This window comes from Rosa chinensis, chromosome 1 (genome assembly GCF_002994745.2).
Source record: "Rosa chinensis cultivar Old Blush chromosome 1, RchiOBHm-V2, whole genome shotgun sequence".
NCBI lineage: Eukaryota > Viridiplantae > Streptophyta > Magnoliopsida > Rosales > Rosaceae > Rosa > Rosa chinensis.
The window spans coordinates 50260927-50405105 of NC_037088.1; the positions used below are offsets into that span (position 1 = coordinate 50260927).

Consider the following 144179-nt stretch of genomic DNA (forward strand, 5'->3'; position numbering starts at 1 on the left):
GACGCTTGGTACCAAAGATTGGGCTCGCTACCCAACACCCTCTGCTCCGCGCAGCTCCCCCTCAACAAACAATTTACCGACCATCCGGAGGTCCGTCGTGGCTGGGGAGTGGGGGACTCCCTGGCGGGCCTAGCAGGGGCCCACCCGAAAGGGCAAAAGCGTTCGCTCCAACCAATTCTAGATGGACGACGCACTCGCACTAATTATGCTTGATATACGGCACAAAGCTACGCTTTGGTATCAACCCGCGAGAACACCCTCCTTGACTGGGGACTTCGGGGACTTGTACATACAGCCCAGCATAATTAGCAACGGTCACGCTCATGCCTCAGGGCATCACCTTCGAGCTACCCGTTAAAGCCTCAGCGGCATCCACGAGCTCTCACGCTCTCGCCGCAGCGGTACCGCCGAGATGTCATGCTCTCTGTTAATGTTTGGATCCGTTGGGGATCTAATTAACGTAAAGAAAGAGATAGAGAGATTGACACAAGATGTATAGTGGTTCGCTTCCCGCCTTAGCGGGAAACTACGTCCACTTGAATGTGTACTAGTGTGTCGAGCCTTGCGGCTTAACAAGATTACAAGAGATGTAATGGGATGGGATGGAATGAATGAATGGTGTTTAAGTGGGAGGAGAGTTCCTTTTATAGGTGAAGGAATGCTCTTCCTTTACATTGTTTTCGATGTGGGACAAGCAACCACCATTTCTAGTCTAGAAAGCCTATTTGTGAGGGCATGTTGGCAAGGCCGGAAAGGTGGCTTCCCGGCGACGGATTTGCGACTTCCGGATACCGTAGCGTAGCTTGAACATAAGGCTACAAGATGCATATCTCGGTTGGGCCTCACCATGGCTTGTGGGTGTCCCAAAGAGGGTGTTACTTATGCTTGGTGACGTAGTAAATACTCCATATTGTTGGAGGTATGTACAAGTCCCCGAAGTCCCCGAGTAAGAGGAGCTTCTTGGTTGGGGAGTTATAATCACGAAGTTACCAAGCATAAGTAAGCGGGCGGTATGGAGCCCCTACAAGTCCCCGAACTCCGTAAGCAAGAAGGGACTCGTAAACCTGCACAACAAAGACAAAAAACAGGCATATGTAGAATGCTCGTTGCATTGGGCAACAAATGTGAGTTGCATTGATATGCATTGGCATATATGAGCGTAATAGTGCGCATATGGTCGTGTGAGCAAATGAATTGCATATGATAAATGCGTGACGCGCGCAAGGAGACGAACGAGGTCGAGTTTGACGGGGTTATGCTCGCGAGATGCAAGTTGTATGAGCGCCGCGGAGGTATGCATTTGTAACTCATGAACGATGATCGCGAGTACGGTTGTGTTTGTTTGGTTGTCTCTCGTATTAATGGGACGCGAAAAGAATTTGATTTGTCGCAATCGGTAAACGACAAATGGTAGAAAAAATTCAATGTTCCATTAACGTGTAGCGTGTCGAGTAGACATGAGTGTAAAGCTCGAGGATTGCCGGGAAGGCATGAGCGGTAAGCTCAGGGGTGCCGGGATGGCATGAGCGGAAAGCTCGGGGTGCCGGGAAGGCATGAGCGGAAGCTCAAGGGTTGCCGGGAAGGCATGAGCGGAAGCTCGGGGTGCCGGGAAGGCATGAGCGCAAGCTCGGGGTGCCGGGAAGGCATGAGCAGGAACTCGGGGTGCCGGGAAGGCATGAGAGGAAGCTCGGGGTGCCGGGAAGGCATGAGCAGGAACTCGGGGTGCCGGGAAGGCATGAGCGGGAAGCTCGTGGGTTGCCGGGAAGGCATGAGCGGAAGCTCGGGGTGCCGGGAAGGCATGAGCAGGAACTCGGGGTGCCGGGAAGGCATGAGCGGGAAGCTCGTGGGTTGCCGGGAAGGCATGAGCGGAAGCTCGGGGTGCCGGGAAGGCATGAGCGGAAGCTCGGGGGTGCCGGGAAGGCATGAGCGGAAGCTCGGGGGTGCCGGGAAGGCATGAGCGGAAGCTCGGGGTGCCGGGAAGGCATGAGCGGAAGGTCGGGGTGCCGGGAAGGCATGAGCGGAAGCTCAAGGGTTGCCGGGAAGGCATGAGCGGAAGCTCGGGGTGCCGGGAAGACATTAACGGGTAGCTCGAAGGTGATGCCCTGAGGCATGAGCGTGACCGTTGCTAATTATGTTGGGCTGTATGTACAAGTCCCCGAAGTCCCCAGTCAAGGAGGGTGTTCTTGCGGGTTGATACCAAAGCGTAGCTTTGTGCCGTATATCAAGCATAATTAGTGCGAGTGCGTTGTCCATCTAGAATTGGTTGGAGCGAACGCTTTTGCCCTTTCGGGTGGGCCCCTGCCAGGCCCTGCGAGGAGTCCCCCACTCCTGGCTATAGACCTCCGGATGGTCGGAAAATTGTTTGATGAGGGGAGCTGCGCGGAGCAGAGGGTGTTGGGTAGCGAGCCCAATCTTAGATACCCAAGCGTCGGGGTTAACTGCCGGATCAATGGCTGCCGTGGGCTGTGTTAACTAGTCCCTAGCTGTTTTCTCGAAGGAGAAACTTGACTGCAATGCCGCGTAGCAGTCATTGTCATTATGAGGCGTTGCCTTACCGCTTGGCTGTTTGGTTTGAAAAATGATAAACACATAGGGCAAGTAATAATATTTTGTTCGAGTGTCCCATGTTTATTTAATTTTGCAATTAAAATAGAAGCATGGCATATGTGTATAGCATGTACTTGTAATGTGGATGCTAATATCATTTTTGCATTTTTTGTAGATATGCTAAAGGATCATTGAGATCGGTATGTGAAGCATGGCATATCTAGTATGTGAGATCTAGAAAGTGTTGCCAAATCTACGAAATGTTGTAGGCATGCTTAAAAGTTATGGAAGCATGTAAAGATATATCAAGTGTGATATTCTATAAGCATGCTTAGAAGTAGTAAAAGCATGGTATTGGCATGGCGGTAGCTCAAATTGAAAGAGCGTAAAATGTAAGATATAGTGACTTATCTTATGCCGATTTGGAGGTTAGCGGAGTTGGCCGAGCATGACGGTCTATTGCTTGTGGCGGATAAAGTACTCCGATAATACCCGTTAACTCGTAGTTGAGGTTTACATGGTTGATGGAAATAGTTGAATTTCCTTGAAACAAAATAGATGATTAGTACATGAGTATGTAAAATCAACACTAGTATTTTGTATGTATATTTTGCATATGTACTTTGATGAAATTTAAAGCAAAGTGTACAAGCGAAGTAGTAATAGATGGCAAAATGACATATTTGATTATGTGCTCCAATATTCATTTCAATTTGGCAATGAAATGTGCAAAGGGGTACGTTCAATAAGCCACCATGCACATATGCACAGTAATTCAAAATGTGAACATGGTCAAATATGCATAGTTGACCTTTATAGCTAGTTCACATGTAGGGATGCTCTGTTGACGAAATTGAACCATGAATACTCACACGCTCCCTTGCCAGACTATATGGGACGAGTACGTACAGTCATGTGACTTAGACTCATGACCCTAGTTGTTAAGTGGCAGCATGCATCAGGAAAGACATGATTGTGATAGTGATGCCACAATATTGATGTGTACGCATCATTTAATCGTCTGTAACCTTATTGGCAAAGAAGCCAAGCATGCATGATTGTTGGTTTGATAATTTAAATCAAAATATGTGTTTGTAATTAGCCGGAGAGCATGTGGTTAATAAAGAAGCATAAGCATACGTGTGACCTGCATATGTGGGCAACTGTATAATGGTATATGAAAAAGCAGAAGCACGTGGTGCTTGCGTCAGTAAGGAGAGAAGTATATGAAGGGAAACTTAGCTTTGCCACAAAGTTGAAGTCTGACACCCGAGACCCAAAACTGAAGGCTGTTTGTTGGCGAGCATTGCTTGGCGCTGCAGTGATCGCTGCTGGTGTTCAGCGCTCCGGTGATTGCTGCTGGAGCTTTGTGGTGATCGCTGTTGCTTGTCACTGCAAGCGAAGGTGTGTGTCGTCAATGATTGCAGCGGAGGATTATAAGGCCTGGCGGTGGCTTTCCTTTCGCTGGGTTCGCTAGGCGGAGGTTGCTGCTGGGTTTTTTTTTTTTTTTTTTTTTTTTTTTTTTTTTTTTTTTGCCGCTGGCGTTCAACCTTACCGCTGACGTCGACCTCGTTAAGTCGATGTAGTTGATAGATGCTTGATGGCTTATGCAGGTGAGGAATTGCAGAGGGGTGTTGGCGGGTATTGGCCGCTAGGCCTTGGTCAGCGGAGTTTTATCTGCGATGGTTGACCGGCGGAGATGCTGTCCAGCGGAAGATGCCAGCGGTGGTGCTGGTTGGCGGAGCTTTTGTCCGGTGGAGCCTTTGTCCGGCGGAGCGGAGCCTTTGACTAGCAGCTTGAGGCTGGCGGAGGTTTTGCCGGCGGTGGCCTCTAGCGGTTGGCTGGGCTTTGCTCAACGGAGGAACTTTGGCTAGCGGAGGAGGTCTTGCTCAGCGGAGGAGCAAGTGCAGCAGCGTGCCCAGAGGAGATCTCTGGGTGTCCAGAGTAAACTGGGTGCATTGGAAAATTGAAGCTCCGCCAGGGAGATTAAAGCTCCGGTGGATGTTCAGCGGTATATGTTCGGTCGGAGAGGTGATCGAAATGAGGTCAGCAGAGAAGCTGTGGAGGTTGCATCTGCTGGGAGTAGCTGGCGGGAAATGTACCGCTGACCATCGGAGCTTTGAAGTTGGGCGGTGAACAGTGTGGCGGAAGATTTTCCGTCGGAGAGGAGCAGAGATAAAGTTGATGCTCGGTTTTGCTTTGTGTGATTGCTAAAACATGTGGTACGGAGAGGAGCTTGATGACCGGTGGTATGTGCCGCTGGTGGAGCTGAGCGGAAGAACTGCTGCTGATGGAGATTAGCGGCGCCTTGTTTCCCGCTGATGAAGCTTAGAGGAGAAGCTTGCACAAGCCCAGCGGACTGGTGCTCATGACAGCGGCAGCGGAGGAGGTCTTGCTCAGCGGAGGTTGTTGCCGGTGGAGCAGATCGTCGTCTTCATGCTTCGTTGTTGGGTGCCCAGAGAAGATTTATGGGTGTCCAGAGAAGATTTCCCGCCAAGTTTCCCCTTTTTTTTTTTTTGAATAGTTCAGCGTTGACCTTTTTTTTTTTTTTTTTTGACAAGCCTTGATGGGCGTTGACCAGACGTTGACCGGACCTTATGGGCGTTGACCGACCCCGCCGGGCGTTGACCAGCCGTGCTGGGCGCTGACCGGCCCTAATTTGATGTTGAATGAGCGTCGACTCGACATTTTCGAGTCAAAGTTCGTGGTAGGTGACGAAGCCTTTATGTTGGCTTCCCACAGACGGCGCCAATGTTAATGTTTGGATCCGTTGGGGATCTAATTAACGTAAAGAAAGAGATAGAGAGATTGACACAAGATGTATAGTGGTTCGCTTCCCGCCTTAGCGGGAAACTACGTCCACTTGAATGTGTACTAGTGTGTCGAGCCTTGCGGCTTAACAAGATTACAAGAGATGTAATGGGATGGGATGGAATGAATGAATGGTGTTTAAGTGGGAGGAGAGTTCCTTTTATAGGTGAAGGAATGCTCTTCCTTTACATTGTTTTCGATGTGGGACAAGCAACCACCATTTCTAGTCTAGAAAGCCTATTTGTGAGGGCCTGTTGGCAAGGCCGGAAAGGTGGCTTCCCGGCGACGGATTTGCTACTTCCGGATACCGTAGCGTAGCTTGAACATAAGGCTACAAGATGCATGTCTCGGTTGGGCCTCACCATGGCTTGTGGGTGTCCCAAAGAGGGTGTTACTTATGCTTGGTGACGTAGTAAATACTCCATATTGTTGGAGGTATGTACACTCTCGGCTCAGCGGCATCCTCGAGCTCTCACGCTCTCGCCGCAGCGGTACCGCAGAGATGTCATGCTCACGCCTTCGCGGCACCCTTGAGCTTCTGCTCACGAGCTTACCACTCACGAGCTTTCCGCTCACTAGCTTTCCGCTCGCGAGCATACCACTCACGCCTTCGTGGCACCCTTGAGCTTCCGCTCACGAGCTTTCCTCTCGCGAGCTTACCACTCACGCCTTTGCGGCACCCTTGAGCTTTAGCTCACGAGCTTTCCGCTTACGAGCTTACCGCTCACGCCTTCGCGGCACCCTTGAGCTTCCACTCACGAGCTTTCCACTCCCGAGCTTACCGCTCACACCTTCACGGCACCCTTGAGCTTCCGCGCACGAGCTTACCGCTCACGCCTTCGCGGCACCCTTGAGCTTCCACTCACGAGCTTTCCGCTCACACCTTAGCGGCACCCTTGAGCTTCCGCTCACGAGCTTTCCGCTCGCGAGCTTACCGCTCACGCCTTCGCGGCACCCTTGAGCTTCCGCTCACGAGCTTACCGCTCACTCCTTCGCGGCACCCTTGAGCTTCACCTCACGAGCTTTCCGCTCACGCCTTCTCGGCAACCCACGAGCTTCCGCTCACGCCTTCTCGGCAACCCACGAGCTTCCACTCACCCCTTCCCGGCAACCCACGAGCTTCCCGCTCACGCCTTCTTGGCAACCCACTAGCTTCCGCTCATGCCTTCCCGGCACCTCCGAGCTTACCGCTCATGCCTTCCCGGCACCCCCGAGCTCACCGCTCATGCCTTCCCCGCAACCCTCGAGCTTCGGCTCACGAGCTCCCGCTCATGCCTTCCCGGCACCCCCGAGCTTACCGCTCATGCCTTCCCGGCACCCCCGAGCTTCCGCTCATGCCTTCCCGACAACGCTCGAGTTTAGGCTCACGAGCTCCCGCTCATGCCTTCCCGGCACCCCCGAGCTCACCGCTCATGCCTTCCCGGCAACCCTCGAGCTTCGGCTCACGAGCTCCCACTCATGCCTTCCCGGCACCCCCGAGCTCACCGCTCATGCCTTCCCGGCAACCCTCAAGCTTCGGCTCACGAGCTCCCTCTCATGCCTTCTCGGCACCCCTGAGCTTGCCGCTCATGCCTTCCCGGCAATCCTCAAGCTTTACACTCATGTCTACTCGACACACTACACGTTAATGGAACATTGAATTTTTCTACCATTTTTCGTTTACCGATTGCGACAAATCAAATTCTTTTCGCGTTCCATTAATACGAGCGACAACCAAACAAACACAACCGTACGTGCGGTCATCGTTCATGAGTTACAAATGCATACCTTCGCGGCGCTCATGCAACTTGTATCTAGCGAGCATAACCCCGTCAAACTCGACCTCGTTCGTCTCCTTGCGCGCGTCACGCATTTATCATATGCAATTCATTTGCTCACACGACCATATGCGCACTATTACGCTCATATATGCCAACGCATATCAATGCAACTCACATTTGTTGCCCAATGCAACGAGCATTCTACATATGCCTGTTTTTTTTTGTCTTTGTTGTGCAGGTTTACGAGTCCCTTCTTGCTTACGGAGTTCGGGGACTTGTAGGGGCTTCGTACCTCCCGGTCACTTATGCTTGATGACTTCATGCTTATAAACTCCCCAACCAAGAAGCTCCTCTTGCTTGCGGACTTCGGGGACTTGTAGATACCTACTAGCATGACTAGTTTGCTATCTCACCAAGCATAAGTAACACCCTCTTTGGGACACCCACAAGCCATGGTGAGGCCTAACCGCTACTTGCATCTTGTAGCCCTATGTTCAAGCTACGCTACAGTATCCGGAAGTCGCAAATCCGTCGCCGGGAAGCCACCTTTCCGGCCTTGCCAAGTTGCCCTCACAAATAGGCTTTCTAGACTAGAATAGTGATTTTAGTCATCCCACATCTAAGAAAATGTAAAGGAGAAGCATTCCTTCACCTATAAAAGGAATGCCTCCTCCCACTTAAACACAATCCGATTACATCTCTTGTAATCTTGTTAGGCTACAAGGCTCGACACACTAGTTAAACATTCAAGTGGACGTAGTTTCCCGCTAAGGCGGGAAGCGAACCACTATACATTTTGTGTCAATCTCTCTCTCTCTTTCTCTCTCTCTCTCTCTCTCTCATTCTTTATGCTAACTAGAGATCCCACAGATCACTAACGTTAACATGTTAGAAATCAAATTCTTTGAGTCTGACTCCAAAATGATATTTCCCAAGTGGAGGTCGTTTGCTAAGTTGATCCCAGCTAGGATGGCCCTAGCTTCAGCCATCTCCACCGAGCTTGGGTCCTTGCGGCATCTAGAGGAAGACGCACAAACCAAAGACCTGTCTGAATTTCGAATAACGATTCCTATACCAAACGAGTTTGGGGGCTTCCAGGATGCATCCACATTAACCTTCGAGAACCCATGGGGCGGAGGCGTCCAGCTAGTCAGCCTGGCAGGGGAGGGATACTGACTTGGGAAGGCAGGGCTAGGCTTCACCAAAGCTTTCACAGACCAGAACTCACCAGCCAGACTTATAGCATTGTCCAAAACTAGAGTAGGAGAGATCGGCCTATGCTGATACATGAAAGAGCATCTCACCTTCCAAATGGCCCATCAGATAAAGCTCACCAAGGTAAGCATCATCTTCTTGTCACAAGCATTAGAAGTAGACTTAGCTAGACCCTGTAGCCAAGTATCAAACTGTGTGATATGTTGTTTCTTGATTTTAATACCTAGAGGAGACCCAAACCAGATTAATTCGACCCAAGGGCACAGAAGCAGAATGTGCTCAGAGGATTCTTCTCCCCGCCACACAGAGGGCAGATGGGGGAAAATGCTAATTTCGTCTTGTAGAGGTTGAGCAAAGTAGGGATAGCCCCAGTAAGGATTCTCCAAAAGAAGATCCTAATCTTTGGGAGAGTATCTATCCGCCAGATCAGCTTCCAACAATTGGGGTGGACTGTATGTGAAGAACCACTTGGAGCATTCGTCAGAGTGACCTGCTTGATATGTGTGAGATGATAGCCAGATTTGACTGAGTAGCTCCCATCCTTAGTCCAAGGCCAAATCAATCTATCTTCCCCAATGTCGTCCCCAATAGGAACAGCAAGAATTCTAGCTATCTCACGTGGTTGAATAAGATATAGGATATGATCGAGGAACCAGGAATGAGTGTCCCAATCGATTAGGGAACTGACCATTGTAGGAGCATCTATAGGGATAGGACCAATTGTTAGGATGTGGCCCTCATTAGGAGGGGAAAGCCACATATCATTTCATATATTTATGGATGAGCCATCGATGACTTGCCATGAAGAACCATTAGACAACAAATCTCTTGCTGCCAAAAGACTAGCCCAGCTCCAAGAAGCTCTATGGCCTCTGACCACCTCAAAAAAGTTGCAATTAGGGAAGTACCTGCTTTTAAGAACCCTTGCCCATAAAGAATTTGGGTCATGAACTAAGTGCTAACATTGCCGAGCTAAAAGGGCGATGTTAAAGTCGTTTAAGTCTTTGAATCCCAGTCCACCAGTTCCTTTTGGGCGTCATAAGAATTCTCAACTTTTCCAATGCAGCTTGTTCCTGCCTTTATTGGAGCCCCACCAGAAATTCCGAGAGCAGAATTTAGCTCATTACAAAGCCCTTTAGGAAGCCTTAAGGAGGCCATGGGATAGGCTGGCACCACTAGGGCCACCGACTTAATTAGTGTTTATCTTCCAGCCATGGAAAGATTGCACTGCTTCCAGCCCTCAATCTTCTTCAGCAATCTTTCTTTAATGTAACTGAGGGCAGCTTTCTTGGATCTTCCCCAAAGGGTTGGTAGACCCAGATAGGTCCCGGATTACTAGTATCCTTTATCCTTAGAAGCTCACACATGAGTCTCACCATCTGATCTGGTGTATTGGGGGAGAAATAGATGCTAGATTTCTCTGTGTTGATCAGTTGACCAGAGGCATAACAGTACTCAGAAAAAAATATAGGACAAATTCCAGCAGTTCAAGAGAGTTGCCTTCATAAAAAACAATGCATCATCTGCAAAAAATAAGTGGGAGAGAATAGGACCACCTCTGCTAATCTTGACTCCCATGATTGCCCTCTCATGAATTGCCCTTGTTAACCTTAGAGAGAGGACCTCACTGACCAACAAGAAGAGGTACGGAGATAAGGGATCCCCTTGCCGGAGCCCTTTACTTAGCTTGAAAAAGCAGCCCGGCTTACCATTAATAACAATAGAGAAAGAAACTGTTGAGATGCATGATAGGATTAGATTCACCCACGTACGGGAAAATCCAAACCGAAGGAGAGCATCCTCCAAAAAGTCCCATGCAACCCTATCATAAGCCTTGTTCATGTTGAGCTTCAACCCGAACTCATTGTTGTCACCTTCTCTCTTGAGCTTTAGGTAATGAAATGCCTCGTGTGCTAGCAAAATGTTATCTTGGATTTGCCGATTAGGAACAAAGGCATTCTGAAAATAAGAAATCAGGTGGGGTAGGATAGATTTAAGCCGGTTTGCTAACAATTTCGACAGAATCTTGTACGAGTTGTTACAAAGGCTTATAGGTCTAAAATGGGAGGTTCTTTCAAGATTTGGGATCTTCAGGATTAGGACAATGTGTGTCTGGTTCAAGCCCCTCATTCTCACCATACCAGCCTGAAAATCCACTGCTGCAGCACACACTAACTCATTCACTATTTGCCAATACTTGTGGTAAAAGAGACCGAGAAAGCCGTCCGGCCCTAGCGCCTTTAAGGCTCTAAGCTGGAAAGTCACTATTTTGACTTCTTCTATGGAAAGTGGCAGAAGTAACTCAACATTCATCTCGTCTGTCACAATAGAGGACACCCCATTAAAGACCTCACCCCACTGTCTCACTCCAGAGCTAGTGAAAAGTTTCTGAAATTGGTGTTCAAACTCCAATCTAATCTTACGTTTCCCCCATTACCCACTCATTGCTATCAGTCTACACCTTGAGAATTCTATTTCTCTGCCTCCTATGAATGGTGGAGAGGTGGAAAAACTTGGAATTAGAGTCACCCACTTAGAGCCAAGCAACCCTGGACCTTTGTTTCCAGTACTTTTCTTCCCTGAGCCATAGCTCTCCCAGTTTTTAGGAGAGGTCCATTTGTTGCACCAAGCTAGTATGGGGGGCCCGAGCTTGAAGGTCTTCCAGCTCCTGGAGGCAAAAATTAATTTCCGACCTGTTACATTTTGGAAATTTAGTTTTGCTCCAGGCCTTAAGCTTTTCTTTGCAATTGCTCAGGTTTTAAGTTTATTTCTTTGCATGAGAAGAATGAGAAGCCTTCTTCCAACACTGCCGAATGATGGGCTCAGTATCAACGTCATCCACCTAGAATGATTCAAAACGAAATGTAGCCCTGTGCTTTCTTAGGGTAGGATAAGTATCTAAAAGAATTGGACAATGATCAGAGACAATTCTAGCTAGATGAGTAAGAGATGTGTCCGGCTAGTTGAGCAGCCAATCAGCATTAACAAGACATCTATCCAGCCTCTCTTGGAGGACAATGACCTCTCCCTCCTTCCTTACCCAATTAAATCTCTGGCCTTTAAAGCCGATATCAAAAAGTTGATTGGAACAGAAGAAATTCCTTAGGAACAATCTTCTGTTGATAGACCAAGGCACTCCTCCCTCCACCTCATACTGACATAATAACTAATTTAAATCTCCATTTTGTGGTGCATATAAACAGGTTACAATCGTACTACAACTATTGTGTACTACTGTATTACACAACATATATAAGGTAAGTAGTTACAACAATATATTCCCTTGTAGTCTATTCCTAATAGGGAACGATGACTCACACTAACACTCCCCCTCAAGTTGGCGCATATACATCAACCATGCCTAACTTGCTTAATGAGTCATAAAATGCCTTCCTGGAAAATCCTTTGGTAAGTACATCTGCAAGTTGCTCTTCAGTTGGAACAAAAGGAAAGCTAATAATTTTGGCAACTAGCTTCTCCTTTATAAAGTGACGATCAACCTCCACATGCTTAGTACGATCATGTTGTACAGGATTCTGTGATATGTCAATAGCTGCCTTGTTGTCACAATACAACTACATGATATTTTTGAGTTTGAAACCCAGATCACATAACAGATTTCTCAGCCACAACAATTCACACACTCCGTGAGCCATACCTTTATACTCGGCCTCAGCACTAGAACGTGCAACAACTTTCTGTTTCTTACTCTTCCATGTAACCAAATTACCTCCCACAAAGGTAAAGTAACCTGATGTCGACCTCCTGTCTGTGATATTTCCAGCCCAATCTGCATCTGTGAAGCTACAAACCTCAAGAATGTTGTTGTGTTTAGAAAACAGTACTCCCCTTCCTGGAGCTGACTTCAAGTACTTCAGAATTCTCATAACAGCATCCATGTGACTCTCACTCGGATTATGCATGAACTGACTCACCACACTCACTGCATATGCAACATCTGGTCTAATATGAGCCAAATAAATCAAGCGCCCAACTAACATCTGATAGCGAGCTCGATTAGTAGGTACCTGATCTGGATACTCAGCTAAACAATAGTTCTGCTTAATAGGAGTATCAATAGGTCTGCAATCCAACAAACCTGTCTCTGTCAGCAAGTCAAGAACATACTTCCTCTGGCATAGATAGATTCCTTCTCTCCCCCTGGCTACCTCAATTCCTAAGAAGTACTCAAGCTCACCCAAGTCCTTCATCTCAAACTCAGAGGCTAGCCGTCTCTGTAGTCTATCCATCTCAACAGTATCATTACCAGTGATTACCATATCGTCCACATAAATAATTAGAGTTGTTACCTTCCCTTGTTGATGCTTGAGGAACAAGGTATGGTTTGAGTTGCTCTGCCTGTAACCAACCTTCTGCATGAACTGTGAAAATCTTCCAAACCAAGCATGAGGTGACTGTTTGAGACCATACAGAGATTTTCTCAATTTGCATACAAAATCACTAAGAGAAGCAACTACATACCCCGGTGGAAGGCTCATGTACACTTCCTCGGCTAACTCTTCATGAAGAAATGCATTCTTGACATCAAACTGTCGGAGTGGCCAGTTTAAACTAGCAGCGAACGAGAGCAGAACCCGAATAGTATTCATCTTGGCAACAGGAGCAAAAGTTTCATCATAGTCTATACCATATGTCTGAGTAAATCCCTTTGCTACAAGGCGTGCTTTGTATCAATTCACTGATCCATATGCATTATGCTTCACGGTAAACACCCAACGACAACCTACAGCCTTCTTGCCTTGTGGTGGAGGCACAAGTTGCCAAGTATTGTTCTTCTGCTACGCCTCAATCTCTTCATCCATAGCCTTCCTCCACTTCGGATCCCTCAATGCATCCTGCACTTTGTTAGGTACTGATACAGCAGATATTTGATTCACAAATGATTCATATGACTTAGACAACCTCCTAGTGGACATATAGTTTGCTACTGGGTATTTTGATTTAGTAGTAAGAATAGGTTCATATCTTTTGGCTGATTGACCTCGAGTGGTCCTATGTGGTAACACATATTGCTCAACATTAGACTCACTACTACTAGAATCAGTGGATGGACATACCTCAAAAGGATGATCTTCAGTACCTGGAAGCTGTGGGTCAGGGGTATAAGCAATGGCAGGAGGGGCAGTTGTGTCTTCCACCTCATTCTGGGTGATGGAAACTGGTGCTTGGATGTCTGGAGCTTCTGCTGCTGGAGGCGGCGAACTAATAGTCTCAACCGGATCAGTCAAAATACCTCCTGGCTGTGTGGCTTCTCCTTCTCCTTCTGATTCCTCCCCCTCTCCATGATATAGCTCTTCAAAATATGAATTCTCCCCCTGAAGAGCTGTATCTGAAAAGGAGAAATAACTCATGTCTTCAAAGAAAGTAGCATCCATAGTGACATAATACTTTCTGGTTGGTGGATGATAGCACTTGTACCCCTTCTGATAGCCTCCGTAACCAACAAACACACACTTAAGGGCTCGGGCATCCAACTTAGACCTCTGGTTTTTTGGCACATAGACAAAAGCAACACAACCAAAAACACGAGCTGGAAGATTATGAAATGATGGTAATGAGACATGAGAGGCGAGAACCTCAAATGGAAGTTTTCCCTGGAGGACACTGGATGGAAGACAATTGATAAGATGAGAGGAAGCATGTATAGCATTGCCCCAAAGATACTTAGGCATATGAGCACTAAAAAGAAGGGCACGAGCCATATCAAGTAAATGACGGTTTTTCCTTTCGAACACTCCATTCTGTTCTGGTGTTTGCGGACACGTGGTTTGGTGAACAATCCCATGGGTTTTAAAAAACTCTTGGAACACATGGTTAACATACTCCCCCCCCCCCCCCCCCCCCATTGTCAGAACGAAGGATTTTAATGGTGCTATGATATTGTGTTTGAACAAGATTACGAAATGTTTGAAAAGCAGGGAAGCCTTCATCTTTGATTTTAAGAAGAGCAACCCATGATAATCTCATACAGTCATCAATAAACAACACAAAGTATCTCATACCAGAAACAGTGGGCTCTCTAGAAGGTCCCCAAACATCAGAATGAATTAACTCAAAAGGAATAACACTTTTATTAGAAACACTAGGAGAATAAGTAGCACGATGACTCTTGGGCCAAAACACATGTTTCACAATGGTAAACTGACTCATCCATACCAATAAATAGAGTAGGCATGGTTTTTTTCATAAGACTAAAAGATGGATGCCCTAAACGGCGATGCCACAACCAAATTTCACTTAACTTATCAGAATTCGAAGTCAAAGCGGCTCGGGACTGTGCTCTTGGTTTCTCTCATGCCTATGTCTGATCCAGATGGAACAACCTGCCCCTCAAATACCCCCGACTGACTATCTCCCTAGTGAGAAGATCATGAAAAATCACATACATAGGATAAAAGGTTACAGAGCATTTAGACTCAGTGTTCAACTGTGGGACAGATATCAAGTGATGATTTAAGTCAGACACATATAACACATTATGAAGTTCTAAAGTAGGAGTAATACGCACTGACCCTGACCCTAACACAGGAAAAGCCTCACCATTGGCATTGGTTACATAGGACACTGGTGGGGAAGACAACTCAGTAAAATATGCTTTGTCATAAGTCATATGATCGGAGGCACCAGAATCAATAATCCATGTATCAGAACCAACAAAGTTAGAAACCTTTAAAGCTATACCAATTTTACCTCGACCAGCTATAGAGGCTGTAGGAGTAGCTCCACCTGCTGTATGATGATCTTGGCCAGCCACTCCATAGAAATCTGGTTCTTGGACCAATTGAACAGCAGCTGCTTTCGCCTTAGGACGATAACCTTGCTTTTTAGGTTTTAAGTGTGGGTTCAACTTCCAACAAGTCTCCCGAACATGCCTAAGGTCGTTGCAATAAGAACATTGAGGACGAGGGTGTGGGAAACCTTGCTAATGAAGTGGGGCTGAACTCTGCTGCTGAAGGAGAGGTGCCGGCTACTTAGCCTGAATGGCTAGGCTAGATACTTCAACCTGTGCATGTTTGACACTTTCCTACTGAGACTCATTCTTGCGGATGTATATAAAAGCTGTGTTCAAACTAGGAGGGTATGTCATTCTGAGCAATTCTCCCTTGGCACTACTATGCTTCTCATCAAGTCCTCTCAGGAATACATAAACCCTTTCTAGCTCCTTCTCCTTCTGGTACCACACAAGATCTTCCTGATTCTTGATCTTGCAAGGACGCTTCTGATCAATTTCTGCCCATACATTCTTTAGCTTAGTGAAATACACGGCTACTGGTTGCCCATTCTGTTGCATATTAGCAGCTTTGCACATCAATTCATGAACCTGTATAAAATCAGACTCATTTGTATAGAGGTCTCCCAACGTCTTCCATATCGCCTCAGCAGTTTCACACTCCTCCACCATCTGTAGCACATCATCAATCATGGCTCGAAATAGAATTGACATGACAAACCCATCATCATCATCTTCCCACTTAGCGTAGGCGTCCACATCATCTTCACTAGGAGCCTTGATTGTTCCAGTCACATGCCCCATTTTGTGTATCCCACGGAGATAAACAGACATAATCTTCTTCCATGTTTGGAAATTGGTACCAGTGAGTTTGGTACCCCTAAAAGAACCACCTTCTGAGCTCTTGACAGAGACTTCAACCCTCTGGACCTCATTGGTCTTAGAACTCTGACCTTCACTGTCATCACCGCCCATTGCAATAATACAATAGAAAAACACACAAATCCCAAAGTGCTCAGCGGAAATAAGAATAACAGATGTCTCCAAACAAAATCAAACAAATAGTATATTTTTTTTTTGAACCTGTTTAACTAAGCTGAATGGGTTGACCGAGTTTGGTTGACCGAGTTGAGACGAGTTGACTCACTGATGGAGGCGGGTTGACTGACTGAAGAGATCGAGATCGATCTGGAATCGTCCCGAGTTTGGGCGGCGTCTGGGCTGGAATCGATCGATCTGGAAGTGGCTGAGGATGACGCAAGTCGAAGAAGAACGACCCGAAGAGGATCTGAGTCGTCTGAACAGAGGAGGGCCGACGATCTGGATCGGTCTGAGTGCTGCCGTGAACTGGGTAGCGATGCTGGAACTAAAGAACCTGATCTGATGCAGTGACGTCGGATCTAAAAAACTGACGGGTCTGGTTCGAAAAAGATCTGGAAACCGGCGGGTCTTGTCTGATGCAGACGATGGGGTCTGAACTGGAGATGATGTCGCCGAAGTCAAAGAAGAAGACACTGGTCGTTTTTTGACGGACGCCTAGGGTGCAGACAAACGACGATGATAGTCTGAAATTTAAAATAAAGAGACAAAGTCCTCTCGGATCTTTGCTCTGATACCAAGTCAAATAGAACAAGGTTGAGAGAATAAATTTCTGATATATAATTACACCCATTCTGTGGTGTACATAAACAGGTTACAATCGTACTACAACTATTGTGTATTACTGTACTACACAACATATATAAGGTAAGTAGTTACAACAATATATTCCCTTGTAGTCTATTCCTAATAGGGAACGATGACTCACACTAACAGAATGATTCAAAACGAAATGTAGCCCTGTGCTTTCTTAGGGTAGGACAAGTATCTAAAAGAATTGGACAATGATCAGAGACAATTCTAGCTAGATGAGTAAGAGATGTGTCTGACTAGTTGAGCAGCCAATCAGCATTAACAAGACATCTATCCAGCCTATCTTGGAGGACAATGACCTCTCCCTCCTTCCTTACCCACTTAAATCTCTGGCCTTTAAAGCCGATATCAAAAAGTTGATTGGAACAGAAGAAATTCCTTAGGAACAATCTTCTATTGATAGACCAAGGCACTCCTCCCTCCACCTCATACTGACACAATAACTCATTTAAATCTCCTATGACCAACCAGGGGGTTTCATCATTCCAGTTCCTAGCCGACCAGTCATCCCAAAACTGAGTCTTATCAGTGTAGTAAGGGGGGCCGTACATCCAAGTAACATGAATAGGAGAGCTGAAGCTAGGATGTGAGATAGATGAATCGATGAAAAACTTTGAAAAATCAATGATTTCCACTGTGAATTCCAGTTTCCACCACAGGCAAAGGCTGCCAGAGGTTTGCATCGGGTCAACGTTGAAATCTTTACTATAACCCAAACTTCTCCAAACTTTATTTACATAATAGCTACTCTAATGAGTCTTAGAGAGGAATACGAAATCAAGATCATGGGAGTGGGACACCTCCCTCAAATTTTGGGCTGTCAAAGGCCTCCCCAAGCCTTGACAGTTCCAAGCAAGACACCTTATTGGGACCTTGTAGCTAATTTCGGCCAGCCGCCATAGCCCTGGAGGTGGGTCAAATCCTCCATACCGCTTTTACTACTTTCATGTTTCCCCAAGTTCGAAACAACACCTCCTAGGGACCAGACGGATGCACTTGTGGTCAGGTCAGTTATCTCTACCTCAAATAGGGAGCAGCTATCACTAGTGAGTCTCCCTCTTCCCTTACCTCTGCCAGCCAACTTGGCAGTAGGACTAGGAACATCCTTGGTTCTTTTAACAGGGAGAGTCAAGCCCTCTTTATCAGTAGCACAGTCAAGCTTCCTTTTATTCACATTCTCCAGCTGATGCATTTTCTTTTCCTTAGGGCCAATATCAGCAGGGGGCAGCTCCACAATCTCCACATAAGAGAGCCTGGGAGAGGTCTTTGGCCTATCAAGTGAGTCCACCTGTATAGGAACTGGAAAGAAAGGATTAGCTTTAAGATAGTCTCTCTTATCAGCGAAGGCCCGGGGGGGATGCACTCTGGGTCGGCCCAGGACCCATGTATTGTGAGTCCACTAAAAGCCCATGTAACACTCCCATTCTGAAACATAGCCCCATGTGCATCTGGGTCAAACATACTTGGTCCATGGCTAGGGTATATTGGTTTTGGTATCACTGCAGGGGACATTGAGCATCCTTTTCACTTGAGGCAGATCCACAGGCTTTACCTGCACCACCAATAGAGCCATGTGCAGAGGAGGACATGTCCCTATCAAAGGGTACCAACTTCCTAGAATTTGAATTTGCCTGAGTCTTGCTCAGGCCAAATATTCCGGTCGTCGGAGTGTATGGAAACTCTAGGGGATAGGATTCCTGGGTGTAAATTGGCTTTTGAGGAGGTTGGGCCACCAATGAAGAATCATAAACTACTCCCAGTTGGACAAGCAAAGGGTTTTTCCTGTGTCTACAAGATGAGATCATATGGCCAAGCCGACCACAATTGAAACATAAATTTTTCAAGTTTTCGTATTGCAATCGAATCTTTGTGTGGACAACTCCGTTTCTGGGCAGCTTGACAAAGGTGGCCAATGGTTTACTAGCATCGAAATTAACTCTCATCCTAAGGAAACCACAGTTCCCCACTACTATAGGGTCCTCTACCTCAATAACAGAACCCAGGACATTACCTAGAATTCTGCCATTGTTGCGTGACAGTTGATCCCTCGGAACTCCATGGGCTTGGATCCAGTACATAGCACGGTTAGCCTCAATGTCATCAATGGAGTGATACCGGGGCCAATGACGGACTGAGAAGTAGCAGCCCTTAATATTCCAGGGGCTGTCGTCAATTAGCTTGCTGGCTAGTTTCTCTGAGCCCACAGTGATTGAATACGTGTTCTTTTTAGCCCTGATGATTCTAATATGTCCAAGAGTCTTCCAGATACCCGTTAGAATGGCCTTAATACCACCCAGACCTGGTTCCTCATCAGCTATCAGGATACCCAACAGATCAATCCGTGCTCCAAATCCAGGAAGTCAGCCACGTCTTCAAAGTTGACGCAGATAGCTTCAATAATTTCTTCATCTTCAAAAGGAATGTACTCATGGTCCTGTTTACTCAAAAATCGTCTCGGCCACTTGTCACTCGGCCGAGGTATTCTTAGCTTACACGCGTCCTTCTGGCTTAATGATGTGTGCGCGGGCGTGCCAACTGGCGGCCGAGAGGCCGAGCAAGGTTTTAATCTAGGTTACTGAGTTTGCTTTGATCTATTTCTAATCAGTCGACTGTGGGCCGAGGAAGGATCGATCTCAGCATCGGGGTTCTCTCTGCCTTGGATGCAAGGACTTTACATGATTCGGCTTTGCTAGCCGGAGTGTTCGTGCTGTGCAACTCGGTGAGTGAATGTGAAAGTGCGAGTGATAATTGATAAATATATAGGATGCAAATACTCACAAGTCACAGTAAAAACAAAATCAAAGTATAAGATGTTACCCTGATGCCCTGATTCAATACGAGTACGGATGAAGAAACGCATGAACCGTAAAAACTTGTTTATATGATTTTCTTAATATGATTTGTGAAAAAGTAAATGCAAAGAAATCAAGTGTAGGAAAAATAATGAGCAAGGAATTAAAGAATGACAAAATAAATATGCAAGAATGTAAAGTGCAGGAAAGACAAGAACAATACCAATAAGTAAAATGACACGAGAGATATTGTAAATTGATAGAGTGTAGAGATACGATTAGAGAATTTGAGATTGTTGAAATTGTATTGAGCTGTTGTGTTTTTGGTCGTGGACCTCTAACAAGGATGTCTACAGCCCTTTTTATAGTACAGAATAAAGATAATAAAACAAATACAATCTCAGCGTTGAGACTGGATTGATTACAAATTGAATTCTAAGAATAAAATTCCTTTGATGTGCATAACTGGCGACCAACCATCATGACTCTTCAATGCTTGTTTTTTGTAACAGACCATCATGACTCTTCAATACATATTTTTTGTAACGGCCACACTTAGTACTGCAATGTCTCTGAACATAGAATTTGGCATTTAATAGCTTTTATCTGCTCATAACGTCCTGCCATCAGTGTCCCTGACCAATTGAAATGGTCATTGGATAGGACTTTCTCAGCCACAAGTAAACCATAAATCGACTCATGTGAGCCTGACCTCGGCTGAGGTGAAGCGAGCCGGACCTTGGCTGAAGTGAGCTGGGCCTCGGCTGAAGTGAGCTGGGCCTCGGCTGAGGTGAAGTGAGCCGGACCTCAGTTGAAGTGAAGTGAGCAGGACCTCAGCTGGAGTGAGCCAGGCCTGAGCTGAGGTGAAGTAAGTCGGACCTCGGCTAGAGTGAGCAGGGCCTCGACTGAATATTTATTATATCACGGCTTACTATGACCCGGGCCTGTCTCATGTGGGACCCGGCTTACCGTCAAGTAGGCCTTGCCAAATTTAGGTTCAAATAGGTCCCTAGAGGAGGATGCCATTAGCCAGACAAGAAGAAAAGACTCTGCTCTAAATAAACCACAAAAAGGGTTGAAAGCCTAACTCACTTGAGTAGGTAAGGTAGTACTGACAGATAAACAGTAAGGAGGGACAACCAGAAGAGAATTCCAAACAGATTAGACAGGAGACAAAAGGTTGGTAGGCCTTAATTGCATAGTGCTATAAGGTCAAGGGTCTTTGTCTTTTGTAGGAACTTAAGGCAGGCCTAAGAGCAAGTCCACCTGTAGTCAAGAAATGTCAAGGTCGAAAAGTCAAGATGGGCTCAGAAGATGGCAGGTAAAGACTTCTCCTTCTTGAGAGACAAGATGGGCTCAACACCTTTTGAACCTTTACAGTAAAAGCTACTAACCTGAAGGAGAATCCTGTAGAATCAAAGGGTAGGTTGCTGTGGATTGTACAGGCGTTTGGTGGGGGCTGAAAATTAGAGAGAAGGAAGATGTTCTCTCTCATCCTTTTCTTGTTCAACATATAGAGGAAATTTCTGTTTAAGGTTCAGTAAGATGGATGATTCGAAAAAGAAAGTGAATCACCATGTTATTTGTTTGGGTATTTGTTGTGAGGATTATTTTCATTATTGATGAGTGGAGTATGTGATTGAAAGTTGGAAACATTACATATAACATGGAACCTACTCAACCTAGCCAATTCAAGATGCTTGCAATGAAAACCGCGTCCAACTACTGTTCTATCATGCGTGCAACATAAGTATTGAAAGCAATTCAACCGAATGGTTGAGTAGGTGTAAAAGTCGAGTCCATCTCCGTATCTATAGGTCATGGAGAGTTAACTGAATGCTAAAGTTAAAACTACGTTTAAGATTCATAGACAAATTCATGAAGACCCTAATACATATTGTTTTAGAATTAGAATAGGCGTAATCGCTTTTTACATATCTCATTATTTGGGATGATATTCTATTCACCTCACTTTTATGGTTTGGGGGTTGGAATTTGGGGCGTCAGCTTATATAGTTTATCATTTTTCTCATTGCGTAAAGTCTGTGGTAGCAACAGAATCAGGAAAAGTATACAAAAAAGACAATTCTTTTCTACAATATATAGTCGAGCCTCTGTTCTTATTTAGATCCCTTGTTTCACTCTGATAGTGTCATACATAAATAGGGTCAATTTCTTGTATGAACAAACAAACTTTGCACAACCAGTTTACGTAGATAAGATTCTATGCCAATAGACTCGTGACATTCAAACAGACCGGTAACACAACAATAGTTACAGATACGATTCTCAATCAACAAGGGCAAAATGTAATGTGTGTTTATGTAGCAATTGGTCAAAAAACATCTTTTGTGACTCAGGTGGTGATTGCTTTATTAGAAAGGTTCGACTATCAATGTTGGTTTTGATGACAATGGGAATTTACCATTATCAAACATGATTGCATTATATTTTAAGTGACAAGAATTTCAAAATAGGGCTAAATACTGGTTAGTACCCTGTGGTTTAGGTCCAAAATCAATTCAGTCCCTGAACTTCTAATTTCATCAAAAACACCCATGCACTTTCAATTTTGATCTAATAGGTCCAATTCATTAATATTCTGTTATGGGTTCAAGTTATAGTTGGATTATTTGTTGAAAAACTATTTATTTTTAATAGTAGGACTCACTCCTAAATTGACTATGCAGACCACCTCGACACCACATCATAAAACATAGATCATATATGAGCCACATTAACAAGTTAAATAACTCAATTGTCAGAAAAACTAACAAATTGGACTTATTAGGTCAAAATTGAAAGTGCAGGGGTGTTTTTGATGAAATTAGAAGTTCAGGGACTGAATTGATTTTGGACCTAAACCACAGGGTAGTAATTTGTACTTAGCCCTTCAAAATATATTACAAAACAGTTTTGGCAAAAACACTAAAGATTGGATAAGATTAATTAAAAGTATAAAACACCCATTATGAAACTAGAAATGAAAGGACTAAAAACTAGGGTGATGGAATGAAATATATCCATAACTTAAATAAGCTTGGCAATGAATAAGAGAAAATATTCATCTCCTCTTAGCCCCTATTGAGACATTTATCGAGCACCATGTTCATTTCCTTGTAAAAGAATTTCAAATTTCAACAGTAGAGGTCGGATGGAATTGGACTCGAGACTTTCCAAACCTCAATTATCAACCTCAAAAGATTAAAATGTTAAAAAATTAGATTAGCAAGATATATCAAGCTAATACATAGAAGTTAATCACCACATGTCTCAAAGAAATGATATGTCCTAATATGCGTATGCGTTAATCTCGATCTGCAACCATTGGTAATTTTGATGTAAAGGCAATCCGATGGAGAATAAGAAACTTCTCAGGCACGGACTCTTCGCAATACCACAGGGCTTCACCATCAGTATGAATCAATTTTTTCCTATAAAAGCTCCATGCTTTTATAGACACAAGCATTGATAGGAGCACAAAGTGTGACATTTTTAATATGTATTTTCTCTCATTTGGCTAAGTTATTCTCTTAAAATTACTAACTCTAACATAGTTTCTGTTTTTAGGTACTTCAAGGTCGGAAATGTAGAAAAGAGGCGAAAAGAACAGAAATGAGCATAAATGAAGGATAAGTCATTTAGAAACTTTCCTTTTTCATTTTAGGAAATATTTCCTATTTTGTTTTAAGGAACTTTCTTCATTTGAACTTTCCTATTTCTGATTTTTTTGTTTTAAATAGAGAATTTACACTACTACAAAAAGGTCATCAGATAACGGTGGATTTGTGTTATGTGATGACCAAGCTCACCGTGGTCTAAGTGAGTGTTGTGTGATTGAAAAATCAGACAACGGTGATTTCACCGTTGTGTGATAATAGTTTGCTCAACATTATTCTTTGTGCCTGGCATGGCATGGCCTGGCATGGCATGCGCGGCGATGCCTCGGCACATTCAGACAACAGAAGATGAAATTTTTCCGTTGTCTGAGATTCATAACACACAACAGGTATGACTTATTCTTTGTTGTCTGAGATTCATAACACACAACAGATATAACTCATTCTTTGTTGTCTGAGATTCATAACACACAACAGATATAACTCATTCTTTGTTGTCTGAGACTACTAACAGACAACGGATATAACTTAATATTTGTTGTCTGAGGTAAGTAACACACAACTGAAGTAAAATTATCTCCCTTGTCTGTTGATTACTCAGACAACAGTGATCATTTTATTTCTGTTGTGTGTTATGAATCTCACACAACAGAATTTTGTTTTCTTTTGTTGTTGGTTGTTAGTTCACACAACAACTATATTTGGTTTTCCGTTGTGTGAATATTGTAATCAATTGGGTACCAACCAGTGATTGTTGTAGGAGAAGCCTCAATTTTGAACTCTTTTATCATCATACAACACATGGTTTTGTACTATGTTGTATGACTGAATATTAGATAGTAATTAACACATAAACAGTACTCTAATCCATATCATTCAATCACCATTTTTCAAACATCCATACATTCAAGATAGATAATGTACCAAGCAAGAAATCATTCCTAGCTACCTATACATGAAACAAAAGCTGATATAATATCTTGTCGCTTCAATGAAGTTTCCTTTTGAAGAAGAACAAGGGCAGTCACAAGAGACTTGGCATTTGGCCTCTCATGACGTTCATACTGCAAACACCATGATGCTAACCGCACCAGCTCAATTCCTGGGATCACTCTTTCTACCAAAGAAAAGATATTAACATTCAGATCAACTAAAAAGTTTCACCTCGATCAAGAAATGTGTTCAAAACTCATCCATACAAATTGTACATAATTGTAGCACATCTGCAAGTGCATAATTGTACACACTTCCAAATAGGAGTATGATTTACTTACATAAATGAATGAAGTTAAAATATGGGACTTACATAGTAAGCTGTCACAACGCCAGTAGAGTCACCTCCAACCAACTTGAGCTTCATGCTAAACCAACCAAATCAATACATCTGTTTCATTTGAATCTTGTACCCTATTCAATAATAGCTACTTGATTTAGCAATGAACCTGGAAACTATTCTTTGAAATGATTGATATTCAAAGTTTCAATCATTTTTACCTGCATTATTGTCAAGGGAGAGGTACCAGATCTGCCCATCTGCAGAGGTTTTGAAATGGTCCTCGGACCACAATAGTAGAAATATATGAATGCTGCTGTTATGAAACAAAAATTTGAAAGAATCCTTCTGCTAACTTTTTTCTGATAATTAAAATTGATACATAGAAAAACCTTGATAACAAGTTTAAGAAGCCAATATACATATTAAATAGATAAGATGAAAGCTGCTCACTTTAGGATCAACAGCTGATGTATTCTGAGATGCCATTTTGTCCTTAATTTTCTAAAAGTACCTGAAACACAGCATGAAGATGGAATTACAAAACAATAGACTCATAGTAACAGTCTTGACGCAATCTAGGGCAAGCTAAAATTTGTTTCTGGATTCAAAAAGAACAATCAGAGACCAAAATCAATAAAATTAATAATAAACTAACTGAAATAAAAAACATTTACCAATATTCCAGATGTCTACAAAAAATATACTTGGCTTCTACATTGACTTAAGAGTAACAAGATATGTATTACACAATGGATTTCTAGTTCACCCCAATTGTACTATTGCCAATATTCCTATTATGTAGTTTCTTTATCTACAACTAGTAATAAAAAGAAAGAGGCATAGCCTACAAATTTTAACTGCAATTGTAAATTTTCAAAATTAACACAACTTTTTAAGCTTCCATGAGCATAAATTAACTAGACCAAGCAACAAGAAGTTCCTACTTGGCGACTCTGTAATAAGTTGCCTTGCCTACAATTAGGTATCTATGCTTAGGAGATCCATGATGATAATTAGAGGAAACTTTACAACTCAAATGGCATGCTAACTAACCTTTTTCTGCAAAAGTTTCGTCGGGTTGAAAGCAACTTATTTGTCATTCACTTCCCACCCATAATTTTTAGCATCCTACAATAACAGAACAAGGACCTTAATCAGACCATTTCTTTTACCAAGAAACAAATACTGTTTCTAAAAATAAAACAAATATACAATAAAAATAAAAGCAATAGCTGCTAGATATGCACAACAGAAATTAGTTTGAGCATCAACTGAATTGTGTGTATCACTTCTAATTTGCTGGAATGTCAAAATACTTCTAATTGAAAGGAACTCCACCTCATAATTACCAATCAGATTCAAGAGTTTGGGGCAAGGGAAAGTACATTCCTCAGATTATCTAACATAGATAACAAGGATAGCATGCAGTCTATCAAGTATTAAGTAGTTGTTTCTTTTATCTTAATAGGTTCAACCAAAATACTTGCCAAGTACTTGCTCACCTGCATCACAATTCACAAGATACCCACCATCTAGTTGACGGTACGCTCCCCGCACCAAAGCATATTAGCTTAGCAATCATACAGAAGTCCAGAAGTAGAATCCTTAAGTCCTTGTTAGTAGCACTATAGGAGTATCCAAGGGTTGTTCCAGACTGCCTCCCAAACAGGCCATTCAAGTTGGGTCCTGAATTTGACAATTTTATTAGAGAGCTGAATGATGAACTCAACATAACAGAAGCACAAGATTAAAACAAATGACCAGCCAAAAAGTGCAACATTAATTTGGATGCCTCTAGTTTAGATGCCTGTTTTCTTTCAAGACACTAGATAGCAATCATTCGAAGACAAAATAAATAACAATGAACAAATTGGGTAACAGCTAGTGATGCAAACCTTTATTATCTTGGTTTTGATCTGGGTGAAATTCCTTTGCCTTGGTCCTAAATGTTATCTGCAAGCATCATTGTATATATGAGGATAAGAGGATAAAGCAAGCAAACAAACAAACACAAAAAAGAAATAACTCGGTTACTCTATGAAGCTCTTTTATGACTATCAGAAAACCATACTGTGATTACTACATACATCAGCCCTTCTATTTTCAAATCTTTCATTAAGAGGGAAACAATTGTTTACAAGAACTTGTAAGTAAATATAGGACCATAATCTCTCTCAAGAAAATAATATTTCCCAACTTCTCCTATCAGGTCTAGATGATGAAGAAATAGCACGTATGGTTTAAAGTTCCGCTGCATTGATTTAGTTTAATGTGCCTAATGAGGTAGTAAATCAATATTGCTCTCAGTGCAAGTGACCAAAATATCACAGGGAAGATGGTATATACACCATCATATGTAGGATTCCAAATCAAAAGGGCATAGGATGTTGACAAATAAAAACTAACATAATAGAAAACAAGCACAGGGAGACAGATGGTAATATTAAAGCAATATTATTGCAGTGCTACCATTCTTCAGACAGAACTTGATTTTGTATACTCTAGTAGATACAACATATGTTTGTGAAATCCAAAATATAATGTATAGATAGGGAGCAGTATAAGCAGTGGCGCAAACTGAAGACAGTACGTTATGGCGTAAAGAAGAGCAAGAATTAAGTACCAGTTATACACCACCAGAATCGAGTTCAGACATGGTATTTACATTAACTTTGGCTATTAGCAGACCCGTTACAACCTGCAGTAGTTACAAACAAGAAAGGAAAAGATAAGAAAACAAGTGAATATGAATGAAAAAGTGTTTACCCATACTTACCATGTATCCCAAAAAAAAAAAGCAGATAAGAAAACAAAACTGCATGGTGACTTTGGCTAGTAATCTCAGGTTTAACTATCCCATACCAATCCAGTAGGACAACAACACAAGGGCATCAATTAAACTCGGAGTTTTACCCAACATTAGCAATTAGAACAATTTCACTACCCAACTATAGACTAAACTACTAAACTACAAGAGAATACGAGCCTGATATTTAGCAGTCTTTTGTATACAACACAACCAATACCAGAATGGAAGGCACACAACCAAAAAAAAAAAAAGATCTATAACCCTATTTTAAAAGCATGCAAGGGTCCATGTTTCATGACAAAAAAAGCACCACAGAATCCTATACACATAAAGAGACAGAAATACCTACCGAAGCAGATATTGCCTTGTTCCCATAAGTTGCACGGATAAGGCATCTGTAGTCAATTGCTTGACCAACAGTTTTCATTTTATTCCTCCACAGTCTGCACTTTAGACTTCAAGGATGCTGAAATAACAAGATTGAAAAGTAATTAGCCATTTGAAATAATACTACCCAAATATTGTCAAACTACAGATCATTTTAACATGAAAGGAAACTCATTGCATCCACTATTAATCCATTACATCTTAAAATTGCAATAGCACACTATAACTCTGATTTCCGCCATCAACTTTTTCATAATATTCAGCAGCAAGAATTTTACACATCATTTTGCACTGATGTCCCCCTTTTGATACGAATGACTCTAATAACTTGTATTGCAGGAAAGGTTCACTTAAAATTCTGATTACAAAGTAAGTGTTGGTTTCACATTCGTCTGTGAAATTGAAGAAGAACCCTAATCTTGCACATTTCATAAAGAAAAAAAATACAAAAACTTAGTAATGAAGAAGAAGAAGACCTTGGTTTTGGTCTCTATTTTGACGTCAAGGGATTGGATTCTGGTGAAGTCGTGGAGAGGATTCCGGCGACCAATTGACCAGCGCAGGGGTTGAGGAGGTGGAAGCCGGGCTCGACCCATTGACCCTTCACAGATTTTTGCCTCACTGTTCGTCCTGCAACAATCACAATTCCATTGCAGCTGAAAAATCAAAACACTTGCATCCAATTTTTTCCAAATTCAACAACTTTACACAATCCAAACAAACAAGAGAGGAGAAATAATTAAATGACCCCCACTGGACGGTGAGGGCCTCATAATCCCGGTGCTGCTTGGGGCGGATGACGTTGACATCGGAGTATATCCGGGCCTTGGAAGCGGCGCCGGGGCTGCGAATCGATTTACAGATCTTCTGCGGAGTAGCGGGAATAGCGGCTTGGAGTGAGAAGCCGGCCGGGAAAGGGAGAAAGGAAGAGGAAGAAGGGCGGTTGAGGAATCGGGAAAGGAGCTTGCGGTGGCTGGAGATCTTCAATCAGGTCGCCCATTATTCAGTCGAGAGAGAGAGAGTGTCGAGAGGTCGAGAGGCTAGGTTTAATCTGAGAGGATCGAGAGAGGGTCGAAGGCTAGCTAGGTTTAATTTGTTCTCTCTTTTTGTTTGCCCTTTTGGACACAATGCGGCAATTTTTTATATTCTCAGAAGTTACTCACACAACATAAACCTCACCAACTGTCGCTTGAGTGCACTATATAAAATCAAAATGTGAAAACATGGAGGGAAACATGCCGCCTACAACATTTTGGCTCAAGATGTTGCCGCCTGTTTTCCTACTTCACACAACAGAAAAGTATAACTTCTGTTGTCCAATTGCTATAGCTTGCACTAGCTTTACCCACCGGAAGACATTCAAGCAAGCTTCCTCAAATTTTGATGCTTAGTTTTTCAATCACACAACGGAAATAGTAAAACCCGTTGTCCTAGTAGCCCAAATTTCAGTGTTTGAAGAGCCAACCAAGACTCCAAAGTGGAGGGAAATCTGCCGCTAAATTTTTTAAGACTCAGACTACAGACATTACTTCACTTTCGTTGTGCAATGTAGTTCTGATAAAAAAGTTTTCAATTTGTTGGCATTCACACAACAGAATATAACAAGCACCGTTGTGCAATAAAACTTACTTAAACACACAACAGATGATTTCTTTTCCGTTGTGTGATTAGTGTTGTGTGATTAACTTTTTGTAGTAGTGTTAGGAGTTCATCCCATTGAGGACTCTTGAGTGATGAAACCAAGGAAACTTGAAGGAGAAGAAGACTTACATAAATAAGGAGGAGTTCAAGGAGTTTTATTCACATAAATTCTCCTTATTTCCTAGAGATAATAGGGAAGTGTTTATATTTAATATTTATTCCTATTTATCTTATTTCCTACTGGTTATAGACTCTAATTAATTTATGATTTTTTTTTTATTATAGGAGTTTGTTGTGTGCACAACTCTTGGAATAAGAAATTAATGCAATTCAAAGGAGGGAAAGGTGGAGTCTGCTTGGTCACCCGATGCTATAGAGGGTCCCACTCCAGTATCCGCTTCGATTCTTGCAGCTACTATGGTAACAGCTGGCGTAAATAGGGAAGCCCGTCATAGAGCAGTCTTCTACTTCTAGTCGACTGCTGGCTTGAGAGAAGACGGCCTCTCCCGAGAAACATGGCCCAATTTATCTTTTTTTTTTTTTTTTAAGTTTCAGATCAGTGAATAAACCGAAATCGGAATAAACATTTCTCGCTTGGCTCTGTCATGTGGTCCTTATGGAATAAAATTCAAAGTAGGACTGGGTTCGGATCGGTCCGGTCCGAGGAAGTTGAAAGCCGAGACCGAAACCGGCACTATCGGTTAGGTCCGGATCGGTCTTTTGAGCATGTTAAAACCGATGAGAAACCGACCCGAAAACAATCGAGCCGGTCTTTTAGTTTTTTGGGCCAAGAAACTTAGTTTTCTAGATTTCACTCATTTAAGTCTTTAGGTAACTTGCTTCCAATTTTCATAATCCCAGATAAAAGCTATAAGCTAATGGAGCTGCACAAAACATCAGAAACTCTGCAAAACTATGCTTACTGCACTTACTGTAGAATTGAACCCATGGCTTGTCAATCTTCTCATAGTGCTCCCATACTATCGAACGCTCCCTCGACCCTGTGGATGTACTCTTCCTCGGTCTCTTTTTGGGTTTTGGTGGTCATGACGATGTCATCGTAGATGGAGTTCCAGTAGAAGATGGAGTTGTAGCAACGACAGCATTCTCAACAATTTCTGTATCGGGATCAGACTTGGAATTGGAGTTTGCATTACTCGATTCAGAATTTGAATTGCGTTCGGAATGACTTAAGGATTGGGATTGGGATTGGGTTTGTGGTGTGTTTGCAGTGGATAAATCCATGGGTGATTGATCGACACTCGAGAGTCGAGAGTGAAGAAGAACTGAAGAAGTGATCGTTTTCTCAAACTGAAGAGGACGGCTTGGAATAATGGAATGGGGTCTTTAGGTCGAAGACTGGAAATGAAATTGGGTGATTGCTTGCAAGTGAGTTTAGCTATCCTCTATAGACTCAGCTGAGAACCATTTAAAATTGGACACGTAGACAAGTACGAAGTATCGGTCCAGATCGGTCCCCCGAATATGAAAACCGAGCCCGACCCTAAGAACCCTTTAATCGGTTCGGTTTAGCCCGAACCGAGAAATTCAACTATCAAACCCAACCTGAATGGTAGGTTTCGGTCCTGATCAAACCAGTTTCTCGGTCTCTCGGGTGAAAACGCCCGGCCCTAATTCAAAGGAGGGAAAGGTGGAGTTGGAAGAAGAAATTAATGCAATTCAAGTGGAGTTAGGAGTTGGAAGAAGAAATTAATGTAATTTAAAGGAGGGAAAGGTGGAGTTGGGAGTTGGAAGAAGAAATTAATGCAATTCAAAGGAGGTAAAGGTGGAGTTGGGAGTAGGAAGAAGAAATTAATGCAATTCACAGGAGGGAAATGTGGAGTTGGGAGTTGGAAGAAGAAATTAATGCAATTCAAAGGAGGGAAAGGTGGAGTTTGCAGTGTAAAAGGAATAAAATCAGAAAATACTAGAGAGAATAAGGGATATATCTGGTCACTATTTAAGGGAAAGAGAAGGAGCATTGCATGATTAACTCTAGAGATATCCAAGAAATATATAGTGAGTCATTAAGGGGAAAACAGATTAGAAAATTCAAGACTTTATCATGAGAAAATCAAGGAAACTTGGAGGAGAATTCACCTCTAGATAAATGGCCAAGATCGCATCACAAGAGATGAGGATTCCTCTATAAATAGTAGTCATTCTTTACGCCAAGACCATCACTTATTGACACAGAATTCAGTTCATTAGTCAAGCTCTCCTCACTCCAAAACCCTCTCCAAAAATTCATAAATAGCCTCTTGCCGTGAAGAGCTTTAGGACTTCTCCAAGGCTATTCATGTTCTTGAAGGCCTAGCTGTGTGCTCTCTTGACGTTCTCCAAGCTTCCTTGAAGATCAAAAAGTGTAATTCATGGCCCTTATTTCTGTTTTCGTACTCTTTAGTATTGAATTTCATATTTCGATTATGAACTTTGTTATTGGAGTTGGATTTTTGTTAAGAACGAGTTTATGTTAGTAATTTTCAGATTCGTTTCTTTATGTTCTTGAATTGTTTATGATATCTTTATAATTTGATTTCGTGTCATCCTTTTATATCTTTAAGCATATGATTTTAGTTGAACAATGATATTAATCTGCAGGTTAATAAAGCCAAATTTGTGTTATAATTCACCTAATCGTTTTAGGGCAAAAATTAAAGTGGTAAAGACTATGAACAATGGTCTAGATTATATGCTACATGTTTTGTGCATTTGTAACTTTTTATGGATGCATACATGTTTGAATTCAGAATTCTAATTGCAATTAATGATTCATATTTAACGTTGACGGATGCTCTTCAGTATTAACGTAATGTTTTATATGAAATATTTTAAGTTATGAACTTTTCCTAACTTAGGAGATTAAGGTCCCATTTGGGATTACTTCGCTTTTAAAAAAAATCAACTTCTATTCAAAATTTTAGATTTTATTGTGTTTGGTAAATAAATAATAAAAAGCAGCTTTAATTGAAGGAAAAAATTCAGTATATCCCCCTAAACTTTGGGCCTAAAATCAGACTGGTCCTTAAACTTTTTTTTAATCAGACTGGTCCTTGTACTCTCAAACAACATCACCCAAGTCCAAAATTTGAATCCGGGTCTAAAAATGACATCAGCGGCTGAGTTGGAGCCGACAAGGGGGCCCAAATTTCAGTTTTTTAAATTCTCAAGGATGGCAAAATGGACAATTCTAATTTAATATAATTTCTAATTTTTTTTCGTTTATACTCTCTCTCTCTCGGCGACCACTCTCTCTCTACCTCGTCCTTCCTCATTCAGTCGTGGACTAGATCAGAAACGACGGCATCGTCCTCATCGTCCAAGAACGTCCAATGGCCGCCATACTCATCCAGTGTCTGCTTCGACGATAGTCGCACCGCCACGCCCGCGCTGTTGCCGCGCTGGTACACCTCCCAATCGCCAATAGGACTATTGCCTGACATTTATAGGTGGGCCCCACCCGCCAAAACGGTTCCGGTTTCTCCTCTCTCAATCTCTCTCTCTCTCTCTCTCTCTCTCTCTCTCTCTCTCTCTCTCTCTCTCTCTCTCTCTCTGTGTGTTTGAAATCCAAGCCTCCACTCCGAACTCTTTCCTCATCCTTCTTCTTCTTCCGAACTCCCACTCTCTCCTCCTCCTCCTCCTCCTCTTCCTCCTTCTTCTTCTTGATCCGAACTCATCAAATCCACCACACCAATTATGGTCGCACAATCACATCCCCTAGTTTACAGAACTAAGACAGGCCTCAATTTCCAACTTCCTGATCAACAATTCCAACTCTAATCCACCTAGTAGCTAACATTCAAGGAAGCACAACCAAATCTACCCAAAACCAAGGCAATTGGGGAGAAAGCCCCCAACTTTGAATCCCAGAAAACTTGAAATTGAGAAAACAAGGGAGACCCACAGGTTCTTCCACAGGTTTCTTCGCTAGCGGACTGCTACATGGCTTGGAGGAGGACGCCGGACTGGCGGAGGGTTGTGCTTTGATTTCTTGTGTTGCGCAACAGATTTGGGGGTGTTGACATGGTCGGAGGAGGAGGAGGGAGGGCGTCGAAGTGTAGGGAGGTGCGGCAAGTGGATCGGCAAGGATTGGAGGAGAGCAAAGTAGGAAGAGGAGAGAGAGAAGGCAATGAGGACTTGGGATCGGATCGGGAGTTAGAGGATCTCTTGGAGGATTTGGAATCGGATTGGAGACTTTGCAGCCTCCGCCATGAGGACTGTGCAGTAGAGAGAGAGAGAGAGAGAAAGGGGGGGGGGAGAGAGAGAGAGAGAGAGAGAGAGAGAGAGAGAGAGAGAGAGAGAGAGAGAATACAGAGAAAAATAAAAATTATATTAAATACGAAATGTCCATTCTACCCTCCTTCAGGGTTTAAAAATCTGAAGTGTGGGCCCCCTTGTCGGCTCCAACTCAGCAGCTGACGTCATTTTTGGACCCGGATTCAAATTTTGGACTTGGGTGATGTTGTTTGAGAGTACAAGGACCAGTCTAATTAAAAAAAAAGTTTAAGGACCAGTCTGATTTTAGGCCTAAAGTTCTGGGGGATAAACTGAATTTAATCATTAATTTAAAGTTATAGGTCACTGACAGCAGATTTTAGAAGCAGCCTAGAGGTTACTTTTAGAAGCTGTTGTGGATCAAAACACACTCTGCAGTTGTTTTATGTATTGACAGCACTTTTAAAAATATTATTTACCAAACACGAAACTGTTTTAATTCACAGCTGATTATTCTCACAACACAGCAACAACAGTTTTTTTTAAAAGTCACAACAATCCCAAACTAGCCCTAAAAAGAAGAATTAAAGTAGTACGTACTCGATCTCTTTAGACTTGTACTTCGAATTCATTTCTGCTATTTAATGTTGGCACGATTTTAGGTTGTATAGATTGAAAGAACTCGTTGCATGTTGATATGGTTTGAAAATTCTGATTTGAGTGTGAAGAAGTCGATCATATATATAAAATTATCTCTTTGTTTTATTTCGTAGGAACTTAGAAACTAAAAGTTGAATTCCCCCCTTTTATGGCGTGTTTCTTGTGTAAATTTGTAGATAAATACTTGTTAATACTTGTTTTAATAATTTCTAATTTAAATTGACCCATCTTTGCAGGAATACCCTCAATCCCCGGTTAGAATGATCCCTACTTGCTTATATACTAACGAATGACAACATGGTTTTAAATTAAATGCCTATTTCGGCGACATTAACCATAACTAAGAAGTAACAAGGAAAGAACTATACCTAGCTAATCAAATTCCAGTGCAGAATGGCACCAAAGTTGGGGATTTCACTGGCATTCCTCATTTCAGTAACTCTAGCACTACAAATTGGAGCCAATGCCGCAGGCATTGCTATTTACTGGGGTCAAAATGGGAATGAGGGTACCTTGGAAGAGACATGTGCCACAGGCAACTATGACTATGTGAACATAGCTTTTCTCTCAACATTCGGCAATGGCCAGACTCCCATGATAAACCTAGCCGGACATTGTGATCCTTCCACTAATGGCTGCACCGGTTTGAGCTCCAACATTAAGTCATGCCAAGCAAAAGGGGTCAAGGTGATTCTTTCGATCGGAGGAGGAGCAGGGAGCTACTACCTCACATCTAAAGAGGATGCTAGGCAGGTTGCAATCTATTTGTGGAACAATTTCTTGGGAGGAACTTCATCTTCTCGCCCTCTTGGTGATGCTGTTTTGGATGGAATTGATTTTGATATCGAGGGAGGAACATACCTATATTGGGATGACCTCGCTACATTCCTCTCTGCATACAGCAACCAAGGTAAGAAGGTTTACTTGACCGCAGCGCCCCAGTGCCCTTTCCCTGATGCTTGGGTTGGAGGTGCCCTCAAGACGGGCCTTTTTGACTATGTTTGGGTCCAATTCTACAACAACCCTCCATGCCAATACTCGGCCGATATCAGCAACCTTGTAAGTGCATGGAATCAGTGGGTTTCCGATATTCCGGCCACCAAGATATTCCTTGGTCTACCAGCTGCACCTGAAGCTGCTGCAAGTGGCTTCATTCCTGTCAATGATCTCACTTCTAAAGTGCTTCCAGCAATTAAAGGTTCGTCTAAGTATGGAGGGGTCATGCTTTGGTCCAAGTATTATGATGATCAGACTAAATACAGTGCTTCCATCAAGAACTACCTCTAGCTAAAAGTCTAAATCACACTCGTATTGTTGTGTATTTCTACTTGTATCATTATTATGCATAAAAATAAACACATTGTGTGCTTTCTTATACTAGTTTCACTTTTCTTCAACGGCATCATGGAGCTAATCATTTTAATTTAAACTAATAAACCTTCACCAAACTTTCAAAACCCAGGAATATTGACATCTTCCCATGATACCATACCAAATACCAGAATAACTTCAATTTAAAAAAAGGTAACGGTTGCTAGTTCAACACAGGGTTGGGCATATAAAACCAAAGTACCGGATCCGACCTGGGCCGGTACCGAAAATAGCTAAAACGGGCCGATATTAAAAAATCTAAAAGTAACTGTTGGGCCCAGTCCGTACAGTACAGAAGAAACGAGACGGGATCGGTTGTGATTCTTTAAATACCGTTTGGGCCCGGCCCATCTCGATTATATAAAAATATATATAATATATATGATGTGAGGCTTTGGAACTTACTTTTCTTTCTTTTCTGAGTTTTCTCTCTCTCCCCCTCGTCTTCTCCCCTCTGGGCTCTGGCTCTCTCTACCTCACACCCTTTATTCTTCCCATTTTCTTTTCTTTCTTATCTCTCTCTCAAGTCTCACCCTCTGTCTTCATCCCTCTCTGGCTCTTTCTCCGTCACCCTTTTTTGAGTTTATTCAGCCACGCTTTTTCACAGGAGCACTCTAACCATCACCACCACACCACTGCACCTCCGGCATCCTCGGCTCACCACCATCTTCAGTCGACCTCGGTGGCACCACAATCGTCGCACCACGGCACCACCCAGAAGGAACGCCTCCCAGATCCGTTGCCACTTGCCATCAATTTAATTATCTTTTAAAGATCTGGGTTTTGTCAATTTGTGCATGTTCTATGGAAGAAATGGTATCTGCAGGTTAATTTTATTTTCTTCATTTCTTGAATTCTAGGTTTGTAAAAGTTGAGATCTTGATGTGTAAAATGGTCACAGAAACACTTTTTTTTTTTCCTTAGTTCACTTGGAAGATGATCTCTCAGTACTTAATCTACTTGGTTTCTTATGTTTCAATGTCCTCTATACTTGTAATTACTGGCACGTAGCATAGATATTTTCATATGTCATCTCTTCAGCTGCATCCTAGAATGATTGAAATTTGGAAATTTTGGATATTGTTAAGTACTTTAGTGTAGAAAAAAAAAAAAAAAAGTCGGGTATCCCGAATTGGGCCCAGGCCCGACCCGATCTCGATCAGTTTCGGTACCCTCGGTACTAACTTTGAAAAAACATAGTCTCGTCCAGGCCTGTCCCGTCCCAAATAATATTTCCTGGACCGGGTTTGGTATCAGTCAGTAACCGGCCCGTCCCGCCCGTGCCCAGCCCTAGTTCAACACAATATCAGCTGTTGACTGAATCTTCTAGGGTCCTTGACCCAAAGCACCAAAATGAGACAAAATTATCCCACTTACCCCACTAACAGATTTTTGTTCGCACCTACACAATTTAAAGGCAAATGATCATTTTACCCTTAACTTAATTAATGAATTACATATTCCTTCCCTTTCCTCTCTCTCACCGCCGATTCTCTCTCTCTCTCTCTCTCTCTCTCTCTCTCTCTCTCTCTCTATCACCGGCGATTCTTCTTCTTTTATATCTTACCGGTTTATCAGCGATGAGCTGGCCTAGTCCAAGATTGAAATTGAGATCCACCTCGCCGGAGTCGAACTCAGGCCTATGCGTTCTCTACTCCAACCTGAGGGACTGATTTCTTTCCTGCCGGGACCTTCAGTGCTCAATTAAAGACAAAGTCATGGTGGTCAGGTTCATTGCTTTGTCTTTGCTCTATTTCGTTGCTAAGAAACTTTTTAAAGACTAAAAATTTTGAGTGAACGGAGCCCAATCCGACTGCTTACACTAGGAAGCCAAATCAAGACAAAGACAATCATGTAGAGAGGACGGATTTGGGAATCAATGAGATGAAGCTCCAACCTTTGGCCCAGGATCGGAGTCGGAACCTACTACCCGCAAGTCACCGGCTTCTCAGCCCCCATCATCGTGTCCTCATTGCCCGACTCTATGTCAACGTCGTTGTTGGTGGTGGAGGTGGGGGAGGGATTCGAGATTATTGCTCAGTCCAAAGGAAAAGGAGAGCCGGAACGAAATGAAAAGTAGTGGTCTGTTTGTATTAAAGCATGTTGATGTCATAAGTTGGTTCGACAAATACTTTTGACTTTTCAACCCACTCCACGTAGGACGCGTTGAAATGTCAAAGAGTTCACGCAGGACTCTGACCTTTCAACGCACTTAAACCTTTCATCAAGAAAGAAAAGATAATCCTAAGACGGAAATAACCATGACTAGTGAGATGCCTCACTTTGGTACTCCGAGTCTTCAACCTTGGATCTTCATCTCTTAAGTCTTAGACGGTCACCATGTGATTGATTCACCATCTCAAATGGTAAGACAAAAGCATATCATGACCTCACTATCAGGGAAACACAATCCAAAAGAATCAAGAGCCTCAACCCCCAAGACCAAGAGTTCGACCCCCAAGCTTAGAAGCCATGACCTCCAAGGCTAAGGCCTCGACTGTCAGGATCACTCTTAGACAAGGTCATTGCAAAGGAGACATAGTTAGCGGAAATCAAGGGTCAACTCTCACCTAATAGGCCAGGTGTCATGCTCTGACGATAGGTATGGTCGGTGGGCATGGCCCAAGGATGACGTGAAAGGAAGGGGCTACATAGTTGTGACACCTGTCACCAACTCTGTCAGATGGAGTGTGAAGAAGCAGAAATTATGGGGCTGACACCCGGATTTTTGGGAAGAACCCATGCCTCCCCTTACCATCTCAGCCATCCTTCTCCTATAAATACCACTCTTTCACAAGCAGAGATGGGGACTTCAGCTCTCTCTTCTCTCCCAACACTATGTCAAAATATCTATGCCATGAAGATCTGCCAGTTGGAGGCCCAACATCAGGTGAAGGAAGTCCGAGACGAGACTATCAATTTCACCCAACAAGGGAGCTTGGAGGCCCAGCATCAAGTGAAGGAAGTCCGAGATGAGACTATCAGTTTCACTCAACAAGGGAGCTTGGAAGCCCAGCATCAAGTGAAGGAAGTCCGAGACGAGACTATCAGTTTCACCGAACAAGGCAGCTTGGAGGCCCAACATCAGGTGAAGGAAGTCCGAGATGAGACTATCAGTTTCACCCAACAAGGCAGCTTGGAGGCCATACCTTCAGTCACAAGAGGTGGACGACCAAGGCCACATATATAACAAACTAATCGAAGAAAGAAATAGGCCCACTTCAAGAAAGCAACCCCACCGCTTTACACTTGGATTTCAAAGGATCTTCCGTTGACTCGTTGATGCCAAAATCGGCACCAACAAAGCAGATGTTGGTTTTGACTCAGAGACCAAATGAAGAGACCAAGCAATCATGAGCTCTTATGTATCAGTGATTAAATTGGTATGCATGCATGAGCCATGCACATGGCGTATGTGATGTAAGAATCTACTTAGCTCACATTTTGTGAAGGCCTTTGGAACTGATTTTACCTTCTTCTTTTTTTCTTTTTTTTTCAAATGTGATTTAACTACTTTTAAATGGGGGCAGAAGGAAAGAAAAAAGAACAAAAAAAAGAAAAAAAGAAAAAAAGAAGGCCTATTGGGGCAATAAAGGTTTCTATTGGGGGCAATAGACGTCTATTGGGGAGCAATAGACGTCTATTGGGGAGCAATAGAAGTCTATTAGAGGGCAATAGACTATTGGGGAGCAATAGATGTCTATTGGGGGCAATAAACATTTCCGGTGAGGTTTTTAGAAAAGTCTGGTGGGCTGCTGCCGGTGACCGGAATCTGGCGGCCGGTGGCCGGAGTCCAGCAAAAGTTGGCCGGAATCCCCCAGTGATCGGGCTTTGGCGAAGTCCCCTATGGTTTCTCTCTCTTACATTTTCTCTCTCTCTCTCTCTCTCTCTCTCTCTCTAAGTAACAAAGGTGAGGGTAAAATGGTATTAAAAAAAAACAAAAAAAAACTTAATGGGGTATTAGAGAAGACCTTCTTAGAGTGTTTTGAGTAAAAGAGAATTAAAAAAACTTAATAGGGATAAGTGGAAAAAAAAATATCTAAAAATGGAGTAAATGGACAAAAACTCAATCTTATATAGACAGCAAAGAAAGCAACCCCAATTGGTCTTTATCATACTGCAATTTCTCGCTACTCAGCATTCACCCTACGGTGTAATTCTCAAAATATTTCTCACTGACCTCTTGCATGTGCTTTCATTTGCTCGCGGTACCATACATGTGCAAAGTTACCATTACAAAGACTTAATTGCTTTGAGGACATATTATTATTCTTGAAATTGATTTTCGGCCAGTAAACAGGAGAAAATGAAATTGGTTTAGAGAAAAATGACGACGAAACTTCTCTAATTTGGATACGCTTGCCCCAATCATGCAACTTAGTTTGGTCGTATATAATTGTGGTTTGCTTACTGCCAAATACTATCTGGTCATCAAAAGCAAAAACCACAACTTACACATGAATAGAAATACAAAAAGGGATTGAGAAATTCTGCGTGGGATTCCTGTGTCCCCACAGTATGACGTCATTTTCATTATAAATTATTAGAGTCCTTGGTGCTCAAAAATAGTTGAGACAAATGTCCGTGGAAAGTTGGAAATAGTATATATAACATCTTCCCATGGAACCTACTCTAGCTAGCCAATTCAAGATGCTTGCAATGAAAGCCGCGTCCATCCATGGCTCTATCATGTTGTGCAACATAAGTGTAAATTCAATCGAATGGTTGAGTAGGTGTAAAAAGTCGAGTCCATCTACACATTTACAGATCACGAAGACTTGACTGAATACTAGAGTTAAAACTGCATTCAAGATTTATAGACAAATTCATTAAACTCTAGTACATATTATTTTAGAATTAGGAATAAGCGTAATCGGACCTGTTTTTTACATATCGACCTGTTTTTTACATATCTCATTATTTGGGATGAGATCATATTCACCTCACTTCTATTATTTGAGGTTGGAATTTGTGGGTCAGCCTATAGAGTTTATTATTCTTCTCATTGTGTAAAGCCCGTGGTAGCAACGACACCTCACTTCTACCATTTGAGGTTGGAATTTGTGGGTCAGCCTATAGAGTTTATCATTCTTCTCTTTGTGCAAAGCCCGTGGTAGCAACGAAATTGAGAAAAGATACAGAAAAGACAATTTTTTTTCTATAATATATAATCGAGCCTCTATTTTTCTTTAGACCCATTGTTTCACTTCAATAGTCGGGTCAATGGCCTATGTTATATTATAAGTGACAAGAAATTCAAAAATATTACAAAACAGCTTGGGCAAAAACACTAAAGATTGAACGAGATTAATTAAAAGTGTAAAAGCACCCATTATGAAACTAGAAATGTAAGGACTAAAAACTAGGGAGGTGGAATGAAATATATTCATTAATAAGCTTGGCAATGAACAAGAGAAAATATTCATCTCCCCCTAGCCCCTATTGAGACATTGATCGAGCACCATGTTCATTTCCTTACAAAAGAATTTCAAATTTCAACAGTATAGGTCGGATGGAGTTAGACTTTTCAAACCTCAATTTTCAACCTCAAAAGATTAAAATGTTAAAAAATTAGATTAGCAAGATATATCAAGCTAATACATTGAAGTTAATCATCACATGTCTCAAAGAAATGATATGTCCTAATATGCCGTATGCGTCAATCTGCAACCATTGGTAATTTTGATGTAAAGGCAATCCGATGGAGAATAAGAAACTTCTCAGGCACGGACTCTTCGCAAAACCACAGGGCTTCACCATCAGTACGAATCAATTTTTCCCTATAAAAGCTCCATGCTTTTGTAAACACTACCATAACTAGAAGTAACAAGGAAGGAACTATACCTAGCTAATCAAATTCCAATGCAGAATGGCACCAAAGTTGGGGATTTCACTGGCATTCCTCATTTCAGTAACTCTAGCACTACAAATTGGAGCCAATGCCGCAGGCATTGCGATTTACTGGGGGTCAAAAGGGGAATGAGGGTACCTTGGAAGAGACCTGTGCCACAGGCAACTATGACTATGTGAACATAGCTTTTCTCCCAACATTCGGCAATGGCCAGACTCCCATGATCAACCTAGCAGGACATTGTGATCCTTACACTAATGGCTGCACTAGTTTGAGCTCCGACATTAAGTCGTGCCAAGAAAAAGGGGTCAAGGTGATTCTTTCGATAGGAGGAGGAGTAGGGAGCTACTACCTCACATCTAAAGAGGATGCTAGGCAGGTTGCAATCTATTTGTGGAACAATTTCTTGGGAGGAACTTCATCTTCTCGCCCTCTTGGTGACGCTGTTTTGGATGGAATTGATTTTGATATCGAGGGAGGAACAAACCTACATTGGGATGACCTCGCTACATTCCTCTCTGCATACAGTAAAAAGGGTAAGAAGGTTTACTTGACCGCAGCGCCCCAGTGCCCTTTCCCTGATGCTTGGGTTGGAGGTGCCCTCAAGACGGGCCTTTTCGACTACGTTTGGGTCCAATTCTATAACAACCCTCCATGCCAATACTCGGCCGATCTCAGCAACCTTGTAAGTGCATGGAAGCAGTGGGTTTCCGATATTCCGGCCACCAAGATATTCCTTGGTCTACCAGCTGCTCCTGAAGCTGCTGGAAGTGGCTTTATTCCTGTCAATGATCTCACTTCTAAAGTGCTTCCAGCTATTAAAGGTACGTCCAAGTATGGAGGGGTCATGCTTTGGTCCAAGTATTATGATGACCAGACTAAATACAGTGCTTCCATCAAGAACCACCTCTAGCTAAAAGTCTAAATCACACTCGTACTGTTGTTTGTGATGTCTGTATGTTTCTACTTGTATCATTATTATGCATAAATATAAACACATTGTGTGCTTATACTAATTTCACTTCTCTTCAACAGCATCATGGAGTTAATCATTTTAATTTAAACTAATAAACCTTCACAAAACTTTCAAAACCCAGGAATATTGACATCTTCCCATGATACCATACCAAATACCAGAATAACTTAAAAAAAGGTAACGGTTGCTAGTTCAACAAAATATCAGCTGTTGACTGAATCTTCTATAGACAGCAAAGAAAGCAACCCCAATTGGTCTTTATCATACTGCAATTTCTCGCTACTCAGCATTCACCCTACGTCCGAGGTCTCAGGTTCCAATCCCCCCTTCCTAAACACACGGTTTATCAAAGAAACGAATAGTCAACAACAACGTTCTCTCAAGAAATAAGGCAACACTGAGAGCGACATTGGCCTAGCCATTCCAAGAAGGCATGACAGTAAATATCTATAACATTGCTGGTTTCTCCTTTGGTCAAAAGAAACGTTCTCCGAAACCACAGAGCATAAAAGCATGATGATGGCCTGCATAAAGTCTAGTACACCAACTCGCCTTTAATTAGTCGTGACATTCTGGAAGGAAATTTGAAGTTGTTGGGTCTTTTTTGAAAGAGACGTTGCTACTTAATACTAGTTAGACTAGATGTTCCCCACAAAGGACAGATACAGGTAGGCATTCATGTTACCAATCAAAGTAATGAAAGATTCATAAAAGAAAAGTAATGCTCAAGAAGAAACACAACCAAGTGGTCTGTGAATTGCTTTTCATCTCAATAATATCTGGAAATCTTCATAAAAGTAAAGAATAACAGGGAAGAAGAAACAAGATTTACAAAATCAATAGAGAAACATCCTCTATAATACTTGAAAGTGCAAATCAGCCGAAAGTTAATAAAATCTAGCGAGGTGTAGAAATAGAGAAACATACTCGAATCACATATAGCAAAAGAGAATGAATGCCAAATATAACGTCAAATTTCGATTGTAAAAGCCTTCTGAGAAATAATAATCACTTTGTTCATCCTAGAATTAGATACCTCGACGCACAAAACACTCAACCATGAGTGTTAAGAGCCTCCCAGACCAAGTTCTTCGGAACAGGGTTGGTCAGGTCCCTAGCCTGGAGGGCAGCAGTCCTAAGAGTCCTAATGGTTGTCACATTAGCATCCCAGAATGACAAACTCCTGTAAGGCAAATTGTGCTTCTTGCACAGCTCTTGAATGATGGGTGAAACCTTCCTCAATTGGCAACGAGGCAATCTCGGGTACAAGTGATGCTCAAGTTGAAACTGTAACCCGCCAAAGAGCCAATCCATCCAACTGGAACACGAAATGTCAATAGTCCCAGCTGTTTGCTTCTCAAACCAATCATTCCCCCTGGGAGGCCCAACATATGTATCCCCAGCGAAATGGTTCAATGTGAACTGAACGTGCTGCAGAGCCGTCACCGCGAAAGCAATCAGCACAAACATCACCCTCTCTCCCCAATTCGGCAGGCACGAAACCAACAGGGGAAACCAAGTCCAGAACACAAGAATCCCAAAAATGTTCTTCAACCTATGCGGGACTGGCCTACTCGAGAACAGCAACAAAAACGTCTGTATAAACAGATTAATCCTCCCGAAAACCATCACCGGATAGTAAGTAAAATGCTGGTAGCTGATCAAAAACCTCGCCACACCATCAAACTTGAGCACCCTCCCATAAAACACCGAAGTAAGCGAATTGAAAAACCTCGTCGAAACCGCAAACACCGGAATGTGCTGAAGATCAGGATCATAATCGAGACTATTGCAGGCAATATGATGCGCATTATGAGTCCACTTCCACCAAGCAATGCTAATCCCCGTAACACAATTCCCAGCCAGAATCTGCGCCACATTGTTCCAAAACTCGCTCTTCATCACTAGATAATGCCCGGAATCATGACCCATATAAGCCGCCAGAATCCACAACAAACCCAACAAAAACCCACACCCCAAATGCACCAAAGTACTCTCAGATTTCACCACCCCATACACAACCACCGACAACATAACCGCAACACAGACCATATTGTAAAGCGCCACATGCCCCTTCTTCTCGAAAAGCCCCATTTTCAAAAAATCGGAGTACAACTTCCTGTAATCCCTGGACACATCGGAGACCTTGAAATCCTTGACATAGTACCCAGTAAAGAATTTGTCCAGGTACTGCCACGCAGTCCCCGGATGATAAGCGATGAACGCATCCGTCACATCCTGTCCGGCCAAATTCAGAAGAGGCTCACCTCCACCCGGGTGGTCCTTCACCCAGTCGGTGACATTGTACACCTTCCCCTGTATAGAGATCCACAAATCTTCAGGCTTGTTGTGCAAACTCAGCTCCTCGGCCGTGATGTACTTCCGCTTCTCCACCTCCATTAATGAAAATATCAATGGCTCAACAAAAACCAAAAACCAAAACCAAAAACAAAAACAAACCTCCACAAATCAAACACCGGAGATTGTTATATCCTTCCTGGTTTGTTTTTGTTGTCCGTCAAAAAAACAAACGCTTCCGGATATAAAAACTCTGGTTTTTGATTTGGGTTTTTTTTTTCTATCTTATGACCCAACTCAGCTTTGCTATGTAATCTCTCTCTGTGGATTTTGATTTCGGGGGTGGCGATGATATTCTGGTGTTTTTCTAAAATTGGGGGTGTGATGGAAAGTTTTATATGGAGAGTAGGAGGGGTTGAGCTAGGTTGTTTACAGCGCGTCGTCCATTGTATTTGAGTGGTTCAATAGGATTGCGACACGTGGCGGAAAAACCGGCCTGGCATGTGAGTCCCAGCGATAGAGATGATCATGAGGCATAATGTTCGTTTTTTGTTCTCATCTTACATTTATACCTGAGACTATTTTCCCATAAAGTCCTCCTTGTTTCCATCAAATACTAATTAACCCAATGTTAGTGGTTTAAAAAGTCCATGATCATTGTAATTTCTACAACACATACCTCTAAGGTACAGATTAATCCTATTTTACATAATAATTACTAGTTATATCTTTAAATCACTCGTCTGCCGATAGATATATGCTGCTGCCTTGGGATTGCCGGTGGTTTTTTAATCCGGATTACAATCCTCTCACTTGATTCTGGAATTTGATGCTTTGCCTGTGGTTAATGATTTAGTTTTTTTTTTTTTTTGTTAAAGTGATAATATTCATTAATAAATGGTGGTGCTATTCGCACACTTATTTTCTCTATTCTCACAATTCTTTTATTTTTTCATTACTTTAATACAATTTTTTTTTTTTTACAAATTATCCTAAATAGGCTCTTGTAATTATGTTTCTTTTTCTTTCTTCTATTTGGCAAGTCAATCATGAATTAAACATCATTATACAATAAACCAATTTTTCTCGTGAATGTCATTACTGATTAGGGGAAGGAAAAAAAAAACCTAATGGGCAGGACGAAGTGCAATTTGTCAAAAGTTCTGCAACTAGTATAGCAAAGTTTAGGGGTCAGATGAAAAATCACGATGTAACTGAGTTTAGGGATTTAGATATGTCATCATGACTGCTATACAAAACTGAAGAAAGATATAAGCATATCACCTAAACTAAAGGAGATCCAAAACCTCTCACATCTGATTCAGCTACGTTGATTCAATATACCATTTTCAGTGACATAAAGGATTTTGTAGAGTAATGATATGAATAAAGTCAAAATGAAATCAAAGTGTCAATAATTTCAAAATTATCAATCAACTCAAGTCAAAACCATGATTAGCAAGCAAGTCATATCAAAATCAAACTAAGACGAACAGAACGCACAACTTAAAAGCTCTTCTAGTCCACCAAATCGTTGAGAAATTGATATTTTTAGTGGAGAGCGATGAATTGAAATACACTAAATAATTTCAATTAGAATCTGACCGGGAATGATGGATTCAAAGAGGCTCGAATGATCACTAAACTCATATTTTTCTTCCATGTCTCCATTGCAAATTAGATTTACATTTTTTTTCTTCAAAAATGGGTCTAAAGTTGCTTGTTCTACCATAAAAAAACTTCAAAGCATTACGTTAAAGAGGTAGAATGACTACGCTAGAGAAGTTTTTGATGAAAAAGAAAAGAGAAAATTGCAAAGAGTTTTGAAGACTTGAAGTTCTTTGTGTCTGCAGGAAAATAAGGCCCCGTTTGGTTAGCAGGAATGTCAAAATTGGAAAAGGATTTATTTTCCTTTCCAAACGGATATGGAATGGGATATGTTTTGGTATTTCCATGTGGGTGTTTGAAACAATACTGGAAATTAAATTTTGAAATTAATTTTTCATTTCCATTGTAGTGTTTGGCAAGTCATAAGAATGAAGTATGAAATTATAATTTTCAATAACACCCTTTTACTAATTAAAGTACATCAATTTATAAGGAATATTAGTGAGGGAATATAAATTTTTAGAGGGATAATTAATGTAATTTTTCCTTTGACAGTGGGAAATGGAAATAGAATACCACCCCTCACTAGCTAGGTATCTATTCAGGCTTTATAAGGGAGTTAATTTCCAGTCAGATCTCATTTTTTTATTTCCTTTCCAATCTCTAATTACAACCAAACGGCACATCTGAATGGAAAATGAAATTAATTCTCATTCCATACCATGATTTCCTACCATCCAAACAGGGCCTGAGGGTTTAGGATTTGGGGATGATTGACTTGCCAAATAGAAAAAAGAAACAGAATTGCAAGGGGTGGGTAGTTAGGGTAATTTTAAAATTAAATTAAATTAAAGTAATAGATAAATAGAGGGGGTATGTGAATAGAGAAAATAAATGTGCGAATAACACCACCCTTAATGAATCCAATGGGATAAAACCCAAAGAGAGAGTCCAAAGCTCCGAATTACAAGCTAAATAAGAGTTAATTACACATCTAACCTAATTTCATATGAATCTGGTCATAAGAAGGTAATCCTAAAAATTAAAAAGAAAATATCCTAAATCGATACCACTGCAGCCATATTGCACGCCGACAAACTACCGCACAATCATCGACCAAGATGTCGCCAAAAGAGCACAATTCAAGGGATATAGTTCGAGAAACCGATGCCAATATAATCCTAGAAAGCAAATCCAATCATACCCAAAATACATGATGATACGGAGGAGGAGCCAATAATGCAGGCTGACCTTCTCATCTCCATCAGAACCCAACGATCTGGAAGAGAACCACTGCCACCAAAGGGGACAAAAGTCAGCAACAAAGAAAAAATACAATGGATAATTTTGGGGGGGGGGGGGGGGGGGGTGACACGTCCACGAGTGAGCACCCATACTCCTCTTGGTAAGTGATTTTCACTTTATAGAGGTAGCCATGGGAATCTCCATGAAAGTCAGTGGTAGAGGGAGGAGAGTTGGTGTGGGATATTGGGTGGGAGGAATTGTTGGGGCTGAAATCAGATTTGAAGAATTTCCGAGCATAATTGACAAGAAATTGAAATAACATAGTAAGAAGAGGAGCTACGCCCTCTAGATCTGAACATAGCTAGCATAATCACCACAAGAAGGTGTATAATCTAGACAAAGCCAGCAAAAACTCCACAAAGGATGCAAAGGATTATGGTTGTGGATGGAGGCAGATGGAGGTGAGTGAGGATGGAGGGATGCTTAGACGGTTGACTCTTAATGGGATGGATGGGGTGAAAACTCTAGCCTCTCTCTCTCTAGAATTTCCAAATCTAAACTGGAGCAAAATCTTCTATTGGTTAATGATTTAGTTAAGAATAAGTTAGATTGGTCTGTATAAAGTTTGTTGTTAGAGGAACTAAAAATTATGTTTCACCTCTTCACTCCAGTTGTCTGTACATATTGTTCTAGTAGATGTAATCAAGTAGCTGCATATATTAGCTAGGAATGTGCTTTTATTTACTGCATTTCATGTTTGGGTTGATGATGCGCCACAATAGCTATCCTATATACTTAGAACCGATATATCTATCTAAAATGCTTATCGATTCAATTTATTTTCTTCTAAAAAAAAGTGTGTATAGAAATTCAATATTGTTGAGTATGGTTGGGCTCGTTCTAGCGGTTGCCCAAATCACTAAATTGAGGTATTTGGTTTCTCAAAAACGAAAGTTTTTGCTTTCAATCGAGATCGAGTTACTTTTAACCTACGACTATTTTCATGTAAGTTTTAATTTTGATATCTTACATATTGATTGAAGAAGAAGAAGAAGAAGAAGAAGAAGACGAAATGAGATACTGAGATAGAGTCGGTCTTTGACTCTTTGAAAATATAACTCCATATAATATTGCTTTTTGGTTCGGTTTCAGTACAAATGGTGTTTGTTCGAGGTCTAGATTGTTAGGTCCAATTTATCCTTTCTACTATTGATAATGACCGTAATGGTAATTTTTTGTTTAATACGTGAATAATACACATATTGACATATTTTTTAAAGCTATTTTCTTATTTCATATTTTTAAAAGAAACTCGTGAAATTTTGATATTTTGAAAATCTCAAAACACCTATATTATACATGCGTTTTGCTCACTTAAGAGACAGTTTTAAGAGACCATATGAACAAATGTATCTCAACCACATATATTAAATTCAAAAATTAAAATTATAACAACTTAAAACTGTGCATTTATTTTCAGCTGTCAAATTTATTTGTAACTCACAATCTCTATTGTCCCTTATGTGAGTAAGACTATTATAGCGAGGTGTTAGAATGATACCCTTATACAATTTTTATATGTTTACATGACGCAAAAGTTTTGATTACAACTACAAAACCCTACCACGGAAAAGATGCCCCAGTCAAAAATCATAACACTCGTGTTAGTGTGGAGATAAGTTTGTTATATATTATTCTTGTAAAAGCAAAGACTAAAGAACAAAGATATTTTGGAAGGTGCGCTACTGCGCATTGAGCGCGGAGCCTCTGAGGTGGGTTTGCGCGTTGCAGGACTTTTTATAAAGGACGTTGTTTGCCCCTGGCCGCCTGCGTAGGGGAAAGCGAGAGGTCAAGGAATTTGAGCAGTGCTGGACTTCTAGATGTGCAGACAGCACACACTTGAACCACACAATGTAAATCGTACCCAGCACTCCAGGACTTCTGGGACCAAAAAAACAAAGGTCCAGGACTTCTCTGCACAACACCTAACCCCAAAAACAAATCCAACAATCAATTTCATAATGTCCCTCTCACCCCCCCCAAAAAAAAAAGAACAAGAAAAAGGATCCCCCCATGATAAGGATAGGAAGAAAGAAGGACTAGGCGGATCGGTTCTTTCATGGATAATGTGTAAATGTATCTGATTTTTTTAGAGTTAGCATTTCACAATAAACGAGCGTCAATATTCTGTTAATGGATGATTCTTATTAGTCTAGTTTTTCAAAATAAACTTTAATTAGATTGTCTAATCAGCGTACCTGTCGCACAAATCTTTGCATTCATGGTTAAATTTGATTAATGATAAGGGAATCATTTTACTTTTTATATTAGTAAGTGATAGTGACTCATAGTATTTCAATCTTTTCGCTTCTATTATAGTTAACTTTCATGTGTATCACGCAAATCTACTCTCATGCGGATCAAACTGTCGATTACTTGCAGAAAATGGTAGGGTTGATACAAATTTGCTTCGGCCTTTGTGTATATAAGATTAGTCATTAGCATTGTTTTGAAAACACCTGCAATCCAATCCACCTTGGGCCCTTAGCTCAGAAAGTGGAAAACCGTGTTTTCGAGTCCCTTAACAACATGGCGAACAATATGTACCCAAAAATTCTAAAAATAAACAACATGGCGAACAATGGCCCTATGGCAAATCCGCCAAATCGAAGCCTATATGTGATTATAAGCTGCAGGAGAGACACGTATGTCACATGTACCATTCAAACCACAAAGACAATTTAAAACAACTAGACTTCTCCCAGAACACTATGCCTGAAAATTTACACTAGTTAAAAGTTTGGAATGTGCATCACTTAGTACAAGCTAGCATGTCTGGTTGAGGAATTTAATTTCATGAGGTGCATAGGTTATAAATTTCGAAGTCTACACGCTAACTTATTTTGCTCATTCAGTTATTTTAGTTTTACTTTATGCATCTATTTAATCAGATACAATGTATTTAACTCTACGTGAGTCCTCAACTTCATCAACACCATTTCCCCTCTGCCTCAGTTTCTTTCAATTACATGTTTTAATAAGCATCTTAACCTTACACGTTTAGAACCTTTTTGTTTTTGCTATTGATGATTCTTGGTCAGACTTGCAATGAGACCAACCTTGATAATGATGGCACTGGCCAAGTGAGGTTTTCAGCTTTTGCATTCTTTTACGAGTTTCTGTCCAATATGGGACTATATTTTTATATAACGTTCCAATTGTGAAGCATGTAATAAAGCCTGGAATTGGTGTTTTTCTATTCTTTGATAATCACCTGGAATGCTACTGGGAACCACTGGTTCTCTTCTAACAGTCTCATGCTCCTGCTGTCTTCTAACTTGTAGTAGTCATGTATCTAATCCTATAAATTTACAAATATTATGGGGTCATTTGCAAAAGCACCCATTAACAATGAAAATGACAACGTATCTGACAAGATATAAAACTATACTACAGAAGCCAGCCTTGCTTAAAGCAATTTGGAAGCCTATCTTTTCACAAGTCAAGGAACAAAAGTGACGGGTGCTCATGGCCGTGGTCACTGATTGTAAGCTTTCTATAATATCATATTACAATGAGATGGATTCTAGGATCATAGGAACCAGCATACACCTCATACTATACAAAGTATGCAAGCATTGTACATAGCTGAACTCAGAGCTCGGAATCTGAGTAGTTTTAACAGATCAGTACATTCAATATCCGCTATGCTAGTGTCTGGCAGTGCCTTGTCAACTTGGGCAACATTTTTTGCAATGTAAACCAACTTTATATCACTGGAGTAGTCGATGTCAATTCTAGCTCAAGATATACTCAACTGTGCACAGCAGACACCAAAATTTTGAAAGAACTAAGCATCATCAACTCCTCTTTGAAGATGGCAATGATGAAGTTTCAAAAAATGTTGGCTTTGGAGTTGAAGGGCACCCAAGAGATTGCATTATATCACCTACGGCCAGAATCTGAAACTTTGGAGGCGAATTCAGAGCAATGTTATCAACACGATGCTCATAGATCTTCCCTTTCTTGTCAAGTTTGTACTCTGAGGTTCCATCAAATCGACCACGACTTTCCCAAGGGACTCGTGGCATGCCATGGATAGTCCAGCGAACCATTATAATATTGTCCATCGGCTGCGATACACTAATGACGTCAACCCACAAGGCCTTGAAAAATATCTGGCCATGGAAACGTAATGCCGAAAATATAGACTTGTAATTCTCAATGCCCATAAAGGTATTGATCGGATCTTTGAATGTGATATCATCCCTATACAGAACACAAAGGACGTATTAGCATATTGTAAATAGAATCCCATGTAATACAAAGAAACTCTGATAGGAACCTTGATAATATATCTGACATGATTCAAATTAACAAAGTATTGAACACCACGCTGAATAATTTACTCACATAGGCCACCCTACTGATTAGCAAACCATCAATAAGTCCTGGCTCTCTCAAGCACATGCACAACAATTTGTAGCAAACGGTCATCACCTAACATCCCACACTCTTGTTTCAATCTACACTCTACATCATGAACGTCCCTAATATATTGACAAACCATATTGTAGCCAAGCCCTAGAAAATACTGTAATGAAGGTATAGTCAGCTAGCTCCGACCAATTTCCTCAGCCATAGGGGCTGATTGCCGTTCATAGCATATCCACATACATGTATAGCTTAAACCAATAACTTCCAAACTAAAGTTCTATCGAGAAAATGAAATCACTAGAATACTAATGTTGAAACCTCCAATTAGACTTGAGCCTCAATTAAACAGGTTATTGAATAACTAGCTAAATACATTATTAGCAACATTTGGATTCCCAAATTTCAAAGGTTTAACTCCTCCTTATTCTCAGCTCCCAAACTACAAAGGCCTCAATTTAATGGAAATTCACAAATTGCTTAACTGATATACAATTCTTAATTCTCAATTCTACCAAACCAAAAACACCAAGAACATTAACCTCCAACAATTCTCTTTTTCCATTTATACATTTCTGATCACCCACACAAGCAAGAAATTAACTGAATCAAAATCCAAAGAAAACCAATCAAAATCAGACCTGTAAATGTCGAGGCTAAGCTCTCTGAAAAACAGCTCGGGAAACTCCTCCCTCAGAGTCCGAATCGCATACCCCATATTCACATAGTACTCCTGCTTCTCTTGATCTTCCTTGCTCGGCTTCGGACCCTGCTTCACCGGAGCCGAGAACTGCCCGTACGACCTTAAATTCCGATCCAATTCCGACGCCCTCACTGCACTGTCTTTAACCCCGGCGCAAACCCTAACCGTGGACCTGGATTTCGACCCGAAGTTCGTCGGAATTCGAAAGCCTTTACGGTTAGGGTTAGAGAAGACTATGGAGATTTCCGGTGACGGAACGAGAAGAGTCATTGGAAATGTTTGGGATTTTTTTTTTTTTTTTTTTTTTTCAGTGGAAGTAAAACGCCATTTTTGGGTTTAAGTTCGGAAATTTGAGGGATTTTATTGGAGGGGGAGGAAAAGGAAAATCTGTTTGGATAATTTTGGTTTGGAGATAATTGGAATTATCGGTTGGTTAAAATGGGGGAAATTTGTGATTGGTCGTTGGGGATCCTCGAGTGAGAGTTTTCTGCTGTTTTTTTTTTTTTTTTTTTAGAAGAGTTGTCTGCTGGGTTGAGTGTGCGTTGACATGTGGGTGTACGTGCAACGTGAGATTCGCGTTACAGAGACCAATCAATTATCGGAGGCGTGGCACTACCCCTAGTTTGTTGACCTTGATAGGTTGGACAAAAGCGAAAATAATATTATCGTGTAGCACATTTATTGAAAATTAATGAAGTCATGAGTTTGAATCACCATGAGGGTATGAGTGAAATCATTTGATTATCTTTTTAAAAAAAGAGAAAAAAAGAAAAAAAGAAAATTTAGACTTTTAGACCTAGTTTGGGATTGTTATGACTTTAAAAAAAAACTACTGCTGTTGTACTGTGAGAATAATCAGCTGTGAATTAAAACAATTTCGTGTTTGGTAAATAATGTTTTTAAAAATGCTGTATGTACATAAAACAACTGCATAGCCTGTTTTGATCCACAGCAGCTTAAAAAAAACTACTGTTGTTGTATTGTGAGAATAATCAGCTGTGAATTAAAACAATTTCGTGTTTGGTAAATAATGTTTTTAAAAGTGCTGTATGTACATAAAACAACTGCATAGCGTGTTTTGATCCACAGCAGCTTCTAAAAGTAATCTCTGGGTTGCTTCTAAAATCTGCTGCCAGTGACCTATAACTTTCATTTAAAGCTGTTTTTTATTTACTTACCAAACATAATAAAATCTAAAATTTTGAACAAAAATTGATTTTTTTTTTAAAAGCGAAGCAATTCCAAACGGGCTCTTAGAGTTTAAACTTTAAAGATATTAGCATTAAAATGGGTTATGACATGAATAACTGACTTGGGACATAATAACGTAAGCTGAGTTCATATCAACTTTGCTTTTAATATCCTTCAATCTCAGACAATATGATGTTACAAGAACAAATTAGTGTGGACGTGTAACAATGTTAACAAAAATTATGTTAAAACACAATTTCTATTAAAGGAAAAACACATTATGTGCCTTCGTCAAAGCAACTGACGGAGAGAGAATCAAGGAATCAGTGATTACCATCAATCATCGCAATTACAGATCAATCAGCATTTAGTATCATTAATGTAATCGATATTTCCGTTGTAATTCTATCCCTATATAAAGGGACTATGAAATGAAATGAGTAGACCAATTCCATTTGCATTTTACTTTTACACGTTATCAGCACACTCAGAGCAAATAGCCAAGAGAAAAAATCCTAGTTTTCAAACGGAAAAAACCAAACCCTAGATTTTTTTTTATGCCGCACGAATTCCACAAAAAAAAAAAAAAAAAAAAAATCCCGTCCAGATCGGGGACCGCCAGCCCACGTCACTGGCCTCCATCTCTATTCGGCGGCCTTCCCCCTCGATCCCAGCCCTCCAGGCCGGTCGCTGCAGTCTTCAGCCTATAGCACCGTAATCCTTGCAGCAGCAAATCCCGCGCCTCCAACTGCAGCGATCATTCCCCGGCGTCTCCAGCCCACACAGACGCTCACTTGCCCCGGTGAAGCGACCCCTACAAGCACCGCCTCTGCACACCCAGCGCCTCTACAGCGCTCCACCAGACACCAGCCACCCACCTGCAAACCAAGACGAGGAAGAAAAAAAGAAAAAAGAAGAGGGAAAACGTGACCCGGGCCGAAGTAAATACCAGGCCCAAGAAGAAGAAAAAAGCAAAGAAAAAAAAGAAACAGGCCCTGCGGCCCAGAAAAGAAAAAAATTCTGGCCCATTGCTGAAAAAAAAAACATCGCTACGCACGCCTGCATCAACAAGCGCGTGCGCTAGGATTGTTTTATTTTCTCGAAATCAAATGGCTGATCCAACTCGACCTGAATTTGACATCTTGGACTCAGAAGGACTTGAGTACCATCGTTGGGTTTCCGATAACTGCCTTTGTGGCAAAAGACTACACTGCCACCATTACCAACCCCAAAGATGATGAACTATCTAATAAGGTGAAAGCAGATGCCTTACTGTTTCTGAGGCGACATATTGATCCCAGCCTACGCTGGGAGTACCTTCAGTTGAAGACACCCAAAGAACTGTGGGATGCCCTTAAGGGACGTTTTGGGAACATTCACGATACTTTGCTCCCAGGACTGGCTGTTTAGTGGAATGGAATTCGCTTGCTTAACTATAAAAGGGTCAATGACTTCAACAACGATATGTTGCGCTTAAAGGCACGTCTCAATTTCTGTGGAAGGGAAATCACAGAAGATAATATGATCTACAAGACTCTTACCACCTTTCCTACTTCAGCATTTATACTAGCGAACCAGTATAAGTTGGAGTATGACAACAAAAGAATCACAACTTTCAATAAGTTAATAAGCCTACTGCAAGTGGCTGAGAGACATAATGAGATTCTCTTGAACAACAATGCCATGCCTACTGGGACAAAGAAAATTCCCTAGGCTAATTATGGAAAAATGAAAGGTGGAAATAACTCCAATGCAAGGGGGTTTAGACGTGCTGATCCCTACCCACGTGGCAACAATGCACCACGTGGAAAGGGACATGGGGATCATGGAAAAAAGATGCAAAAAGAAAGAGTTGACAATGAACCATGCTATAGGTGTGGATTCATTGGGCATTGGTACAAGAACTGCCAAGCAAACAACAGAGTAGCAGCCAATTACAAGAGGTATAGAGAGTCTAAAGAACAAGAGACTCACTATATGGAAGAAGGAGGTCATGACCTAGACTTCAACCTTACAATTGCAGACTTCAATGGCAAAGAGGAACTTGCTAAGTCAATGGATGCTCTCAATCTTGACTAATCTGCTTTATTCATTTTATTTTCCACAGATAGTTGTGAAGGCATAATGCCTCATTTTTAATTAGACTATTATTTGGTCTTAAAGAATGGTTTAATGAATTAGATTTCTGAACAAAGACCTTGATTTGATTATCGTTGGCTTATTAATAAATTTTGAATTTTATTCTAAAGCACTGAATTTATTCAAATTTATTTACCACACATATTTACATGGTTCGACATAGCACTATAAAGATGTAAAGCAATACATCTAGAGAAAAATTATTAGAATGCAAAGAATACCATTCTACGCAAATAGAAATACTCTAAAGAATATGAGCTATATTTTCTAAATACCTCCCATTTATTTGTAGGAATGAATGGAGGAGAACTTGAGTGCTTAATTGATAGTGGGACTACCCACACAATATTAAGAAATAGGCAATTATTCATTGAATCAATAGCCTATAAATCCTCTGTGATTACGATGATTGGATCATCACAAGTAATAAAAGGGTGAGGAACTGCCAAATTTTTGCTGCCTAATGGCACAACATTTCAAGTCACAGACGCTCTATATGCACCAAGAGCTAATCGAACCTTGTTAAGTTTCAAAGGTATTTGTGCCAACGGTTATCCAGTAGAAACACACTGTGAGAATGGAACTGAATACCTTGATATTAACTCTAATGAATGTGGAAGGAAACGCATTTTAGAGAAACTTATGAGTCAATCTAGTGGACTGTACCTCACTACGATTCGGATCATTGAATCCTATGTTATTACCAACAATAAAATGTGGGACACTAACTCATACAGGCTTTGGCATGACCACCTAGGGCATCCCGGTCGTGACATGATGATCCGTATTTTAAAGAACTCATATGGACATCCCTTCTTTCGAGTGCAAAATAAAATGGGAGAAAAGTCTGCCACACTGCAAAGTGTCGGTCTTAGTACTGCTCAAATGCAGCCATTGCCTTCTGAAGTACCAGAAGCACTACCTCCCTCCCATTATGCCTCATTGACTATTTCAAAGGCACATCACTTGTTTTGCAAAGCCTGCTCTTTAGCAAAAACAGGATTGAGACCTTCTTATGCTAAAGATACAAAACAAAACATTCCATTCTTACAAAGGATACAAAGAGATATCTGTGGACCTATCCATCTAAAATGCGGACCATTGAAGTACTTTATGGTTCTGGTGGATGCCTCGACAATCTGGTCACATGTCGTTTTATTGTCCACAAGAAATGCTGCATTTGCAAAACTCCTAGCACAGATTATACGTTTAAGGGTTCACCACCCTGATCACCCTATCAAGTCTATAAGGCTTGATAACGCTGGAGAGTTTATATCAAAAGCATTTGATGATTATTGCATGTCTATCAGGATCGATGTAGAGCATCCTGTACCCCATGTACATACACAAAATGGTCTCGCAGAAGCCACCATCAAAAGGCTACAGATGGTGGTTAGGACATTTGTTATGCGCACCAACCTGCCTGTATCTGCATGGGGTTATGCAATATTGCACGTAGCTTTACTTATTCGTTTCAGACCCACTACTAGCCAACCATTTTCTGCTTACCAGTTGGTAACTGGATATGAGCCTGACATTTCACACTTACGCATATTTGGTTGTGCAGTATATGTGCCTATTGCGCTTCCACAGCGCATCAAAATGGGTCCTCAGAGATGATTAAGTATTTATGTTGGATACGAATCCCCAACAATTATCCGCTATTTGGAACCCTTGACAGGCGATCTCTTTACCGCTAGATTTGCGGAATGTCACTTTGATGAAACAGTCTTCCCGTCGTTAGAGGGAGATAGGAAAAAGGATTTTCCAAGGGAACGACAGGAATTGTCGTGGTTTGTCCCCACTCTGTCTCATTTTGATCCCCGCACTTCACAATGTGAAAGTGAAGTGAAAAGAATAATCGATCTTCAGAACATAGCAGATTCGATGCCTGATATGTTTACTGATATGGCAAAAGTGATGAGATCACATATACCAGCTGCAAATGTGCCTGCAAGGTTAGAAGTCCCCAACAAGGGGCACGGTGCTGCAGATAGAGACACTGCAACCACACTTAGTGGAGGTGTGGTTGAGGCCGTGGCTCCCCAAAGGAAGAGGGGGAGGCCACTTGGTTCGATTGACACTCACCCAAGGAAGAAGAGGGCGAGTAAGGCACAAACCAATCATCAATGTATAGAATCCCTCTCATGAGATTGTCTCTGATTATAGTTATGTCCATGAATCAATACTGGAGTATGCTCCAAAGTTTGAAATGATTCTAGAGAACAAAGAAATCTCAATGGATTATGAGAGTGTGTATGAGTTGATAGAAAGATCTTCCATACACATTGATGATGAATTTGCATACATTGTTGCTCAAGAAATCATAGAGCACGATGATATCGAACCATGCTCTGTTGCAGAATGTCAACAAAGAGCAGATCGGCCTAAATGGAAAGAAGCAATCCAGGCAGATTAGATTCTCTGAAAAAGAGACAGGTATTTGGTCAGGTAGTGCTAACCCCACCAAGTGTAAAGCCTGTAGGACATAAATGAGTCTTTGTCAAATAGCGTAATGAGAAGAATGAAGTCCTGAGGTATAAGGCTCGCCTTGTGGCGCAAGGTTTCTCACAACGCCCTGGAATTGACTACGAGGAGACATACTTTCCTTAAATGGACGTTATAACATTCCGCTACTTAGTTAGCTTAGTAGTTTCAGAAGGACTGGAAATACAGCTCATGGATGTGGTTACTGCATATCTCTATGGGGATCTAGATTCAGAGATATATATGAAAGTGCCTGATGGCCTTACATTACCTAAGTCAAGTGACTCTAAACCACGGAGTGCGTTTGAAATTAGGTTGAAACGCTCACTTTACGGATTGAAACAATCCAGGCCTGATGTGGTATACCCGTCTAAGTGACTACTTGATTGGGAAGGGATATTAAGAACGATGAATTATGCCCCTGCGTATTCATAAAGAAAACAAGTTCCGGATTTGCAATTGTAGCAGTATATGTCGATGATATGAACATAATAGGTACTCTTGATGAAATAAGAGAAACCACGAGCTACTTGAAATCCAAATTTGAGATGAAGGATCTTGGGAAATCTCGATTCTGTCCAGGCTTTGAACTAGAACACCGAGTTTGTGGAATACTATTCCACCAGTCTGCGTATGTCCAAAAGTCAGGAAATTTAACATGGACAAAGCGCATCCTGCTAGCACTCCCATGATCAGTCAAAGATTGGATGCAAGGAAAGATCCATTTCGTATAAAGGAAGATGACGAAGAGGTGTTGGGAGCTGAAATTCTCTATCTAAGTGCAATAGGCTCATTATTATACTTAGCCCAATGTGCTCGACCAGACATTGCATTCTCAGTGAACTTGTTAGCTAGATTTAGCTCAACACCAACGCAGCGTCACTGGAATGGTATCAAGAACAATTTTCGATACCTAAAAGGAACCATTGACTTGAGACTGTTCTTTCCCTACAGAGAGACAAGAGGGACCGCAGATGAAATTACAATCCCTAAAGGAAATGTTGATGGCGAAAGTGCCACTCACTACACTAAAACACCAAATGACGTTTTGGTCGGTTTTACTGATGCTAGATGCGTCTCTGACCCACGTAAAGATCATTCCCAAATTGTTTATGTATTTACCAATGGGAACACGGCGATATCTTGGAGATCAACCAAGCAAACCCTTATGGCTACCTCCTCGAACCACTCAGAGATCATTGCTCTACATGAGGCGGTTCGTGAGTGTGTATGGCTAAGAACTATTATTACACGTATTCGAGGGACTAGTGGTTTGAGTTATACCACTGAAGAGCCTACTTGCATTTATGAAGACAATGCAGCTTGCATCGAACAGATGAAGCTAGGTTATATTAAGGGTGATAACACAAAACACATATAGCCAAAGTTGTTCTACAATCAGCAATAACAGGCTTTCCTCAAGATTCAAGTGAATCAAGTAAGGTCTGAGGAGAATGTGGCAGATTTGTTCACCAAATCATTGCCGAAGGCCACATTTGAGAAACATGTGAAAAACATAGGAATGAGAAGTCTTTCCAAACTCCCTTGATTAATGCAAGTATTAGGGGGAGGTGTAGACGTCAGGGGGGGGGGGTCTAACACACACATATCATCCTCAAATGTAGAAAGTGTGTTGTGCTCTTTTCCTTCGACCAAGGTGTATTTTTTGTCCCACAGGGTTTTTATTGTTACTTGGCAAGGTTTTTAGTGAGGCAACAATTCATGCACCATTTCGTCTTTGACTTGGCACAAGGGGGAGTGTTAAAGGAAAAACACATTATGTGCCTTCATCAAAGCAACTGACGGAGAGGGAATCAAGGAATCAGTGATTACCATCAATCAGCACAATTACGGATCAATCAGCATTTAGTATCATTAATGTAATCGATATTTCCGTTGTAATTCTATCCCTATATAAAGGGACTATGAAATGAAATGAGTAAACCAATTCCATTTGCATTTTACTTTTACAATTTCATAATTTTCATTTCATATTTTCTCCACTATAATGTCATATAAATTGATAAAGAAGATTAGAAACTTTACTCTACATATAATTTACAAGCGTCTAGAGGAGGTAGTATGGTATAGTTTTCAGCAGAAACCAAGTTTGGATGCCTTCTCAGTTTTTTTTCTTTTGTTGACAAACGCCTTCTCAGACCTCAGTATTGAAAGGCTGTACATTCTATAAATAGTTATTGGATGGGAATATGTTCTTAACCTTTCATGGTAACTATGTGTCCTTTAAGTCGCATTGCTGGAATAGATAGATATAGATGGATGCCAGAAAAAAATGGCAAATACACGGTGAAATCGGCATACTGGATTGCAAGAGAGAAAGTCATGGGCAATCTTTTGGTATCTTCGTCCTCTGGTTACCCTTATCGAAGTCTCTGGCAGAAAGTCTGGAACACCATGGTTCCGGGCAAGGTTAAGATATGTATATGGCGGGCTGTCAATAATATTCTGCCTACTCTTGAAAGCCTCATTCACAAGGGATATTCAGGTTCTTTGCATTGCTTGCTATGCAATGAGACCTGGGAGGCGATCAGCCATGTTCTTTGTCATTGTCCTGTTGCACAAGAAACCATGGCAATTGCAAATATACCAATCAAGAATTGCATACCTTGTAGCTTCAAGGAGTGGTTGATACTTCAGAGTCAGCATCTTACTCGAGATAACTGGGAATGCCTTCTTATGCTTCTGTGGGCCTTGTGGAAAAATCGAAATGGTAATCTTTGGAATGATATAAGCAAGACTGCACATGAGATCGTTGTTGCTACTATTACTTGGTATCAGCAGTTCTTGCAAACACAACAAAGGCCAAAACAAGACAAACCAACTTATCCAGGTAAATATTTGACTTCACCTGTACAACAACAACTCAAAATCAATGTTGATGGAGCTTTCTTGCCTCCTCAAACTACTGGAGGCATTGGTGGAGTAATAAGAAGGAAGGATGGATCCTTTGTGGCTTGTTTCTCTAAAGTGGTTCAACATGTCTCTTCTCCCAAGCATGTAGAACTGCTTGCAATCAGAGAAGGCATTGACTTTCTCCGGCAAATTGGTGCCCAAGATGCTTGCCTTGAAAGTGACTGTAAAGTTGCCATACAAGAGATTGGAGATGATGACTTTGAGCTTCATGAACATGCAAATCTACTGCTAGATATCCACCACAATCGACACTTTGTCAGGGGCCTGGATTTCCTTTTTGCACCTAGAACTGCAAATGCAGTGTCCCATAGGTTAGCTGCTATGGCGTATGAATCCAATACCGATTAGGTATGGATAGACCAAGCTCCAGTTTGTATTCTGGATGCTTTGACATTTGATTGTAATCACCTTGATTAATCAATAAAGTCTTAATGTTTTACTCAAAAAAAAAATGGTAACTATGTGAAAAAAAGAAAGAAAAAAAAAAGTTTGTTAAGAACAAATATTTTATTTACCTTTCACCTTTTCACAAGAATTTCATTCCAAAATCTTAGGCTTTCATTGTGATATCACACTATAAATGTAAAGGAAATGTTTCCTCATTTGAATGTTTATATATTTATGTTGTACTAAAACTATGATAAGATATCGGAGAAAATTAAGGATTTGCTTATCATAATTCTGATAAAAGTGGTGATGGATGTACGTAGTGTAGACTGATCTCACTCTTTTAAAACAAACTAGCACCGATCTGGACTTTCATTAGATACTTGTGTTTGAATTTCAAAATAGAGTTTGAATGGAATTGTTGATCAAACCATTGATCATACGTACGGTTTCAATACGAGGATCATATGATGCATTTTAATATCTAATGTAGCAGAATGAAGATAACTTATAGCCTTAGCCATCGTGCTTGAGCGGCATAGAACCCAACCACTACATCTAACACCAAGAAACTTCTCAGTTGCATTACAGATAACCCAACCAGCGTTACTTGTAGTAGAGCCTTTCACCCAAAAAGATTTATCCTTCAATATCAGAGAATATTGTCTTGAAAATGACATCAGTATAAGAGAATATTGTCTTGAAAATAATAGGATAGCTTTATGATAGTCAGAAGTGATGGTCACACGGAGTGATAAAAAAATGAGTTAATTAGATTTAAGTCCAAAACTCACAGCCCATATTAGATGTAGTCCGGATGAATTTTTTTATTAATCGCGGTCTTATGACTCAGCTACCACATTTGATTTATTTCCTTTTTTATCTTGCTGACTCAACACCTAAATTTTTTATTCCTAACATACCCTCATTTAATATATTTTGTACAATAAACAGTAAAAGCCAATATATTAATTGTAATCCTAAATTATTGCAATCTTGTTAATGTAAAATTAGCAAATTTAATGTGTTAACTTTAATTTATATTATTAGTTTATTGATTGAATTCAAAAGATAAATCTATATATATTAAGAGCATCTTCTTCTTTTTTCTTTTTTTTATTTATTAAAAAAACCCCACCCCACTCCCACCCTTGATGAGGCTTGAACTCTTGACCTCTTATATATGAGACCAAAGTCTTACCACCCCACCAAACACACACACCCATATTAAGAGCATCTTTAGCAATGCTAGCAATTTTTTAGCCAAAGTAGCTAAAAAGTTATTTTGGCTAGCCACTTTAGAAATATGTCTGCATCAGTGCTCTCTATTATAATTAGTTTTGAATTTATATTATTTTTTAAATGAATATTAAATAGTCTCAATGTATTTATAAATTACATAAAATGGCTTAAAAGGAATATTTTAAATTATAGAGAGCATCATCTCGCTCTCTATATTTAGGAGCGAGATAGCTAAAAGTTATAATGGAGAGTCACTTAGGAGTCTGGTGCAGCTACTAAAATATATTAAAATTTAAACTTACTCTCTAAAATAGCTAAGGAGCCAAAATAGAGAGTCTGCTAAAGATGCTCTAAGACATTATTCTTCCTTGATCTTACCTATCACGCATTGTCTTCTTCTTCTTCCTCCTTTTTTCTACCGAATCATCATTTTTTTCCTCTTCTTGTTCCATGCATATCCTATTTCCAACACATACTTCTCATTTCTTTGTTTATTTATAGTTTTTTCTTTCATATCAGTATTTTTTTTTGGCTTCTCCCTTCTTAGTTCATTTTTAGGTCTTACTAACATGACATCTTCAATTCGCAGTGACCTTTATTATAGATTTGGTAAGAAGTTTTTGCTTACCTTTAATATAGAATCGATTATGGTGTTATCAGTGGTGTTCACCTGGTCAGTTGCTAACCAAAGAATTTATGCTCAATAACCCTTAGATTTGCATCCAAGGGTGGAAAACAAAACACCTCAACGTAATAATAATTCTCTCTGCCATTGGATTTACATCCAAGGGTGGTTGAGCATTATTTTCTTGGTCAATAACTGACTAGGTGAACATTTTCGATGGTGTTATAAGTAAGATTTGTCCTAGAATTTGATTAGACATTTTTATTTCACATTTACATGCCTTATTTATAGGTAAGATTTCACAAGTTTAAAAAAAAATTCAAGTTTCTCTATATCTAAGGTTCTCTCATTATCTCACATTTTCTCTTTCATACATTTTATCTTTTAATTAGGTATAGGTTCTATATGTACATATTTGTACATTTTGATTAGATTGAGAATATATTCTATGTTTTTTTTTCCTGCTTCGTATGTCTAGGTAGATTAAATCTCTACTATACAACTTTAAATACCTACTATATAGATACAATTGAAGCAATAATGTTTGAATTTTTGTTCTAATGTTTTTCATCCTATAATGTAGGTATATAAGTATTAGACTTACATCTTAGGTATATTGAGTTTATATGAATGCATTTAGTTTTCTTTGTCTGAAAATTATTCATTGATGAATTGTAAATTTTGGAATTTGAATTTAAAATTTAAAATTGAGCTAACATTGTGATCTAATTAGTGAATCTGAAATTATTTACCTTATTTGGTTCTAAGGGTAAAATGGACTATTAAAAAAAGCAAATGGACCTCAATTAACAAGAAAATATGCGTGGACTACATCTAATTTTTATATAACAAAAAGGACTTGAATTGAATAACCTCTAAAAAAATTTATGGTTAACAAATGTCTTTAATCAATTTTGACAAATATCATGTGAGTTTTAATAGTAGTTCTTAATTTTCAGAATTGTTTTGATCATATTGGATGGGAATATGTTCTTAACCCCTCATGGTAACTATATATGTGAAAACAAACAAGTTTGTTAAGAACACATATTTTATTTATCTTTCACCTGTTCACTAATTCAAAAAAAAAAAAAAATCACCTGTTCACATGAATTTCATTCCAAAATCTTAGGCTTTCATTGTGATATCACACTATAAATGTAAAAGAAATGTTTCCTCATTTGAATCTTTATAGATATATGTCGTATTAAAACTATGATAAGATATTGGAGAAAATTAAGGATTTACTTATCATAATTCTGATAAAAGTGATGATGGATATATGTAGTGTAATGATCACACTCTTTTAAAACAAATTAGTACCTATTTAGGTTTTCGTTAGATATCTGTGTTCGAATTTCAAAATAGAGTTTGAATATTTAGATCATATATTTATATGTATGATTTCAATACGAGAATCATACGCTGCATTTTAATATCTAATGTAGTAGAATGAAGATAACTTATGTTGTTATAAGGATAAAGAGCAAAGATATAAAACTATAGGGCTAGTTAGACACCAAGAAAAAGCACTAGTCTAGGGTTTAGGGATTTAACTATTGTAATGAAGCGGAACCTCTTCTGTCTTCTCCCAAATCCTAGCCGCCTTGGCTGGGAATTCAATCAGAGGTGGTCGGCCCTAACACCAAATGGCTCCTCTCTCGCTGGCTTCTCGAGATCATCCAACGTTGAATCACTCCGACGAGCTTTCAGTCGATCTTCCGCGCACCAAATGATGTGAATCTTAGACTTAAGGGTACCGACAACTGGTATGGAAAATCATTGGGGAGCCTTGATGCTTTTCGATATGAGATTGCAGATAGGGATTTTTCAATTGATTGGGGTTGAATCAGGCCAAGCAGAGCACGGCTTAAAGCTGTTGATGTTGTGACGGGCGTGGCTGCAATTTTGACGTCAAAAGCCAGTGTCGAACTGGGTTTGAAATGGATTGTCGGAAACCCTAGCCACCTTGGTTGGGAATTCAATCGATCAATCGATCAAGGCAGACGAGGGAGTCTGGGGCCCAACGGGGAGCGAATCTGGTGTTTCGACCTGTAAGGTTGGAGCTTCGACTTGAGGGCAGTTTGAAAGGCAGAGCAATGGCCTGGTGGTTAGCTACTGGTGATGCGGAGGCAGGACATACGCGTCGGTCGGAGATCTTGACGACAACAGGGGCTGTCCTGGAAGCAGCAACGATCGTGGTTGACGATGAGGGGCTGCCCTTTTCTTGCCGAGGGTCCAAATCATTTGGTGGCCCAGTGGAAGGCCCAAACCAACCTAGGTGCGTAAATTAGATTCGTGCCCTGTTTGGTGGACAGTTATGGGCATGGGCCCTAGTGGGCTACCTATGGCAATGGCCGCGATGTGGGCTAGAGTAGGGCCCAAAATATGCTTGGTGCCCAAGACAGGGATGATGCTTTCGTGGATTTAGACCTATCTTCGGATCAAGCAGATGGTCTCTGGTCCTCTAGGGTTTCGGGTTTGAGATCCGGGAGGAACGACTCAGCTAACCATGCTTATGTTTGACGTAAGCCTACAGAACAGTCAGTATTCTACATCCAAATTGAATAGTTTCTTGATGCACCACAATTGAGCGAATTGGCTTTAGAAGCTGTTTCTTTACTATTTTTCCTAGTCAGAATATTCTTGTTCTGATAGGGTCATGAATAAAGGAGCGGAATTGTTCTAAGTGTAATGGCACCTATCACCCCTAGTGGGAAATATGTATCATGCCATTTTGGCCTAAGTATTTTACTATGAATACAATCGTTATCTTCCTTAAAAAAAAAAGAAAAAAAAAAGGGCTAGTTAGACAAACTTTAAAACCAAAAAAAAAAAAACTATATTGCTAGTTAACAACAATCCAACTATAATTAGGAAAGGTTAGATCTTGATAATCACATATCACAAATAAGATCTTGACTGCTAAAACTAATCTCCAAATTGATTTGGACATACAGATTATAATAGTTTTCATCTTTAGCCATCAGACATTTCCAATTAATATCAATATTTTCAGTTAGATAGATAGATAAAGTTATTTAATATTTTGAGGGTATAAAAGTAAAAAATTTCAATTTTAGCTAACAAAGCTTTTGTCACTTAATAATAATATAGATAGGGGGTGTTCTATTCATACCTCCAAAATTGGTATTTAGACCTCCCCACTTAATAGACCTCCAACTTACTTTTATAAATAATCAATATGCTATCTACACCTCCCTAATTTTTTCATAATACCCATCATCCAATAATATCAATAAAAACTTTTTTTAGAGTGTTCTATTCATATATCTCCAAAATCGGTAGTTAGACCTCCATCAATTTTTGAACATTTCACAATATTATTTTACTCTTGATACAACTAAGCCAAAAAAAATATTAAAAAAAAAAAGCAAGCTTTCAGTTGATAGCTCTCTCTCTCTCCCTCCCCCTCCCTTTTCTTATTGTTGTATTTTGTAGGCATATGCATCTTTAGAGGCCAAGAGCAGTTCATTTCTTCAACTTCCTAAGATTCCCTCATTTCATATATTTGCTCGATAGGAACAGTACGCTCCAATGGATGAGTATGATTTTAAGAGAAAGTGGTCTGTTGGTGTTTTGGTTAGAGAATATTGCATATCCGAAATTGACTCGAGGAACTACAAAGTAAGGAACTGGTCTGTTGATTTCTCCGCTGCTTGATAAAGATGAAGACCATAATAAAAACAAAAGGGAAAAAATGGCATGAGGATGACTATTTGTTGATTTCATACCTCTAAAAAGGAAAAGACTTTTAAAAAAAAAAATTCTTTCTTTTTTTGTGTCTTTATTGGTAATTTGACATAAGTTGACAAAGTCAACTATCTCTTGAAAAAAGAAAGAGGTCTAAATACCAATTTTTGAAGTATGAATAGAAACTCCCATATAGATATAGATGAGAGTTTTGTTTCGCTAGTCAATTAATTTTTTTATTCAGTTGTGCTGAAGTGCTTTTGAATCTAAATCTAATTTTTTATCAATACGATGCTCATAGATCTTCCTTTCTCCAGCCTCGGACATAACGATCCTTCAAACCATCACGAACTGCTGTAGCCTCACCCATTGTGCTTGAGCGGCATAAAACCCGACCACTACATCCAACACCAAGAAACTCCCCAGTTGCATTACAAATAACCAAACCAGCATTATCTGTAAGAGAGCCTTTCACCCATAAATTTTTATCCTTCAATATCAGAGAATATTGTCTTGAAAATGATAGAACAGTTTTATGATAGTTATAAGTGATGATCACTTGGTCACCAAGTGACAAAGAATTTTATGATTAACAAATGTCTTTAATCAATTTTGAGAAATAACAATAACATAGGTTAAGCCACAATTTTATTTCAGATTTGCTCCACTATAATCTTTTAAATTGATCAAGAACATACTTATCCGTCATTCAAGCTTCTATAGAAGACGGATCAATACGTGCTTCATATTAGTAGCTAACATATACTGTATATGTTCGACCCAAGAAAAAAAAATTAAAATGTATAGCTGGTAACTTTTTGTCTGGGGTCTCCCCAAAGTGTGGTGTCTAGATGAACTTAATTTAGGTGATAGGAAAGAAGGAGCAGCTAAGAGTGACATGTCCATGAGCTGGAGTTTATATTTTTAACATGTAACCCACCAGTCATGATCTTTCTTCTCAATATATTACTAGTCCTCTAGCTAGGAGAATCCGCCATTACCATTTTCTTTTTAGTTGAGATCGTTCTCGGTCGGGGTGAATTCGGTTTCAGAAACTCGTTTATCGAATCAACTTATTCAGAGTCTTCAATAAACGGGGAACGAGTACGTGAAGCTTATGAGAGTTTGAGACCATGACATTGCAATTCTTCTACTGTAAGATTGGGATCATAGATCATCTATCTTATATTGATTGTCACGAGAAAGGAAATAGTTTTTCCATTTTAGTTCTCAGTAGAACCTCTAGTTACCGTCTATCACTATTGTGAAATTTATGAGCCGAAAGTGCTCAATCCTTAACCACGAACGATGCTCATGTTCTCAGGCTGCAAAGATAGCTAACTAATCCTGAGTGTCAAATACAACCTCACAATCAACATTAAGAAGAACCACTTCACCTCCTTCCACAATGTCTCCAAAACAGTCAAATCATGTGTAATGACAATTCACCATCATGTTGATAACAAGAAAACACCGAAAATAGAACATAGTCATTGAGAGTAACACTGTAAAAATGATACATTAACACTGTCAATTCGTTTCTAGACCCTAACTCAAAAGAGTAGAGACTTATTAAACCTAACTGTCACATAATCTAAAGAAAAAAAAAAAAGAACAAAAATGTTTATAAAGAGGTGGTATGTCATGACTCATGATCATTACAGAGGTGGTATGTCATGATCATGATTTATGAGATAATCTGTAATGTAAAACTTAATGCCTTTATGTCCATGTGCTCATATATACAAACTCGAACGTTTTTCAAGCTCAAGTGATCCTTTCCTCATCAATGGTTGCTTATCTAGTTATCTTCTCCTTAAAAACAAGCAGAAATCTCGATATTTTTGTATGAGTGTGAACTAGAACTATCGATTTCCCCACATTACAAGGCAAAACTTTAATAATTTTAGAAAGATTATATCTTTAACATAACTCATTACATCTCAAACCCCATGATTTTAGGCAATAAAAAAAAATCACAAGATACTTTGATTACTATAATAGCATATCTAGCTTCCTCTCTCAATCTCACCATCATGTCTCATCATTTCCATTTTGATTGCTACAAAAAAGAAACAATGAAACAATTTTGATTCCATTTCAATGAAACAATTTTTCCAAAAAGAAAAAAAGAAAAAAAAGAAAAGAAAATCATAACCGAACAGTCCACCGCCCTCCGAGAGCGACAAGTTGCCGTTAATTAATTTTCTGATAGACCATCCAATCATCAACCACCGCGAAGTTCAGTAACGCCCCAGCAATAAATTCCCTGTCATTTTCACTCCCTAAATTTCACAGAGAATTATTATTATTATTATTATTATTCCCGGCGTTGCTTCTACCTCACTCTCTCCCACTCCCACCAAATCCCAACCCCCAAATCCAACTTTTCTCTGTAATTATATGCTTTAATTCTGTGGACTTTGTTCAATTCGGTAGTCATTGATCGCCGGAATTCGTTTTCGGTCAGAGATGGAGTTAGAGCAATCCCGGCCGTTCAATCCGGCCATGACCTTCGACGAGGTCTCCATGGAGCGCAGCAAGAGCTTCGTCAAGGCCTTACAGGTTCCCTTCTCCCACGCTTCCATTGACTTCTTTGTGTTCTTGCGAGGCTGAGAGTCTAGGATTGGATCTGATAAGTGTTTCGTTTTTTTTGATTGATTTGATTCGTTCTGGTTTACGCATTTCGTACTTTGATTCAATTTGATCTTGGCTTTGAAATTGTTGAATCTATGCGGTTTCGAGTCGTGCTTGGTTGTTAATGCCTTGTGATGTGTAGGTGATGCTCTTTATTTTGGTAAATGATTGGAAATAGAGGCCGTAAATTGGCTATAGGTAGCTGTAGTTGATTGCTTGGTGAAGCTTTTTGTTGTTGCTACTTTTGTGGCTTTCTGGCTCTCATTTTCAATTGGCATGATTGTGCTGCTTGATGAGGAAAGCGTTTGAGTTTTATGACGTTGGATCCTTGTGTTGTGTTTATTTCAGGAGCTCAAGAACTTGAGGCCTCAGCTTTACTCTGCTGCGGAATATTGTGAAAAGTCGTATCTTCATAGCGAGCAGAAACAAATGTAAGGATTTTTTTTTTGTTTCGTTTGATGTGATTCTTCTTGAAGCATATGAAAATATTTAGTTTCTTATTCTGAAGGGGTGTTTTGTTGCCAAACTGTTTTGAGATGTGTCCCGTGATGAGTGTACAGTAGCAGATCCTACTAGTAATGTACAGTATGTTTTGAGTGCTTACCTCGGTTTAGAGTATCCCTGAATTGCTGCATCTTAGAGTGGATATAGCGGGATTTAATGAAAGGAAAATCACTTAAATAATGTAAATGTGTACTTGGTTTAAATTCGGTATATACAGATGAACTAAAATGCATGACAAATCATTTGTTATGGGCCCTTCTTATCTTGCTATCGATGTGGAATCCTGTTAATGAGAGATATGTGGGATCAGCACAAATTGGCAAGAAGACACATGTTCTAACATGTCCTGCATATCTGCATGTTTTAACCATGCCTTGCATTTTCTTTCTCGAATTTACAAGGATTGTAATATAAATACCTCATGCTGAAGTTCATTACAAAAATTGGTAACAGGGTACTGGATAACCTGAAAGATTATGCTGTGCGAGCCCTTGTTAATGCTGTTGATCACCTTGGCACTGTGGCCTACAAGTTAACTGACCTTCTTGACCAGCAAACCTTAGATGTTTCAAACATGGACCTGAAAGTTACTTGCCTAAACCAGGTGAGTTTTAGCATTCGTGCATGTTAGAATAGAAAGAATATCAAATGGATATAACTAAATGAACTATCTTTCTTATACTTAGAAACTTCTTACATGCAAAACATTCATGGATAAAGAAGGTTCGAGGCAGCAGCAGCTGTTGTCATTCATCCCAAGACATCACAAGCACTACATTTTACCCAGTAAGGCCAAATATTATTAACCAATAGCTGCAGTTACCATGTTTACAACAAGATTTTTACATTTATATTATTTTTTGTCCTTGTTGCTAGATTCTGTCAATAAGAAGGTACATTTCAGTCCACACCTGCAGACTGATACTCGGCAACATGCTTATCAAGCAAGACCACATGTTCAACCGTCAAGTATGTTATTTTCCAATTGGGGATATTTTCCTCCTAAGTTTCAGTTTGGTCCTTGTGATTTTGTAGTTTATAATGTGGATTTTACATTTTTATTGTAAATGAGTAATAACTTTGGTTTTGCTACAATGTGTAACATTTGGGTGCCACTGCAGCAAAAACTCTTTCCTGGCATTTAGCTTCAGAAACAAAATCAACCTTGAAGGGGACTTCGCATGGTCTGGCTAGGTAATCCATAAGATTGAAAGGAAATGTAGCATATGTTCTGAGTGTTAGTAATAATTCCTTTTCTGTTTGTTTTCACTTGCTCATGATGATCTAATAAGACAATATTTCTGGATATCTTCCTTTATGCAGCTCTGCAGACACAAAAGTTTCTGTAAATACATCTGGCACTTTCCAGCTTTTAGGTATGTAGAGTTGGAAAGTCTAATCATCTTATCACGTAGTCACGCTTCAGTCAACTATAAATGAAGAAGTTGTCCTTGAGAAATAATAGCTCCTTCTAATGAATGTAGATAATGAGGGGAGTGCCACTACGAAATCCTCGGGTGCTCACGTGCAGCTACCAAGTCAATTTCCTGGTTCTGAAACATTTGTTGCTGGACATAGGGTAAGTATGCTTTGCCCCCAATATGTCCATGAGTAGAGTGAGGAGAGGAAATTTAAAGGTTCTTTTCTCTTGCAGGATGCGGTGGATGGTTACAGGCCACTAGGGGCGGCCAGGTCATTTGACAACCAAAATCGACAGATCGTGCGAGTTCCTGTTCGCAGCAAAAGTCTGCTATCAGCTTTTTTTGTCAAACAGAAAAGCACAAAGCTGAAGACTCGGTCCGTCTCCTGAGACCTTTCTAAAACAAGTTAAGACCCGACTACCTGATCATCCCACGCTATGTGGGTCAAATTGCCTGTAAATCCTTCCCATGTGTTTTGGCTTCAAGCTTTTTTGTTGACCATTCGTTATTCAATAGCTTGGAATCAAAATTCTTTTTCCCTCTCTATGACGCCTTACACTAGGCTGCTTAATAATGAACAGAATTGTGCACAGATGTCCAGTAATCAAGTAGTTGTTGGGCCATGTTGATTTGTCTTCTGAATCATTCTGGTAAATGTCAGTGTTAATCTTTTGTTAGCTGATGAGGAACATTTTGGTGACCAACTCTTTCATCAAAATAATGAAATTCAAGGCTAATTATATTTGCTCTCGGTAGCCTCTGTACTCAAGTATTGCTACAAAATAAGCTTTAGGCTGCAACTGTTCTCTATAAGTCGAAATACTACAGCTGCATATTGTTCAAGCAAAATGAACAATTTCATAAAAAGAAAAAAAAAGAAAAAAAACAAAAGAGAACAGTGATACTCTGTTTTTTGTTCTTTTATTTTTTTTTTCTTGTTTTTAATAGTAGTTATTGTCAGTGGTTTGGAATGTCGAATCAAAAAGGTTGATGATGAAAACCTTTTTCTTTTAGAAAATATTCATTTAAAACTTCAAGAACAAAAACAGATTCAAGACGACTCTAATATAGGATTATAGATTGCAACGCTAATGCTAATACGAGTCAAATGACACCATAACGGTTAATCCTATTATAGGACTTGTTATGTTCTGTCTTCTAACCATCGATATAGGACTCTCTTCTTAAAAAAAAAAAAATAAATAAGGGAAAAAAAATAAATAAGGGAGTTTCTATTCATACCTCCAAAATTGGTATTTGGACCTCCCCACCTAATAGACCTCAAACTTATTTTTACAAATAACCAATATGCTATTTACACCTCCCTAATTTTCCCAAAATATCCATCGTCCAATAAAATCAATAAAAGTCTTTTTTTTTTTTTCTAGATTCTATTCATACCTCCAAAATCAGTAATGGACCTCCTTCAAATTTTGAATAATTCACAATCCTATTTTACCTTTGAACTAAAAAAAAAAAAATTCTCCATGTGGTAGTCGCTCTCTTTCACATAATTCTGTTGCTCCTATTTTGTTTCTTTCATCCATACGTATTTTTTTGTCGTTCTTCCAAAATTCTAACTATCATTGTTTGGCTTTTGTTTCAGTTTGGTTTCCATTACTGTCCTGCTTTCTTGCTTTGTTTTTCTCTTTCTGATCTTCTGGCCTCTATGTACCGCTATTGTATTACAAAAAAAGAAAAAGAAAAAAAAAGTCTACTATGCTCTCGAGTCTATGAAACTATAGTACAAGAGAATTGAAGTGGAAACAAAGAAATCCAACAATTAGATAGTTAGATAGCACAATAGCACCAACCTTTCAGGCCATACCAAGTTAATCGAAAAGCCTACAATTATAGAAGAGTAATTAAATAAAAGGCCATTCAAAGTAAGATCAAACTCCCTAAGGACAAATACAAATCATTCTTCCCAATGGCCTGCACAAAAAAATATGGTGCCAAATTGAACCATTTAATCAAACCAAGAACTAAAATTCCAAGTTTATGAAGTAGATGCTTCTAGTTTTGAGTACAGTAGTACTAATCGAGAATATCATACCATGTATTCAAGTTGCAGAACCAAAATTCCAATTTTCTCAAGTGGATGCTTCTAGCTTTTAATAGTACTAATTGAGAAACCAGAGTTAGACATTGGTACGATACAATGGTCAATGATTTTGGGGTTTATGTTGGAGGAGAATGTTTTCTCCAAGTTGAAAACTACAATAGATAAGAAGAGACCTTTTGTTTTTTGTTTTTTTTTTCATCCCCTCTTTTATGTCCTTATTGGTAATTTGACATGAGTTAATAAAATCAACTATTACTTGGAAAAAGAGAGAGGTCCAAATACTAATTTTGGAGGTATGAATAGAAGCTCTCAATAAATAAAACCATCAATATAAGAAGAGGCTGGGGCGGCTAAGTAAATTTGCATCATATTGGATGGAATGGGTTCTATTATCCTCGATGATTTTAAAATGAACGCAACTATGTTTTGTCGCTGACTCTTAGCAGTGACTTTCTTCTCATTATTTCAAGTGATGATTAGGGAATGAGTGAAGTTTTGGTTGCCGTATAGTATTGTACTTTTATGTCTATGAAAATAATTCAGATCTTGTGCTTTCCTCCCCCTCCCTGAATCAAATAAAATTTGGGTGCGGATATTGTCACCCTATCATTCTCTTTGTTCACCCTATTTGCTCATTACACCCTACATTTTAATTTCAGTTATTAGTTTTGCTTACCTAACCCAATTCTCTTTCCAAAAATATCCTTATATAACATATTCAATTAAAAAAAAGAATTTTTTTAACAAAAATCTGTCATTTAATTTATTCCAATAAAAAATATAATATATTACAGTTTCCAAATAAAGTCACAATCTGATTTACTTCCTTTTTTTTCTTTCAGTTTCAATGTTCCTCTATTTTAAATTTTTAATTCATATCAAAATATTAGTAAGTTAACGACCATGAGCAATGAAGAAGTAATTTTTTTTCTTTCATGTTTTAAATTTTTACTTTCGATGTTCACAAAGGGATAGCAAAGATTTTGATGAAATACTAATATTTTTGTGAATTAAATAACGAATTAATGATGAGGAGACAACAATAAGACAAAAATAAATAGTAATAAATTTAAATTTGGGTAGGCAATGATGAAGATTAATGCTATCCAATGAGAAAGTAAATAATATTTGTATTTAATTAATTGATATTATATTTAGTTTTCCTTACATATTTAGATTTTATAAAATTAGTGTCCTTATTAGTCATTTTACACTTGGATAATATAGTCTTTCAATAATTCAAATGTTTGTAGGTGAACTAAGAAAATTGTAGGGTGGCAATAGCCGCATCCTAAAATTTTTCCCACTATTGCAGTTAATGGAATTTTGGTAGAGTTAATTCTTCTCGGTAGAATTTGATTCTTTGTTCTCGTATGTAAATTTAACCAAAATCAAATGTCATTCTCACAAATAATCTCGCCTATGTTCAAGTAAATCCCTATTTGTGTGTCTGACCCAAACTCTAGGTTACTTGACCTAGTGGTAATAGGGTTTAGAAGGATCTAGATATTCCTATTCAATGTATGATTACCTTTCCTTGTATGGTTCAGATTCTATACCTTGTAATCCTCTATATAAAGAGGCCTCTATTATCAATGAGAATACATAACAATTTTCTCTCAATTTCTGATTTCCTAAAACACGTCATCAGCACGAATCCCTAACCTTAGAAGCTAAAACCCCAAATTCGAATACAAAACCTTGAAGTCTTTTCTGCCTCCACCTCACACCTTGAAGCCCTCGACCCCAGGAGTCCAGAACCGGCGGTATCACTCTAAGAACCGGCCGGAAACCTACCGAACCGGCCGCACGAAGCTCCATACAACCCGCAGCAAATATTCCACCGGTTCACCATCTTATGGACCTCCAATTTCCACCAAATTTTATCTGCAGAAGCCCCTAGATCTGTAGATTCAGGAACAGGAAAAAAAATCACAAGAACCGGCTTAAAAAGATGTGAACTAGCCACCTGAGCATTAGCACTCTTCAACCGGCAGAAGCAGAAAAGAAAAGAAAAAGAAAAGAAGAAGAAAGAAGCAGCCCAGCCCAGAAGGAAGAAGTCAAGGCCCAGAGAAAAGGTCAAAGCCCAACCCATTGCTAGAGGCCCACTGACATCAGTGCCACATCATCAGCCACGCCAGTGCAACACGTCAGCCTGCCACGTCATCACCAGGGCCACGTCAGCACCGATCAGCAACAGTCAACCCCGGTCAATGACATTCCGGCACCTTTTCCGGAGACTTTCCGGCCACTTTTCTAGCGACTTTTTCCGACCCCTTTTTCAGGCCAAATTTTTCGGCGACCTATTTCAAGGGTTTTTTTAGTAAAAGTTCCCATTTTTTTTAGAGTTTTTTTAATTCAATTTCTCTTCTTTTTCGGGGACTTGCAAACTCCCTTCTTCTACCCCCCTTTCTTAATTATAGGGGAGACCTAATTAAGCTGAACTGTGGGGGTTCATGCTCACTCCAAGCTTGGAGCTTGTTGAGATCTCCAAACTTAGAGTTTGTGGAGAATTTATGATCGACCACTTACGTCATTGTTTCGATCTAATCCAATACGTCTTGGAATTGAATTTCTTGGAAGCGATTACGCTCATAAATTCCAAATTTCTTGGAAGCGATTACGCTCAGAAATTTTATATGTTTTCATGGTAGCTTTTTCAGCTCCAAAACTAACCCTTTTTCTTGTTCTCTTTCAGGATGAGTAACCTGAACAAATTGGACTTTGCTCTATTGGGAACAACTGGCTCTGGATATCACACAGGTGGGTTCGTGATGTCCCCCAGCAGCTCAAGGTTGATGGAATCCTGGATACGATTCTCGAGCCTAGCCAGGACGTGCTAACTGTTGAGCAAGCTCAGGCTTTGGAAGTAAATAGAGCAGCCTTAGAGGCAAATAAGGCGAAAACCATCATCCTAATGACTCGTCATATGGATGATTCGCTCAAGTACGAGTGTGTGATTGAAGAAGACCCTAGAAGGCTGTGGGTCTCACTCAAAGAAAGATTTAGCAACGTCCGTGACTCCCTGCTTCCTGACCTAGAAATGAGATGGCATAGCCTCCGCTTCTGTGATTTCAAGTCAGTTCTTGACTAAAACTCAAAAGCACTTCGCATTAAATCCTTAATGGAATTCTGTGGTAAAGAGATCACAGATGCGATGTTGATTGAGAAGACTCTCTCTACCTTCCCCATCTCTGTATTGATGGTTGCTAAGAACTATCGAATCGATGTTACTGCAGAACGAAGGTTTCATGAGCTCATTGGAGCTATGAATGTCGCTGAAAAGCATGACAACATCCTTGTGAAGAACTATAATTCGAGATCTGTGGAAACATAGTATATTCCGGAATCCAATTATAGCCGCGCCCCTAAGAGAGGGCGCCAAGAGCGAAACCCTAATCTTAGGGATACTTCTGGACGTTCTGGTCCATATAATAGCTCTACTTGGGAAGGTAACCAACAAAATAGTATAACACGGAACCGAAGAGGTCAACGTGGAAAGAGAGAGAGAGGCAACGCCTCTGGCCATGTTGGTGGCGCCACCAACACTAAGAGCCATCTAAATGGCGCTTTCAAAGTGCCTCAATCAATAGAGTCTGAGCAAAGAGATGTATGTTCTCGATGTGGAGTATCCAATCACGGGGCACACATTTGTAGAGCTCGTGAAGAAATTGTCACCGCCTACAAAGCATATTGTGAAGCAAGAGAAGCTCACTATGTGGAACAAGAAGATCGAGAAGATGATCTAGAGTGAAGGGTTGAAGACTACAAATCTGGCTGGGATCAATAGATTGCCAATTCTGTTTAAGTCTTTATTTTTTCAAAAGATGTAATAGGCAATTTCCATATACTTTGTAGTAAATGCCAATGGTTTAGTCTTTCTTCAAAGTAGGCTCACCCAAAGTAAGTGTGATGTCTAGGAAGGTTATGAGATTAGTGGTACTTAAGCGAGCCTTGCTCCACCGATATCTCTCTACTCACCTGGTCACATTTATTTTGGAATTACCGAAAGAAATTAGACAACTACCATTGTTTTGCATTAGCTAGCATTTGGATTAGATTCTCCTAATGGTTAAGAGACAATGATATACTCTGTTGGCTTATGAATAAAATTTCGAGTTCTTTTCATTATGATTCCATTTTGATTCTGAGCATATGACTTTGTGACTACGATGGCTGGGCCATCAGCATTAATTCAAGGACATAGAATAGCCCAAGTTTCCCTTGCCAAATGACACTTTGATTACAGTCACAAAAACTCTCAACGCTCCTAGGGAAAATCGCACCTATGAATAGCCAACAAATTCCATGCGAAAACGCATGTAGAGAACGAAAATGAGTTCCTTTGCAATACCTCTAATAATTGCGAACAAAGCGCATCTTAGAGAAGTTTATGTGTCTCTCTAGCGGACTCTATGTTACTATTCAAGCTATTAAATCCAATGAAGTTATGAGAGAAGATCTCTTGGATTTAGACACATATTGGCTTTGTCATGATAGGATAGGTCATCTTGGTCATGATACGATGATCCATCTACTAAAGGCTTCACATGGACATCCTTTTCTCTCGAGCGAAATGAAGCATGAATCAAAAGTTAATTCCTGGACTAATTGTGACGGACGCTACTGCCTAGGGCATCGCCTCTGTCTACCACCAGCTTAGGGCTGGCGCAGTCCATATCTATAATGCCATGGATGGCGTCCATCATAGTGATGATGCCCCAGGAGATGCTGCAATCACCAACTTGCTTCAAATAGTGTTTCAGATGCTCAGGCCCAACCAAAATCCTCATTGGTTGCTTTTAAAGCCTCTCTCTCATTTAACAAAGCTCATTCCTTAGGGAAATTAGGACTGAGACCATCCTATGCAAAGGATATAAAAATACTCATTCTGTTCTTACATGGAATCCGTGGGGATTCTATGGACTGATTCAACCAACTTGCGGACGTTTAAATATCTCATGATGTTGGTTGACATGCAAACACGTTGCTCACTTGTTGTGCCATTGTCCACTTGTAATGCTGTTTATGCTACACTCCTAGCACATATCATATGACAACGGGTTCACTCCCCGAATCATCATATTCAGTCAATTGGATTTGACTATATGCTGGAGAGTTTAGATCGAAGACTTTCGATGGTTATTGCTTTGGGACTGATGTTGGACATCATATTCTCATGAACACACCCAAATGGTCTCGCGACAATGACTACAATGGTAGTCCGGATATTGGTAATGCGCACCAATCTCCTTATATCCGTTGGGGTGATGCAATATCGCATGCAGCTATGCTAATCCATCTACGACCTACTGCCACTCAATCTGCCTCTGCGTTACGGCTAGTGACTGGGTACAAGTATCGTACTTACGCACATTTGAGTAAGCCATTTATGTGCCAATTACGCCGCCACAGCGCAATATGATGGGTCCTTACAAACGAATAGGCAACTCAGTTAGATTTGAGACTCCAACAATCGCCCGCCACTTAATGCCCTTGCAAGGCGATCTCCTTACCGCAAGATTTGTGGATGTCACTTTGATGAGACAGTCTTCCCATCGTTAGGGGGAGATAAGAACACAGATGTTTAGTAGGAACGACAGGAATTGTCATGGTCTGTCCCCACTATGTCTCATCTTGATCCCCATTAAAGTGACAAGATCACACAAATATGCTGCAAACATGCATGCAAGGATGGACGTTCCTACGAGAGGACGTAGCGCTACCCTACAAGGAGGTAGGCATGGTGCCAACGCCAAAAAGAGTGGCACTTTGGCTTTACTAGCCATGGCCCCAGCTACGATGTGTGGGAGGCCCGTGGGTTCGAAGGATACTTTGGCACATTCCAATCCTTTGATCATCAAGACTCAAAATCCGTCTCATGAGAATCTTCCGGATTATGGTTATCGTTGGGGAACTCCTCAACGTCAGAACCTATTCCTGAGATAGGCGCATTATTGTACTTAGCTCAATGCACAAGACCAGACATCTCATTTGCCATGAACTTGTTAGCTAGATATAGCTTCGCGCCAATGCGATGCCATTGGATTGGTGTAAAAGATATCTTTCGATACTTGAGATGTATGATTGATATGGGCTTATTCTATATATCCCTACAGAGAGACGATGGATTCAGATCCATAACACACCAAGAACGCCGCCAACACTGGCCTGCGTCCACTATCCTCATCCTAAAACGATAAGCGTTTTGGAAGGTTTTGCTGATGTTGGGCATCTCTCTGACCCATACAAAGGTCATTCCCAAACTGGTTAAGTGTTCACCATGGGTAAAGACTATGATATCTTGGAGGTCTACAGAACAGACCCTAGTCACTATATCTTCGAACAATGCAGAGATCATTGCTCTTCATAAAGTGGTTCGTGAATGTTTATGGATTGGATCCATGATTACGCATGTTCGAACAATTGTGGTTTGAAGTCTACCACAGATGAGCCTACGAGCATTTAGGATAATGCTACTTGTTTTGAACGAATGAAGTAAGACTACATCTAAAGCGACAACACCAAGGATAGTCAACAACAACACACTCTCCTCAAGTTCAAAGTGAACTAGGTTCAATCTGGGGACAGTATGGCAGACTTGCTCACTAAGTCATTACCTAAATTTCATTTTCGAGAAACATGTTGGTAGCATCGTTTGCGGAAGTTATCCGAACTCCAATGACCGTAGTCATCAGGGGGGATGCAGACATCAGGGGGAGATGTCTACATGTATGGTCTCGAAACGTGAAGGGTGTGTTGTGCTCTTTTTCCCCTTCGACTGAGGTTATTTTTGTCCCACTGGGTTTTTGTTACTTGGCAAGGTTTTTAGCGAGGCAACGAGTGAAGCACCACGTTTGGGTGGCACAAGGGGGAATGTTCAAGTAAATACCTATTTGTGTGTCTAGCCTAAACTCTAGGTTACTTGACCTAGTGGTAATAGGGTTTAGAAGGATCTAGATATTCCCATTCAATGTATGGTTCAGATTCTATACCTTGTAATCCTCTATATAAAGAGGCCCCTATTATCAATGAGAATACACAGCAATTTTCTCCCAATTTCTGATTCCCTAAAACAGCCTGCAAATAAGTTGTAGTGACATGCTACATTCTTTGTCGCCTTTGATATTCAATCCATCACATCTTACCTTGAAGAACATATTCGATAAATAATGCAATAACGCACAGCAAAAACAATACCTTCCATCCTATACACATTGTCTTATTGCATGAGAAAACAGTTTCGTCATGCTCTTAAGAGACCCGAAAACACATGTTTCCACTTTCTGAGCTAAGGGCCCAAGGTGGTTTGGATTGCATGTGTTTTCAAATCAATGCTGATCTTATATACTCAAAGATCAAAGGAAATTTGTATAAACCCTACCATTGTCTGCAAGTAGTCGACAATTTGATCCACATGAGAGTAGACTTGCGTGATATACATGAAGTTACCTATAATAGAAGTGAAAAGATTGAAATACCGTGATTAACTATCAGTTACCAATAAAATGAGAAAAATGATTCGCTTTTTTTTTTTATAATATTTTTTTATAATGTTTTTTTAAGGGGTTTGGTCGTTTGGAACCCAACCTAACTGGGAGGCTCAGCCCCATGCCCGATTCCATTTATTGAAAAATAGAAAATTACAAAAGGGAAAGGGGGACTAGACCAAAACCTCTCCCCTAAAAAAGAAAACAAAAGCAACTCTAGACTAAAAAACAAGACAACAAAGGCTATAGTAAAATATATGGGTGGCCATAGCAAATTTGGATCACCCACAAATGGTATCAGTAGCCATAAGAAAATAAAAAACAAATTATAGAGACTCACTGCTGCTGCAATAGTGCACCATATAATTAAACAATTATAGGTGGCTATGCAGCAACAGTTATAAAGTGCAAGCAAGTCGGTAGGACGATTCGCTTATCATTACTCAAGCTTAACCATAGATGCAAAAGTTTGTGCAATGGATACGCTAGCTAAATAATCTAATGAAAGCTTATCTTGGAGAACTAAACTGATCAGAATCACCCAATTACATAATATTGATGCTTGTTTATTATGAAATCGAAATGTATGTCAGTTAAGCAATTTGTGAATTTCCATTAAATTGAGGCCTTTGTAGTTTGGAAGCTGAGAATGAGGAGGAGTTGAACATTTGGAATTTGGGAATCGAAATGTTGCTAATAATGTATTTAGCTAGTTATTCAATAACCTGTTTACTTGAGGCTCAAGTCTAATTGGAGATTTCAACATTAGTATTCTAGTGCTTGAAGTTGGATTGACTATGAAATTCGGTCTTGCTGCAAGTGATTTCATTCTCTCGACAGAACTATAGTTTGGAAGTTATTGGTTTAAGCTAGGGCTGCCACTTGGTTTAGTAATTACCAAACCAACCGAATACCAACCGATGTTTTAAGTTTGATAAACCGACTTTTTGGTAATCGAGACCGATAAAACCGAAATAAAAAATTACTGAAAAAGTTGGTTTGGTTTTGGTAAATACCGAATCTACCGATTATCTAAATATTAGTTTTATATAATATGGTTGTCAATACACATACATGTATATTAAGAAATAAACATAAAATCTTTCATAATTGTATGAACATTACTACATATACTACATTAATAGTACATGTATTTTAAGTAACCTAGTCAAAGATGGTTAAATAACCTAGTTTTATTGAAAATTGCCAAAACTTGATGTCATATATACAGAAGAAAGCTATAATTAGTAGATGAATACAAAGTGTACGACTATAAAATTGAAAAACCTAGTTTTGTTCATTCTAATTTTTATTACAAAGAATTAGTCACTCTAAAGTTGGTAATACCGAAAACCAAAATACCGAATTTGGTAGATATGATTAAAAATTAAAAATTTTGGTTGGTAATTGGTAGCTCAATTTTGAAACCGAAACCTTTGGTTTTAAAGTTGGTAATACCTATAACCGATTCGAACCGACCCCTAGTTTAAGCTATACATGTATGTGGATATGCTATGAATGGCTATCAACCTCTATGGCTAGGGCAGCCACTTGGTTTGGTAATCACCAAACCGATCGAATATCAACTGATTTTAATTTTGGTAAACTGACTTTTTGGTAATTTAGACCGATAAAACCGAAATCGAAAATTGCCGAAAAAGTTGGTTTGGTTTTGGTAAATACTGAATCTACCGATTATCTATTTATTATCTTTATATACAATAATTTTCAATATACATACATGTATATTAAGCAATAAACATTAAAAATTTCATAATCGTATGAACATTACTACATATACTACATTAATAGTACATGTATTTTAAGTAAACTAGTCAAAGATGGTTAAATAACCTAGTTTTATTGAAAATGACTAAAACTTGATGTCATATGTACAAAAGAAAGCTATAATAAGTAGATGAATACAAATTTTATGACTATAAAATTAAAAAACCTAGGATGGTTCATTCTAATTTATATTACAAAGAACTAGTTGTTCTAAAGTTGGTAATACCGAAAACCGAAATACCGAATTTGGTAGATATGATTAAAAATTGAAAAATTTGGTTGGTAATTGGTAACTCAATTTTGAAACCGAAAGCTTTGGTTTTGAAGTTGGTAATACCTATAATCGATTCGAACCGACTGAGTGACAGCCCTACCTATGGCTGAGGAAATTGGTCGGAGCTTACTGTACCTTCATTACTGTATTCTTAGGGCTTGGCTACAATATGGTTTTCCAATATATTAGGGATGTTCATGATCATGTAGAATGTAGATTGAAACAAGAGTGTGGGATGTTAGGTGATGACCGTTTGCTAGAAATTGTTGGGCATGTGCTTGAGAGAGCCATGACTTATTGATGGTTTGCTCATCAGTAGGGTGGCCTATGTAAGTAAATTATTCAGCAAGAATGTGGTGTTCAATTCCTTTTACTTTGTTGATTTGAGTCACGTCAGATATATTATCAAGGTTCCCATCAGAGCTTCTTTGTATTACATGTGATTCCATTGATAATATGCTAATACGTCCTTTGTGACAGGACCCGCCCTGAATTTTACCCTGAAATCCGAAGTGGCCATGCGGGACCCATCTCAGAAGAAATTTTACCAAAAATTTGGCAGAACTTTCTCCAAAGATGGACTACCTAATCCTGTAGAAAGAAAATACACTTCTAAACAATCCACCCGTAATCTTCTAGAGCCACCCTGCTCCCTAAATCACATCATCTCCCATTTAACAAACCAATTCTCAAACATAAGAATATTAATCACACGGGTTATCAGAGCAATCTAATGCACAAGGTATACCAGAAGATGGAATGGAAAGATAAAAGATCGATACATTCTACAACGCGGAGGCTATGACAGCTATGCCTCAACTCCCTGTACACCCGACTTCAAGCTAATCTAGCCTGCAAACTGGGCATTTGAAACCGAAGGGCCCAGTGAAAAAGCATTTAAAAACCGTTAGAGTGAGTGGACGACAAAAAAAAAAAAGTAATTTCAAATGAATAAGTAAAATCCAATGCTTTCCCAATTTATTTTCTTAAAAACCTCGCATGCAGTAAAATCTTGAAAATACTCTTAATCCTTCTCTTTATTGAAATCCCAAACACATATTGTAAAACCTTTCAAAAACCGTCTCAAAATCTCTTTAAAACCTCATATCTCATAAATAGGCGATGACTAGAGGGAACTACCGACTAGTCATCTCATGCCACCTAGAGGGGACTGCCAATCAGGGACACATTGGAGGGGACTGCCAACCGGACGAGGAGGTGATGGTTAGAGGGGACTGCCGACTAACCATAGATAGTTAGAGGAAACTGCCGACTAACTATCTCATGCCATCTGGAGGGGACTGCCGACCAGAATATTGTCTGGAGAGAACTGCCGACTAGACTATTACCTGGAAGGGACTGCCGACCAAGTAATACATGCATGCGCTGACTTATTTACCTCCTCAATAAACTGGAATCAACCTCTTTCAAATAATTGCTTTTGGAAAGAAACCCGACATTAATTAAATAAATCATCCATAAATCGTCAAAAACATAAATCAAGAAATCTCGATAAATCACTCATACTCAAGTACTCGAAAATTCTTAATTCTCATAATATTTCCTCAATCAATCACTTTCCGAAAACCACTTCTCAATACTTTTCATAACTCAAAAATCAATAAATGCTTCCAAAAAAGAAAACTCAATATTAATTATGTAAATCCTTAATAATCACCGAAAGCATATTTCAATAAATCCCGATAAATCAAATACTCAAAAATTATCAGCATGCCACTAAATATAATTTAGGAGGTTATGATAAATCAACGATTAAAAGAAATCATTATATCTTAAAATCATATACTAAATCTCAACTGGAACATAATAAAATAAATCAAATACTGCATGCATGATTATTTAAAATCAAATGTCCACTCACAGTACTATGTAGGCGACCACGTATACAATTTTCTTCGTCGAGCAGTAGCTCAGTACATCACCATGTACACAATTATTTTTCGTAAACAACCTTTTGCAATTTAAATACGATTCTATATTAAAATCCGAAAATCCCTCGCACGAAAATAATTCCTCAACTAACTGAAGTCACATTAGAATCAATCCTAACTACCAAGATTATGCCAAATTAATTATTCTAACATCCCAATGAAAATTGAAAACAATCCAACTATCCGATCTACTCGAATCACGACTTAGAAATCTCAAAACTTCAAAAATTCTGATTAAATCTCCTCTGATTTCCACCAAACACATATCTATACATTCATAACAACATGTACTACCTAACAGACCAACACTAGCCACCAGGAACAGCCGGAATAGCTGCCACAAGTGACTGCACGTGAGCCCTATGCGTCGCCAGTTCTAACCTTAAATCTGGTAACCAAATTTCATCCACAACATCATCTCAACATTCTAAACATCTTTTATAATTGTGACATAGCTCAATTTCAAGTCTAAGTACACGAATTTACCTCAAATCCATGAGATGCTTCTCGTCGTCGATTTGCTGTAATCAAGCAAAATTGTAGCTACCCACTGGCATAGGTCGAACCACGATGAAGAGAACTCGAAGAAATGGGTGCTCACATGGCCAGAAATGGCCGGAAAGTGGGAAATCGCCTGAGACCCGATGTAGCCACCGCGTTCACCGCCTTGCTGCTCCTCCTATGGTCCAAATCACGCCACCAAAGTTTCACATACATGAAGAGAAGGGAGAGAGGGTTCCATAACCACTAGCGACATCCAAATTCGTTGCCGGACGGAGGAGAAACAGCTTGCCAAAGCCGACGGGGTCGGGGAGAGAGAAAGTGACGGGGGGTAGATTTGTAAAAATAGAAACTACCACAGTAACTCTCCCTTTATATAGAAAGTTACCATAAACAGTAACTTTAGTTTTTCGCCTATAACTTCCACACATGAACTCCAATTTTTGCAGACCACATGTCTACAAACTCGGTTTAACGTTCTCTACAACTTCCATGACGATAATTTTCTCAAAAACTGATCCGAACAAAAATTCAACTTTTAGGGCCCCCTAAAAGATTGAAACGGTGTCAAAAGTAAAAGTAAATGTCGTTTACTGTCCGAAAGACTAGTAAACCGGTAAATTGAGATTCGGGATGTAACACTTTGTGTTCTGTATAGGGATGATATCACATTCATAGATCCGGTCAATACCTTTATGGGCCTTGAGAATCACAAGTCTACACTTTCGGCACTATGTATCATTAATTCATTATTTCAAGGGATGATTAGGGAATAGTGAAGCTTTGGTCGCCGTATAGTATTGTACTTCTATGTCTATAAAATAATTCAGATCTTGTGCTTTCCTGCCCTCCCTTGAATCAAATACAATTTTTCTCACTATTGCAGTCAATGGAATTTGATTCTTCATGGTAGAGTTTGATTCTTTGTTCACTTACGTAAATTTAACCAAAATCAAATGTCATTCTCACAAATAATTTTTTTCTGCATATAAGTTGTAGGGACATGCAATATTATTTGTCCCTTTTGATATTCAATCCATTGTTAAGGGTAAAAATGTAATTACAAAAGCAAGATTTAGAAGTAGAGTTATAAAGGAACTTTAGCTGTCGTTTTTCAATTGTATAAGAGAACTCAGTTTTGCAATAGTCATGCTTCTCCTTCTTCAATTTCTCTGAAATTTTGATTATTGTTGAATTCTATCATGGTATCAGAGCCGGGTTGATCTGTGACCTAGTCTTTGTCAAGAAAAATCATCAAGAATCAAGTTTCTCCTCACTTTTACTACAATTTTTTCAAGCTAGCAGACTGTTCGTTCAATTCCGGCTTAAGATTCAGATAAGTTCGTCATCGATTTGGAAGATTTTTGTTAAAGTTTTAGCTATTGTTCATATTATCGAAGCTTTGGATTTCAATTTTGAGTATATGATTACTAGAAGTTATAGTTGTAGATACAAGAATCTCATAAATCTCTGCAACTTTTAGCATTTGATACTTCGAAACCCTAGAATTTTAGGGATTTTAGTTCAGATGTTCTCTTCGTTATGAATCGAGGTTTATTCTAGAATTCGGTTGTTGATTAATGAAAATTGGTGAAAGGACGAAGTGTATTTTGATGTATCATCAAGAAAACTGATGAAGTGTTGATGTGATTGTTCATGTCAAGAAAGAATAATTCAAGTTTGGGTGCCGTTGCTGGTAGTTAAGGCAGATATAGATATTGAATGTGCAAAAGATTGTTACTTAAAGTTGCTGATCATTGAAGATGGTATTAAGTCTCTTGGGTTGAAGCAGAATCAGATTGGTATTCACGTTGGTCTCGGTACTGATTCTTTCAAGAATGCCTATCAATAGTGTTATCTACACTTTGCATTATTAGATTGTCACAAGGATTGTTGGGATACAGAATTCTGCATTGATATTCCTTTGACATCATTGTTTACTCTGGTCTACAATCTACAATTTAGCTTGATCAGAATTATTTGGGAATGAGAAAGAAAGTTGAAAAAGAACTGAACTGTGAAGATTTGTGAGTCTCTTTCTGGTTCTTTTACACTTTTGTGTTACCTTGCATCATGGACAACAATATTGTCTTACAAAATTGTCTACTGTCCAATTTCTACAATCTAATTACAGTTCAACTAGATGACACTAATTACGTTACTTGGAGATTTATGCTAGAATCTATGTTGGTAGGATGTGATCTTATGGGATATATTGATGGAACAATTCCTTGTCCTCCACAATACAAAGTCATAGAAGAGGGTAGTCTTACCTTAGAGCTTACACAAGAGTATAAGACTTGGAGGAAGAATGACTCTGCTTTAATGACATTAATAGCTGGTACTTTGTCTCCTAATGCTCTTTCTTTTATTGTTGGGAGCAAAACCTCAAAAGAAGTTTGGTTTTCACTTTATGAGAGATATGCTAAACTTTCAAAGTTCAAAGCTTTCGAGCTCCAAACCTCATTGCAGAAATTTCAGAAAGGTGAAGATAGTATTGACAAGTATATGGAACGTTTTAAAACTGTTCGGGACCAACTGTCTGTTGCTGGAATTCTCATCCCTGAGGAAGATGTAGTGTTTCTGATCCTAAATGCATTGCCTGTTGACTTTGCAACCATAAAGACTATCATCAGAGCTCGAGAGACGCCAATATCTCTAAGCGAGCTTCACACATTATTGTTGGATGTGGAGTCTGATATTGTTCAAGATTCAAGACCATTTCCTCCTGCTCCCGTGACTGCAGTTGTTGTCAATCCTGAGAACCATACAAGATCTGATGTAGGGCAGTGTTTCAAATATTCTCCTGGAACACATCTTGCTACTCAAGTTTCTCCAATTACTGAGTTTACTTGTGTACCTCAACAGACTGTCATGCCTAATAGTACCAACTATGTTACTGCATCTGTTTATGGGCTACCCCTTATGTCAAGTAATGATCATATGGTGACATCCACTCCTAATGCATCTATTGGTTCCATTTTTTATCCTCTTGGTTCACATGCATCTGTTGGCTCCATTGTTTATCCTCTTGATTCAAATGTTGTTCCAACAAGTGAAGTTCTTTACAACGGTGGAATTTCTCAGCCAAACACTGGTCTTGTTCAGCAAAATGGTACACATCCTTCTCCTCAAGTTGCTCAGCAGGCTAGGTATTTTAACTCCATTGTTGGTGCTTGCAAGTGTTTTGACCAAAGAAGAAGAGCTAGAGTTTGTTATCAGAATAGTGGGCGAAATTATTACAGAAGTCACAACTATGATTATACTCATGATAAGACTTCTAGCTTATATGATAACTCATGCAGTTTGGGGAACAAGAACTTTGGAGGTCTCAATGGTTATGGTTTCTCAAATGGGATTAGTAATACTCCTGAAGCCTGTCAAATTTGCAATAACAAGTGTCACACTGCTCTAGTGTGCTCCCAGAGATCATCTCCTAGGAAAATTATTACCTCTGGATCTTATATGCAGTGTCAGATTTACTTCAAGAGGGGTCACAGTACAGCAGAGTGTTTTCATCGGCATCACTATGATTTCCAATCACCATCTTCTGCACAATTTCAAGCTAAGGCTACTTCTATCTCTTCTCAACCAAGTATGTGTCTATCTTGGCCACAAGACAATAGCTCTCAGTTACTGCCGCTCATTCTTCCTGGCTGAAGCAAATAATTTCACTCCTATCATAATCCCAACATTTTATTACTTTGTGCAATCTGATGCTAGGTTCCCTCTCATCAGCTTGAGGGGGGGGGGGGGGGGGGGGGGTGTTAAGGGTAAAAATGTAATTACAAAAGCAAGATTTAGAAGTAGAGTTATAAAGAAACTTTAGCTGTCGTTCTTCAATTGTATAAGAGAACTCAGTTTTGCAATAGTCATGCTTCTCCTTCTTCAATTTCTCAGAGATTTTGATTATTGTTGAATTCTATCATCCATCACATCTTTCCTTGAAGAACAGTTTCGATCAATAATGCCATAACGCACAGCTAAAGCAGTTACCTTCCATCCTATAAATATTATTTTATTGCATGAGAAAACCAATTCCATCCAGACATACCAAAAATGGGAAACGAGCTTCGAGTTGTGATGCTTCCATGGTCTGCCTTTGGCCATTTGATGCCCTTCTTTCAACTCTCCATAGCCTTGGCCAAAGCCAAAGTTCATGTCTCCTACATATCCACCCCAAGAAATATTCAAAGGCTCCCCAAAATCTCACCTGATTTACAACCTTTCATACATTTGGTCCCCATTCCATTTCCTCGTTTCGATCCTGACTTCTTGCAGGAAGGAGCCGAGGCGAGTATCGAGGTACCCTTCGAAAAAACCGAAAACTTACAGATGGCATACGATCTTCTTCAAACACCCATCAAGCATTTCATTGCGGATCAAATGCCGGATTGGATAATTGTCGATTTTGCTGCCCATTGGGTGGTTGAAATTGCCAAAGAGTATGGTGTCCCACTTGCCTACTTCTCTGGTTTCAGTGCTGCAACCAGTGTTTTCTTTGGCCCACCTGAATATCTCACTGGTGCAAACAGAAACTATGCTTGAAAGTTACTATTTTGTAATAAAATTCCATCGTAAATTCATTTCCGAACTCTATTTAATATCAATTTGTATTATCATGAGATAACTTCTAGCTTCTAATAACTCTTCAAACCAATAACTATCTCAGCAACATACTTGAATTCAACTTATAAACATAATTTCATTTGTAACTATAAATTCCGCGGCAAAGCGCCGAAGTATTTTCTAGTATATAATTCAGATTGAAGCAAGCTTAGAATTTGAGAGAAAGACAAAAAGGGATGGGCCCGCCAGGCACACAAAGGCTGCGAAATGACTCCATTGCCCCGGCTCGTTTAACCATGATGGAAAGGGAATTACATTAACAGATGATTAACGGTCAAATTTTTTTCCACAGTGTGCATGGCTAATAACAAGCCACGTCGGTGGGCCCACTTTGGTGTTTAAACTCGTTGGTGGATAACAGCCGGTCTCGTTGCAAGTGATTTCATTCTCTAGACAGAACTTTAGTTTGGAAGTTATTGGCTTAAGCTATACATGTATGTGGATATGCTATGAATGGCTATCAACCCCTATGGCTGAGGAAATTGGTCGGAGCTGACTATACCTTCATTAGGGCTTGGCTACAATATGGTTTTCCAATATATTAGGGATGTTGAAATAAGAGTGTGAGATGTTAGGTGTTGACCGTTTGCTAGAAATTGTTGTGCATGTGCTTAGAGCCAGGACTTATTGATGGTTTGCTAATCAGTAGGGTGGCCTATGTGAGTAAATTATTCAGCAAGATTGTGGTGTTCAATTTCCTTTTACTTTGTTGATTCGAGTCACGTCAAATATATTATCAAGGTTCCCATCAGAACTTCTTTGTATTACACGCCGTTGATAATATGCTAATACGTCCTTTATAGGGATGATATCACATTCATAGATTCGATCAATATCTTTATAGGCCTTGAGAATTACTATTCTATATTTTCGACACTGTATCATTAATTCATTATTTCAAGGGATGATTAGGGAATGAGTGAAGCTTTGGTCACCGTATAGTATTGTACTTCTATGTCTATGAAAAAAATTCAGATCTTGTGCTTGTGCTTTCCTCCCCTCCCTTGAATCAAATACAATTTTTCTCACTATTGCAGTTAATGAATTTTGGTAGAGTTAATTCTTCTTGGTAGAGTTTGATTCTTTGTTCTCGTACGTAAATTTAACCAAAATCAAATGTCATTCTCACAAATAATCTCGTCTGCATATAAGTTGAAGGGACATGCAATATTATTTGTTGCCTTTGATATTCAATCCATTACATCTTTCCTTGAAGAACAGTTTCGATCAATAATGCAATAATGCACAGCTAAACCTTCCATCCTATAAACATTATCTTATTACATGAGAAAACTAATTCCATCCAGACATACCAAAAATGGGAAAAGAGCTTCAAGTTGTGATGCTTCCATGGGCTTCCTTTGGCCATTTGTTGCCCTGCTTTCAACTTTCCATAGCCTTGGCCAAAGCCAAAGTTCATGTCTCCTTCATATCAACCCCAAGAAACATTCAAAGGCTCCCCAAAATCTCACTTGATTTACAACCTTTCATACACCTTGTCCCCATTCCATTTCCTCGTTTGGATCCTGACTTCTTGCCGGAAGGAGCCGAGGCCAGTATCGACATACCCTTGGAAAAAAACCAAAACTTACAGATGGCATACGATCTTCTTCAAACACCCATCAAGCATTTCATTGCAGATAAAATGCCGGATTGGATAATTACCGATTTCGCTGCTCATTGGGTGGTCGAAATTGCCAAAGAGTATGGTGTCCCACTTGCCTACTTCTCTGGTTTCAGTGCTGCAACCAGTGTTTTCTTTGGCCCACCTGAATATCTCACTGGTGCAAACAGAAACTATGCTCTCCCATCACCACAAAGCTTGACATCTCCACGAGAATGGGTCCCTTTTCCTTCTTTGGTGGCATTGAAGGAGCATGAAGCCATTTCTGTGCCTCAAAGGTCTTTCGCACCAAATAGTACAGGGATAAGTTTTATGTCAAGGATTGCCAAGATCATATCAGCAAGTCAAGTTTTGGTGATTCGTACTTGCAGTGAGATTGAAGGAGACTACTTGGAAGTGTACAAGAAAATTACTGGAAAGCCAGTGATTCCCATTGGTGTGCTTCCTCCAGATCAACCTGGGAAAAGGGAAAAAGGGGAAATAAACTCCGATGGGGCTATGTTTGATTGGCTGGATAAGCAAAAACCCAGGTCAATTGTGTTTGTGGGTTTTGGGAGTGAGTGTAGGCTGAGCAAAGAACAAGTTCATGAGATAGCTCATGGGCTGGAGCTATCAGAATTGCCATTTATTTGGGGACTCAGAAAACCCAATTCAGCTAACAGTGATGATGTAGATGATTTTCTGCCTTTAGGTTTTGTTGACAGAACATCAGAGACAGGGCTTGTTTGCTTTGGATGGCTGCCCCAAATGGAAATTTTGGGGCACCCATCAATTGGGGGCTCTTTGTTTCACTCTGGATGGGGTTCTGTGATTGAGACTCTGCAATTTGGGCATTGCCTTATTGTGTTACCCTTCATGTATGATCAGCCTTTGAATGCAAGGCTTTTGGTAGAGAAGGGTCTGGCTGCCGAAGTGAAGCGCAACGAAGACGGGTCGCTTAGTAGAGAGGAAATAGCAAAAACACTGAGGCTAGCAATGGTGGAAGAGGAAGGAGAGCACTTGAGAAGCAATGCGAGGAAAGCTGCTGCAGTTTTTGGAGATCACAAGCTGCACCAAGACCACTACATCGCTGCATTTGTTGATTATCTTAAAAATAATGTTGCGAATTAAAAGGTGATCTATCGATCATCCCAGAATCATGGCATTAAAAGGTGATCTATCGATCATCCCAGAATCATGGCATATGGATCGCCATTGAGTTAGGTAGTAGCTCCTGTTTGCAACTTGGACACTGTTGTCTGAGTCATTTCCTGGTTAATTATCTAGCTTTATCCTTTTGTGTTCATGTGAATCATGTATTGTTTCAGTTTTCTACTTGCTATTAATCAATCAAACAAGGGTTTGTTGCCAAATATCTCTACAATTAAAACATAAGTTACCATTCATTTGTCGGAGTGCAGAAGTCATAGCGCGTGGATTTAGTTTTAGTAATTGATGGAATTCCTGCAAGTATACAGGGTGGATGTAGTATAGTAATGGAAGAGAAGGGGTTGTCGTTCCCACGAGGATATTAAGTCAATTCACAATATGAAAACCTAAATTAATTAAAACCAAAAACACACAAAACAAGAAACACAAATCGATTAAGACACACACAATGACTCAAACTAAGACTATGATTTTCACGGTTTTGAAAAGAGTTGTTGATAATGAGAAAATTTCTTAAAAACAGAAACTTAAAAAGTGAATCTAAATAAACTGAAATTGAAAAGAGTCTATAACGATTGAAAGTAAGAATATGATGATGATGAGCCTAGGGTGTCGGAATCAACCACAAGCAATCTTATCTACGTTTTGAACCAACCAATGGATTCTTTCATTTCTCCAAATGATAATTCCCGTATCTAAGTCCTTCTCAGGTACTCTAGACCATAGTTTTCCTTAAGTGCATGATTCTCTCCCTCTCGGGTAAAGGTCGTATATCCTAACTATGCAGTTTATCCTTCTCAGGTATAAATTTAACATGCAGGACTCATTATGTTTTAGAAAACAAGGAAATCAAGCAAATCATTATTCTTTCTCAAGTAATAATGTAATTCACAATTCTTAATCACATGAAGCTAATATGAATTATATTGCAGCTATGCCTCAAATTCATCTTCTCATAACTAGATGCAAAGCCCTAAAGGTCGCGAATCAATAGAACTTAACATAAGCAACAATTCAAGTAGAGATTAAGAATTCATCTGAAAAGAAACTAATAATCCATCAATTGAATATCAAAACATGTAAACAATCATGCTAGGGCCTCATCCTAGCCCTAGAAAAGGAGTTTAGCTACTCATGTTCAAAGAAAACATAATAGAAAATCTTAAAAACATAAAAGAACTTGTTAAACGGAGATGGAAGGTGAACACGTGATGGCAGCAGCTTTCTTTGATGAAAATCTGATATTGAATGGTACTTCTTTATCTTAACACATTCTCCTTTTATAGGATGCAACTTTTCCTTCTTGCTTTAGGCTTCTGGAACTCCTTAATAACTTAGCACAAAAGAAAGGTGATGTGGCACTTCTAAAATTCCAAGGAAACATATGTTGGGCTCTCAGACGGTCCATAATGCTATATCAATTTTCCCAGAATTTTGCTAAGTCATTCAGGCCTTGAAAACTCGAGCTCTTGGAAACACGTCGCAGATCCGCGTATCGACTGAACTGCCTGTACTTAAACGGCCATATCTCTCTCTAGGAATATCGAAATCACGAAACGTAAAATTCTCCAGAAACTAGACATTCAGGGCTTTCCGTGCATATAAGGCTCGTCTTCTGGTTATCTCTGGATCAGTACAGTTTAATCCTCAAAGTTAGCCATTCTGCAGAGGCTGCTTCAGTTGTTAGGATTGCAAACCACCCTCAATCCTTTTCCTCTCTTTTTGCTTCTTTTTCTCATCCTTGCTCCTCATACCTATAAACACACTAAACTAAGTAAATGAACCATAAATAAGGAGAACTAAACATAAATATCAAGATTAAGAAGCATAACAAAATAGGAAAATATGAGCACATCAAATACCCCCAAACTTAGTCTTTGCTAGTCCTCGAGCAAAACAAGAATAGAAACTAATAACTAACTAGAACAAACACACAAGAATAAAGAAAAGTTCCTAATCCTTCCAATCACCTCAGAGAATCAATCTCAAAATTATAGCATCCAAATAACAACAATTATCAAAACAGGTCCATAAAACTTTCAATCGAGTGCTAATAAATTCCGATAACAACCATGCTTGTGTAGACAGCCATAAATCAATACAAATTTCCACAATCCAAATAGACACATGAAAATCAGCTTCAACTTCAAATCTCACCAAGGATTTCACTCAGAATAAAGCGCTCAGATTTTCTGGGTAATTCAATTTCACTCATGTTTATGTGAGACGAAGGATAGATCATAGCAACAAAAAGCTCACATAAAAATTAAGATGGAAAGGCTCTTTCTGAAAAATAAAAATAAAGAATCATCTCATGCAAGATTATCTATCACCTAAATTATAGAATTGCCCCATAGGCTCACCTCTTTGACTCATCTCCACAAATTTCCTCACACTTTTCCTAGGATCATAAAGGTCTTTGTTCTGGTTGTAATGGGGCTAAGGGTTTTGGCTAAAAGAAACGAAAGATAAAGGAATTCAAAGGTTCTAAGAAATCAATAGAGCAAAAATAAGTCGATGCTCAAGATCGCCAAATCCTCATAGTTGTTACACTTTTACTTCTCAAAAGAACGAACAAGGAAGGCCAAATTTCATTGTGTTGGACCTTGGCTTCAATCTAACCTCCTTATACTCCAAACAACACTCCAAGAAATCTTCAAGATATGGCTCTATGGTTTGTGATTCTCAATTGTTTTTTTTTCTTTGAATTTTCTGTCTTTTTTTTTTTCTTTTTTCACACCATTGAACAATGAAGGTAGAATCTGCACCATAAACTCCAGGTTTCAAATCTTGCTTCTTGGTAGTTGGTATCACGTCAACTTCTCTCTTTCTAACACATAGCCTCATTCTCATTTTTTTTTTCTCTGTCACAATCCCAAAGCAGCTTTCATTCTTGCTGTAACATGCCAAGCTTGGAAAACTTCCTTTCAAAGCTCTTCTATTGCAACGTCAAATTTGTTTTATTTTCTTTTTCTTTTCAATAGCTCTGTTTTGCGTAGAAACATACCAGATCCAAGCTGCTACTACAGTTTCATGCTTTAGACAACAACAATTTCCTTCGAAACAATAACCAAGGCAAACTTCCCTTCTTAACTTCGGTGCCATTCAAAACGCCAAGGTGTGTCCAACTTTTTTTTTTTTTTTTTTTCTCTTTTTTTCTTTCTCTTGTTGTCACTATTCAGACACACCTTGCATTCAAAACTACTTTGACAATGGCAACTCCTTAACTGAAATTCAGATGTATGACCTGCAAATTCCACTTTGCCTTAAAGTACGCATCACAACCCCCAAACTTGTTTTCTTCAGTACACATTTTTTTTACTCCAAAATTCCTCATATGCATCTCTGTAATGCTCCATTAATTTCTCAGAACATAGGTAGGATATGTGTTTAAGGGTGAAGGGTTGGGAATATGTGTTTTATGAAAGAAAAGGCTTATTTTGGCTCAAAGGGCTATATATCTAAGGGATAATATAATCAGGGATAGAGGCTATTTGGCTCTGGTGGTGATGATCCTAATTGCCTTAATCCCTTCCCAAAAATCATGTGAATCAATATAAAGTCTCGAGAGTCATTGAAGCAAGTTCTAGGAAAAAATAATGAGATCATGTACAACCTATCTAACAAGAAAGATCACAGAACTATATAAAGCACTCTCAAGAATAGGCAATAAGCTCAATACTCACATAGGTTATACAAGTCTACACTAACCGTCACATGCTTCTCCAGATCACAAATTTTCATATTAACAATGGCTGTTGTGTTTCAAGCATGATCACCATAAGAGAATATTAACAAAAGATTGATGTCCAGACCTAAATTGATGCTTATCATATTCATCAGCTCTAACAAAAGATTAAATTCACAAGTTCTCATCCTAGGTGTTGGAAGAAACTAAAGCAAAATACTCACAAAATAACAACTAAACGTACAGAACATTTTTTTTTTTAGAGTTGATTTCCAGTATTTTCTACTAATTAAGCTATTCTACCACATGTGAAGCTAAAAATATAAAAACAAGAATCTAAATTCCTCCCCCCAAACTTAAGTGAGACATTGTCCTCAATGTTGAAAATATTAGCTAGCAGTAATGCATCAAACAAGTAAGGGAAGAAGCAAAAAAAAAAAAAATAAATAAATAAAGAAAAGAAAAGAAAGAGTTTAGAGCTCCCTGGATGTAGACGAAGAGGAAGAAAGGCCAAGACATGCTCCAAGTAGAAATCTCCATAATTGTTGAAACTTAGCTCGCGGATCGGACACTGAAGACAGAGGTATTTGCCCAAAATTTATCGGGGCTCATTGCAAAGCAATGAGTCTCGTAGCTCTCGTCAAATCACATAAAATCGACATATCACACGTCAAAAACGGACACTTCTGCTGCAAGTTAGCAGATTCAGTACTCTCCTTTGCTGAGCTGCTGTGCATCACCACTTCATCCTCCAAAAGCATGGGTTGCCTCCCAAAAGCGCTAAGTTTTAAGTCTTCAGCCAGACTAAGCAACTCTCACTTGTACATAGGGTCCATGAGGTACAAAACCTCAAAGTGTTTTGCTTGAAGAGTCACAGCAGAAACTTCTTCTGCCCTTGTAGATAGCTCTGTAGATTTCTCATCCTCATTCACGGCCTCAGGTAATTCCAAGTAAGGTTTTAATCGATGACCATTCACCTTAAAAATAGTCCCATCTTTCAAATTTTTTATCTCCACAGCACCATGAGGGTATGCCTTAACAACTAGAAAAGGTCCAGACCACCTTGAACGCAGCTTGCCAGGAAATAATCGTAGTCTTGAGTTAAACAATAAGACCTTTTGGTTTGGCTCAAAGTTCTTTTGCATCAGAGCTTTGTCATGAGCTATCTTTGTCTTCTCCTTATAAATTCTTGCATTTTCATAAGCTTCATTCCGCAATTCATCCAACTCATTCAACTGAAGCTTCCTTAAAGTTCCTGCTTCATGAATGTCAAAATTCAACTTCTTTAATGCCCAATAGGCTTGATGCTCCAACTCCACTGGAAGATGGCAAGCCTTTCCAAAGACAAGTCTATAAGGAGACATGCCTAATGGAGTTTTAAAGGCTGTCCGATATGCCCAACATGCATCACTCACCTTTAAAGACCAATCTTTGCGGTTTTGACTCACTGTTTTCTCAAGAATATGTTTAATCTCCCTATTCGAAACTTCGACTTGCCCATTTGTTTGGGGATGGTAGGGAGTAGAGACTTTATGAGTAATGTTATACTTCTTCATGAGAGCTGCAAAAGACTTGTTGATGAAGTGTGAACCTCCGTCGCTGATAATAGCTCGTGGTGTGCCAAAACGAGTAAAAATATGCTCCTTTAAGAAGCTCAGAACCACCTTATGATCATTGGTCCTTGTAGGCAGTGCCTCTACCCATTTAGAGACGTAATCCACAGAAACAATAATGTAGATAAAACCATGAGACATAGGGAACGGACCCATGAAGTCGATTCCCCAAACGTCGAATAATTCGACCTCCAAAATATTTGTCAATGGCATCTGCGACTTTGAGGAAATATTCCCCATCCTTTGGCACCTATCGCAGGTTGTAACAAAGGTATATGCATCCTTGAAAAGTGATGGCCAATAAAATCCACTTTGCAATACCTTGAGAGCAGTTTTCTTGACTCCGAAATGTCCCCTGCATGCATATGTATGACAAAAGGTGAGAATACTTTCAGTTTCTTCATGAGGGACACACCTGCGAATTATTTGATCAGAGCAGTACTTAAATAAGTATGGATCATCCCAAAAGTAGTGCTTCACTGTAGAGAGAAAACGCTTCTTTTGTTGCTTGTTTAAATCTACCGGTAGAAACTTGCTCACCAAGTAGTTTACTATGTCAGCATACACTACTAGAGAAAACTCATTCAGAGACAAAATCATTTTGTCTCCAAAAGCTAAGAATTCGTCCCCCAAAAAAAATTGAGACGGAACCGTTTTGTGGCTAAAGTCGTCTCCTAATGCTCGTCCCAAATTGTTTAAGGCGACGACTGATAAATTCCGTCTCCTAATGTATTTGGAGAAGAAACAAAAATTGTCCCCTATTCAATGAAATTTCATCCCCCATTCTCATTGAGCATTGAGAGAATGGAGGGAAAATAAAATAAATTGGCGCCAATCAGAGGAATAGGGGACAAACTCACTCCGTCTCCTTTTATTTTCAAAATTTAATTTAATTTTTTTTCAAATTTAATGGCGCCGATTAGAATAGGAAACGAAACTCATTCTGTCTCTTTTAATTCTCAAATTTTACATTATTTTCAAATTTAAATATAATTTTCAATAAATTATTGAATGATAGTAAGCACCTATTATAAAAATAGAATTTTTTCTGACCAAAAATTTATATTTATTATGGATAATACAGTGATAAACAGGGCCCTAACACCGACTCTTTCCAACCCCAACTAACATGAACAAAGTGAGCACTTATAGAGACTGTAAGTATAACTCCAATTCCAACTAACATCAACTCTTCATAAGTCTTCACCTAGAAATAAAATCTACAACTAATTACGATCAGAAATGCAGACGGCTTTTGATGGAGAACCAGAGGCATATGGCGACTGTCCTTGAACAGGTGTCAATTCCCTACCTGCACCAAAGCTTTCATCATAAAACACCGCTGACCCCAACAAAATGCATGAAACTGAGAAAATGAAAGTATGATAGACCTTGATATGAATACTGAAAGAAGCATATAGAATTTGATAAGGAAACATCAAACAAAGAACACTATCATAACGTTGTACAAAATGGGTTCATGATGAACATAAAACATTATTTTATCAGTGTAAAATATCAAATAAAGTACTGCGAGTCTGACCTTCAAAGCTCTTATAGAGTTGTCTATGAGTACTGGAAGTCTAATCCTGAGGCTGAGAACTGGAATAAAGTGGTGCATGAGTAATAGTAGGGAAGAATGGCTCTGATAAGAAGCTGAAGAATAGAGTGGCTGTCGATTATAGTCTTGATGTTGCTCTAGAACAGGAACCGAGGGATTGTCTCAACTGCAGCAAAGCTCTCACTCGTATTAACACTATGGGCTTCATATAGTCGTTGAAAAATAGAGGAATAAATTGAGTACATTCTCTCCAGACTGGTCTACAACTGCAGCACCACCACACCCTCAAACTCAAATTGAGACAGAAATTGTTTCCAACTTGACACTGTAAAGCATCTAAGGGAAGTAAAAAAGAGTAAAAATCCAACCTTGAGATTGATCAGGGCTCTGATAAAGCCATGTAGGACTAGTAACAAAAGAAGAAGCGTACAAACTGTTGTCAAAGAAGACGAAGAAGATTCATTCTCTGCAAAGAAACCACAGTAATTTTGGTGGTTAAGAAACTTATATATTTAATCCTACTAGAAACTTATACAAAAGGACTTCAGAAATTATTCAAGCTAAGGGATAGTAGTACCAGTAATAATCAGTTTTACATTATTATTGCCTTATTAAAGAAAAATAACGCGCAGAGTTCAGTCTGTTAATCCTGCATGAAACAAACATGTATAATGCACCTGAGAAAAAAATAATAAAAATAAACGCAAAGAGACCAATATCCAGAACAGATATTCACAATGATATCTCATTTTGTTTAACTTTCACAAGTACGGGAATACTAACCATTCAAGATCACAATAATGCAGTGAATAGTGGTCAAAAAAACGAGAATCCACCTGAGAAAAAAATAATAAAAATAAACGCAAAGAGACCAATATCCAGAACAGATATTCACAATGATATCTCATTTTGTTTAACTTTCACAAGTACGGGAATACTAACCATTCAAGATCACAATAATGCAGTGAATAGTGGTAAAAAAAAGGAACCTGATGGAGCAGAGAGCTGAGTCGATCATTTTAACCTCCAAACAACATGTTGAGGAAATTTATAACTACACAAACTCATACAAAATAAGAATGAGAGAAATTGCTCAACTACATTAAATTTGAGCAACCCCATAAAAAATATACCTTCCAAGAGATGGCCAAGAATTTCCAGCAAAGGTAACTCTTTCTTCTGATACACTTTTCAACAGTACCTCTATTCATAGCTTTTGGTAAAATAAAGTACATTTTGCATAGATGGCCAAGGTGATTGCATGTTTATTAAAAAGACCTGTGTACATGACAACAAAAAAAGTAAGAGACCAGCATCCATCAGAATACATTAACAATCTCAATAGATGCTAAAACAAGTCATTTTCCCATTTTCTAAACATATAGGCTAGAGAATGAAAGAACGAGTAGATCACTTTGCAGCGTTTAGGCTTCTTTTCTACTATAAAAGGAGTAAAATTTGGTGGTGAGAAATAGAGGGAAAGGTGGCCAGCTAATAAACAGACATAACAGTAACAATTGAATTCTACACACTACCATTAGCCTTGCGCCTTCAGGATTTGAGATACCAAAACTAAAACAACGAAGATACAGTAAGCTTGATATGATCAACAACAGAAACAGAGTGGTAGTAGCCACTGATATATGGCTGAACATATACTTGGTATTTGCTCATGAATATTCAAGCAAAAATAGGAACCAGTATATGAACGTGTAAAATCAAGGATTCCAAAAGAAAAAAGAGACTGGATTAGAATTTTCAAACTGATGGTTTCTATACATAGTTTATTCTTGCTGGATAAAATCTTACCATGTTAAGATTTGGGTGCCGCCATGGCTTGGGTGGAAGCAAATCTCCTCCGACGCTGTCCGATACGACTCATACAGAAAGAAACGATGCAAATTGATCTTAATCCCAACCAAACCGACTGATGGAGAGAGAAGATTTATAATTGAAGCTTTCACTCTGTAGAAAATCAAAATTTTCTCCATCGAAGCTGTGCATTTGTGCCCAACCACGAGCTTCAAATCATGACGAGGGAACGAAGAAAACAGGTTCCAATGAGAGAGAGGATGAGACCAGAAGGATCGCCACCTAACTACCCACGAGATCCAGAAGATTTCGACCAAAAACCCTACGCCCCAATTTCCCCTAGGTTCCTCGACTCTGTGCGCGTGTAGCATGTTCCGTTCGGTAAAAGATGGGTTTGAAGAATTACCTTCAATAAAAGATGAATAGATATGTTTTTTTTTTTATTATTTGTAATTTTACTTGTTTGTCCTTATTCATTCACATAGTTCTCCTAGTATCTTTATAGAGGGTATTTACGTAAAAAACTCTGTTTTTGCTAGCAAATCTTTTTATTTTAATAGATAAAATAATTAAAATAAAAGAATCATAATACGCTGAACTCTTTTCATATAGAAGATGATCTAGATTCTAGATTATCAAAAAAGTTCTTTTAGGTTCTTAGTAGCAGTCAGCAATACAATAGTCTTCTAATCGCGTCTCTAACCTTACTAAGACATCAACAAACAAAATTAGCAGCACCAAAACTGAAAAATAAATAAATAAATAAATAATTGAAATTATGCAACATTGAAAACCCTAATTCGACATTTAGGGTACTAAATGAGAAGAAGAGAAACTAAGAGAGGCAAGATAGATGAGAGAGATTGCATGACAGAGGCACTGTTGCTAGGATGTGTTGGTGTGCAAAGGTTCGTATGGGGAAGTCGCAATCGTCGAAAGTTCAAAGAACTGAGACTAGGAGAGAAGAAAAATAAATGGAGAGCCTATTTATATGTGAGATCGAAACTACATCATTTCAATCTCAATCAGTCGTTAAACACTATTTATTTTTGTCAAACATGCCTAAATGAAAATTAAAAAAAGAAAAAGAAAAATACCGCCAACAAAATTAGGGACCAAATTTTTCACCCCTAATTTTTTTAGTCCAAAATTTGAAATTTTGCGCAATTAACTACTTAAATTTTACCAATTATTTGCAAAATCTAAAACATATAGGAGACTAAATTAAATTCCATCCCCAATTTGATTTTGGGACATATATTTTTTGTCTCTAACTGAAACTTATTCGTCTCTAAATAGCGTCAAAACTTTTAGGGACGAAATAATTTTTTTCGTCTCTAATCATGTGTTTGAGGGACGAAAAATTGGTTTGTCCCGAAAAAATTTGTCTCCAAATGGGTTTTCTCTAGTAGTGATACCAAGGAAGGTTGTCAACAACGAAGAGCTGCTCATCAGGAAAATATTCATTAATTGGAGTCACATCATCGCCAACATCTTCCTTGATCAATCTAGAAAGGTGATCAGCAACTACATTTTCGGTCCCTTTTTTGTCCTTAATCTCAAGATCAAATTCTTGCAAGAGTAGGATCCATCTTATCAATCTTGGCTTTGCATCTTTCTTCGTTAATAAGTATCTAAGGGCTGCATGATCAGAGAATATAGTCACCTTAGAGCCAATCAAATAGCTTCTAAACTTCTCCAATGCGAAAACCACCGCAAGCAATTCCTTCTCTGTTGTAGAGTAGTTTAACTGAGCATCATTCAAGGTCCTACTTGCATAGTATATAACATGAGAAAGCTTATTAACTCGCTGCCCCAAAACAGCTCCCAAAGCGTAGTCAGAAGCATCGCACATAATTTCGAACGGAAGATCCCAATCCGGTGCTCGAATGATAGGTGCATGTGTTAATTCTTTTTTGAGAGTTTCAAAAGCCTTCAAGCACTCTTCATTGAACTCAAACACAATGTCTTTAGCCAACAAATCACATAATGGTTTAGTGATTTTTGAGAAATTAGGGATGAATCTCCTGTAAAAGCCAGCATGCCCTAAAAAAGACCGAACTTCTTTAACTGTAGATGGAGGAGGAAGCTTCGAAATTAATTCCACCTTAGCTCTATCAACTTCAATACCCTCTGCTGATATTATATGCCCAAGTACAATGCCCTTCTTCACCATGAAGTGGCATTTTTCCCAATTTAAAACTAAATTGGTTTCTTGACATCGTTGAAGCACCAAGGAAAGATGGTAGAGGCATTCGTCAAAAGATGAACCAAAAACTGAGAAATCGTCCATAAAGACCTCTATTATTCTTTCCACCATGTCGGAGAAGACACTCATCATGCATCTTTGGAAGGTTGCTGGAGCGTTGCATAATCCGAAAGGCATTCGGCGATACGCGAAGGTTCCGAAAGGACATGTAAATGTAGTCTTTTCTTGATCTTCTGGAGCTATTGGAATTTGATTATAACCTGAATACCTGTCCAAGAAACAGTAGTGACTATGGCCTGCAAGTCGCTCCAACATCTGATCAATAAAAGGTAGAGGAAAGTGATCTTTTCGAGTTGCACTATTTAACTTCCTGTAGTCAATACATACCCTCCAACCTGTGACTGTCCTTTGAGGTATGAGCTCATTCTCTTCATTTTTTACCACTGTAATTCCGGACTTTTTAGGCACCACCTGCACTGGACTTACCCATTCGCTATCTGAAATAGGATAAATAACTCCAACATCAAGCAATTTCAACACCTCTGCACGAACCACTTCTTTCATGTGCGGGTTAAGGCGTCTTTGAGGATCTCTAGTAGGTTTAGCTGCATCTTCTAAGAATATTCTATGCATGCATATGGAAGGACTTAACCCCTTAATGTCTGCAATTGTCCATCCCAAAGCTGTTTTATGCTCCCTTAAAACTCTAAGTAATTTCTCCTCCTCTGAGCTACTCAAGTCTGAAGCAATAATCACCGGAAGAGTCTCTGAATCACCCAGATATGCATACTTCAAAGTTTCTGGAAGAGGTTTCAATTCAAGTGTAGGAGGCTTTACAATAGAAGGGACAAGTTTGGTCTCAGAGTGTTGCAAACGTTCAAATTTTGGAGACCATCTAAGTGGATATGTACCAGCAGCATTTAGTGTTTCTTGTGCCTCCAACACTTTATTATTTTCAAATTTCATTCCTTGTTGAGCAATACACACTTCAAGAGGATCTGTAGAGCTTGTTTCAATGAAAGATTGCTTCACAAGGTGTTGCACCATATCCACACTAAAACAATCATAAAGATCTGCAGGTTTCTTCAAGGCTTCAAAAATTCTCCATGAAATTGTAATATCATGCACTGTCATAGTCAACAACCCTTCTTTAACATCAATTTTTGTACCTGCAGTAGCCATGAAGGGACGCCCCATAATGAGGGGAAGAGCTTTGCCTTTGATCTCTGTATCTTCCATGTCCAAAACAATAAAATCTGCTGGCAGAATAAAATCTTCAACTTTGACTAGTACGTCCTCCACTATGCCTCTTGGATACTTCACAGAACGATCTGCAAATTGTAGGGAGATATTTATGTTCTGCAAGGGTCCAACACCAAGAGTTTTGTAAACCGAATAGGGCATTAGATTAACACTTGCCCCAAGATCAAGTAAGACTTTCTCAAAATTTTTCTCTCCAATGGTACATGGGATTGTAAAGCTGCCAGGGTCCTTAAGCTTTGGTGGCAACTTTCTTTGAAGCACAGCACTTACTTCTTCTGATAACATCACTTTTTCATCTTTTTCAAACCTCCTTTTATTAGTACAGAGTTCTTTTAAAAATTTTGCATAAGAAGGAATCTGTTTGATGGCATCTAGCAGCGGAATGTTAATTTGCACCTTCTTGAACTGCTCCAGAATTTCTCCCATATATTTATCTCTTTTTTCTTGTCTGGCACGCTGTGGGAAAGGTAATGGAGGGTTGAAAACGTTTTCCTTGGAGGCTGGCCCCTCTAAGGTCTTTTTAGCCTTTGTAGATGCATAAACATTAGTTTTTGGTACTTTTTCTGCCAGGCAGTCCCCACCCACGAGTTTGGCACCTTCTTTGGTCTCTTCAATGTTGTCTAAAGGTGACAAAGTACTTCTGGAATCAGACCTTAAGACCTGGTCATCTTGGTTCAGGGCCTCCTTTGTTGAATTTTCAACTTCTCCAGGCATTACTACCTTGTTATCAATTACTTTTCCACTTCTCAATATGGTAATAGCCTTGGCATGCTCTTGACCTCTTGGATTAACCTCAGTTTGACTTGGAAATTGGCCTTGTCCTCTCTCCATTCTATTTAAAACAGTAGCTATCTGTCCCACTTGAACTTCAAGCTTTTGTTGACTCTTTTCCAAGTTTGATTGGCTTTGTTTCAACGTTGCAACTTCATAATCATACTTTTCTGTTCTCTTCAATATTTGAGCCAACATATCTTTAATGGAAGGGTCTTCTTGTTGCATATGGGGTGGTTGATAAGCTTGCTGATATTGTCTTTGTTGAGGTTGAGAGATTCCAGCTCCTTGATTATTGCTCCATGAGAAGTTTGGGTGTTGTTTCCAACCCGGATTGTAAGTATTGGAATAGGGATCATTCCGAGGCCTCCCATTAAATGCATTAACTTGCTGCACCTCATCTATCGTAGGATTTGCAGGGCACATCTCAGTCTCATGGGCATTACTCGAACACAGGGCACAGACCTGTCTTGTTACCTTATTCACCAATGGTGTCAATAACTTAGTTAATGCTGCTACTTGTTCCTCCAAACCTGACCTTGTTTGAACTTCATACATGCCTCCTCGTTTTGTTGATGAAGAATTCAATGCCCTAGGATCTCTTGCACTGTAATCCCAATGCTGAGAGTTCTCACAAATAGTCTCAAAAGCCTGAATAGATTCCTCTGGAGTTTTATTCATCAAACTTCCACCTACTGTGGCATCAACCATTCCCCTGGTCTGAGGATTTAGTCCTCTATAAAAGTATTCAACCTTCTGGTAATAAGAGTTGAATAGTTGCTGGCCGAATCTCGAACTGCTGAGTTATGGGTGCTAAGACGAGACAAGTAGGCGCAGTGTAGTCTGTAGGGGCAGTATAATCTCTCATGCGCCTTGGTGGTGGTGGGGGTGGTGGATTATTATTATTCGGAGGATCTTGTCCATTGTTTAGAACCAAATCTGCCATCCTATCAGGTGGTAATCTACTGCTCAGTTGTTGCCTTCGTAGATGTCTAAGTGTCCTCTCAAGTTCGTGATCAATAGGAAGAAGATCTAAGTGTTGTGATCGTCTTCCGTGCATAAGCCTTCAAGAATTAGATTTGTGTACCTAGAGCACCAGAACACGAGGTTAAATATTGATTTTTAGACACAATGACAAAGAAAAGTAAGCCTAACTCGAATTGGAAAAGGAAAAGAAAAGCTTATGTCTAAACACAAAAGGAAAAAGAAATCCTGTTTTGTCAAGGTAAACTTCCAGGTTTGCACACTGTCCACTCTTTTGATGATTTTTCCCGGCTCAAAACTCAGAATCCCAATCTGCTTTTTGCATTGCAAACTAGACTTCCATATCTATCCAGTGATGTATGACACTTCCTGACAAATATGAAAATATCAGTTCGTAATCAGCTTTGCAAAACAGTTCCAGAACGTAAAAGAAATAAAAACTGGACTGACTTATTTTTACACAACTTTTTTTTTCGACTCCAAAACTAAATAGAATTTTGAAAAACAAATCAAACTAACACAATTAGAATTAAAGTAGGAATTCAATATTTTAAATCAAACTAAATTATCCCCGGCAGCCGGCGCCAAAAACTTGATGGAATTCCTGCAAGTATACAGGGTGGATGTAGTATCGTAATGGAAGAGAAGGGGTTGTCGTTCCCACGAGGATATTAAGTCAATTCACAATATGAAAACCTAAATTAATTAAAACCAAAAACACACAAAACAAGAAACACAAATCGATTAAGACACACACAATGACTCAAACTAAGACTATGATTTTCACGGTTTTGAAAAGAGTTGTTGATAATGAGAAAAATTTCTTAAAAACAGAAACTTAAAAAGTGAATCTAAATAAACTGAAATTGAAAAGAGTCTATAATGATTGAAAGTAAGAATATGATGATGATGAGCCTAGGGTGTCGGAATCAACCACAAGCAATCTTATCTACGTTTTGAACCAACCAATGGATTCTTTCATTTCTCCAAATGATAATTCCCGTATCTAAGTCCTTCTCAGGTACTCTAGACCATAGTTTTCCTTAAGTGCATGATTCTCTCCCTCTCGGGTAAAGGTCGTATATCCTAACTATGCAGTTTATCCTTCTCAGGTATAAATTTAACATGCAGGACTCATTATGTTTTAGAAAACAAGGAAATCAAGCAAATCATTATTCTTTCTCAAGTAATAATGTAATTCACAATTCTTAATCACATGAAGCTAATATGAATTATATTGCAGCTATGCCTCAAATTCATCTTCTCATAACTAGATGCAAAGCCCTAAAGGTCGCGAATCAATAGAACTTAACATAAGCAACAATTCAAGTAGAGATTAAGAATTCATCTGAAAAGAAACTAATAATCCATCAATTGAATATCAAAACATGTAAACAATCATGCTAGAGCCTCATCCTAGCCCTAGAAAAGGAGTTTAGCTACTCATGTTCAAAGAAAACATAATAGAAAATCTTAAAAACATAAAAGAACTTGTTAAACGGAGATGGAAGGTGAACACGTGATGGCAGCAGCTTTCTTTGATGAAAATCTGATATTGAATGGTACTTCTTTATCTTAACACATTCTCCTTTTATAGGATGCAACTTTTCCTTCTTGCTTTAGGCTTCTGGAACTCCTTAATAACTTAGCACAAAAGAAAGGTGATGTGGCACTTCTAAAATTCCAAGGAAACATATGTTGGGCTCTCAGACGGTCCATAATGCTATATCAATTTTCCCAGAATTTTGCTAAGTCATTCAGGCCTTGAAAACTCGAGCTCTTGGAAACACGTCGCAGATCCGCGTATCGACTGAACTGCCTGTACTTAAACGGCCATATCTCTCTCTAGGAATATTGAAATCACGAACCGTAAAATTCTCCAGAAACTAGACATTCAGGGCTTTCCGTCCATATAAGGCTCGTCTTCTGGTTATCTCTGGATCAGTACAGCTTAATCCTCAAAGTTAGCCATTCTGCAGAGGCTGCTTCAGTTGTTAGGATTGCAAACCACCCTCAATCCTTTTCCTCTCTTTTTGCTTCTTTTTCTCATCCTTGCTCCTCATACCTATAAACACACTAAACTAAGTAAATGAACCATAAACAAGGAGAACTAAACATAAATATCAAGATTAAGAAGCATAACAAAATAGGAAAATATGAGCACATCAGTAATGTACCCGCACCGATAGATATTGTGGTGGCTAATTAATACCTGTTCCATAATTTCATGAAAATCTAGCGTAATATGTTTTTTGTGCCTTTAGGCCAATAGCTACATCTATATGTCTTTAACAGACTCAATAGACACAACAAAAAGTGGCTGTGGCTATAGGCCTGATTTCTAATAGTGATTAGAGCTACAACCACACATCTAATTTGATTGAGTGATTAATTCGAGAAAATCAAGTCACTCATCTAAGGTACATACGTGTATTTAAGAAAGCGAGTTATCTTGGTAACATATGAGGAAAACTTGCCTGACACTTGATGTTTCACATCTACCTAAAATCGTACTAGTAGGTAGGTTATTGATTGGGGCATCATCCAACTTTAAATGTCATTTTTAAGTAATACCTGGTTGGTCCATGCGATTATGGATCTCTTCTCCATGAATATTGATGAGCCATACTATGGGTAGTTAGCATGAATCGTCATGTTGAAGGAGGAGTGGTGCACAAGTGCACAACTATGAATAAAGACTTACCAACTATGAATAAGGAGGTAAGCTAGGACAGTGCAGTGGTGCACAAAAATGTTGACATCACTATTTTGAAGATCATCATTGCTTGCGGGATCAAATTGAACAACAAAAATTATCATGGAAATTATTATATGCACCGATGATGCAAGTGACTAAACACTTATAAGATTATCTTAACTCTTGATATTTATAATCAACCTTAATAAACAAAAAATGTATTTAATATAATCTAACCGTCTATTCATATTAGTGTAAATGTAAGTCGGTGCTCTGTAGCCTCTCTGTTAGTGTAATGTTTATTTTGATTGGCATTTCCTAAGCGCAACAACCAAGAGTCATCGTTTCTTGTAATAGCTTTCTACTCTTGGATCCTTGAAAGAATGGAATGCTTCAAGCTTCATGTACCACTCTCATCAATCAGATATGTCTTGCATACATTTGCATGCTTGTCAAGAGGTTAGGACTGAACTTGTCTTTAAATCCTATTGTAGGATACGAAATTTTTTTCAATCCTAATGCACTGATATGCGAATTTTCAGATGGTTTTATCCAAAGCATTCAAACTTTCTTAAATTGGTTTATGGGCTTTTCTAAATGATAATTCTATTTTACTCCATGCTTTTTAAAAGACGTCATGAAGCCCATGTACATCAGAAATCCTAGCTGCACTCTCCTGTATATATGTTTCTCTTAGGGTTGTTAGTTGGGTGGAATATATCAGAATATTTGGTTATTGCTTTCTTGAGAGTTTTCTGCCTTTATCTTCAGAAAGCATTGAGCTAAAGTTTCATGTGAGAATCCTTCATAAGCTATTCCTTGTTTAGCTTTTGAAGGGTTATCAAATCCCAAGCTTTTTCTGTCAAAAAAGTTTTCTGGTTTTATGCTTCATGTGTGTTGGTAGTTCATGCATGATTTGTGCCTTGAGGTGATTGACAACCGAGGTGAGAGTTGTGCCACCTCAAGATTGACAAAGGAAAACAATGTCGCTGATTTGAAAGTAGCAAAGACGAGGAGACACTACTGCTCACTAGATTGGTTCTAGTAGATGAGTTGTGTAAGATCTTTATGTACTTTCATATTCATATAGTGGATTGTTCACCGGCATAATGCCCTCAGTTGTTTATCTTTTTGGAGGGTTTTACTGCGTCAACAGATCTTGTGTTATGTGTGATGATTTTACTTTAAATGGTTTGGAAAATTGAATAAATCATAATATCATCAGATATCTGCATCTTCAATTAGGACTCAAATTCTACTACAATCCTATATTAGGATGCGAACAGGCCTGCACTCCTAAGATTGATTTCTAAAGTTGTTGACACATTGATCAGTTTCGTTAGTTGGGAAATACATACATCCATTCTGTAATTTCACTCTCCCAATACAAATTTAATTCAGTGCAGCCGATGACACAATCGTCATTTCAAAACATGGCTGGCCAATATATATAGAACAGCCAAAATCGACAGATCGTGCGAGTTCCTGTTCACAGCAAAAGTCTGCTATCTGCTTTTTTTGTCAAACAGAAAAGCACAAAGCTGAAGACTGGGTCCGTCTCCTGAGACCTTTCTAAAACAAGTTGAGACCCGACTACCTGATCATCCCACGCTATGCGGGTCAAATTGCCTGTAAATCCCTCCCATGTGTTTTGGCTTCAAGCTTTTTTGTTGACCATTCGTTATTCAATAGCTTGGAATCAAAATTCTTTTTCCCACCCTATGGCGCCTCACACTAGGCTGCTTAATAATGAACAGAATTGTGCACAGATGTCCAGTAATGAAGTAGTTGTTGGGGAATGTCTGGTTTATGGATTATTGCTTTAGTTTCTGCTTCCATGTTGATTTGTCTTCTGAATCATTCGGGTAAATGCCAGTGTTAATCTTTTCTTAGCTGATGAGGAACATTTTCGTGACCAACTCTTTCATCAAAATAATGAAATTCTAGGCTAATTATATTTGCTCTCGGTAGTCTCTGTAATCAAGTATTGCTACAAAATAAGCTTTAGGCTGCAACAACTTTTCTCTATAAGTCGAAATACTACAGCTGCATATTGTCAAGCACAAAAATGAACAATGTCATAAAAAGAAAAAGAAAAACACAAAAGAGAACATTGATACTGTTTTTTGTTTTTTTTTTTCCTGTTTTTAATAGTAGTTATTGTCGGTGGTTTGGAATGTCGAATAAAAAAGCTTGATGATGAAAACCTTTTTCTTTTAGCAAATATTCATTTAAAATTTCAAGAACAAAAAAAGATTCAAGACGACTCTAATATAGGATTATAGATTGCAACGCTAATGCTAATACGAGTCACATGACACCATAACAGTTACTCCATCCTATTATAGGACTTGTTATGTTCTGTCTTCTATCCCTCGATATAGGAAGAGGCTGGGGCGGCTAAGTAAATTTGCATCATATTGGATGGAATGGGCTCTGTTATCCTCGATCATTTTAAAATGAACGCAACTATATTCTATCGCTGACTCTTAGCAATGACTTTCTTCTCATAAACTGCAAGTATTGGAACAACAAAATAGTTCACAAAGCAAGAAGCCACAAACTCTCTCCTAGGGTTAGGGTTTGCGTCTGTGAGAAAAAACTTTTCAACAAAGAATGGCCTTTGTTGATGCAATGGCAGCAAGACTTGCCTCCTCCCTTGCTATTGCAGAAGAGAAAAGGCCTGTTGACTTGAGTCTGTCCAAGGGACTGCAACAACCGAAAGTTTTCATGCTTGGGAAACTATTGACTGCAAAGGAGTATACACGCTGGTCGTTCATGGGAATGTTCAGGTCTGCGTGGAGGGTTAATGGCACCCTTCGTGTCGAAGAAGTTGGTGAAGATGATCGTGTCCTGATTTCATTTTCAGTTCCGATGGACAGGACTAGGGTCTGGAAGGGCGGCCCTTGGGGTTTCAATCGAGCTCCGATCGCTTTGGCGGAGTATGATGGAGTAAGCCCGGTGCTGTCAGTACCGCTGCAGAAGTCATCGTATTGGATGACGTTGATGGGAGTTCCTCTGGTGTTTAGATCTGAAAGGATCATGCGCTTGATAGGCAGCACGATCGGGGAGTTCATGGAGTTCAACCGGACGGCTTTCAGGACCAGGGTGCTGCGTATCAAAGTGGAGATCGCCTATACGACGCCATTGCTGCTCAGGAGTCGTTTCTAGGTTGAGGACGAGGTCCAGTTTGTGGTGCAGTTCAAATACGACAAGTTGTTTGGGTGGTGTAGTCATTGTGGGTTTGTTACCCATGTGGGATTTCCATGCTCCAGGTCTGAGTTGATGGAAGACGAGCAGGGACCAATTGAGACGGCGGAGCCGCCGTCAGCCTTGGCGGTGTTGCGTGGAGGGCCAGAAACAAGTGCTACTACAACTAGAGTTTTGGCAAATGACCAAACCCTAGTTTTCCAGGCCCAGATTCCCCGGTCCATTCCTGAAGCTTTTCTGCCTCAACATGTGGTGAATATGCGTCGCGCTAGAAGGCAGGTGCAGATCAGGGAGCTTGAGGAGCCACGGCAGGGGGTACCACCTATTACGGGGGTCCGTCGTCATAAAGAAGGTGATAAGGTAACCATCTCCCCTAAAAAGCTTCGTCTCAGTTTGGCTGTGGGTAAGAAACTCTAGATGCAGTGACTATGGGCCTTATTGTAGCACCTGTTGGTGCTCCTGAGCAACCAAAGTGAAAGCGTGGTCGTCTTGTAGGCAGTCTCAACAAAATGCCGTATGGTACGACAAGAAAGAGTAAAATGGTTAAGAAGGATGACGACCAAGGTAAGAAGACCAAGAGGAACAGCAAGAAGACCAACCTGATGCCGAGGTTGTTAGCTGCTGCAGATGGAGTTAATTCTGACCCTAAGGGGAAGCAGTTGGCCCTTGTCTAGGTTCTCTTATCAATAGACATTCTGGATGCAAGTCTTGTTTTAGGTAGGGTTTAAATCTCTATATGCTTTCCTAAGATGTTTCTAGTTTGTTTTTGTACCACAATTGCGTGTTGGCAAAGTAGACTAGATGATTGATTTTGCCTTAGAAAGCGAGGTTTGTCTTGCTTAGTTAGGCTTGCTTTCAGCGAGCGTCCCTTAGTTATTAATGAGTTTAGCTCTACTTAGATAGGTTTTTGGTTATCGATCAGTTTACTTATGTAAATTCTGTGAACTTTGGCCTATCTTTATGGCTTGATTATTAATGCAATCAATTCCTATTAAAAAAAAAAGACTTTCTTCTCATTATTTCAAGTGATGATTAGGGAATGAGTGAAGTTTTGGTTGCAGTACGTATAGTATTGTACTTTTATGTCTATGAAAATAATTCAGATCTTGTGCTTTCCTCCCCTCCCTTGAATCAAATACAATTTTTCTCACAATTGCAGTTAATGGAATTTTGGTAGAGTTAATTCTTCTTGGTAGAGTTTAATTCTTTGTTCTCGTACGTAAATTTAACCAAAATCAAATGTCATTCTCACAAATAATCTCGCCTGCATATAAGTTGTAGGGACATGCAACATTCTTTGTCGCCTTTGATATTCAATCCGCCATCACATCTTACCTTGAAGAACAGATTCGATAAATAATGCAATAACGCACAGCAAAAACAATTACCTTCCATCCTATACACATTATTTTATTGCATGAGAAAACTAATTCCATCCAGACATATCAAAAATGGGAAACAAGCTTCGAGTTGTGATGCTTCCATGGTCTGCCTTTGGCCATTTGATGCCCTTCTTTCAACTCTCCATAGCCTTGGCCAAAGCCAAAGTTCATGTTTTCCTTCATATCAACCCCAAGAAACATTCAAAGGCTCCCCAAAATCTCACTTGATTTACAACCTTTCATACACCTTGTCCCCATTCCATTTTCTCGTTTGGATCCTGACTTCTTTCCGGAAGGAGCTGAGGTCAGTATCGACGTGCCCTTCAAAAAAACCGAAAACTTACAGATCGCATATGATCTTCTTCAAACACCCATCAAGCATTTCATTGCAGATCAAATGCCAGATTGGATAATTGCCGATTTCACTGCTCATTGGGTGGACGAAATTGCCCAAAGAGTATGGTGTTCCACTTGCCTACTTCTCAGTTTTCAGTGCTACAACCATTGTTTTCTTTGGCCCACCAGAATATCTCACTGGTGCAAACAGAAACTATATATGCTCTCCCATCAACACAAAGCTTGACATCTCCACGAGAATGGGTCACTTTTCCTTCTTTGTGATGTAGGACAAGAATGGGCCTGGTTTAGCTAGAAAACCATAAAAGCAAAGAAGCGGCGTAGAATCAAGAAGAGTGCTTGGAAAATAGGTAACTCACGCGTAATGAGATTATTAGCTACTGGAATATTCAAGAAGATTTGGTTTTGGACCTTTCGAGTTACTCGTACAAAAAGTCAGGTTTTGATTGAGAACCAGATTTGAATCAAAACCCGACTTTTTGTACGAGTAACTCGAAAGTTCCAAAACCAAATCTTGAAGAACAGACTTGATGAATAATGCAATAAAGCACAGCAAAAGCAATTACCTTCCATCCTATACACATTGTCTTAATGCATGAGAAAACAGTTTCGACATGTTGTTAAGAGACCCGAAAACACGGGTTTCCACTTTCTGAGCTAAGGGCCCGAGGTGGTTTGGATTGCATGTCTTTTCAAATCAATGCTAATCTTATATACTCAAAGGCCAAAGCAATTTTGTATAAACCCTACCATTTTCTGCAAGTAGTCGACAGTTTGATCCGCATGAGAGTAGACTTGCGTGATATACATGAAAGTTACCTATAATAGAAGTGAAAAGATTGAAATACCATGATTAACTATCAGTTGCAATAAAATGAGAAAAATGATTCGCTTATCACTACTCAAGCTTAACCATAGACGTAAAAGTTTGTGTGACAGATATGCTAGCTAAATAATCTAACGAAAGCTTATCTTGCAGAACTAAACTTATAAGAATCACCCAGTAACATAATATTGATGCTTGTTTATTATGAAATCGAAATGTATGTCAGTTAAGTAATTTGTGAATTTCCATTAAATCGAGGCCTTTGTAGTTTGGGAGCTGAGAATAAGGAGAAGTTGAACATTTGCAATTTGGGAATTGAAATGTTGCTAATAATGTATTTAGCTAGTTATTCAATAGCCTGTTTAGTTGAGGCTTAATTAAGTCTAATTGGAGATTTCAACATTAGTATTCTAGCACTTGAAGTTGGATTGACTATGAAATTCGGTCTTGCTGCAAGTGATTATTTCATTCTCTCGACAGAACTTTAGTTTGGAAGTTATTGGTTTAAGCTATACATGTACGTGGATATACTATGAATGGCTATCAACCCCTATGGCTGAGGAAATTGGTCAGAGCTGACTATACCTTCATTACTGTATTCTTAGGGCTTGGCAACAATATGGTTTTCCAATATATTAGGGATGTTCATGATGTAGAATGTAGATTGAACTAAGAGTGTGCGATGTTAGGTGATGACCGTTTGCTAGAAATTGTTGTGCATGTGCTTGAGAGAGCCAAGACTTATTGATGGTTTGCTAATCAGTAGGGTGGCCTATGTGAGTAAATTATTCAGCAAGAATGTGGTGTTCAACTTCCTTTTACTTTGTTGATTTGTGTCACGTCAGCTATATTATCAAGGTTCCCATCAGAGCTTCTTTGTATTACATGTGATTCCGTTGATAATATGCTAATACGTCCTTTTTGTTCTGTATAGGGATGATATCACATTCATAGATCCGATCAATATCTCTATGGGCCTTGAGAATAACTAGTCTATATTTTCGGCATTATGTATCATTAATTCATTATTTCAAGGGATGATTAGGGAATGAGTGAAGCTTTGGTCGCCGTATAGTATTTTACTTCTATGTCTATCAAAATAATTCAGATCTTGTGCCTTCCTCCCCTCCCTTGAAGGCTTGAATCAACTATTGCAGTTAATGGAATTTTGGTAGAGTTAATTCTTCTTGGTAGAGTTTGATTCTTTGTTCTCGTACGTAAATTTAACCAAAATCAAATGTCATTCTCACAAATAATCTCGCCTGCATATAAGTTGTAGGGACATGCAATATTATTTGTCGCCTTTGATATTCAATCCATCACGTCTTTCCTTGAAGAACAGTTTCGATCAATAATGCAATAACGCATAGCTATAGCAGTTACCTTCCATCCTATAACATCCTACAAACATTATCTTATTGCATGAGAAAACTAATTCCATCCAGACATACCAAAAATGGGAAAAGAGCTTCAAGTTGTGTTGCTTCCATGGGCTTCCTTTGGCCATTTGTTGCCCTACTTTCAACTTTCCATAGCCTTGGCCAAAGCCAAAGTTCATGTTTCCTTCATATCAACCCCAAGAAACATTCAAAGGCTCCCCAAAATCTTACTTGATTTACAACCTTTCATCCACCTTGTCCCCATTCCATTTCCTCGTTTGGATCCTAACTTCTTGCCGGAAGGAGCCGAGGCCAGTATCCAGGCCCGGCCTTGCCCAAGGGCAACCTTGGCGACAGCCCAGGGCCCAAGGCAAGGTGGGGCAACGCATATATATATATATATATATATATAATTTTCAATAATATATATATGTTGCAGAATATTATAAAAAAAAATTCCAGAATTTTAGATGCAATAATTTTATAATTGTGTTTTTCTTCTTCTTCTCATTCTTCTACTATTCAAGTCATTGAGAACTGTAAAAAGTCAATCACCATTATAATAGAGTTAGGGATGGCAATGGGGCGGGTTGGGGATGGGGATCACAATACCATCTCCATCCCCGAGGTCATTCTCTACCCTCATCCCCGCCCCAATCTCCAATAAAAATATATTGGGGATTCCCCGTCCCCATCCCCACCGGGGACTAAACCTCCAAACCCGCCCCAAATCCCCAATAAGAATTTAATAAATAAAATAATTTTTTCTCATATTTCTTTTTTTTAAATCAAAATCTTCAACAAATAAATTTAAAACATGATTAAATTCATAAATTATAATTCAGTGAGTGCAAAAGTCAAAACACCATTAATGTAAAAGTGTAGTCATTAAAGTAAATAGTAAATGTATATATATGTGATTTATATTATAAAAAAAATTTAAAATATATATAAGTTAAATATATGTATATATTATTGGGGCGGGTTTGGGGATGAGGATCACAATACCATCCCCACCCTATCCCCAATCTTAGATAGCGGGGATTGGGGATCCCCATCTCCATTCCCCATTTGTCCCCGAATTCTCCCCCCATTAGGGGCGGGTATCCAATAGAGCGCCGCCCCGCTGGAGATTTTTTCCATCCCTAAATAGAGTCTCTCACTCTCTCCAAAATATTAAAATCAAACGAATTTCTCTTTAAATTTGGGGTTTCAATAGTTATTCAATCCCTCAATTCATTTTCATCATTGGTCCCTCAAGTCTTTCTTTTGTATGTTTTTCATCTCCCAATCTTTCTTCTCTCTATTTTTTTAGTTCTTCTAAGGTGATTAGACAAATTTTTTGACATTTCATGATGTAGGTTGCAGTATATATCAAAGGTATTGGGTGTTCTTCAATTTTGCAATTAAGAATAGTAGAAGTTATATTTCTTGTTTTTGTGGTACTAATAATAATTCTAAAAACTTGTTAATTCGTAACTTTACGGAGCCAAATTAATTTCAGAATCATCATCGAAAAATTCTCCAGACCAGCCCTTGACATCAAAAAAAAAAAAAAATTCACCCTGGGCATCAAGAACCTCAGGACCGGCCCTGCCAGTATCGACATACCCCTGGAAAAAAAACCAAAACTTACAGATGGCATACGATGGGGCTATGTTTGATTGGCTTGATAAGCAAAAACCCAGGTCAATTGTGTTTGTGGGGTTTGGGAGTGAGTGTAGGCTGAGCAAAGAACAAGTTCATGAGATAGCTCATGGGCTGGAGCTATCAGAATTGCCATTTATTTGGGGACTCAGAAAACCTATTTAAGCTAACAGTGATGAAGTAGATGATTTTATGCCTTTAGGTTTTGTTGACAGGACATCAGAGAAAGGGCTTGTTTACTTTGGATGGGTGCCCCAAATGGAAATTTTGGCCCACTCATCAGTTGGGGGTTCTTTGTTTCATTCTGGATGGGGTTCTGTGATTGAGACCCTGCAATTTGGGCATTGCCTTGTTGTGTTACCCTTCATGTATAATCAGCCTTTGAATGCAAGGCTTTTGGTAAAGAAGGGTCTGGCTGCCGAAGTGAAGCGCAACGAAGACGGGTCGCTTAGTAGAGAGGAAATAGCAAAAACACTGAGGCTAGCAATGGTGGAAGAGGAAGGAGAGCACTTGAGAAGCAATGCGAGGAAAGCTGCTGCAGTTTTTGGAGATCACAAGCTGCACCAAGACCACTACATCGGTGCATTTGTCGATTATCTTAAAAATAATGTTGCAAATTAAGAGGTGATCTATCGATCATCCCAGAATCATAGCATGGATCGCCATTGAGTTAGGTAGTAGCTCTTCTGTTTGCAACTTGGACACTGTTGTCTGAGTCATTTCCTGGTTAATTGTCTAGCTTTATCCTTTTGTGTTCATGTGAATCATGTCTTGTTTCAGTTTTCTACTTGCTATTAATCAATCAAATAAGGGTTTGTTGCCAAATATCTCTACATTAAAACATAAGTTACCATTCATTTATCGGAGTGTGCAGAAGTCATAGCACGTGAATTTAGTTTTAGTAATGAACACGCACCGATAGATATTGTGGTGGCTAATTAGTACCGATTCCATAATTTCATGTAAATGTAGCGTAATATGTTTTTTGTGTCTTTAGGCCAATAGCTACATCTATGTGTCTTTGATAGACTCAATAGACAAAAAAAAGTGGTTGTGGCCATAGGCCTGATTTCTAATAGTGACCAGAGCTCCAACCACACATATCTAATTTGATTTAGTGATTAATTCGAGAAAATTAAGTCACTCATCTAAGGTACATATGTGTATTTAAGAAAGCTAGTTATCTTGGTAACATTTAAGGAAAACTTGCCTTGACACTTGATGTTTCACGTCTACCTAGAATCGTACTACTAGGTAGGTTATTGATTCGGGCATCATCCAACTTTAAATGACATTTTAAAGTAATACCTTGTTGGCCCATACGATTATGGATCTCATCTCCATGAATATTGATGAGCCATTTGGAAGGTTTAGGGTTGACTCGCCCATTTCCAAATTCACCAAAATCAACATTTTTCAACCCATTAGCTGATTTGCATCACAAGGTATTCTCTTTATAGGAAAACGAGAATATTGCATTAGTTTCTGCTAGATTACTTATTTTCCATGTTGATTCGTCTTCTAAATCATTCGGTGTGATGGTAATCTTTTCTAATTACCTAATGATGAACATTTTCATGACCAACTCTTTCATCAAAATAATGAAATTATAACATATAGGAATGAAACGAACAATAACATTCATCACCACCACAACAATCACTCATTCCAACATAAATCTAAAGCACACAAATTGAGTAAATGAAATCACCTGTTGGAAGCCAACCATAACAGAAGCTCAATTCAACAATTCACCTACAACAACTACAAATCATACACAATCAGCTCACAACTTAATCAAGTTATTAGAATCGCAATCAGTCATTCAGTCTCAATCCAATGCAACTAAAACAATTTCAGAAAAGCTCAAATTCAAAAGGCACAAAGAAAAACAGTGAAGTTCACGCAACTTCAGCCTCGTGACTGCTTCTTCTTCAATCCCTGATTTCCGATCTCTCGTCGCCGACATAGAGAACCGGACCGTGGCTGCCATTGGTGATAACCTGCCTTTCCGATGCTTACACTTACAAATCCAAAACAATTGGTTTGATTGGTTGGAGTTAGGGTTTTGAGATGAATGGAAAGAGGGCTTACGACACCGACGAGCTCACATCGCTACGCTCCTCGCCACCGTCATCGCCCAAAAGCATCACGGTCCTTGTGTCGGCGTCGAACTTCTGAATATATGCTTGGGCTTTCGGCTGATCGACCAGAATCATGACCGGTCCTTTGAGATTTTGAGAGAGAGAGAGAGAGAGAGAGAGAGGAGGGCTGAGAATCTGAGATTTAGGTCCGACTCTTTGTCTCTCTCCTTCTTCATATGGGAGGGACTTTAATTTTTAGCAAAATATTTCGGGGGCAGGGAAAATACGCCTTGAACAATGAACAAATTATATCCTTTATGGCCTGCATGTCTTGCACGCCGTATAAAAAGTAACAAAAGAGTATTATTTATGGCGTGCTTTTCATTGTATGTTGTAAATAACCATCAATTACGACTGCATTATCTGCATGTCGTAAATAACGTGTCGTGAAAGATCACTTTTCCTATAGTAATTCAGATTCTATTACCTTGTATGTACTCTATAAATCCCTACATAAAGAGTTCCTATTATCAATAATAAAACACACAATTTTTCTCATCATTCTCTCGAATCATATTTTCCTACAACACGTTATCAGCACGAGCCCTAACTCTAGCCCTAAAAACCAAAAACCTAAAAACCCTAAACCCGAAACTTCCTTCACCACAAACTGCCGCAAGTTCCTAGCCCTAGTTAGCCATACCGTGCGCTGCCCCTGTAGCCTATGGGCACCCGTGTGCCGCCGCTGCTGCTGTTTTCTGCCCGCTGCTGCTGCTGTTTTCTGCCGCTGCTGTCCTGCTGTTTTCATGCTCTTGCTGCTGTTTTGCTGCTATGTTGCTGCTGTTTTACTGTTGTTGCTATTTTGCTGCTGCTACTGCTATTTTACTGCTGCTACTGTTCTGTTGCTACCGTTGTTGCCCTACTGCCGCTGCATTAATACATGTGTGTCCTCAAGCCCCCAATCAACAAGTAAGTCTTTAAGATTAAGGTTATTGCTTTCTTGTCTTTTAAATTTCTTTATTTTATTCGGGAATTTGCAACCTCCCTTCTCCTCCATCCCACCTTTTTATAACGTGAGTTCAATTATTTAATAAGCGGAATTGTGGGGATTCACGCTATATACGAACTAAGAGCATTCGTGATCGTAGGATTAAGAGCGTCCTAAATCATCGATCTTTGACCATATTAAACATCATTGTTTCGGTCTAATCCAAATAAACTTAAAAATTGATTTCTTGGTAGCATAGCTCGGAAATCTTATTATTAGTGATCGTGGAAGTTTTTACTCTGATACTAATCTATTTCTTTTTCTTATTTTCAGGATGTTAAATGAACCAAGACTCGACTTTCCCATGCTTGACTCAATAGGTTCGGAATACCATAATTGGGTGACTGACATTGAGAACCACCTCACTTCTTTGGGAATATTAGCCATAATCCGGCCAACAAATCCGGAACTCATTTTTGAGCCTACAGCCACTAAGCATGCTTGAGCAGTCATCCTGATGCGACGACACATGGATAAATCACTTCGTTTGGAGTACATGTCAATCAGAGATGCAAGAGAATTGTGGGTAGCGCTAGAAGAGCGTTTTGGCAATGTCCAAGATTCCCTTCTCCCTGATTTGAAGGTCCAATGGAGCAATCTGCGTGTTGCGGACTTCAAAAATGTTGTTGAATATAATTTAGAAGCTCTTCACCTCAAATCCATGTTGAGGTTTTGTAGACAGCCTGTCACAGAGCAAGAGCTAATTGAGAAAACTCTCTCCACCTTCCCTATCTCAGCAATCTTGGTATCATAGCAATATCAAAACAAATGCAATGCTAGATGGATCACGAAGTTTAATAAGCTTATCAATGTTATGTCTGTAGATGAGAAACATGACAACATACTCGTGAAGGATTATAATTCAAGGCCTGTTGGAACTAAGAGCGTTCATGAGGTGAATTATAATGCACCCAAAGGAGGGCTCAAGGAGTGGAACCCGAAGAATAAGGGACTTGATGGACGTGTAGGTCCATACAGTGGCGGATCCAGAAATTTTTTTCAGGTAAGGCAACACAATGGCAGGTTGAAGGAAAAGGGGTGTAGATACCTCTACTAGCAAGGCTAGTTTGCTACCTCACCAAGCATAAACAACACCCTCATGGGATCCAACCGCCACTTGCATCTTGTAGCCCTATGTTCAAGCTACGCTACGGTATCCGGAAGTCGCAAATCAGTCGCCGGGAAGCCACCTTTCCGGCCTTGCCAACATGCCCTCACAAATAGGCTTTCTAGACTAGAAATGGTGGTTGCTTGTCCCACATCGAAAACCATGTAAAGGAGATGGCTTCCTTCACCTATAAAAGGAATGCCTCCTCCCACTTAAACACAATCCGATTACATCTCTTGTAATCTTGTTAGGCCGCAAGGCTCGACACACTAGTTAAACATTCAAGTGGATGTAGTTTCCCGCTAAGGCGGGAAGCGAACCACTATACATCTTGTGTCAATCTCTCTCTCTCTCTCTCTCTCTCATTCTTTATGCTAACTAGAGATCCCACGGATCACTAACGTTAACATTGGCGCCGTCTGTGGGAAGCCAACACATTGGCTTCGTCACCTTCCATGAGCTAAGTCTGCTTAGCGGAGCTTGAAGAAATTTCTTCCTTCTTTGAGTTTATGTTTGAATTAATGCTTCTTGGCGGCAACTGTTGCCAAAACATGATCAACATTACTTCAACGGTAAAACCAGAGCAGAAATTTGCATCTTAAAGGGCTAGTCAACACCGGTCAACTCCCATGGGATGGTCAACGCTGGCAGGAGCTGATCAAAACACCAACATATGGGACGGTCAAGGCTTGGTCAGCGCCCATTGAGGCTGATCAATGGTAATCAACGTGCGGTCAACGCCAGACAAGCAAAGATCAACGCTGCACTATTAAAAAAAATGGAGCCTAATTTCTCTGGACACCCAGAAATCTTCTCTGGGCACCCAACAACAAGGCATGAAGATGACGATCTGCTCCGCTGCACAGCTCGCTGCAAGCTCCGATCAACTTCACCGCTGGCACCTCCGATCAACTTCACCGCTGACCATCTCCAACCATCAATCGTAGCTCGTTGAAGTGGAAGCAAGGCTAGCCACCGCCAACTCCGGTCAGCGGCACTTTTTCCGCTCAACTCTATCAGCGGAAAAGCCTCCAGTCAAACCAACACTCTTCAATCATCATCAGCGGCACCGCCACAACACCAAACTTGCACCAAACTGCCAGCCAAGCTTTCACCGCCAACTTCTGTCAGCGACACCGCTGAACGCCCCACCCCCAGTCGTGGCACCGCTAAACACCAGCAGCACCGAGCTCCTCCGCTGAACTCCACTCCGCTCCGCTCCGCCGAACTTATCCTCCGCTGGACTGTTCGCCGCTGAGCTCTTAGTCCGCCAAAAACCTCCGCTGACCAGAGTCTCCGTCGAGCATCAATTCCCCGCTGAGCGTCAACTCTCCGCTGAATACCAAGTCAGCTACACAAAGCTCTGCTACCGCTGGACAACCTCCACTCCGCCGAACTTCTCCCCTGCTGAGCTTCTCCTCCGTCGGGCTTCACCGCTGGGTGACCTCCGCTGGTGGTCTCCGCTGAGCAGTTTATCCGCTAAACCCAACTTCCAGCCAGCTAGCTGTTCCGCTCCGCCAGCCCCGCATAGCCTCCGCTAGGGACCAACAGCCAGCCCGCACAACCCAACCAGCGTCTCCGCTCAGCCCAGCTCTGGCGAGACTTCGGCCAGCTACTGGCCACCGCCAGCTACCATCAGCGGCAAAGCAGGTTCCTGCTTCCGAGCTTCACCGCTAGCCTCTACCGACGGAACCGTTAGCTTCCACCAGCGTCACTGCCAAGCAACGCAGAGTTGTGGTTTGCTTCAGCTGGCTTTTGCATCCTTAGCCCTGTGATCAACCGGTCACTTCCGCCCGCTAGCCTCCATCAATGGCCAACACTTTCAGCTCTTTCTTCGAACGCCTGGTTTCTCCATCTATTCCATGCCACTTACAGCAGAGGGGCTAACAAGATAAGATAAGTCTTCTAAATCTTCTTTTATTTGTTATGCACAACACGTGCCTACCGCTTGCCCATGATGAAAGCAAACCTCACCAGAGACATGGCTCTTGCATATCCTTGTCTTCTGTGCACACGTGCAGTACACTAATATTTGCCTTGATATATTTAATTATTATCGTGCATGCATATATTGTTAGCAAATAACTTGACGTGCCCTTATAACCACGCACATGTATACACATGCCACCTTATAACCCTTATGCTACTAGCTCATGTGTGCATTATATGATATTGCAAGCATCTGATACGTGTGATATAGATATGCATACACAACCTGTTGACATCCCATTATTTCAAATGGTTTAAAGCACTGTTTCAATGAATATCTAGTCACTACCAAATGCTATATGTCATCTGTTGAGTTCATTGTCGTCAATGATAAGAATCTGACATTTGTATTTTTGCATGTTCAAAACCAGTATGATTGGTGTGATTCATCTGCTAGCAGTAGACAATCACCCATCACCCACTCTGGAGCCTTCATTTAAACTTAAAATATCTCATGTTCACAGTAAACGACATTAAAATTTTGGGCTTCACCCAATGGAGACGGAGTTCAAGCTTGTCTATATCACTTAGTCACAGGAACTAAGGCATACCTGCAAATGGCATGGTTGCCAAAACTACTTGTCGTATTTTCATTCAATACGTGATCTACTATGCCTTAATTCAATGCAACATGATTTGGGCACCATGTGCCCAGAACCTCTTAAATGACCTGCTCAACATACCTTTTCTATCCTAACCTCATGACATATATTTATATATATGCTGCCTAATCAAATAAGTTGTATATATTCAACGCCATATACTGACCGATCACTTGTATCAAAGAAAGTGATATATTCAGTTAGTACCCTCTAAGTGTACACGGGCTGTGCAGGCCATTCTTATTAATACATTCTCAGCATGTCTTTATATTATCTTGGCTAAATCCTATTTGAGCTATCACATCACAGACAACACATGGTGCATGCTAGGTACACTTTGTTGGATTATATATAACATGCTCATCCTTGACTTTGTCTCAAAGCCCACACGTGTATACTATGCCTAAATTACATTAGTCTAGCATATACTCTACATCCCACTAAAATTGCATATCTTGACTTCAAAGTGGCACCCAACTTTGGTTCATACCCAACCTAGTCATTCTAGTGACGTTTCCATTGACACATGTCAAAAGATTATTTGTGCATAAATCTCTATATATAGGCTCCAGGGCCTAGTACTTACATGATGACTTATTAAAAATGTGTCTTTAACATTTCATAGTCACTTTGAAATTTATATTAGAGGCACACAATCAAATATGTCATTTGTTGTCAACTACAACATTGCTTATACACTTTGCTTAAAATCTCATCAAGGTATATATGCAAGATACTAGTGTTGATTTTACATACTCGATCATGTACTAATCACCTATTTTGTTTCAAGGAGATATAATCACCGATCACATTTCCAATTAGCAAAATCATCACCTTTCGACTAAGGACCTTCGCCGGAACAACGGACCCTCATGCTCGGCCAACTCCGCTAGTCTCCAAATCGGCATAAGATAAGTCACTATATCTTATCTTTTCCGCCCTTGTGATTAGAGCTATTGCCATGTCTATACATGTCTCCATGACCCTTAAGCATGCCTACAAAATGTTATTAGCAACTTTACTACAAGTACATACTATACACATATGCCATGCTTCTATTTTAATTGCAACTCAATTAAATAAGTATGGGTCACTCGAACAAAATTGTATTACTTGCTCTATTTGCTTGTCATATTTCATACAAGTACAAACTTTACGAGTCTGTGGTCACCGCCAGGCGGTAAGGCAACGACTCATAATGACAATGACCGCTACGCGGCATTGCAGTCAAGTTTCTCCTCCGAGAAATAGTAAAGGGACTAGTTAACACAGCCCACGGCAGCCATTGATCCGGCAGTTAACCCCGACGCTTGGGTACCAAAGATTGGGCTCGCTACCCAACACCCTCTGCTCCGCGCAGCTCCCCCTCAACAAACAATTTACCGACCATCCGGAGGTCCGTCGTGGCTGGGGAGTGGGGGACTCCCTGGCGGGCCTAGCAGGGGCCCACCCGAAAGGGCAAAAGCGTTCGCTCCAACCAATTCTAGATGGACGACGCACTCGCACTAATTATGCTTGATATACGGCACAAAACTACGCTTTGGTTTCAACCCGCGAGAACACCCTCCTTGACTGGGGACTTCGGGGACTTGTACATACAACCCAGCATAATTAGCAACGGTCACGCTCATGCCTCAGGGCATCACCTTCGAGCTACCCGTTAAAGCCTCAGCGGCATCCACTAGCTCTCACGCTCTCGCCGCAGCGGTATCGCAGAGATGTCATGCTCTCGGCTCAGCGGCATCCTCGAGCTCTCACGCTCTCGCCGCAGCGGTACCGCCGAGATGTCATGCTCACGCCTTCGCGGCACCCTTGAGCTTCCGCTCGCGAGCTTACCGCTCACGCCTTCGCGGCACCCTTGAGCTTCCGCTCACGAGCTTACCACTCACGAGCTTTCCGCTCGCGAGCATACCGCTCACGCCTTCGCTGCACCCTTGAGCTTCCGCTCATGAGCTTTCCTCTCGCGAGCTTACCGCTCACCCCTTCGCGGCACCCTTGAGCTTACCGCTCAGGCCTTCGCGGTACCCTTGAGCTTACCGCTCAGGCCTTCGCGGCACCCTTGAGCTTCCGCTCACGAGCTTACCGCTCACGCCTTCGCGGCACCCTTGAGCTTCCGCTCACGAGCTTTCCGCTCGCGAGCTTACCGCTCATGCCTTCGCGACACCCTTGAGCTTCCGCTCACGAGCTTTCCGCTCTCGAGCTTACCGCTCACGCCTTTGCGGCACCCTTGAGCTTCCGCTCACGAGCTTTCCGCTCCTGAGCTTACTGCTCACGCCTTCGCGGCACCCTTGAGCTTCCGCTCGCAAGCTTACCGCTCACGCCTTCGCGGCACCCTTGAGCTTCCGCTCACGCCTTCTCGGCAACCCACGAGCTTCCGCTCACGCCTTCTCGGCAACCCACGAGCTTCCGCTCACGCCTTCTCGGCAACCCACGAGCTTCCGCTCACGCCTTCCCGGCAACCCACGAGCTTCCGCTCACGCCTTCCCGGCAACCCACGAGCTTCCCGCTCACGCCTTCTCGGCAACCCACGAGCTTCCCGCTCACGCCTTCCCGGCAACCCACGAGCTTCCCCTCACGCCTTCCCGGCACCCCCGAGCTTACCGCTCATGCCTTCCCGGCACCCCCGAGCTTCCGCTCATGCCTTCCCGGCAACCCTTGAGCTTCGCCTCACGAGCTCCAAGCTCATGCCTTCCCGGCACCCCCGAGCTTACCGCTCATGCCTTCCCGGCACCCCCGAGCTTACCGCTCATGCCTTCCCGGCACCCCCGAGCTCACCGCTCATGCCTTCCCGGCAACGCTCGAGCTTCGGCTCACGAGCTCCCTCTCATGCCTTCCCGGCACCCCCGAGCTCACCTCTCATGCCTTCCCGGCAACCCTCGAGCTTCGGCTCATGAGCTCCCACTCATGCCTTCCCGGCACCCCCGAGCTCACCGCTCATGCCTTCCCTGCAACCCTCAAGCTTCGGCTCACGAGCTCCCGCTCATGCCTTCCCGGCACCCCCGAGCTTGCCGCTCATGCCTGCCCTGCAATCCTCGAGCTTTACACTCATGTCTACTCGACACACTACACGTTAATGGAACATTGAATTTTTCTACCATTTGTTGTTCGCTACAAATCGAATTCTTTTCGCATTCCATTAATAAGAGCGGTAACCAATACAACGAGCATTCTACATATGCGCGTTTTTGTCTCATTGTGTAGGTTAAAAGAGTCCTTTCTTGCTTATGGAGCTCGGGGACTTGTAGGGGCTACGCGCCTCTCGGACATTGTTTATGCTTGATGACTTCATGATTATAACTCCCCAACCAAGAAGCTCCTCTTACTCGGGGACTTCGGGGACTTGTAGATACCTCTACTAGCAAGGCTAGTTTGCTACCTCACCAAGCATAAACAACACCCTCATGGGATCCAACCGCCACTTGCATCTTGTAGCCCTATGTTCAAGCTACGCTACGGTATCCGGAAGTCGCAAATCCGTCGCCGGGAAGCCACCTTTCCGGCCTTGCCAACATGCCCTCACAAATAGGCTTTCTAGACTAGAAATGGTGGTTGTTTGTCCCACATCGAAAACCATGTAAAGGAGATGGCTTCCTTCACCTATAAAAGGAATGCCTCCTCCCACTTAAACACAATCCGATTACATCTCTTGTAATCTTGTTAGGCCGCAAGGCTCGACACACTAGTTAAACATTCAAGTGGATGTAGTTTCCCGCTAAGGCGGGAAGCAAACCACTATACATCTTGTGTCAATCTCTCTCTCTCATTCTTTATGCTAACTAGAGATCCCACGGATCACTAACGTTAACAAGGGGAAAGGAGGAAAATTAGAGGGAAACTATAGATTTTGGAGGCAATTGTGAAGATTTTGCCCTTTGCCTTATTTCTGCCATTTTCTTCAACAATTCACTTGATTTTGCCCCATTTCTATCAATTTCACATACCTTGCTTATACCAAACTTGTATAGACTGAAAAATCCAGTCTAGGCAAGTGCCTAAGCTAGCCTCTATGTGGATCTGCCAGTGGGTCCATACAACCGCCCTAACAAGGAAGGTAACCGCCAAACTGGAGCGGGTACACGTGGTGGCAATGCCACACGTGGGAGAGATGGTTGTGGCAACACTGACCGTGGTGGTGGCGCCATGGGCCGTGGTGGTGGTGCCAACCCTCCCAGGGAATGTGGACAACGTGCACCTCAATTAAAGGGAGGCAACCACAATGACTTGTGTCATCGATATGGATAAAGTGAGCATTGGTTCAAGCAATGCAAAGCAAGCGAGCAACTAGCCGCAAGATACAAGGCGTACAGGGACATATGGGAGTAAGAAGTATACCTTGCAGAAGAAGAAGAATATGGTGAAGACGTCAATCTCACCATAGAGGACTTCAAAGCTGGAGATGAACTGCACAAGGATGCCGCAGACTTTGATTAGATTAGTCCTTTTTATTTTCCAAGTATTATGTAATGGCAATTATGCCTTAGTCAATAAATGACATTTTGTTTTTAACTCTTTCTCACTAGGCTCACCCAATTAATTGTGATGTCTAGGAAAGGTTTGAACTGAGAGAACGGTTTTAAAATAGAGCTTTGCTCCACCAAAATCTTGCCTTTACCTTACCTGGTCACAACTAAATTGGAGTTACCGAACGGATTGAGTGACTACAATTTGTCTAAGTTTGATTTTTATTTTTGGATTAGACTTTGGTTAAGAAACTTTGATGTAATCATTAGCTATTTTTATTAATAAAGTATCATTTTATTATTTAATGTCATGGACATATTTTAATTCCGAAACTTTATTATTTTCAGTATGTTTTCTGTAGAGCTAGAATGCCTCGGGGATAGTGCAACTACACATACTATTCTTCGAAATAGGAAACTTTTTCTATGGATGACGCCTACTCGATCTTCTGTGACTACAATGGTTGGATCATCTAAATTGATTCATGGTACAGGACCAGCCCAATTTATGTTGCCAAATGGCACAAATATTAATATCACCGAAGCTCTATATGCTCCTAGGGTCGGAAGAACCCTACGGAGTTTCAAAGATATAAGAGTCAATGGTTTTCATGTGGAAACACATTGTGAGAATGGACAAGAGTTCCTTTGCATCACCTCTAATGACTACGGACATAAACGAGTATTAGAGAAACTTATGTGTCGCTCTAGTGGGTTGTATGCAACCACTATCCGAATCATTGAATCCAACCATGTCATGAGAGATGACTTGATTATGGGATTCTGACACATATAGGCTTTAGGGACACCCAGGTCGTGATATGATAATCTGTATACTAAAGACTTCACACGAACATCCATTTTTCAAAACGAAAATAAGTAAATATCGAAATTTGGTCCAAGGAAGGGCATTGGAGCCGCATGGCGCCATTCCTATGCAAAACTGGCCGCCCTTGGTAGGAGCCGCCTACCCCCTGCGGCCCAAAGTTGGCTTTGACGCCAACACTACCCCCTTGACCCAATTTTCTGCTTCTAAAGCTTATCTTTCGTTTTGCAAAGCCTGCTCTTTAGCAAAGTTAGGATCTAAACCATCCTATGCAAAGGACACTAAAGAAAATATCTCATTCTTACAAAAAATCCAAGGTGATATTTGAAGACCTATTCAACCATTGTGCGTACCATTTAGATATTTTATGGTGTTGGTTGATGCATCGACACGCTAGTCACATGTCATGCTCTTGTCCACAAGAAATGCTGCATTTGCTAAACTCCTAGCATAAATAATTAAATTATGGGCTCACCACCCTGATCATCCTATTAAGTCAATACGTCTTGACAATGCTGGGGAGTCTACATCAAAAACTTCTGATGATTATTGCATGTCCATTGGGATTGAGGTTGAACATCCTGTTTCTCATGTTCACACCCAAAATGGCCTCGCAGAAGCCGCCATTAAAAGACTTCAAATGGTTGCTAGGGCTTTGGTTATGCTCACCAATCTCCTGTTTCTACTTGGGGCTATGCCATATTGCATGCAGCCGTGCTTATTCGTCTGAGGCCTACTGCCACTCAACCTTTTTCTGCCTCCCAGCTAGTTACTGGATATGAGCTTAATGTCTCATACTTACGCATATTTGGGTGTGCAGTTTATGTGCCAATAGCACAGCTACAGCGCACCAAAATGGTACCTCAAAGACGATTAGACATTTATGTTGGATATGACTCTCCAATGATAATCCGCTATTTAGAACCCTTGACAGGTGATCTATTTACCACTAGATTTGCGGATTGTTACTTTGATGAGATAGTCTTCCCATCGTTAGGGGGAGATGAGAACACTAATGTTCAAAAGAAACGACAGGAATTATCGTGGTCTGTCCCCACTTTGTCTCATCTTGATCCCCGAACTACACAGTCCGAAATTGAAGTGCGGAGGATACTCGATCTTCAGAACGTAGCAGATTCGATGCCTGATGTGTTTTCTAATATCGATAAAGTGACGAGATCACATATACCTGCTGCAAACGTGCCTGCAAGTATTGATATCCCCAAAAGTGGAGGATATGACGCCATACCTAGGGGAGATAGGCATGGCGCCACCGTCCCTAGTGGAGATGGCACTATGGCTAAGGCCAGCCTCCCTGTAAGAAAACGAGGGAGGCCCAAAGGTTCGATGGATTCTCGCCCAAGAAAAAAGTGAGTTTGACACAAAAAAATCCATTAATCATCGATATAGATAATCCATCTCATGAAGATATTCCGGATTATGGTTATGTCCAAGAGACATCATTGGGGACGCTCCAATGTCAGAACCAATTCCAGAGAATAGAGAAATCTCCATGAATTACACTAGTGTACATGAGACGTTGAAGAGAAACTCTATTATCCTTGATGATGCGTTTGCATATTCTATTGCTCAAGGAATCATAGAACATGAAGATATCGAACCTCACTCTGTTGAAGAATGTCAACGAAGAGCGGATTGGCCTAAATGGAAAAATGCGATCCAGGCTGAATTGGATTCATTAACAAAGAGACAAGTATTTGGGCCTATAACGCTGACACCCCCAAGTATAAAGCTTGTTGGCCATAAATGGGTATGAGAAAAATGAGGTTGTTAGATACAAAGCCCGCCTTATGGCTCAAGATTTCTCACAACGCTGTGGAATCGATTACGAGGAGACATATTCTCCCGTAATGGACATTATAACGTCCGCTACCTTGTCAGTTTGGTAGTTTCTAAAAAACTTGATATGCAGTTTATGGATGTAGTTACAGCATATCTCTATGGGGATCTAGATTCAGAGATATATATATATATATATATATATATATATATATGAAGGTTCCAGATGGACTTCAATTACCCAAATCAAGTGGCTCTAAACCACGGAGTGCGTTTTCTATAAGATTGAACTGCTCACTATATGGATTAAAACAATCCAGACGGATGTGGTATAACCGTCTAAGTGACTACTTGATTGGGAAGGAATATGTAAACAACGAAATATGCGCATGCATGTTTATTAAAGGACAAGTTCCGGATTTGTAATTGTAGCAGTTTATGTCGATGACATGAATCTAATTAGAACTCTAGATAAATTAAGAGAAGCTGCTAAGTACTTGAAATCCGAATTTGAGATGAAAGATCTTGGAAGACACGATTTTGTCTCGGATTAGAAATCAAGCACCGTAGTGATGGGATTATGATCCACCAGTCAGCGTACACTCAGAAATTACTAAGGCGCTTTAATGAAGATGAAGCAAAGCCTGTGAGTACTCCCATGATTGGCTGAAGTCTTGAGCCCAGAAAAGATCCGTTTCGTCCAAAAGATGAGGATGAAGAGTTGTAAGAGGCAGAAGTGCCCTACCTAAGTGCAATAGGCGCATTATTGTTCTTAGCTTATTGCACAAGACCGGACATCTCCTTGGCAGTGAACTTGTTAGCTCGATATAGCTCCGCGCAAACACGCCGCCATTGGATTGGTGTAAAGACAATCTTTTGATACTTAAAAGGTACGATTGATATGGGCCTATTTTATCCGTACATAGAGAAGAGAAATGACGGAAGTTTGGGATCGGACCCCATAAGGCAAAACGCTAATTTCTGTGATACAGCCGCCAACGCCACTGCACATAGTGGCCGGCGTCCTACTCCTCCTCCCCTCCATCAAAATGACAGTAATGTCCTGATGGATTTTGCTGATGCAGGGTATCTCTCTGACCCTCGCAAAGGTCACTCCCAAACGGGTTATGTCTTTACCATAGGAAGCACTGTGATATCTTGGAGGTCTACAAAACAGACCCTTGTTGCTACTTCCTCGAATCATGCGGAGATTATTGCTCTACATGAAGCCGTGAGTGAATGCATATGGCTAAGGTCTGTAATTAGACACATTCGAGGAACTTGTGGTTTGAAGTCTGCCACATATGAACCTACAAGCATTTATGAAGAAAATGCAGTATGTATTGAGCAAATGAAATTATGTTTCATCAAGGGCGACAACACCAAATATATATCGCCTAAGTTCTTTTACAGCAGAATATTAATGCTTGTTTTTTATGAACTCGAAATGTATGTTAGTTAAGCAATTTGTGAATTTCCATTGAATTGAGGCCTTTGTAGTTTGGGAGTTGAGAATAAGGAGGAGTTGAACATTTGCACTTTGGGAATCGAAATGTTGCTAATAATGTATTTAGCTAGTTATTAAATAACCTGTTTAGTTGAGGCTCAAGTCTAATTAGAAAATTCAACATTAGTATTCTAGTGCTTGAAGTTGGATTGACTATGAAATTCAGTCTCGCTGCAAGTGATTTCATTCTCTCGACAGAACTTTAGTTTGGAAGTTATTGGTTTAAGCTATACATGTATGTGGATATGCTATGAATGGCTATCAACCCCTATGGCTAAGGAAATTGGTCGGAGCTGACTATACTTTCATTACTGTATTCTTAGGGCTTGGCTACAATATGGTTTTCCAATGTATTAGGGATGTTCATGATGTAGAATGTAGATTGAAACAAGAGTGTGGGATGTTAGGTGATGACCGTTTGTTAGAAATTGTTATGCATGTGCTTGAGAGAGCCAGGACTTATTGATGGTTTGCTAATTAGTAGGTGGCCTATGTGAGTAAATTATTCAGCAATTAAGAATGTGGTGTTCAATTTCCGTTTACTTTGTTGATTTGAGTCACGTCAGATACATTATCAAGGTTCCCATTAGAGCTTCTTTGTATTACATGTTTTTTTTCTTTTTAATAAATGAAGATTTCATTGATAATCGCAGGCCAGAACGACACTTGAAATTTTCCAGAGCTTCGTTGTATTACATGTGATTCCGTTGATAATATGCTAATACGTCCTTTGTGTTCTGTATAGGGATGATATCACATTCATAGATCCGATCAATACCTTTATGGGCCTTGAGAATTACAAGTCTATAGTTTTGGCGCTATGTATCATTAATTCATTATTTCAAGGGATCAATGATTAGGGAATGAGTGAAGCTTTGGTCGCCGTATAGTATTGTTTCTATGTCTATGAAAATAATTCAGATCTTGTGCTTTCCTCCCCTCCCTTGAATCAAATACAATTTGTATGACAAACACCTGACTGACCTGAGTACTTAAAAAAATTCCAACAATTGGAATTTTTGGCGCTATGTATCATTAATTCATTATTTCAAGGGATCAATGATTAGGGAATGAGTGAAGCTTTGGTCGCCGTATAGTATTGTTTCTATGTCTATGAAAATAATTCAGATCTTGTGCTTTCCTCCCCTCCCTTGAATCAAATACAATTTGTATGACAAACACCTGACTGACCTGAGTACTTAAAAAAATTCCAACAATTGGAACTTCAAAAATGCATGTACAATTAATGTACATACCATTGGCATCCATGCACCAAGCTTGTAAAATCATTAGAATTTCAGTTTATTTATATTTAATAAATTAACTGCATTACGATATATCTTTATTAGTCCAGTGTCGACTACAACAGTTTTCGGCTTACCAGCCATTTATGAACAAAGAACTGAAGATCAAACTAAAAGATAGTGTGACCTTTAACATACATATACTTTCTATTAAATTACCGCCTCCAATGTCAGCAATTCAGCATATGAGTAGCTACTAAAGATTGCTCTTATTTATTACTATGAACCTGCCTTCTTCACTCTTTATAATTGATAATAGGGTCAAGTCGATCACTCTATATTACAGTATAGAGGCAGTCACTCGATCAGGCATCAGACCAGAATATTTTCATTTCACCCCAGTCGCTACCGCTTTCCTTAACTCCCAAGGCCTTCCAAACAGCTTTAGAGGCATCAACGATGTCATCATTACATCCTTTTGTTGAGTCGCACTCATCAACAACCTTGGCTTTCACACTCCTTCCATTACCATATATGGTAATGTAGTGTGAACACCTTTTCCCATTGTTGTACCACCGGGTGGACAATGCCACGATCGGGGTGTTATTGGAGTGGTATTTACCGTCACATTTGGACGGTCCACCACCGTCACCACCTTTCTCGAAGCTGTTGATCGTCAAGGTTGCTTTTGTATGCTCGGACACTGGAGGCATTTTACCGACTATTTTGCCACTTGGATTGTAGGTTCGAGCTTCAATGCTCAAACAGATTGTCAGAAGAATGATGAAGATGAAGAGAAAAGCACCTGAAGAACAAAAGTGGTACTTCATGTTCTTCTAACACTTGCTGCTTTGGTTTTGATTGGTTTGAAGAAGTTGGATCCTAAGTAGGCTATATATAAAGATCATGCAGGAATGCTTGAAACAGTAGGGCTTGCCAGCAAGCTGGTTTTTTAACAGAATGATTAGACTGTCCATTAAAGATACCGCTTCAAAATATTCCTAATAAGTATGCTGTCAAATTGGTTAGTAAGATTCCATATACAAATATACCATCTGATTGTCTGCGTACAGCTCATTAGTCATTATATCACCATATACAAGGAACCATTTTTGTAGTTAATGATGGTTCTGTAGTGCAGCTGTATAAGTTTGGCTTGGTTGATTAGTACTAGAAATTTTTTACTAAAAGAGAAACTAATTAACGTACTAGAGATTTCCATCGATGATAGATTATTCCAAAGATCATTTAGATTCTTAAAATTGGCCTCTAATTAAACCGATATTAGAGATGCCAAAAATGAGCCTACTGGGCTTAAAATGCATTATTTTGCATGGAAATTCTGAGTGCTAATACACGTATATTAATTCTTCAATATTCCTTTCCCCTATGATGAAATTTTACTTCAGTACATGGCCAGTGACTTAGGGACTATGATGACAGTTCTGTGGTTCTGCTTCTACTACATCAGTATGAAAGTTAACACTTAACACGGCAAACATACATATCCTTTCTGACAATTGTGCTGCACTTATCGATTCTCCACTGAAAAACATCTAAACATGACATCCTTCATTATACTAAATTTATATTGTTCTTGTTTTGTTTTTCATCTGAAAGTGTCCCATATTTTATTAGAATATTGTCTTGTTATTGTGCTGCTTCATGTAATTACAAGAAAAAAAATTGGCCATGGGAATGTTGATGGCGATGTTGACCGATAGATGAAACAACAAGTTTCCTCATCTTAAATAAGAAAATAATTAGTCAATTCTAAATGATACACATAAAGATATGATAGTTTTCCTTTTGTTAGCAAAACCTATTTCAACTTGTGGTATAAATACTGACTTTGGTCGGTAAATGTTATAGAAAATTACACACAAGTGATCTTTTGAAACTTTAATTATTGATAAGGCCACTTAATTTTTTTTATACACATAAGGCCACTTGTTTCCACAAAGTAATTCATTCCTGACAATTTTACCCTCCCTCTTAAGAAACCCAATTAGTTCCCATCGGTCTACGCCCTTACCCCCCTCTTTCTCCGATCACAGTTTCTCTCTCTCTCTCCTCGACCACAGAATTTCACGCCTTTGGTCTCCGCCTCCGATTCCTGCAACCACCGGAACGACGCTCCTCTCTCTCTGATTCCGGCGACCACCGCTTCCGATCTGGTGAGATTTCAATCGATCTAAGCTTTCAAAACCTCAAAACTACGCCGCCTTACCTGTGTCTGACCTGCGACTCAAAGATCCATGGTGCCAATAAGCTCGCGTCGCTCCACCAGTGCGTGTAGATGTTCAAGGATTGCGAGCAAGCTTCGGTCGTCGTCACTAACAAGGCCGACGTCGCTGTTCTCTGAATTTGGTGTTGGAGTGCTTCTGGATCTCATTCTCGGTGTAGATCCGAGCGTTGTAGGCGTTTCTCGGTGTTCGGCCATCGACATTCCTAGCGTTCCTGTGCTCCCATGCCTCACCGCCATTGCTCTCACCTCGATTCAGACACCTGCAATTTCAGCTCGCCTCCGACGGCAGCCACTGAATCGGTCTCAATCCACGGCTGCGATTGCGTTTTTTCTAGAAGCTCTGGCAATGGGAGCTTCCGTGGAGGCTAGGGTTTCGGCAGGGAAGGCTCGATTGAGTCGTTGCTGTTGCGCATGGAGAGGATGACTGTCGATCAAGCGAAGGCGGGCCCACCCGAAAGGGACATTCACTTGGTAAAGTTTCCTTCTCTCTCGAGCTCAATTTCACTTTTCGAGTTGAAATTGGTGGTGATTGTTGACTGAGAAGCTTCGGATACCATTGTTTTTTACTCTTCGTCATATAGCTTTAGTAGTTTTCCAGTGCTGCTTAGTTTTGTTTGAGTTTGGACTAGAGCTGTATTGATGAAATAGGTGAGTTAGATATGTTAAAATAGCTTATGCTGGCATTAGCGTTCACAATAAGTTAAAATTATAGTAGATTATTGAACAACGAGCTTTGGATATTATCATTTTTATAGCTTAAGCTGCATTGATGAAATAGGTTACTCAAATTTGCTTCACATGACTTATCTTCATATATAAGCAAGTAATTGCACTCTTAATAGCATTTCCTGGACAAACTGTATGGTTTCAGTGTGCCTTATTGGATTCTGGTAGTGAATTTTTTGGGAGCCCTCTATACACCTAGGAGATAACTCAGGTTTTTCTGTCTACATTTCTGTATGAAATTTATGGCTGCATGGTTCGTTTCTACGCTGCTTCCTTCTGCTATGTGTACATGGTTGTGTGTGTGTGTAAAGAGATAAGGAAAGAAAAAAAGTAAAAGAAAGTTCAATGAATGGAAAAAAAAAATTGATAGTATAAGACTGCAACCACTTTGCAGCCAATGAAGTGATTGACTAATATCTAGTGAACTTGGGTGAAGTTGCTTGATGGCCGGAATAAAATTAAACTCGATGAACAGTTGTGTATATATCCATAAATGGAAAGGCTTCACATATGATCAAATGAAACTTAGTTTTCTTTTGTTTGTGATTTCGTATCTCTACCATTTCTTGGTTGAGATTTGTGTTGCACTATCAACATGGACAAACATGGACAATCATCATATGATGTTGTGCAATAAATTTCTTTGTCAGTAGCTTTTTATTACTGGTCAAGTAGCTTTATACATGTGTCATAGTAGGTTTATGTACCTATATCAGTAGCTTTTTAGATTACTTGTTTTTGATTATCTAGTTAATAAAGAGTACCACATTTACAGTGCAGCTGCACGCTGCTGATTTTAGTTTGCATTTCAAATATTAATATTTTGTTGTATCTTTGTTCCTGAATTCTTTCCCTTTGCATTTGCAGTGCCAGATTACGAAAATCATGTCAATTTTGGATAGTGAAGGCTCCATTGACCAAGAGGTCATTCGGTCAGCTAAGAAATGTTGCAATGAAGTCTAGTGTTGAAGGTGGCAAAAAAGGCCTAAGGTTAGCGTAGAGTGGTAGAGCTTGACAAGAAGAAACATCAATGGTGGCCATTTGAAATATGACACTAGCATTACCACATTGACAGTAGCTTTCTACAACTATTGTAATAGATTTTCACAACTATGGTTGTGGCATTTTACAACTATGAAAGTAGCTTTTTACATAATTATATCATTATTGAACCCTGCATACTTTTATATCATTGAATTTGTTTTCTTTTTCCGATTGCAGTAGCTTTTTTATTTTAGCTGTATCATTTACATTTCCATAACTTTGTTAGTCTCTGAGAATAGTTTTCTCATTATCTGGGAGTAGCTTTTGTTCTACTTGTTTATTGCTTTTGGCGTTGTTGAGAGTAACTTTTGATGATGGTTATAGTAGCTTTTGTTACTGGTGAGAGTAGTTTTCTGGTGTTGGTGACAGTAGTATTTGTTCTTGGTGAGAGTAGGTTTTGGTGTTGGGGACAGTAACTTTTGTTGATATGGATAGTAGCTTTTGGTTTTAGAGAGCGTAGCTTTTGTTAGTGACAGTAGTTTTTATTGCTGGTGACAGTAGTTTTTGTGACCTCGTTGGAAATCTCACCAGCGTAGCTTTTTGTTTGTGATAGTAGCTTTTGTTACTGATGATAGTAGTTTTTGTGACCTCGTCGGAAATTCCACCAGCGTAGCTTTTGTTGCTAGTGACAGTAGTTTTTATTGCTAGTGATAGTAGCTTTTGTGACCTCGCCGGAGGTTGTCGAAAATCTCATCAGAGTAGTTTTTGTTGCTAACCACAGTAGCTTTTGGCGGTAGTGACAGTAGTTTTTGTGACCTCGCCGGAGGTGGCTAGAAATCTCATAAGAGTAGCTTTTGTTGCTAGCCACAGTAGCTTTTGGTGTCAGTGGCAGTAGCTTTTGTGGTCGCCGGAGTTCGCCTGAAGTTGGCCTGAGGTCGGCCGGACTTCGCCGGAGGTCGGCCGAAGACCCGCCTGAGTTGGTCGGCAACCTCGCCGGAGAGGAGAGAGAGAATAATTGTTGATTTTGTACTCTAGTGGCATTTATGTAAATATGTTGGTTTTTAATATCCAAAATATAACACCTTTTTTAGTTTAGTGGCCTTATGAGGAAAAAAACTAGTTGGTGGCCTTATGGCTAAAAAAAACAATCAAAGATGCACTTATATGTAATTAACCCTAAATGTTAATGCCGTAGAGAAAACTGATAGATAAATTATGAATGCTAATATATATATATATATATATATATATATATATATATATATTGTTAATGCCGTAGAGAAAACTGATTGATAAATTATGAATGCTATATATATATATATATATACAGCGCTTCTCCGGTGCGGTCGTCCGCACTTTTTGCTTAGGTGCGGATATCCGGTTTTAACCCACTTTCCGATCACATTTTCACATCTTAGCCGTTCAGTTTTTAGGTCATAATGCATAGATCATCTCTACAAAATTTCAGCCAATTTGATGATCGTTAAGGCCTCAAAAAATGGAATTTACCATTATAAATACGAACGGTTCTGGTTCGACAGATTCTGTCCGTTCGTGTAAATTGCAATTTTGGATGCCTTAACGATCATCAAATTGGCTGAAATTTTGCAGAGATGATCTATACATTAGGATCTAGAAACTGAACGGCTAAGATGTAAAAATGTGATGGGAAAGTGGGTCAAAACTGGAAATCCGCACCTTTTTCTTCGGTGCGGATATCCGCACCTGAGCAAACTTTTATATATATATATATATATATATATTAAATTGTAATTTTGGTTCAATTAGTATAGATGTAAAATTAGTGTATGATAAACATCCAAGTACTGTAGACAACCCCGTAGAATGAATATAGTATTTCTTGACTTACAGTTCTATACTACAATATATAGGTCATTCTGAAAAGCTTGGCCTGGACCCTATACAGGAGGAGACTCATTCTGGGAGTATGAAGCGGAAGCGAGGACGACCTTCTGGCAGTAGAAATAAGTCGTCGTCTAGTGGCAAGCAGCAGACCTCAAAGCATGGTGAGGGTAAGGAGAAGAATAAGTCTCCAACAATGAAGCAGTCTGTGGGGAAACACTCCAACCCGAAAGGGAAGGAGTTGGCTCTTTTTTAGTTTCTGTTACTTGGGGTAAAGCTTATGTGAGAGTGTATGGACTTCTATGAGTCTTCTATGACGTTTCTAGTTTCTTGCTTATACCACAATTGCATGCTTGACAAGGAAGGGCTAGTTGAATGATTTCCTTTCCGTAGAGGGCGAGGTTTATACATTCTTAGATAGGCTTGCTTAAAAGCGAGCATCCCAGAGATCTTAATGATCTACTCTAGCTTATATAGTTTAGTTCGGATTTTCTTGCCGAGTTTTGCTTTTGTAAGTTATAGTAAACTCTAGCCTTTTGGCTGTTGATCTAATGAATTCAACTTCTATTTAAAAAAAAAAAAAAAAAAAACAGTTGGGTATAACGAATAAAAAATTTCATAGAGAATGTACACTCTGATCGAAGTGAAGACAATTAATAACAAAAATCCAAACAGGCAGCTAAGGACTGTCGATTGTATCACCATCCCTTTAGTATTTATTGTTCAGTTCTATATTTGCAGCTGTTTAAGTGATCTTAGTTTATTCGTACACTAAAAAATCGTTCAGAATCTGAAAACGGCCATAAAACCTTGGATTCGAAAAGATACAGAATGAGCAAAACCGAGCTTGATATGATATTTCAAAATTGCTTGTAACTTCAGATTGTCAATAAAATAACAATTTTGCTGCACCTATTGGTTGGTGCTTCTTTCCTGATAGGATGCTTGTAAGATCATGGATTCTGGCAGAGTTTATATTTTTAATAAAAACTTGTATATTACTAATCTTCATTGATCCACTGATTACAAAAATTTCTGGTTTGACCAGCCATTCGTAAACAAAGATCTAAAGATCAAACTAAACGATGGTGTGAAACTGTGAACTTTGACTACAGAAGTGTGTGTGTAGCTAGCAGAAGACGTATTGATTCATTTCAATACCTTTTATTGTTTCACTCCTTCTAGTATCAATGTAAGAGCAGCAACTATAGATGCATTTTTATGTTACTATACGAACTTTCTGCACTCTTATTTGTATCACGATATAGAGGCAGTCACTCTCAATCAGGCATCAGACAAGAATATCTGCATTTCACCCCAGCCGCTTTCCTTAAACTCCCAAGCCCTTCCAAACAGCTGGAGAGGCATCAACGATGTTGTGAGGGCATGGAGGCTGGTAATCATGATCAGGATCACAACCCATTGTGGAGTCACACTCATCAACAACCTTGGCCTTCACATTCCTTCCATTACCATGTATGGTAATGTAGAGTGAACACCTCTTCCTATTGTTGGACGACCCAGTGGACAATGCCACGACTGCGGTGTTATCTGAGTGGAATTTATTGTCACATTCAGACGGTCCACCACCTTTCTCAAAGCTGTTGATCGTCAAGGTTGCTTTTGTACGCTTGGACACCGGAGGCGATCACTTGTAAGTGGTGTAGTGCTTGCCTTTTTTGCAGCATTCAGACTGGTTCTCAGGGTTACATTGTCCCGGAGGCGGCTTTTTACAGACTATTTTGCCACTTGGATTGCAGGTTTGAGCTTCAATGCTCAAACATATTGTTACAAGAATGATGATTAGGAAGAGAAAAGCACCTGAAGAACAAAGTGGGAATTCATGTTCTTCCGACTCTTGCTGGTTTTGTTTTGGTTGGTTTGAGGAAGTTGGATCCTAATTAAATAGGCTATATCTAGAGATCATGAAGTGATGAAACAGCTAGCTAGCTGGTTTTAATATCAAGTTGACTTGATTCATTCTAGAATGATCATTCTGTTGGTGAAAGAGATACCGCTTCGTAATATTGCTGATAAGTACACTGTCAAATTGTGCCGTAACCTTCCATGTACATATAATCTGATTATTGTCTGCATACAGCTCGTTATCTTACCATTATACCATATACAAAGAACCACTTTGTAATTAATGATGGTTCTGTACTGCAGCTGCATGTGTAAGATTGGCTTGGTAGATTAATACAAGAAATTCTAAGGTACTTGTATGTATGCATGTGATACACTCATTTACAGATTTGACAATAATTTTGTTGTCATTGTGGTAAATAAAGTTATTTTTTGGGTAATTTTAGTTGTATTATAGGTAATTACTCTACCTACGATATTTTTACAAGTTTATGAACAAATTGTTGTTGATATAGTAACTTGGTTCAATTATATGTAAATGTGTAAAACAAATGTGATAACTTTGTTGTTAATGTTGTAAATTTGGTTCAACTAAATTGTAATTTTGGTTCAATTAGATGTAAATGAGTGTATGATAAACATCCAAATACTCTAGACAACTCCAGATTAATACTAGAAGATTCCTTAATACAAGAGAAACTGACTGAAGATTCATTAATGATAGATTACTCCAAAGATCCTCTGGACTCTCAAGAGTGCCTCTAACCTATATTAGAGATGCAAACTCAGGAGCCTATCGAAGTTTAACATGCACGATAATTTTTGTTTGCTAATACCAATTCTTGAACGTTAATGCATACCTTTCCTTCCCCATATGATGAATTCTACTTCAGTAGTCAGTAAATTAGAAACCAGTTAACATGAGAATTTCTAGATTCTTATTCTACCAGTAGTAAAAGTTAAATCAGCCTCACTGCCTAGTCCGCCTGCTTGCTAGTGGAGCAGCTGC

The 144179-nt window shown here is 39.8% G+C and overlaps 10 protein-coding genes, 2 long non-coding RNA genes and 2 pseudogenes across 15 annotated transcripts; 6 read left to right on the forward strand and 8 right to left on the reverse strand.

Annotated features, from left to right (window-relative positions):
* Positions 1-18272: 18272 nt before the first annotated feature.
* On the reverse strand, positions 18273-19206 carry LOC112169072. The gene is made up of 2 exons (XM_024306014.1): positions 19203-19206; positions 18273-19090 (listed from the first exon to the last, which is right to left on the reverse strand). Exons 1-2 carry the CDS (start codon positions 19204-19206, stop codon positions 18273-18275), a joined length of 822 nt encoding a protein of 273 aa, XP_024161782.1.
* Positions 19207-31363: 12157 nt separating this feature from the next.
* On the forward strand, positions 31364-35556 carry LOC112179265 (hevamine-A). The gene is made up of 2 exons (XM_024317636.2): positions 31364-31664; positions 34413-35556. Exon 2 carries the CDS (start codon positions 34570-34572, stop codon positions 35461-35463), a length of 894 nt encoding a protein of 297 aa, XP_024173404.1. The 5' UTR covers positions 31364-31664; positions 34413-34569; the 3' UTR covers positions 35464-35556.
* Positions 35557-41315: 5759 nt separating this feature from the next.
* LOC112181840 lies at positions 41316-42335 on the forward strand (annotated as a pseudogene).
* Positions 42336-43120: 785 nt separating this feature from the next.
* LOC112181839 (delta(8)-fatty-acid desaturase 1) lies at positions 43121-45043 on the reverse strand. Its single transcript, XM_024320234.2, has one exon. The coding sequence runs from the start codon at positions 44772-44774 to the stop codon at positions 43428-43430; it is 1347 nt and encodes a 448-aa protein (XP_024176002.1). The 5' UTR covers positions 44775-45043; the 3' UTR covers positions 43121-43427.
* A 5930-nt stretch (positions 45044-50973) lies between these two features.
* LOC112181841 lies at positions 50974-53022 on the reverse strand. The gene is made up of 2 exons (XM_024320235.2): positions 52601-53022; positions 50974-51794 (listed from the first exon to the last, which is right to left on the reverse strand). The coding sequence occupies exons 1-2, from the start codon at positions 52930-52932 to the stop codon at positions 51386-51388; spliced, it is 741 nt and encodes a 246-aa protein (XP_024176003.1). The 5' UTR covers positions 52933-53022; the 3' UTR covers positions 50974-51385.
* Positions 53023-60714: 7692 nt separating this feature from the next.
* Positions 60715-61761, forward strand: LOC112169082. The gene has a single exon (XM_024306027.1). The coding sequence runs from the start codon at positions 60715-60717 to the stop codon at positions 61759-61761; it is 1047 nt and encodes a 348-aa protein (XP_024161795.1).
* Positions 61762-69691: 7930 nt separating this feature from the next.
* LOC112195222 (protein ABIL1) lies at positions 69692-72620 on the forward strand. 2 transcript variants are annotated; one of them, XM_024335605.2, is made up of 9 exons: positions 69692-69946; positions 70367-70449; positions 70976-71126; positions 71209-71308; positions 71399-71491; positions 71632-71716; positions 71846-71898; positions 72007-72101; positions 72177-72620. In XM_024335605.2, the coding sequence occupies exons 1-9, from the start codon at positions 69854-69856 to the stop codon at positions 72330-72332; spliced, it is 909 nt and encodes a 302-aa protein (XP_024191373.1). In that variant the 5' UTR covers positions 69692-69853; the 3' UTR covers positions 72333-72620. The 2 variants fall into 2 exon arrangements, with proteins under 2 accessions (XP_024191373.1, XP_024191366.1); XM_024335598.2 differs by having other exon boundaries at positions 69695-69946; positions 71644-71716.
* A 17270-nt stretch (positions 72621-89890) lies between these two features.
* LOC112181843 (putative UDP-rhamnose:rhamnosyltransferase 1) lies at positions 89891-93620 on the forward strand. The gene is made up of 2 exons (XM_024320240.2): positions 89891-90503; positions 92392-93620. The coding sequence occupies exons 1-2, from the start codon at positions 90073-90075 to the stop codon at positions 93374-93376; spliced, it is 1416 nt and encodes a 471-aa protein (XP_024176008.2). The 5' UTR covers positions 89891-90072; the 3' UTR covers positions 93377-93620.
* Positions 93621-94453: 833 nt separating this feature from the next.
* Positions 94454-96292, reverse strand: LOC121051525. The gene is made up of 2 exons (XR_005805995.1): positions 95779-96292; positions 94454-95169 (listed from the first exon to the last, which is right to left on the reverse strand). It is a non-coding gene; the product is annotated as an uncharacterized LOC121051525 (long non-coding RNA).
* A 1278-nt stretch (positions 96293-97570) lies between these two features.
* On the reverse strand, positions 97571-106119 carry LOC112169090 (retrovirus-related Pol polyprotein from transposon 412). Its single transcript, XM_024306047.2, has 3 exons — positions 104694-106119; positions 103508-104222; positions 97571-99281 (listed from the first exon to the last, which is right to left on the reverse strand). Exons 1-3 carry the CDS (start codon positions 105985-105987, stop codon positions 97919-97921), a joined length of 3372 nt encoding a protein of 1123 aa, XP_024161815.2. The 5' UTR covers positions 105988-106119; the 3' UTR covers positions 97571-97918.
* LOC121050996 lies at positions 100266-102117 on the reverse strand. 3 transcript variants are annotated; one of them, XR_005804704.1, is made up of 5 exons: positions 102087-102117; positions 101267-101555; positions 100855-100926; positions 100646-100743; positions 100266-100443 (listed from the first exon to the last, which is right to left on the reverse strand). It is a non-coding gene; the product is annotated as an uncharacterized LOC121050996 (long non-coding RNA). The 3 variants fall into 3 exon arrangements; XR_005804703.1 differs by having other exon boundaries at positions 100266-100543; XR_005804702.1 differs by having other exon boundaries at positions 100266-100743.
* A 12687-nt stretch (positions 106120-118806) lies between the features above and the next one.
* On the forward strand, positions 118807-119634 carry LOC112169099 (soyasaponin III rhamnosyltransferase). Its single transcript, XM_040507341.1, is given in 1 exon segment — positions 118807-119634. A coding segment is annotated over 1 exon segment (630 nt). The 3' UTR covers positions 119437-119634.
* A 16214-nt stretch (positions 119635-135848) lies between these two features.
* On the reverse strand, positions 135849-136313 carry LOC112182814 (putative ripening-related protein 2). The gene has a single exon (XM_024321361.2). It carries the CDS (start codon positions 136311-136313, stop codon positions 135849-135851), a length of 465 nt encoding a protein of 154 aa, XP_024177129.1.
* Positions 136314-142634: 6321 nt separating this feature from the next.
* The window catches only part of LOC112169106, a 4660-nt pseudogene continuing 3115 nt past the window's right edge, over positions 142635-144179 (reverse strand).

Excerpts from the sequence above, each read along its gene's own strand:
- LOC112181841 (XM_024320235.2), bottom strand. The coding sequence starts at position 52,932 with ATGACTCTTCTCGTTCCGTCACCGGAAATCTCCATAGTCTTCTCTAAC. Across the intron at positions 51,795-52,600 it reads CTTAGCCTCGACATTTACAG|GGATGATATCACATTCAAAG; the intron begins GTCTGATTTTGA and ends TGTTCTGTATAG.
- LOC112195222 (XM_024335605.2), top strand. The coding sequence starts at position 69,854 with ATGGAGTTAGAGCAATCCCGGCCGTTCAATCCGGCCATGACCTTCGAC. Across the intron at positions 70,450-70,975 it reads CATAGCGAGCAGAAACAAAT|GGTACTGGATAACCTGAAAG; the intron begins GTAAGGATTTTT and ends AATTGGTAACAG. Across the intron at positions 71,309-71,398 it reads CAAGCACTACATTTTACCCA|ATTCTGTCAATAAGAAGGTA; the intron begins GTAAGGCCAAAT and ends CCTTGTTGCTAG.
- LOC112182814 (XM_024321361.2), bottom strand. The coding sequence starts at position 136,313 with ATGAAGTACCACTTTTGTTCTTCAGGTGCTTTTCTCTTCATCTTCATC.
- LOC112169090 (XM_024306047.2), bottom strand. The coding sequence starts at position 105,987 with ATGGGAGAAATTCTGGAGCAGTTCAAGAAGGTGCAAATTAACATTCCG. Across the intron at positions 104,223-104,693 it reads ACCTCAAAGGACAGTCACAG|AGGGTATTGAAGTTGATAGA; the intron begins GTTGGAGGGTAT and ends TAATATCAGCAG. Across the intron at positions 99,282-103,507 it reads GTTGTTGACAACCTTCCTTG|GTATGCTGACATAGTAAACT; the intron begins GTATCACTACTA and ends TTCTCTAGTAGT.
- LOC112181843 (XM_024320240.2), top strand. The coding sequence starts at position 90,073 with ATGGGAAACGAGCTTCGAGTTGTGATGCTTCCATGGTCTGCCTTTGGC. Across the intron at positions 90,504-92,391 it reads TCTGGTTTCAGTGCTGCAAC|CAGTGTTTTCTTTGGCCCAC; the intron begins CAGTGTTTTCTT and ends CAGTGCTGCAAC.
- LOC112169082 (XM_024306027.1), top strand. The coding sequence starts at position 60,715 with ATGTGTCCTTTAAGTCGCATTGCTGGAATAGATAGATATAGATGGATG.
- LOC112181839 (XM_024320234.2), bottom strand. The coding sequence starts at position 44,774 with ATGGAGGTGGAGAAGCGGAAGTACATCACGGCCGAGGAGCTGAGTTTG.
- LOC112179265 (XM_024317636.2), top strand. The coding sequence starts at position 34,570 with ATGGCACCAAAGTTGGGGATTTCACTGGCATTCCTCATTTCAGTAACT.